This window comes from Equus asinus, chromosome 3 (assembly GCF_041296235.1).
Source record: "Equus asinus isolate D_3611 breed Donkey chromosome 3, EquAss-T2T_v2, whole genome shotgun sequence".
Taxonomy (NCBI): Eukaryota; Metazoa; Chordata; class Mammalia; order Perissodactyla; family Equidae; genus Equus; species Equus asinus.
In genome coordinates, this window is record NC_091792.1 from 5,504,069 (window position 1) to 5,648,247 (window position 144,179).

Genomic DNA, 144,179 nt, shown 5'->3' on the forward strand with positions numbered 1-144,179 from the left:
AATGCTCTGATTCAAGGTTAGGGCATGGGTGTGATAGATAAGTGACAATTCAACTAAAAGCACAAGCCCTGTTGATGATGGCACTACAATTTCACCTCTGTAGACTGAAGGACAACACTGAGATTCATTGATTAGGCTGATTTTTCATTACACAAACTAATAGGAATCTCTCTAGGAACTTGGTCAAAATTAGAGGGTAGAGGTGAAATCAGGACAAGTGCCCTTTTGGTGGTAGCTTGAAAAGGTGCTGGTAATTTGAGAATGGTGACAAAGAGAAGCTGAAGAACTGGGAGAAAGGACTTTCTCTGCTCAAAGATGGAAGGTGGCTCCTTCTGTCCTGAGCAGCTGATCATGCAGCCATTTTTAGAAGCAAACAAGGCAGAGGTACTGTGCATTACTCACAGCCAATTTTTATTTAGATCCTCAAACAAGAGACATTTATTTTGTGCCTACTGTGTACCTGGCACACTTCTAGGCAATGAGGATACAAGAAAAAGTTCCTGATCCTCATTCTCATTGGGGAGACAGACAATACACACTAAGGAACAACTAAATGAAGTAAGTTCAGGCGGAAAGAAGGCTGTGGAAGCTGTGAAACTGTGTAAGGGGATAGAAAGCGCCAAGGAGCAGGGAGAAGGGCAGGCATGAAGCTGAGGGGTCCGCAAGGTCCTCTGTGAGGAAGAGCTGTTTGAGATGAGGCGTGAATGGTGAGAAGGAGGCAGCCTTGACGAGGTGTTGGGGAAATGTGTTTTAAGTAAGGAAATAGGCCAGAAATGGGACTCCAGAGTGCTCAAGGAAGAGGAAGAAAGTTCAAGAGAATGGAACTTAGGGGATAAAAAGAAACAACACCTCGTAGGTGCTCGTAGGTCCTAGGAAAGTGTTTCAACCACATTGGGAAGCTATTGAGAGTTTTAATCAGGCAAGTAACACGATTTACATGCCTTTTTTTTTTTTAAAGATTGGAACCTGAGCTAACAGCTGTTGCCAATCTTCCTTTTTTTTTTTTTTCTGCTTTTTCTCCCCTAATCCCCCCAACGCATAGTTATATATCTTGGTTGTGGGTCCTTCTAGTTGTGGCATGTGGGATGCCGTGTCAAGGTGGCCTGACGTGCCCAGGATCCGAACTGGCAAAACCCTGGGTCATAGAAGCTGAGTGCGTGAACTTAACCAATCAGCTACAGGGCCATCCCCACAATTTATGTTCTATAAGATTACTATGGCTGCTGAGTATAGCGTATTGTTGGGGAATGAGAAAGGAAAAAGTAAACTTTATATAGAAAAACTTCATAAAGACTTTAATAAAAAATATCAGATTTAAAAATGGGAAGCATGTGCTGTATCTCCACGTCCATCTGAATATCAGATGTCTTCAGTGAAAACTTAGTAAGGTGTATTTGTTATTTGACTGTTCTGTAATCCATGTTGTGAAAACAATCTCCAAGGGAAGGAGTAATGGTTAATAATGCCTGAAAGAGGAGCCCGGGAGGGGTGGGAGGGTAGGAAGTGGGAAAGAAGATTGATGGGAGTGGATAACCCACGGAATGGAAATCTCAGCACAAATAGGAGGTCAGTAATCAAAAACATGATTCACAGAAAAGTGCAAAACAGGAGAACCAAAATAAATAATTAAACTTCTCCTAGAAGTAGGGAATGATGACGGGAAATGGATTTGTATTTTCTCTGCTGTATGGAGACAGCATAGACATCTTTTCTCAGTTTATTTAACCTAATGGATCAAGATTTGGAGGGAGACAACTATTACTGTGCAGGGAAGTGACACATGCTAATAAACACCCAGATTTCCTCGTGACAGACTTGACCCAGCATAACACTATGTATGCATGTGTGTGTGTGTCCATTTTTCACTAAACACTAAAGTGACAGATCTTCAGGAAAACACTCTAAACAAAACTAAGTTAAAATAACACCAACTGCAAAAGAATTTTCCTATAATCTTATATATTACCAAAGAAAACCACTGTTTTTAACATTTTGATTTATGCTTTCCAGTGTTTTTCTATGTATATATTTTTACAACAGGAGATTCATATTGTACATATCATTTTGTTGTCTGCTTTTATCACTTAATGTTTGCACACATAGATTACATTATGTACATTTTCTTCTTTTTCTACAATAAACCTATATTAATTGTAATTAAAGCAGTTAAATACAGTATCAAAATAAAATTGATTAACATTTTAGAGAGGAAGCTGGTGAAATGTTGTTATTTAAACAGTTAGGGGCCAGCCCATGGTTGAGTGGTTAAGTTCGTGCGCTCCGCGTTGGCGGCCCAGGGTTTTGCCGGTTCAGATCCTGGGCATGGACATGGCACCACTCAGTAAGCCATGCTGGGGCAGTGTCCCACATGCCACAACTAGAAGGACCTGCAACAAGGATATACATCTATGTATTGGGGAGCTTTGGAGAGAGGAAGAAAAAAAAAAGAAGATTGGCAACATACGTTAGCTCAAGTGCCAATCTTTTAAAAAAATAGTTAAATTTTTAATTGTATAATTAAAAGAGGAAATGAGTTTTTCCTTCAACTTAAGTTTTATCTGAGCATCATTTTATCCACTCATTCCATGTCGATAATATCTTGTATGAATTTGGCACTATGCAATGCAGCGTGTGGAATGCAAAGGAATTAGAAAACACAATGATTGACCCTAACCTCAAAATACTGTATGGGGGGAAAATTACATCTTATGTCAAACAAGTAGAAAACAATTCAAAGCAGCAAGTAAATCTGACAGTGTACAATATACATTCTGCAGCCCTTTCGAACAGAGAAAGGCCGATCCTGTGAGAGCGAGGTTAATTTCTTCGGCCAGACACATTTGTGTGCCAGACATTGTGCCAAATACTATGAACACAAACAAGCACAAGATGAAGTCCCCAAGCTCTGGGGCTGCCCTGGCCGCTAGGGTGACCACAAGCCACGTGGAAGCATTGGGCACCTGAAATGTGGTTAGTCCACAGTGAGGTGTGCTGTAAGAATAATAAAACACACAAGATTTTGATAGTATGAAGAAGTGTAAAATATATTATTAATTTTTACATTGAAGGCATGTTTTTATTTTGAGTTCATGAAATGTGATAATATTTTAGACATATTGGACATACTGTGTTAAATAAAATACATTAAAATTAGTCTCACCTGTTTCTTTTTCATTTTTTATTGTGACTACTAGAAAATTGAAAGTTGCATATACGGCTCACATTATATTTCTATTAATCAGGGTTACTGAGGATTTTAAAAATCTGAACCAGAAAATGGCAAATTAAAGTCATACAAGACAACCTACATAAAGTGCCAAGAAATGGGAGAGGGAAGCTGTCATGGCAAGCTCCTGCAATCCACACAGATAATGGCCCCATGTTTCACTTTAATGCAGTATCTCTTAGAGTCCTTAGTTAAAGATATGCTAAAGGATAAGTTCTTCAGCTCTTGATAGCTTAATAAATAGAAGATAATTTCTTGCTCACATGTGGATCTATTGGTGATGTGGAGTTGGAGAGGGGGATGTGGTCATTCAGAAGCCCAGACTCCTGCCATCTTGTGACTCTTCCATCTTCAGTATGTGTCTTGCCAGATTTCCCTGGGGGTCAGCATCTAGCTGGGAGGCAAAGGTAGAGAGAGCATGGTTTTTATGGATCAGTTCTGAAGAGAATATATCACTTCTCTCCACATTCTGTTAGCCAAAATGGAGTCACCTTTCCACTGCAAAGACAGCTGTGTGCCCAGGAGCAAAGGGAAACACGATTCACCAACAATTAGCCAGTCCCTCTGATAAGCCTAAAGTCACCTTGGATCTCAAATGTAATCTTGTCCTCAATTATCAGATGTGACTATCTACATGAGTCAAACTGATAGAACTGTTAGATAATGCCACCCGTATCTTATGGCCACGCACAGACACGACTGCTTTAGAGTCAGCAGTATTGAGCTTCAGTCGCTAAAGAAAAGCAACAGGACAAATACGGGATTCTGTGCTGAACGACACACATTTGTGATGCCAGTGACTTTATCAGTGGTCGGGGGAGATGAACAACACTGGCCTTCAGAGGGGCACAGAGCAGTGTTGCGGTACAACTGAAATCACAGATTGGTTGGGGGCCTGGACTCACAGCCAGAGTGACGTCAGGAACCTGACGTGGCTGGCTCTGAACGGGGATGTGGTACAGTGACTTTATGTTGATAACCCTGTAGTTCAGACACACAAAACATCAATCATCAGGAAGCTGAAATAGCCTTCATTAAAATCATCCGAAATGATAACTCAGCTTCTCAAATCTAAGACTTATTTGAAAAATAGAGTAACAATCATTTTGCATTAAACAGCATTAGCACATCACACTTATTTTATGTCTTTGCGGTTCTAACATTGGTCATTGTTTAACTAATAAGCTAGGCAGTACTTACACTACCTAGATTATGAGGCTAATTTCTGAACACCCCAGGCCGATAGGAGCATGCCTGGGGCACTGGAGGCCAAAAGTAATGCCATCGCCACCCCAGCTTGGCCCACGTGGGGGTGGGGGGTGCATCTCATGGGCACTGAGAGGCTTCACGACCAGAGGAACAAGTGTGTCTTGTGTGTTGGATCTTGAAGTACATTTTTCCTTTGAAGTAGTATCTAAATGTGATTTGTTGCCTAGGCTACCTGAAAAGATCTCTATAGCTCGTAATGTAGCTAAAATACAAAATTATTCATGGAGAAGTCTGGACTAGCCCGTAAACAGGATGAAATTCCTTCTCTTGGATTTGGAGGCAGCACGGTGTGGCAAGTAGCAGCTGGGGCCCATCATAACTAACTCCTAGCACTGCCAGAGGCATTAAAAAGCCAGCCAACAGAAGATGCCCGGCCCGAGGATGCACCAAGAAGGCTGCTTCTATGTCACTGCACTGCCTTCCTCTTTCTTCCACCTGAATGCAATTACCTTTGCTTACATTTGTTTCTCCAGTATTCTGAAGTGCAAGAAAATGCCATTTTGGAAAATAAAACTGGGAGTTGCTGTACCTCAGCCATCTCTGGAAGCAGTATGGGACGCCGGGTGAATCCCTTTGCGTGCATCCCCCTCACAGTAAAACAAGCCTGTTCAGGAAAAAATCAAATTAACATAAACATTCAGAGTGGCCGCAATGGAAAATAAGCCTGTCGCTGAGTTGTTTTTATACCTGTGTGAAGAGAGAAGGCACTTTGCCTTGGCTACAGCCTCAGGGCTCCATAAAGAGGTCAGCGGCATTTTTCTTCTACTATGACCTTCTTCTTTTTCTTCTTCTTCTTCTTTTGAGTCACTGCATCGTACCAGCAAAATAAAGCCTCAAATGAGGGGGGGCTGGCCTGGGGCAGCGGACCACCAAAGGCACGTGCTCCTCCCCCAAAGGGTGCAATGGGTGCTGCCTGCGCCTCCCAGCCCCTTGCTTCTAAGAGAAATCAGGCTAGTTCTGGCCAATGTGTGTGAGCAAACGCAGAGCGTGTGGCTCCAGGCCAAGGTGATGAGAAGGCCAGCCTGAGTTCCTTGTGCTCTCTTCACTCTCGGTGGCAACCTTGGAGCCGTATACTGCAGAGGGCAGCACCACAAGATGGAAGGAGCCTAAATTCCTGAGCCACTACTTGGAAGGGTGCTGTCCAGGGGAGTTTGCTAACAAAAATTCTCCATCTTGGGTGTGGCCCGAGTGAGAAATAAATAATACAGCACAGATCTATGGGTACTGTTGTCTGGGTAGTCAGACTACCATTACTATTACACAGCACAATTGGCCAGATGGGATTGGTCTGAAGATAAATAACAAACGAATGATACCGAGAATAAATGTTTACAGGAGCTTAGGGAAAGATTGACCTCTGTGGTCTGCTGGGGTCAGTGAAGGAGTACTTGAGAAGACAGGTAGCTGGGTCCTGAGAATGTATTACAGAGAAGAAGCGAACAGAAACCTGCCAGGAGCACCAGCATAAGCAAAGGCACTGTGGCAGCACTGTGGAAGGTATGGCTATAAGGCAACAAATAGACCAGGTTGACTTGGGGGTACATTTGAAGAAGGATTTGGAGAGGTTAGGAATATTCTGAAGAGAATAGAGGTGGAGCATAGACTACCATGCCACAAACCTGATCCTATTGGTCAATGGGACTCACCAAAGAATTTTGCATAGTGCCATGGCAACGTGAAAGGTGATTTTAGAAGAAGTGAGAAGATAGGAGAGCCAAAAAAAAAAAGTTAAGGTGCTGGGGAGGATGGAGCAGCAGGCAGAGAAGCACAGGAAGTACAAACTCTCCGCTAGTCTCAGATCTGTCCTTCCCCCTCCAAACATGGTACATGCAGGCCACGTCCGTGCCCCTTGATTGTGGGGGCAGACTTCCTTGTCTACCCAACACCCACTTCCCCCTTCTTATAGTTCAACACACAAGCTGAGTTTGTGGCAGCAGTGTGTGCTGTTCTGGAGATGGACTGTTTCAAGTCCTTTTTATCACATTCCTCTCTCCCAGGTGAAGCTAAGGACCAAGTGAGGCAGGACTGCTGAGTGAGATGTCAGGGAAGTCTGCTGAGGACTTCTGGGAAACTCTTTTCTTCACTGATAGAAACAAAGAACAGCTTAAGGAAAGAAACTTTTACTCTTCCTCCCACCCCCCCACTCTTGCTTTTCAAACTGATTGTCATGGCTGAGCTGTGACAATCAGCTTGAGACTCCCCGAACAAGGCGGAGGAACGGATAGAGAGGCACATCTTAGTGTCTTGATGAAATTATTGCTGCCAAACCATGGTGATAATTCCTACCGCCAGACTTCTAGTTACATTGTCAGATAATTACATGTCTTTATAGATAAAGCCACAATTAACTAAGTTATCTTTAGTTAGAACTAAAAGCATTCCTGACTTACAAATTCCAAAATAAATTCTTTCTCAAAAGGCATCTAACATTTTCATATGCTCCAACCCATGGTAGCCTGTCCCTGCTGATTTAACACATGGAGACGCGTCTGAACCCTGAGTAAAGAGATCTAAGCAGTCAAGCTAAGACTCTTGCAATATATGCGTATAAATATCTTAGGTCCAGATATAAAAGATACCAGATAAACAAAGAATGAAAGAGTTACCTGAAAACCCTTTAAAAGCTGCATGGAAATCAAGACATCAAAGGAAAGTATCTAACTGCAGAAGTCAAATAATTCACCAGATTACTTTCAATGACAAGAGCAGAAAGAAATGAGGCAAAGCATTCAGAAGATAGGAGGAAAGTACCATATCCACAAGATATAGTGTTATTTTGCCTTGGATTTGTAACATCCTTGACAAAAAAGAAAAGTATCTAGAATTAAAGCTTCCAAATCAGAAGCGAACATAAATTTTTCCCCAGACGTAAATTTAATAAGTGATTTAAGTAAATTCAGTAGGAGTCATACTGTTTATAAAGAAATACATACATCATTGAAGAAGTAATTCATCAACCTTGTTAGCAAATATTCTATGGAGAATGCAACTGGAAAATAAACGCATAAAAATTTTTTAGAGCCTTTAGTAAAATCTCTATATGTCCCAAAGAACAAAAACCAAGTTCTGAGGTGTCTCTCTAGAAAATGAGAAGTGAATGAAAGCAGAAAGTATGCTATTGTGCAAAAAGCCAATATTTTATCTTATTCCAACATCTTTCTGCTTGAGAACAACCATTCTGTCCTGAGACTATGTTTGCATTTGTGTTTTTCTTTAGTGCTTTTTCTTCAGTTGAAACACCTGGCACACTGTGATTCTCAATAAATGTTTGTTGAATGAGTACTTGTGTTGAATGAATTCCTGTGGCTGCTATAGCAAATTACCACAAACTCAGTGGCTTAAAATAACAGAAATATCTTCTCTCATATTTCTGGAGGATAGACTCCAAAACTAGTGTGACTAGGCCAAAATCCAGGTGTCAGCAGGGCCACACTCCCTCCGGAGGCTCAGGGGAGAATCTGCTCCTTGCCTCTTCTAGAAGCTGGTGGCTACCAGCATTCCTTGGCTTGTGGCTGCATCACTCCAATCTTCAAGACCAACATCTTCAAATGTCTCTCTGCTCTGTGTGTCCGTGTGTCAAATCTCTCTCTGCTTCCCTTTAATAAGGACACATGAGATTGCATTTAGGACCCACCTGATACTAATAATCCAGGATAATCTCCCCATCTCCAGACCCTTAACTTAACTACATCTGCAAAGACTCTTTTTTTTTCTTACCATGTAAGGTAACATTCACAGATCCCAGGGATTAGGATGTGGATATCTTTTGGGGGGATCATTTTTTAGCTTAAGACAAAAGCATCCCAGAAAAGTGATAAGTGAAAAACAGAAGAGATGCCAAGAAAAAAGAGCAGCAACAGGAGAAATAACATTCCTATTACTCATACAGATGACTGTGATCATCTTAACAGAGTTAAAGTCTCTACTTCCAGAGAAAACAAAAATTAAAGACAACTTTATTTGTTAGAATTACTGTAGTAATAAAGAAAATTTTAAAAAAACAGCCAGTGCTAATAAATAAAAATTGAAAAATTACAGCCCTTTCCTTGACTTAAGGTGAAGAATGGATCTATTAGAATTTTCGTGGGGAACGTGATCCAAAATCATCATTGCTGGGGTAATCCACTTGGGCTTTTTATGGAGTAGAAGAACAGAGAGCGAGCTGGTCTCCCTACACCAATGTCATCTTCGCAGACTTCTACAGATAGAGGAGAAGAGAGAGAAGAAAAGATGGCCAGGAATTTTGACACTACAAAGGCTGACAGGAACTGTTGTGTGAATTAAGCATTTTAGGAAGTTTTAAAACTCTCTCAGAATATAGAGTTATTATTCAGTGCACTGAAAAAATATATAAAGATAATTTTGAAATTCTTAGAGTAACAGAAATCTAAACGATTTTGTCACTATTATTCTTCTCCTGCTGTTTCTATATCCTGCCACTTTCTCCCAATGTATTATTGCACATTTGGGAATCCAACACAAAAGTTTAAAATTAGAGGAATAATAAATCAATTCATTGTATTTTGTTGGCTTTTCTGAATATTTTCAAAACCTCTATATGCTAAGAACAAAGAGGGTGTTTACATTCATGCCTTTAAGAGTATTTACCTAAATTTCTTTTAAAGTCAACGTACATTTAAAAATGTACCCTAGAATCTTTGTCTAGTAGATATTTGTTGAAGTCGATATCTATTGAGTCAGTGTATGTTTGTTGAGTGATTCAAAGAATGCATGAACGAATAGTGGCCTAGAGACACCTTGGGTGAGGTAGGTAAAGTGAACTGATTCTCCCCAGAGTGACCTAAATGAGGAGCGGAATGTGATGGTTGCCCTTGGCTGGTGAAACTCTGGTGCCCATGGGTGATGGGGGTGGGGCTACTGTGAGCAGTCTGTGTATCCCAGAAAACCCTGCAGGAGGGTTCTCAAATCAGCCAACGAATTGAGAAGACAGAAACCTAGTGTTTCATCGATTTTTGTTTGTTATTAAATCATGTTTGGACATGTTTTGGAGGTGAATTGTCACCGGCTTCTTCTTTGAAACTCCTCCTCCTGCTCCCTCTCTTCCTCTCCTCGTCCCTTGTCCCTGCCCTCTTTCTCATTCATCTCTTCCTCATCTTTGCCGCTGAGCACTTCCCCATTCTGTGCCAGTCATCGGATAATTCATCATCAACAAACAAAAGTTGGAGGTGGCATGCTAAACACTTTCTGTCCTGTCACCTGCAGCTATTTTCAGGTCTTGAAAAAAGTTAGTTGAGATCACTTAGTCTTAAAACCAAGTGAACCTTTTAAAACAGTTGCTGAGACCAAATAAAAGACGAATAGGGCACAGGCCTTGGAAATCAAATATAACTGAGCAGGATCACAAAAAATTGCCCATATGGATTTAGCACTTGTGGTTGACTAAGTCAAATGCAATGGCACTCTCCTTTTTCAATGCTAGCCCAACCTTTCAAGTTTGGAGATGCCTGGGTTGGCCATGGGGGGTTATAGACTTGACAACCTTGATAATGGCGGTCCTGTGGCAAGACAGACAGAGACTGGTTCCAGTGTAATACAGCTTCATTTGCAGATTCTGCTTCCTCCACTGTGACTCTAGTTTGCCATTTTTGCCCATTATTTTCATGAACCTGGGGTTCAGCTCTGATCAACTGATAGGAGCGAGGAGCCAGTCAAATAATCACACTGTAGTGTTAATTATTGACAATATTTCTGGAGATGCACCTAGTTCTCAGGTGAACCAACAGCACCCCATCTACCTAGAAGGCCCACTAGCCTCTGGGGTATGTATAATTCCTGGGAGCTAATAGAAAAACTTTAAACTGAAGCTCCAGGTGAAAAAGGGAGGTACCTGGGCGTGTTCAGTGTTATCGTGGGTCTCTTGCCTCAATCTGCCTGTTTGTTTAGTTTGTAACTTGTAGACAATTTAAAGTAGCATTTCTCAGAGTGTATTCTATGGTACCTCACCTAAAAAAGCTCTCTCATCACCTAAATGTGGAAATTACTCACTAGATATCCTGTCTGGGAGAGTCACAACGTGTGTTAGTGTGTGGAGGCCCTGAAAGAATGGAAGGTAGTGCAAGAACATTCTGAACTTTAACCCAGAATTGCCTGGTCTGCAAGTGTGTCTCTTAACATCCATGAATTGCACTTTGGGAAGCACCGACCAAGTTTTTCATAGTTATTTAACACAAATATTTCTCCTCTTCAGAGAATCACAGCAATGTACCGTAGTCATTAGATATATGAACTTTGGGTTCAATCTCCAACTCTGCTATTTACTGGATGTGTGACCTTGAGCAGATGACTTAACCTCTTTAAATGTCAGTCTTCCCATTTCTAAAATGAGTGTCCTAAGAGTACCAACCTCACAGGTTGTTGGAAGATTTAAATGATAATTTCTATAAAGTACTTAGCATGGTGCCTGCCATATAGAAAGCTCTCAAAATTTTTGTAATTATTACTATATTGCTACTATTAGAAATGGCTCTGTTGTCTACATCTTAGCTACTCATAAACATGGAGGTCATTAGCACGACTTCCCCCCTGATCTTGTCATTCAGAAGCAACAGTTTTGCGCAGATAATGGCTCTCCCAACAGGCCAACTTTCACATCTGGAATCTGCTCTGAACAGGATCTACCACGATACAGTCTAAAGACGTCAGTCTGCCTTCAGGCGGACTGCAGAGACAGGTTGATCTAACCCAGTTTGATTATGTAACCTGAGAAGTTTATCTTCCTTACCTTTCTGTCCTTTCAATCCTTTCCCCTTTGTCACTCTCTCTCTTTTCTTATTATGCTTTTCAGCTCCAGTACTGCTTCGGTTAATTTCTTCATGTTCCCCTCTCTCCTTCAGCCAGTATCACCTGAACTGCTTTAGGCTGACCTGGCTACACTCTGCTAATTCATCAAGTCACCAGATATTTACTGAGCACCTAAGTGGTCCTTGAACTTACAGACCACTCTGAGCATCCAATTCCAGAATATGACTTAGGCAGAAGGCAGAATCTGAGTGTTCACATAATATGAGGAAAAAGAATGGAAAGAAAACACTTAGAGCGTCTTTGGCAAGCTACTTGATGAAAGAGCTGAAATTCAAGAAGCCTTTTGGTTGAGCGAGAGAGAAGGATTGTGAGCACAGTAGGAAAAAGCCATAGACCCAGTGGCAAAGGTTGAGTTTTTCTCCTGCTGGCACACCTCTTCCCCAACGCGCTCTCTGAAAGCTGCTGACCAAGCTTTGGCAAGGCTCATGCCCCCTCGATAAGCTGAGCCCTGTTTTATATTTAACTCACTCCAGAGTGGGAGGGGTGGGGATGCGTTGTTTATAAGAGGAGCTGTGGCAGTATTGTCGGTCCTCTTCTCCCATCTCAGCTCCTCTTCTGGCGTCCTTATCCCACCCCCTGTTTCCGCATTCATCCTCCAGCGGCTGGTGGGACCGTGAAGGGAGAGGAAAAGACGCAAGAAGGCTGGGAGAAGCGTGGGGAAAGCGAAAACAAGCTGCCAAACCAGGGAATTCCTCCCAATTTGCAAAGGAAATCTGCTGACGTTAGTTAAATTTAACATCCTTTTATGTCTAACATTTGACTTTGGAAACAAAAATGAACTTTGTGGAGAAAGAGGACTCTAAGAGATACTGCATCAAAGCGAAACATGTGGCCATTATCTGTGCGGTGGTGGTGGGCGTAGGATTAATAGTGGGACTGTCTGTGGGCTTGACCAGGTCGTGTGACTCCGCGGGAGACGCCGGGCAGAGCACGCCTCCGGCTCCTTCCTCTTCGAGCCCTCCGCAGGACCAGGGGGTCTGCCCTGCCAGTGAGGATGAAAGTGGAGAGTGGACAAATTTCAGGCTGCCGGACTTCATCAACCCGGTGCACTACGACCTGGAGATGAAGCCCCTGATGGAAGAGGACACGTACACGGGCAGCGTGACCATCTCCATCAACGTCAGCTCGCCCACCCGGTACCTGTGGCTGCACCTGCGGGAGACCAGGATCACCCAGCTCCCGGTGCTGCGGAGGCCCTCCGGGGAGCAGGTGCAAGTCAGGCGGTGCTTCCAGTACACACAGCAGGAGTATGTGGTGGTCGAGGCGGGAGAAGAGCTTGCGCCCAGCAGTGGGGAGAGTCTCTATGCCCTGACTATGGACTTCGCCGGCTGGCTGAACGGCTCGCTCGTGGGGTTTTATAAAACGACCTACGTGGAGGGAGGACAAGTCAAGTAAATATTTTTTCTTTATTTCTCCTAAGCTCACATAGTTGCTTTCCATTTCTTTTTTTTTTCTTTTTCCACCTGTTAGTTTTGTTGGTGTGATCTTTATCTAAACTTGGTTTCAATTCTGCCTGTTCATCTGGGAAGCAAAAATTCTTGCGCTGTTTATTTTCAAAGCCTAGCATAAAACTTGAAAGTATTGAGTGAGCTGTATGGAGTCAAAAATCAGTGTCAGTCTTTTATTTCATCAGGAAAAATCATAATGTACTGTACCTTATCCTTAATAGTTGCATAGACTACCTCAGTTTTTTAAAATACATGTGTTTGGTAAATTTTGCTGGTGATGTTCTTGGGCTATATGGTGATGATTTTAAACTGAGCTTTAAAAATGATATTTCTCTAAATTTAAGTGAAAGTCAGTAAATGTCATTTATAATTTTGTCTATTTTATTGGAGAAGAGAGACACTGAAAGATTGTGTAAAATCCACAAAACTGTCTTTGTGTCTTCATCTTGGAAGGAAGGTAGGGCTCTGTCTGTTTGTCTCGTGTGGCCAAAACCATGTTCTGCTCATAACTTTCAGTAAATACTCATTGGCCGTGCACATCAGTGGCAGAAATGGGTAAATCTTTGGGCTTATTGCCTGTCATGCAATATGCAGTGGTAATGCTAAGGCTTTTGTAACATAAAAGATGTCTTAAGTAATTAAAAACGTAAAAGTGTCTTTTCTCCCACCGTCCTCCAAGTATCTGCACAGATCCCTGTATTTCCTGAGTCCAGCAAAGGTGATTACTTGCCTTGACAGTCAGTCGGAGACTATTACTAGACCCGTGTTAAAGGCATAACCTCGGTGAACTAAAAACCCTTCACACTGGGGTGTGGCCCTGCATCAGGGAGGAAGGCTACACCTGAAGTGTCACTGAGCTTGAGACTGCTTTGACCTTTGCCTCCTTAGCTTCTCAACAGGTAAATGATTAAGAAAGCTCAGCGTCAGAAATGTTAGTCTGGGGCCAGCCCAATGAATATCTCTTTCTTGTGTTGCTTTAAGCATCTTGCAGAGCAAAGCAAATCCTTTGGCCAAAATTCTTCCTATGGTTTTTCAAAGACCCAGGGACTAAAATGAAATATTTAAATACCCCTATATCACTGTGTGGTGCACTAATTACTTGAGTAGAAAGGATAATTTGAACAAAATATTTGGCGAGATCGTGCTCACATAGATGTTGTGTCTTAATATCTGCCTGGCGATCAAACAAGCTTCTTTAGTGTTTACGTATTTTTTCCTATTTATACAAATTGCAAGTGTTGAAAGCATAGACAATTATAGAAAAGGAAAATCGAAAGAACCGATAAATAATTTCACCATCCGATGGTTGACCTCTGTTAATATGTGTTAATGTATATTCTAATATTTTTCTAGGCAATCAAGTTTGTAATCATGTCCATATACCTTTTTAACTTAATATATTATAAACATTTCCCCTCGTTGTTAAGTATTTTCAAGAATTCGATTTTAAAGATTGTGCAATATTCCATTGCATGAATGCACTGTTATTTTTTAAAACCAGTTTCCTGATGTTGGACATTTGAGTTGCTCCCAGTATTTTCTTATTATAAACCAGTCAGAAAAGAGCCTAGATGTAATTGCATCTTTAAGTGTGTAGCTGTTTATTTCCTTAGATTAGGATATATTCCTAAAAATAGAACTGCTGTGTTATTTTATTTATTTCATAAATAATACACATTCACTGCAGAAAACTTGGAAACTAGGGAAAATTATAAGAAAAAATAAAATCCATCCATAAGTCCATCACTCAAGTATAGTCATTGTTAATATTTAGGCAGATATTCTTCTAGGATTTTTTCTGGATGCAGATCAGCGGGGTGTTATGATGCTGTACGTAGTATAATAATATGCATTGTATAACATGCTTTTAAAATATATCAGCACTTTACCATGTCATTCGGTATTCTTTCACAAATGATTTAACTGATAGGTGATAATCCATTGTATGAATATGGTATAATTTATTCAACTTTTCCATTAAATATGGGCATTTAATTTGCTCTTACTTTTTTACCCATAAACACTTATAAAAATGCAGTGAACGGGGCTGGCCCCGTGGCCGAGTGGTTAAGTTTACGCGCTCTACTGCAGGCGGCCCAGTGTTTCGTTGGTTCGAACCCTGGGCGCGGACATGGCACTGCTCATCAAACCACGCTGAGGCAGCATCCCACATGCCACAACTAGAAGGACCCACAACTAAGAATATACAACTATGTACCAGGGGGCTTTGGAGAGAAAAAATAAAATCTTTAAAAAAAAAAAAAAATGCAGTGAACAACCTTAAAAAACTATGTATAACATTTTCTAATATATCTATAGGAAATTGGCCATAACTACGTATGTACGAGTGCATACATGCTTGTGTATTTATATACACATATACATATGTATAACGTGCATGCACATGAGTATGTATGTATGTGCATCTCCAAACTGACTTTCAAAAAGTATACCCCAAATTATGTTTCTACCAACAATGAAGGAAAGTACCGATTTCTCTGAGCCTCGCTGATGATAAAGTGATTTTTTAAAGTGTTTGCAATTTGGTAGAGGAAAAGGCATAATATTCTGAAGAGTATCCACCTTCAAGAGATTCTAAAAGTTCATTAGCGTAAAGTGAAAACAAGTCAAATCTTCTAAATAATTATTCCCAAGCCTTTAAAACTGCTCCTTGGGTTGTGAAAATGATAGAAATTTCATCTGAGTAAAGCTATCAAACTATTTTATAAAAATTCTATATGCTACAGGAAGGCCCAGAAAAATAGGCAGCAAGCTTCCATTAATAAATTTCTGTTACATACTTTATATGTTTAAAAAAGCACCATTTGTGAGGGCTGGCCCTGTGGCTGAGTGGTTAAAGTTCCATGTACTTGGCTTCAGAAGCCTGGGTTCACGGGTTCAGATCCCGAGTGTGGACCTACTCCATTCATCAGCCATGCTGTGGAGGCATCCCACATACAAAGTGGAGGAAGACTGGCACAGATGTTAGCTCAGGCCTAATCTTCCTCAAGCAAAAAAAGAGGAAGATTGGCAACAGATGTTAGCTTGGGACAAATCTTCCTCACCAAAAAAAAATTTAAAAAAAAAACACTATATGCTAATATATATATTACTCACTCTTACTCGTTGGATTATTTCACCCTACCAGTTAATTGTACTATAAAATATGTACTTGAGAGCTGACATTCTGGAACTCAGCTTTCTTAATTGTTGGTCAGAAAATACTAAGTGACAGCAAGACTGGCGAGGGAGGCCGGGGCTTGGCGAGGTTCTCCCGGAGGATTGGTGTTCCCTGCTTAGTGTGTTTTCATTGATAGCGGTTGAGGCTCTCACGTTACACGGGAGGCTGCCAGCCCTGCACTGCTCATGCAGTGCTGGAACAGTTGTGGCACGTACTCGATAGCCTCATCTAGGCTAAATGGCATACTTCTGTTTTTCTTATTATGAAATATTTCAAGCATATGAGAAAAGTGCATTTTTGTCAAGCCTGTGAGTAACATTTTGACAGTGCAGGGCTCTGAGAGTTCTTATCCGCGGCACCCACAAAAGGCCACCAGAGTGAGTCTCTTGGGAGCAACACCATTCTTTCTTGTTATAGAGTGAGCTTCGTAATAGCTGATGCTCATACAGTTTGAAATCTCATCATAGTAATACAGTTTAGATATGCAGCCCAAATTAGCTTATGTGCTTTCATGTCAACTTGAACTCCAGGATGGAGTATTAGCGATTTGGGATATTGTTGTTGTTACCACAATGCAAACGAAACGTGACTGTCCTCAGTAGTAACCAAAATTACTTGATTTCTGCAAAGACAACCAGGATTTGAACTTCACAGAGAGGAGACAACTATCCAAGCTTCTTTCCGTCAAAATTCAGAGGCGAAAAGAGAGTTGGAGAAGAAGGTGGAGCTGGTTTAGAATTCCCCAGCAGTAACACCCGCAGCATCATGCTGGGGACAGACTCATAGTGAAGCTGAGGAGGAAAAAGTTTGAGCAACTTAAAAGACACTTCTACTCTCCAGTCTGTTCCCTTGGGTCTGAGGAAAACCACCGAAAAGGACTGGTGCCTTTTGAAAGTCTCCCTGCCTGCACTGCCGGGCACCCCCAACCAGCACGTTGGGTAGGATTTCAGATGTTCTTTTCCGGAACAGAGTTCCCGTGACTCAAACCTCCAAAGCTCATAGTATTTTCTTCTCTCCGAGGTCTAGCATTTCCTCCCCACCATTTGAATTGCTCTTACACAGCATTTCCCAAAGTATGTTCCAGAGTTCTGGTTGCGTGGGATATTAATAGATATTGCCAGAGAAAAAGCAGGGGAGATATCCTGTGGCCAGATTAGTTTGGGCAATAATGTTAAATACAAAGTCATGTGGTTTTTTTAATATGGGACTTTTCAGAGACTTATATAATAAGTCTATTATGAATCTCTGAGAGACTGCCAGAGCATGTGTTGTCCAACCATATGGTAGGGTTGTGTCTCTCTTGTTCACTGCCTAGCACACAGTGAGCACTCAAATATTACTGAATAACTGTACAGAAACGTTTTCCTAGAGACTCTCATACTCCTAATGTCCTCTGGCACCTGCTGGGACAGGGAGCAATGCCACAGCCCTTTTCCTATACAGAAGTCTAACTTCCACCCATGGCATCTCCACTTTCCCACTCAGTCAGGATGGAAAATTCCCCTTGGTTCCTTTCTCCTTGTCTCATTGAAGGGAAGAGGAGTTGGCAAAATCTTTTTTTGATTTAGGAATTCAGTCTTCCTACTTTAAGGACTGAGAATCATTGGCATGGACAAGAATTACAACAAGAAGTTCAAAGAGGGACAGACGGTTTCTAGTTGGGGTTTTCTGGGTGTTTCCCCCGTTGCCGGGGTTGAAGCTGAATTTAGATATAATGGTGGGATTTCAACAGGCAGAGGCAAGCAAGAAGGTAAAAGCTGGCAAAAAGGAGAGGTGCTAAGTCAGAAGAGCAGAGTGGGGAGAAGAAATTAATTTGCAGGAGAAGCTTCTATGGGAGGCTAACTCATTCTCAGAGATGACTCTGAGAAACTTATAGGAAAGAAAAGGAAGGAAAGCTAATGAGAGCCATTATGAAGGAAAAATTAACCTGCGACTATTTAGATGTGGATGGTGAAGGAAAGAGCAAAATCCGTACGTAGGTATAAGGGAGATATTGCCATGACCCAGGGAAGAGAAGATGAGGATCAGGTAAGACAGTGATTTCAGGATAGACAGAAGAGGACGCAATGGAGAACATCGTTTGGAGGTAAGGTAGTCAGGATTTGCAGATTGATTGACTATGGGGAAGGGTTGAATAAAAGTTGTAGGTCTGGGATGCCCCAGCTATCTATTCTGATAACCCACGCTTGTGACTGATGCAAATAGAAGAGAAGAATCAGCGTTAGAAGGGAAGGTCACGAGTTCGGTGTTAGATGTGTTGAATGCCGGTCAGACATCAAGGAAGAGATGTCTTGTACGCATTTGGAAAATAAGTCTGAAGCACAGGTTTAGGGCTTCTGATCAAGATTTAGGAGTTAAGCGAAACAGGGCAGAAAAGAAGTGAGTGAGATGGTCTTAGTAAGTGTGTGTGTGTGTGTGTGTGTTATATTCTCACTTGCATGGCTGTGTAAACTAATTTGTAGTTTCAATCTTGAAATTCTACTTGCACGTCAGGTTATTCATTATATTTGTAGATTGATATGTTGAGCTATCAGTGTACCCATTATCAATAAAGAACAGATTTTCTTTTTCGGTCTTGTTTACTTGCTGCAGGAAGCTTAGTAATTTCCTTTACTTTGGAAGCAAGGAAACAAAAAGAAATTTTCTTGACCTCGAATGTCTTCTCCATAGAAAAAGAGAACTTGTAAAATAAAGTTAAATCATTAACTGGTTCATTCAAATCAACATAAAGACGTGTTGGAGTCTGAATAATCTAGACGGGTTGTCTTGCACTCGTCAGTTCCCCTACTTAATTCTGGAACTCCTAGTCTGTGCACACACTTAGCAATCATGGCAGCCTCACCTGCGTCAGAAGCCCTTTTGACGCAAAAAGCTCAAAGCCTTTTTGGAAGGTTTTCATTCAGGCCTTGCTGTTTATTTTGCTGGCTTAAGTTATTAAATTGCTGAACATAGCCTGAGAGTCTTCAGTGGAAGCAGTGTACCAGATGATTTATGAGATAATCAAGTAGTTTTGTTTTGTTTTTTAAATTGCCTCCAGTGAACTGGGCTGTGACTTGCGTCATCATTCCCCTCGCTCCAGCTTTAGCCAAAGTCACCTTGATCTGATAAGCTCAGAGAAGTCAGAGGGATTTCTTCCCTTTTGCAAATTAATAAGCTACATAGAATTATATTTTTAATTGGCTGGCTCTGGTAAGTGACTCATTAATGTGGCATCGAGAGGCCCCTATGGAGAAGCGGTTTACCTCAGCACGTTTGCATGGCGTTAGAATTATTCAGAACCTACCCAGGAGTCGCCCGTGAACACATTATGCTACGAGACAGGCGTTTTCCGTTAATTTGCAGCACAGTTCATCAGATTTTAAAAAGAGGGGCCGGCCCTGTGGCTGAGTGGTTATGTTCGCACTCCGCTTCAGCAGCCCAGGGTTTCCCCAGTTCAGATCCCGGCCGCAGACATGGGTCAGGCCACGCTAAGACGGCGTCCCACATGCCACAACAAGAAGGACCCACAACTAAAATATACAACTATGTACTGGAGGGATTTGGGGAGAAAAAGCAGAAAAAAATAAAAGATTGGCAACAGTTGTTAGCTCAGGAGCCAATCTTCAAAAAAAAGTTTTCATCACTGACTAAAACCTCCCCAAAGAAGCTGTGATCTAAAATGGTTTTGTGTTGCTGTCTCATATACCCTGCTTTCAAATTTGTATGTTTAGAAAACTTTAGTAACTTCAGATAGAATTTAGCGCATGTAAATAGGGGTCTCTGAGTTATTCAGGAATTCATGAGAAAAATAATGTCACCATTTAAAAAAATGGTTATATTGCCAATAGTATTTATACACAAAGTAATTTTGTGCCAGTACAGATATTCCTGCCTAATGAATGAATTTGAGGTCTGTAGGTAGTGAAAAGCGCTCTATCAGAAAAAAAAGGAGTGAGGTGTCTCCTAATCCCATTATGTAAGTTTCAAGGGAGTTTCAAATGCACTGCTACATGAGATGGCCCCTTTCTCACTCCCCCAGGTGTCCTTTGGTGACTAGGTTTTATGGAGGGGAACACTAACAGTCAGTGGGTTTTGTGATTTATCGAAGATCACACTTAAGGGGTTGAAGTAGGTTTAGAATCTTGGAATTTTCACTCTTAGAAGAGGATTTTCCTCATGAAATCATGTTGACTCTGCACTTCGAAAAAAAGAAAACTGCGCATTTTGCAGCCCTTCTGGTTGATGAATGCCACTTTCCCTACACCCATGTGAGTCCGGATCTCTGTCACTGAGGTGGAGTTGCCGTGATTGACATCTGCTGGGAGGACACTGGGATGGACTGCCCAGAGCCATCTCCAGCCCTGTTCTGTTCCATTTCCAAAGGCAAGCTCAGAGAGGCTCAGTTTCAGGAAGGCAGTTTTTGCCTACAATCAAGCACAACGTCTCTTAAAGACAGAAGGTGAGGAAAGGATGGGAAATGATTCTCTGCTGGGTGCTCAGGACTACGTATTCTAGCATAGAGCAGAGCCTGAGACAGAGTGCTTGGGAACCTACTGCTGGCTACTGCCTAAGAGGGTGGGATTCCACTTCCTCCTCACCCTCTCCTCCCACACCCAAAGGCACTGGCGCACGCACGCACACACACACACACACACAAACTCATCCTCCCAAATTAGTTGGCTGGCTTATTTTGGAGGTGTGACTAAGCTGATAACATTCTTACAGGGAGTGGTTTTTCCTTTTTCTCTGCCTCTGGAAGAAATGAAAAACCAGAAGAATTCAGAAGAAAAAGGCAGCTGACTAAACATAGGTTGGAGCTTGGTGGAGCTTAATATAAAACCTTAGTCCCCTGGGAAAGTGTACAGGTTTCTCTATATTCTGACGTGTTTGCAATTCACTATGATCTGCATGGTGTTAGAAATTCCACTTGACCTAGTTAAACTGTTATCTTCACAAAAACTAATCAGTAATTACTCTGCTGAAGAATAAATTCTTGGCCGAGGCTTTTTTTGGGTAAATTCTTATTTTGAAATAATTGCCAACTTACAGAAAAGTTACAAGGAATACTACAAATAGTACAAGGAATTTCTAGAAGCACTTTACCAAGATTCACCAGTAATTTACGTTTTGTCCTATTCCCCCGTGTCTCTGCCTTTAGAGTACATTGAAACATTGCTTCCCTTCACCTCTTAATGTTCAGTATCTATTTCTTGATATAATAGGGACATTCTCTGACATAACCACAGTGCACTTACTGAAGATCAGGAAATTTAACATTGATATAATACAATTATCTAATCCACAGCCCATAATCAAATTTCATCAATTAACCCAAAAACTTCCTTTTAAGCTATTTTTACCAAGTTGGTGTCCAGTCAGGATCCATGCATTGCCTTGAGTGTCACACCATTTAGATGCCCTTAAACTGGAAGAGCCCTTAGCCTTTCTTTGCCTTTCACGACCTTGGTGTTTTTGAAGAGTACAGTTATTTTGAGACTGTCCCTCAATTTTAGTTTGTCTGACTTTCCTCGTGATTGAAAAATGCAAGTTAAGCATGTTCGTCAGGACTTTCACAGCAGTGATGCTGTGTCCCTCTCAGGAAATCACACCAAGAGGCATGTCGTGTTGGTTTGTACTATTATTAGTGACACTATCTTCGATCGTTGCCTGATGTGGTCTCCAACAGGTTTCTCCAGTGATAAAGTGACAATTTTCTTTTTGTCAGTAATTTTCGGAGAGAGTCTTTGACACTATGCAAATGTCCCGTTCCTCGTCAGAATTTCACCCACTGGTTTTGGCATCCATGGATGACTTTCTAAATCCATCATTTCTCCCCAAATTATTGGTGGACAATCTATTGTAAAAAAGAGCTTTCCCTCTCCTATTTACTTATTCATAGTATTTTATCAGAGTCGGGATTCATGGATTCTTTTTTTATTCATTGGATTGTAGCCCCATTGTATATTTTAACGCTTCAATTCCCCCAGATGTGGCCAGTGTAGTCCTCTCATGTGGGCTCCTGGCCCTTTTGACTTGTTCTCACGATTCTTTGAGAACTTCCTTCTGTTTTGGCACAGCAAGATGTTGGAGGATCCTCTTGGACTTTTCCTGACTCAGCTCTGGAACCAGCCATTTCTCTGAGGAGTCCCGGTCCCTTTTAGTGGAGAGTGGTATTCAGGAATCATCATCTGGAGACCAGTTGTGCTCATTGGGACAAGCTTGGCATTGTGTATAGTCCTGCTCGGCAGACAGAACTAGGAAATAGAAATCTCTGTGTGTATTTTTATGTCCATCTACCTACATGTATAAGAAAAATCATTGAATTTATACTGAACGTGCAATTACAGTTCAATACCAAGGGTATATTCTAGTCTTCTGCCTTTACAAAGTTATAACTCTTTTCCCTAACAGTGAAAACCTGCCTTCCCATTATCCCCATATTTTTTTTCATTTGCTCAAGCCTAGAATACAGAGAAAGTTGTTTCTAAATTGTCAATCCGTACTACTGCAACAATACAAACCTACTTACTAGAGCTCAATATTTATTTACAGTTATTTTTGGTAAAATTTATACACCTTTATAAATTTATATACAGTTATATTTGGTAAAATTTATATACCTTTAAAATTTTGGTAAAATTTATATATAAATTTATATAGATATTCAGAAGAATTTCTTCTGAATTCTTCTAACTGTGCATTAGATTAAATGCACAAATCTAATGGGCACAATTCAGTGACTTTTGACAAATGCACACATCTTAGTTACCAACACCCCTATCAAGATACAGATTTTTTTCAGTCACCTGAAAAAGTTCCCTCCTTCAGTCAACATTGCCCCCAAAGACAACCACTTTTATGATTTTATTTTTTTCATAGATTAGTTTTCTCGGCTGAGTTTTTGACAAGTAACTTTTATATCTAGAGGGTTTTTTAAAAGAAATCTTAAAATATTTTAATTTCTTGTAGATGTATGTTGACCTAGGGCATATTAGTTTTTAGATGGATTGATGCATGTCGTAATCCTTGAACCAAAACGAAATGCAGACTGTTACTTTGGCCTCTGCCGACCTCGCCGAACTCCTCTTTCCCCCCAGCCCCTCAGCTTCACTGTACTTCAGCCACAGTGGACACCTGTCAGGTCCTTGCTGTTCCCTCCGCTGGAACACATTTTCCTTACTGTTTGCTTACTCTGTCTGGCTTTTTCTCTTCATTCAGATCACAGCAAAGCACCCCCTACTCCAGAGCATCGCCAGCTACTCTCCCGCACCTGCTCACCGCTTTCCCTTCGGCATTCTCCATCACTTCCCCTGTTCTATTCTCTGTAGAATTCTCACCACCTTCCGTATTTATTCGTTTATTTCCTCATCATTATTCCCTCAGCACCTGGACTAATGCCTGGCAAATGTGTGTGTGTGTGGAAGTAAGGCACTCAGTAAATATTTGTGGGGTGAGTGAGCCATCTAATAATGTGGCCTGGAGTTCCTCAAGGTCTGCTTTCCTCAGTCCCCAGGAACCGTGAAGGATGAAGTACTGTCCTCACACAAGTTATTAATGAATCCCCATCGGCGCTTCTTTACTCTTCCTTTCCTTTCTTCTTTTTCCTTTGCTTAATCTTCTAAATGTACAATAATATTATCTTACTGTGAAATGACTATAGGTAAAAAGTATATATTCATTGGTTTTTTTGAACAATTATTCAGAAAAAATATTTCCACTTTGACATGATGGAAACATGAAAGATTAACATGTTAGCTTACACAAGCACATTCCTAGTTAGAGGCATAAAAGAGTGCTACTTTAAACCTGGCCAAAGCTTGCTTCCCTTGGGAGATTACGCACAGCACTGCCTTTGCATGGAAATGCAGCTGGGGGTTTTGTCCCTGGTGTAACATAATAGGAAAGAATGTGCCACTGGGGACAGGAGCTGGGGACTCTGGAATGTGCTCCTCTACTCTGGGACAGAACACAGCTGCTCACGCTCCCAAGGACAGCTGGAAACAAGCCCTCGAGTTTGGCTTTGTGTCTATCCACTTGTTGCTCGAAGGCTTTGGGGTGGAAAGAATGCTAGCTCATCACTGGATTTATTTTTGCTCTTCTACAGGTCACGCATTTTTAGTCATGGCACCAAAATACCTGAATATTTGAAGCAGTCTCCGGATTTTCGTTTATTTATTAACCTAAAAATTCTGAGAAAGACTTTGACAATGATTTGATAGTTTTCTAGGTGGAAACTCATTTAAGAAATGCACTGCTTATAATTACATGGCTGATTTTTTTCTATGAGAATAAAAACATCAGGGCTGTCAGAAGAGGTGACATATGTTTTGTTTGTTTGTGTGTTTGTTTCTAAGGAGCATAGCAGCCGCTGATCATGAACCAACAGACGCCAGGAAATCCTTCCCTTGTTTCGATGAGCCCAACAAAAAGGCAACTTATACAATATCTATCATCCATCCCAAAGAATATGAGGCACTTTCAAATATGCCAGTGGAGGTGAGTATTTTTAAAATTTTTTTGTTCGTGCAGATAGCCTGTTACAGTATCAGGTAAACTACCTGATTTGCTATGAGAGAACCCACTGAATTCTAAAATTGAATGTGTTCTAATAGCTTATTTAGAGGCTTGAAAATACACTTTAGCAATCTCTTGTCTTTGAGTCCTAGAAGTCTTTACCCCAAGATATCACAGTCCAGTCAAAAAGCGCCGTTGGGTTTTCTCAGCAAGAGGAAACAGCTGGGCTCTGCTTGACTGAAAGAATGCCCTCATCAGGACAAATTAATGGCCAACTAATGGAATTACAGAGTTAAAACTATTCAAGGGCCTAGTCACTGATCTTAGTTTTCAGCTGAATATAAACCGAGTTTTTAAGATAGAGCTACTGCAAAAGATCATCACTTCAATAGTGGAGTGTAGAAGCCAGCTCCAGGAACACCATGCCCATAGATTTTCTGGTGAACGAGAAGTGCTCATTAAATGTTAAGAAAAATAGGCCAGGGGCCAGCCCTGTGGCCTAGTGGTTAAGTTTGGTGCACTCCACTTCAGCAGCCCAGGTTTGGTTCCTGGGCACGGACCTAGACCACTTGTCAGTGGCCATGCTGTGGCAGCAACCTACGTACAAAATAGAGGAAGACTGGCACAGGCATTAGCTCAAGGCAAATCTTCCTCAAGCAAAAAAAATAAAGAGTAGAATAAGTTCCGTCTGTATAATTATTAACATAAGACTCTTTCCTCTGTTATAGCTCCTCATCCCTGTAATGGGTAATGTAGTTAGCTAAAGTGTCATTATGTCAAACTTGAGGCTTAATGTACCTTATCCATTTGACATGTTAAAGGGTCTGGCTCATCCTTAGACATAATTGTCACCTACCCAGTACAGGAGGACTCCCTGCCAAAATTATATCTCCCATCTTTCTGATTCACTATCTGAAGGATCATCATTGAAATCATGCCTTTTAATTATAAATATTCGTTGAAAAAGCAAGAACAAAATAAAATGAACAAAAGCTTAACAGGGTTAAAAAGTAAACTGTCATCAGCCATCCATGCCTCGGTGTAAATTAGTTTATCCACGTTTTCTTCTGGTGTCAGGCACCTGAGCAATTGAGTTTTGACTGGAGAAGAAAGAGGAAAGGATAAACTTAAGGTATGACGCAGCAATCCAGAAGACTGGATCAGGGTAAAATGCCCTCAGAACGTCCTGGCATGGAAGGGCAAGGTGAAGGTGGGAGGAGAAAGAATGCAAACTCTACTAACTTCTGCTTGAGGCCTCCCCAGCTGACCTTTTCATTTTGCAGAGTATGCTTCTTTACCTTCTACTAGATCCAGGTAACAGTCTTGGAAGAAGGAGAATATTCTGGGTCATTAGGAGATCAAAATGAGTACTGGTAGGTTTTTATGGGGCTCCAACACTTCCACACAAGCACATGCACACACCTGCTTGCCTCGTCAACGATGTGTCCCTTCTAGTCCAGCCTCCCACTGGATCCCTTTTGAAAGCTTCCCACTGTGCTGTGACATACTGTGTGGTGGCAGGGCATGTGGACATGTCTAAACACCAGGTAACAGGAGTTGGGCAAGTATTCATGGATGAAGTATTAGGACTGGTGATTGGCAGTGAGGAGGGCAACACTGGCATGACAGCAAACCAGATAGACGGGGTCAGTAGTTGCATCAACTAATGAAATCCTTCTCTCTCTCCATAGTAACCAAGACAGTGACTTTAGTAACCAAATCTTGGGCCTTCCATGTAGACAACCAGAGATGGAAGAGAACCCAGCCTCCTGCTGTGCCTGGGAGAGCTATTGCCCTCCTGCACATAGTCGAATCAGCAAATACCTGCTTAGTTCTTCTTTTGTGCGAGGCACTGAGCACTAGCCTACCCTTCATTAAGAGGGCACAGTACCCCCTCACATATTATGGTCAGGATCTTGTGTTTAATGTAGAAAGATAAGTAAACTCCTGTCCTGTTTATATCACAGTCAGAATCGTATTTCTCCCTGAGAAACCTCATGTAGTATGTAGTTCAGTCTCTCTTTCATAGTACGAAAAATAAAATGAATTTTCCTTTAGTCTTTTCAACATCGCCATTTAGAGACAAAAAGAAATTTACCCCTATGCTTTGACAAAGGACTTCTGACTAGAAAGCTAGGTTTGGAGCAACCATTTGTTTGTCTTGTACGTGATCGTTCTTTTGAAAAATAAAAGGTTGTCTTTTGTTTTCCATAGAAACAAGAGTCGCTGGATAATGAATGGACTCGAACAACTTTCCAGAAGTCTGTCCCCATGAGCACATACCTGGTGTGCTTTGCTGTGCACCAGTTTGCATCCGTACAGAGAACGTCGAATCGGGGAATACCTGTGAGTCCCACTATGTTTTTAAAATTTACCAGTTGTGCTTACTTTTCTACTTTTTTTGAATCGTTTCCCCCCCACACACACAACAGACTAGAAAAGCCCATTAGTCAACAGAGTCTGTGCGCTTGGTGATGCACTGAACAACATAGAAAAATAGTATAGTAATCGGAAGGGACACAGGTGAAAAATCAACACCCGTGACAGACATAGCAATGCATAGTCTTGAATTATTTTAAGGGGAAAATTCACTATACATCAAAAGCTAACTCCTAAGTGTATCAGCACAAATATATTAAAATATGTGAGCATGCTCAATTTAGTAAAATAAGGTTGAGTGTATGTGTTTGTGTGGGGTCCCAGGTAGAGACCAGGGGGAGGAGGAAACCAGAGCTAGATAAGTATGCTTTCAGTAACTGAGCACTGGGAAGTTTGTGGTGCCATTCTCACATGTAATTCAAAATAGGACAATAGCAAAGTGTCCGAAAGCATTTTTTTAAAGTGTAAGGGAATATAAATAAGCTTATTTTTTTTAATCAAGATGACTAACTCGATAATTTTCTGTTGAAAAACCAAATACTTTAATTATTTTTTTTCTCATTTTGGAGGCCCCTATTTTGCTTATGCCTCAAACACGTGCTTAAACTATTAGTTAGTCCACCTCTGTGCTACGTATTATATATATAAAACCTCATAATCTTTGCAATATAATTTTATCAGGAAGAAACCATCACTCCCACTTTACAGATGAGAGAGTTGAAACTTCATGAGTTTAAGTAATTTGCTCAAGATCACCCAGCTGGCAAGTGGTAGAGATTGAAATTCCAAATTCTTTCCAAATACTTACCATGCTAAGCCTTCTGAAATGTGATACTCTGAAAATATCTTTACGTCTTCACCAATCACTGGAGAGAAGGGATAGATCCCTCTATTTCCTGTGAAACCAGCTCTGGGGAGAACCTACCTTAATGATGGTATAGTGAGGTTGGTACTGGGATTGCCCAATCCTCGGTTTCCAACACACTGTCTATACCGTACCCAAACTATAGCAGATGGAGGGCTGTCCAAAGACCTTTGCAAAGGGGCTATGTGTCATGAGGACTCATCCAGCTTTTGTCTTTCCCTTGCCACATATGTTGCTTTGATGTGACCTTCAGTTGTGGCAAAGGGCACTACTAGTGGCTGCCAGGTAATATGAGGTGTGACAAAGAAATGCCACTGAAAAGAGAAAGTTGTTTTTTCTCTATTGTGCAGAGTGTTGTCAGAGGCATTCCTCTTGCTTCATATAGACGTGAGAGCTTTAGCCCAGCTTGTTTTCTCTTCCAGTCTCATGGCAAACATGGAATCTTGTCTGAAGGTGATTTCCTCATCACCCACACTTCAGTTGCATGGATATATTTCATCATGTGCAGGTGTTTTCTGCACCGATTTTTTAAATTAATGATTATGTTCTCAACAACTTTTTCTATTTTGAGTAGAGGCACCAAAACAAAGCTGAAAACCTAACAATTCGCTAGTGATGATGTAATTTCATCAATAAAGACAGTGTAACCAACCATCAGCAGAGGACAGTGTACTTGGAGTTATTTCCTATAGTGACAGTGAGTGAATTTCCAGTATGGCTCCATCACCCGGTCCTCTGAGCAAGGACACTGAGTTGTAAGGTAGCTATCCTGGCTGAGTGAGTCGTGAGAGCCCGTACCAGTTAGCTGGGCTCTAATGATGGATTTTATACAAAGGATTTGGAATGACATAATGGAAAATACAGTTTGGCAAAAGATCCCCAAATGTCCTTTAAGTGATCAATGTTTCTTAAATGGTTCTTCTACCCAAACTGAGTATAAAACATTTTGTCTTAAATCAGCAGAGTTTTCATCATTTGGGTGGGAAATAAAGATACTATTGTCATAATGTATTACTTTCTGATCATCTGTTTGATGAGAGAGGAACAGAAAGCCAGACTCTCTTTGGACACTTCCCAGAGACTCAGGTCAGAAGAATTCAATGAAAGTGAGACTGAACTAAATAGTGCCCCTCCCACACCCCGTCTACAGAAGAACAGTAACCAGAGCTGTCCCTCCTGCAGAACCAGTGGGCTGTTTCCTGCAAAGGTTGAACTGAACCTTACGCGAGAACTTTAAGGCATCCAATGTGAATGTCAATTCACCATAAGTTCCACCTCTTTGGCATTTGGGAGCTTCCTGCCTGGCTCCCTACCCACTCGCTCTAAATTGAAATCTAACTGTTGACATTCAAGCAAAATGCCCCCAGTAAGATTTCACACTCCAGAGAGAATTATAGGAACACCACCCTATTTAAATCTACTGAAATGTAACATCAGAGGAAACCCACACCAGCCTCACATCCTACATTCTTAGAGTTGAGCAGACAACCTAAGGCAAATAGGCATATGAGGAAAACAAGCAACATAAAAGAGAACATCCAAGACGAATAACCGGAAAAACACAGTGGGGAGAACAGTGAAAAGTCAGGAAACAAAAGATAATTCCAAATAAAAATCCATAAAAAATTAAACATTCACACACCTACACATAACCTTTATTGCACTCGGAGAATAAAGAAGACGTGATCACCATAAAATAAAAACAGAAAGCTATGAGAAAACAATCAGAAGTTGTAGTTGGAATTTTAAAGCATAGTTTCCAAAGCCCGACCCGGCTCTGACCCTCAGGAACCTGTTCCTAATTCTTCCAAAACCAGAGCCCAGTAAGCCTGTAGCTCCACCTCCTGCCCACTGCTTTGTGTTTTTTATCCGCTCCATGGAGATGCTTATATAGTTTAAAGTCCTCATACGTCTTGTGGGTTTTGCATTTTTATGTTGCATCGTCATTTCTGTATTTTAGGAGAAGTGGGGTACATCAAACCATCAATTTACTGCACCGTCTTGATCCAAAGTCCCTGTATTATTTTTTCAGTTAAAAAAAAAATGGAGCTAGGTAGTTGTTGTGTAATACATCATTTTTCGTAGAAATTCATGAATCAAAAAACCATTCCTATACGTTCTGCTTCTAATAGTATTATTCTGGTACATTAATCCTCTGTTATTCATAATCAGATTATACTGCACAATCCAAGAACCTATAATAACCTGATTAAACTTTCTTGGGTATGTTCACCCTTCTGGCAAGACTTTCTTCATATCAATAAACACAGAATCAAGGCCTGTGTGCTTCTTAATTGTATACGTGGCGAGAACATAGCAGCTGTTAGTAGTTGAACTGTTCATTATGTTAAAAAGTCCTTATTGCTCATGAGAAAAAATTAGACTGGAGGGCCCAATCTTAAAAAATTCTTAAGAAAAAAAGTGACTGAGTTTGGAAGGTAGCTCAGAAGACTTTTAATTCTGCATATTTCCTCTTTTGAATATAAGTTGCATTGCAATTTGATTCAGTCCTGAAAAAGACAGAGTAACTTGGAGAGTTACCTGGAGTAATTTAGGAACAATTGAGGCCATCCATTGATGGAAGGATTTTTTACAACTCTGTTGGCAGGAAATCTACTCTTGAGATCTTTTCAGGTTTAGTTGATTGGTTAAAGGTTTTAAAGTAAATGAAATCACTGAAATCTATCCTAAAAAAAAAAAAAAAAAAAGTCCCTGAACTGTATGAAGTGTAGAGAGATTATATGACTTTCTAGTCATGTGAATTAACTTTCAAGCTATCAATAAAATGTACTTTTATTGCTCTTTCAAGAGTCATATCATGGGAAACAATATCCCCAATAAGCATGTTATTAACCTGATAATTCAGCTCAAAGTCCCTGCATTGGAATATCCTGCAGTCCATTTTCAAATCCAGAACAATGTGGATTATAAACATATTTTTAAGTTTTGAAAATTATAGGTTAATGCATATACATTATAGAAAATTTGGAAGAGAAAAAGCAAGTGGGAAAAGGAAAATTCCCCCATTTTACCATATATAAAACCGTTTTGAGTTATTAGGTTTGCGACACCATCTGAGGTACATTTGACCTATGTCCTCAGTAACTTTGGCAGAATTTCCAGTTTTCAATATTCTTCTAGGCACCACATTCAGGACAAGCTAAATGGCAAGAGTGATCCTGTTCCTGAGAGTGAGTGCTAATGAGGCCTTGAATTTCTTTGGAGCGTTTGACCTGTCTTTTATAAAGAAGGATGTGCAAAAAGGAGCAGTTAGCTTACTGGAGATTAGTTAGGTCTTGGCTTTCGTGATTAGAGGAGGAAGTTGGGAAGAACTGCTCACTAAGAGAATGCTGGTGGAAAGTGTTATCCATTTACTTAGTTACTCCATTTAATTATACCGTAACCATATTAATTCTAAAAACTCAGTAAAAGAAGTTTCATTGTGCCTTCTTCCAAAAAAGTCTTAAAAGATGCTTCCTGAATAGTTGCACCTAGAATTGTACCTGTGAATGAACCCTCCCTACTTGCCTCGTCTTCTTACTTGTTTCCATTAGTCCACTGGGAAGATTGGTTGAGGGCAGGAAATACGTATGGCATGGGGTTTTTTTTTGATACTTAATTTTTTTAGAGCAGTTTTAGGTTTTACACCATGGATTTTAATTTATGCATTCCCCTACGTGGAAATAGTCTTATTTTAAAAAATTTCCATTGTTTTAATACTCAGAAATATTTTTAAACTTCTTGTTTCGAAATAATTTTAGATTTAGAGAAGAGTTGCAAAGATTCAACAGAGCGTCCGCATGTAACGTTCACCCAGCTTCCCCCACTGTTAACATCTTAAATAACCATTTATCTTACATTCGTCAAAACTAAGAAATTAATGTTTGTACAAAACTATTAACTAGACTACAGCCTTTATTTGGATTTCACAGTTTTCCCACTAATGTGCTTTTTCTGTTCCAAGATCCAATGTGGTAACATTGCATTTAGTTACAGTGTCTCCTTAATCTCGTCCAACCTGTGACATTTTCTTTCTTTCCATGTTTTTAATGATCTTGACACTTTTGAAGAGTACTGGTCAGATATTTTGTAGAATGTCCCTCAGTTTGAGTTTGTCTGATGTTTTCTCTTGATCAGACTGGGGTTTGGGTTTGGGGGAAAAATACCATGGAGGTGAGGTACCTTACAAACTTCATATTTATATTTACTTATAAAGTTAAGTTATACAGCTTTCATATAAATTTTATATTTAACCCTTAATAGAGTCTTGAATAATAAAGGCGTATATGACTTTTGTAGAAGAAAAGAAAGAGAAAGAGGAAGAACATGCATGCTTGTCTCCCTCCCGACTCCATGCCATTTCAATATGGTGTGGGGACCTGAAACAGGCCACCCCAAGATATGTCTCTTTTCAGGATTATTTGAGGCTGATTGCTTCTGATAAACTGGGACAGGGAAGGAGGCTCTGAGGGGTGGAACTTGCTTGCCCTTTGTTAGGAGACATTTACATTGTAAAGGAAATCTCCATCTGTAAAGGTGCCTCCCTCTCTGTATCAGGAAGAAGAAAGGGGATGACCTTCTCTCTAGAAACTCTTAATCAATGCCAAAGGCAAGGACTTAAACCTGCATTTTATTGTGCTTGTCTGGTAACCTCCTGTAGCTGACTTCCCTCCCCCTCCCAATGGTGGCATTTCTTTAAGGATTAAGCATCTTTCCTTAGGCTAGGAACTGATTGCTGCACTCACCTGTGACCGCCCAGCTCAAGACAATAGACTTGCCTCCTGCTACGCCCTCTGAGATAGCAGACCGCTACCTGCTGTGTCCATCAAGCGCTGTGCCGACAGGGCAATCTTGTGACTATTGTAGCAGGGACATTTCAATCATATGTGAAATATCCTGTTTGGGCATATATAACCACTCTGTGCACCCCAATTCTTCGGTGCCCTTTCTTCCTTTGGGAAGAAAGGCCCCGGGCCATGGTTCCTCATAAATCTTTGTTTAATTTTCTCTTGCAATTCTGCCTCATGTGAATTTAATTTGTTCTCCGGCCAGACGAACCCACATTTAGGTAGAGGAAAAGTCTTCCTCCCTACAATGGCTAGTCAAATGCTTAAAAAAAAAATCATCTCAGTAAAGCAGGCATGTAAACTAGAAAGCCAGTTATGGTTAAAAAGTGATAACAGTTCAGGGGTAATTTACTGAACTTTGTCGTGGACAGAAGTGCCAAGGCTTGGCAGATAATGGAGGCGCGTTAGCACCTCTACCAGAGCCCACAGAAAGGAGAGAGGGATGCAGATGGAGCCCAAGCTGAAGGTGCGGTCAGAGAGCAGGAAGGGCCGGGCAGAGGGCCAGGGAAGGTGCCAGCGGAGGGGGGATGCTTTTTTAAATCACCAAATCCAGACATCACAGGTGTTCTGCTGTTAAATGGATGCAGCATAAACTATCTGAAAGCCTCAAATAACAGACAACGTTGGTATGTTGGAAGAGTCTTTAGAGTAAAAGTATATTTGTGATGTATGGCAGATAGGGCACACCCGCAGATATGCTTTGGCTAATTACGTTGCAAGATTAATGGCTGTATCTACGTAGTCTGTGATTGCTTAGCTCACTTGATCAAAGTAATGGTCATAAAATATGATCTATGACCCTTCAAAATAAGAGTCATACATCACAGGTAACGTGCAGACTGGCCAGACAGTAAAGACAGAACATACTTCTGTGGGGTTGAGTTTCTCAGAAACAAAAGAGGAAGGGATTACTTTTATTTTGATTGAATTTACACCAACATCAATCCTAGTTAAGGGCACTGCATTCCTGTTGTTGACAACACCAGAAATACAGAGAATAAGAAAAACCAGATTATGTTGCCTCAGAAGCATTCTGCTTAAAGGGAGTCAGCCTGCTGGCGTGGGAAATGAGAAGACACTGGCAGAACAGGCACACAAAGCCTTTCTCCCCCGCATTGCTCCACGTCCGGCTGCCGCACTATCTCTTCTTCCTCTTTCTCAGCCCTCTTCGCACAGCACTCTTTGCAGACATTATGTGCAGCACAAAAGTAGAGTGTGTAGACAGCAGTGGAGCAGGTCGAGAGGAACTGCCCTTCTTGAGGGTTTTAGTGGCAGAGAATAGATGTGGTCGAAATTCTGAGGGAGGTTTGACACACTAATTAGTTTGCAGACGAAAAATTGTGAGAATCTCAGTTTACAACATGGCAGTCCTGCGCAAACGTGATGTTTTTTACTTCAGATGGGACAGTTTCCTTTGCTCTGTTCAGTGACCACCAACTGGATCCTTAGTTTCACTTAACTTCTTGGAAAATGCATCTTGTTGTTCACAAAGAGGACAGGAGGGCAGTGGGGAAATGTCTCACCACTTCTGGCAAGTAACAAAAATAAAAACCAAAAACCTCAAAGAAGGTGGGGATGATAATTGAGTGAGTTGTGTTGCCTTTGGAGATGAAGATGAACACAATTTCACTTATGCAAATGAAGCAAGAACGTCAATTAGCAGTGGCTTTGAGAACAGCGAGCGAGCACTGGTCCTTCAAGGGATGGTCTTTCAGAACCCATCCTTTAAATTATTGGATCTTTCTATTGTTCCTCACTTCTAAGAAAAGATGGCCCAGGGTGGGTGCTTAAATGAATACCAAAACTAGCAATGCCTTTGGAATAATAAAGGAGGAAAGTAGGCATAATTTCTCTTCCTTTTTTCCTTTTATTTTAATGATGAGTCACTGGTTCCGGTTAGGTAGATGAGCTTGAACTTACCAGATGACTATCTTTTGCTTTACTTGAGGGTTTTGAATCAGGTCTTATATTGGGCAAGTATACTTCATTTGAATTCCTCACAATCTTTTTTTTTTAAAGACTCCTTTTTCAGAACAGTTTTAGGTTTACAACTAGGTTGAGGGGAAGGTACAAAGATTTCTCATATACCCTCTCGTCTCCCCCACACATAGCCTCGCTCATTATCTCCCAAATAGTATGTTTTTTACCAAGGATGAACCTACATTGACATATCACAATACCCCATGTCCATAGTCACCTCCGGGTTCACAATTGGTGTTGTATATTTTATGGGTTTGGAGAAATGTACAATGATATTTACCATCGTCATAATATACAGAGTATTTTCACTGCCCTAAAAAAATCCTCTAAGTTCTGCCTTTTCATCTCTTCCCTCCCCAACCCCATTCTTGGCAACCACTGAAATTTTTACTGTCTCCGTAGTTTTTCCTCTTCCAGAATGTCATACAGTTGTTGGAATCACACAGTATGTAGCCTTTTCAGATTGGCTTCTTTCACTTAGTGACATGCATTTTCGGTTCTTCCGTGTCTTTTCATGGCTTGATAGCTCATTCCTTTTTAGCACTGAATAAGACTCCAAGGTCTGGATGTATCATCATTTATTTATTCCTTCATCTACTGGAGGATATCTTGGTTTGCTTCCAAGTTTTGGCAATTATGAGTAAGCTGCTATAAACATCTCTGTGCAGGTATTTGTATGGTCATGTTTTAAACTCCTTTGGGTAAATACCACAGAGCATGATTGTGGATGGTATGGTAAGAATATGTTTCTTTTGTCAGAAACTGCCAAACTGTCTTCCATGGTGGCTGTACCGTTTTTCATTTCCACCAGCAGTGTGAGAGCTCCCATCACTCCACATCCTCGCCAGTATTTGGTGTTGTCAGTGTTTTGAATTTTGGCATTCTAGAAGGTGTGTAGTGGTATCTCGTTGTTTTAATTTGCATCTCCTTGATGACATATGATGTGGAGCATTTTCTCATATACTTATTTGCCATCTGTACATCTTCTTTGGTGAGCTGTCTGTTAAGGTCTTTGGCCCATTTTTTAATTTGGTTGTTTGTTTTCTTCTTGTGGAGTTTTAAGATTTCTTTGTATATTTTGCGTAACAGTCCTTTATCAGATGTGTCTTTTGCAAATATTTTCTCCCAGTCTGTGGCTTGTCTTCTCATGCTCTTGACATTGCCTTTCACAAAGCAGAAGTTTTTAATGAAGTCCAGCTTATCAACTGTTTCTTTCACGGATTATGCCTTTGGTGTTTTATCTAAGAAGTCACCCTCCTATCCAAGGCCACCTAGGTTTTCTTCTGTGTTATCTTCTAGGAGTTTTACATTTAGGCCTGTGATCCATTTTGAGTTAATTTTTTGTGAAGGATGTAAGGTCTGTGTCTTGATTCATATTTTTGCATATGGATGTCCAGTTCTAGCACCATTTGTTGAAGAGACTATCTTTGCTCCATTGTATTGTCTTTGCTCTTTTGTCAAAGATCAGTTGGCTATATTTATGTGGGTCTATTTCTGGGCCCTCTATTGTGCTGTGTTGATCTATTTGCTTGTTCTTTTGCTAATACCACACTGTCTTGATTACCGTAGCTTTGTAGTGAGTCAGGAAGTCAGGCAGTGTAGGTCCAGCATTGTTCTTCTCCGTCGACATTATGTTGGTCCTTCTCGTCGTGTATGCTTAGAATTGGGGAAGGGGAAGTCTCTACTTGGCTTGATTTATAAATTGTGTCACAGGGGCACAAAATAATTTCCTAGAGACTTAAAGAATTGATGTAGCTTATCAAGATGCCTCCCTCTCAGGAAAATTTGAATCATTTTATTTTAGACTCTGGGAGCAGAACAGTTAAAATATCAGAAGGGTAACTTGGATAGCACAAGTGGAGAGCATGAATCTAAGGGCTCTTGAGATGAGAAAAATCGCATGATTCATTTCCTCAAAGACAGATTGCACAGAGATAGATATAGATAGATGACAGATAGATAGATAGATGGATAGATAGATGAGTAGGTAGGTAGATACATAGATAGATACATAGATATTAAAAAGACAATCTATATTCCAAATAGAAAAAAGTAATAACATTTAAAAAATACATTGGACACTATGCCAACCATTGTGTCTTACATTATTTCTAGTCATTGAAATCACTCAGTGAGTTATGCAGTATTATTTTCCTTTACACATGAGTCTCAGAGATGTGAGGTGATTTGTCCAAGACCACAAAGAGTGGAAATTCAAATTAGACTTACGTGGCTCTGAAGCACACCTTCTTTCCATTATGTCATATTTTATAGTTTTTGTGTTTTATCAAAAAAAGAATAATTTTCACTGAATGTTTGTGTTTTGTTTAATAGCTCACTATATATGTCCAGCCAGAGCAAAAGCACACAGCTGAATATGCTGCAAACATAACTAAAACTGTGTTTGATTATTTTGAAGAATACTTTGGTATGAATTATTCTCTTCCTAAATTAGGTAAGAGTCATTTTTTATTTCTTATTTTTCACATTGCCTTTGTTTTCACCTAAGTTAACTCACTTCCTCCATTTTATCATCCTTAGTTGATAGTCACCCCTAAGTCTTTTTGTTATATGCTGACAATATGTGTCCAATACTTAGTAGATGCTGAAAGATCCAGTCTGGATCCTCCAAGAATAATGTCTACACTCTGTTCTTAACCTGATTGATGTATAGTCTTTTATTTCCAAATAAAGATTAAAGTATGTGCACACAACTGCAGATGTTGATAATGAGGGAGCCAGAAATAGCAACTGAGATCAGTTGATTTCCCAATACCCACCCCGATAGCTTACATTGTCTCCCTATCATCAATGAGTTGGGAAATAATAGGGATAAATGATGCTGCCAGAGTCCCATGTGCTTCCATCTTCCCATTCTTGTACAACATTAATTCTAGATTCTCCAGAAGTTAAAATGAGACACTGGTGCTCCTTCCATAAATAATTTTTTTAATATTGGGGGCATGTTTTACTTTTAAAATAAAATAAGGTTATAATCAGAATGGTGTGACACTTCTATCAATAGCAGAAATGCTTTATTAGTAAGCTTGAGTAGTAGTAGCAAAGACTTTAAGGGTAACACCCATATGGGTGTCTGTAGGGATGAAATTAAGGCGACAAGAAAACAAACCAACCAACAACTGACTTCTCCATTTCTGTTTCTGCCCTTACTTTGAGAAAGAATCAATGCGGAGCAACTGGAAAGCCAAATTCTCTTCATGGGAATGGCTGTGACTCTGAGCAAGTTTGTAGATGCCTCATTTCTCTTCAATGGAAGTGGTTCCATTTATTGATTGGTTAACAGCTGGAGAAAGAGAAAGAACTTTTCATCAAAATCAGAATAATATTTAATAAAATGTTAAGCACATTAATTTAAAAGTCTTTTTTCTCTTTATCTCACTTTTATCGCCCAAGATAACCTGGGAAGTGAAAATCTCACAAACTTATCTCCCCCGTCTCTCCCTCTCTTTCTTCCTCCTTCTGTCTTCCTACTTCTTCTTCTTCATACTTTTATATGCATTTTCAACCCTTTCAGAATAGATTCTATCGCAGACTTTCCTTAGAAATGACTTCTGCACTTATTATACCTAGCAAAATTAAATGCACTGGAGGTAGTTAATTATGATGTCAATACTCACCAAAGAAGTGAGTTTACAAAAAATTCCTTTATTTCAAAGATAGGTGCAAATTACACTTATAACATCATGGAAAATATTGGCCCTTGAGGGGAATACTTCTCTATCCTTTAAATGGTGTTCTTGTGACAAAATAACGAAACCTAAGAATGAAGATAACACAAAAAGGTCATGATGCTATAACCATGACCTCCATTTAAGATATATCCATTGTCATTCTTTTATAAAAAAGTTAAGAATCTTCATTTTAACCAGAAAGAAAGGACTTTTTCTTATGTGTTAAACGAAAATCTTATTTTCATTTACATGCCTCATTTAAATTATATGTAATAATAAAGAAATTACATTCTTATTATAGTTCATTAACTGAAGAGCTGTATTCTGTCCACTAATCAAGTCGAACATTTTCTGTTTGGGGATTTGAGATAGAACTGATCGATACTGCCTCTTCCTATCGGGTAGTATGTCTAAGTTTATTGGCCCCAGCAAATATAAGGAATCCAAAGTCTTGATAGAATCCAACATTTTAGACTGGAAGAGAATTTAGAGAGAATATAATCAATTCCGTGTTGGTCCAACTAATTAAATACATACAAGTGAATGGTAAGCTATTCCATTAGTAGGGAATCAGGTTGACTTCAAATTGTACAGAATTAGAGAAAAAGTAGAATTTTATCTTCTCTAATATTCTGTATCCTTGGATAAAAATATATTTCTGTGCACTTAGAAGCTCTGTATTTCTAAGTCCTTATTTGAAAACTTCACTCTCTTATTCCTGACAGCTTATCCCCCAAAACAGATGCTGTGTGTTACTTAAGTGAAAATCATGAAGAAAAAAAGAGCTAATAAAAATGAAGTACAGAGAGGAACAAAAGACATAAAATTATAGCAGACTTGAAAAGAGCATTGCCATGAGTTTCCTTCTTTAGAAAAATAAAAGACACATTGATATCTGAAGCCAACAGGAAAGGTTCCATGGAAATTTTGAGCACATTAAGACTGAAAAGTTTGCACAAATAGATGATTGTTTTTCACTCCAAGAAATTATTTTTAGCCTTTTTAAAAAGCATTCATCCAAAGAACTTAATTTGGTAAGAAATGTTGTGAACAAGTGGAAAGAATGTATTTCTCACTGGACGCTCTCTTTTCCGTAGATCAAATAGCTATTCCAGATTTTGGCACTGGCGCCATGGAGAACTGGGGGCTCATCACTTACAGGGAAACGAACCTGCTTTATGACCCTGAGGAATCAGCCTCGTCAAACCAACAGAGGGTGGCCAGTGTGGTTAGCCATGAACTTGTGCATCAGGTATGGCATCTTAGCACCGATTAGCTTGATTTGAGAAGTGGCTTAAGACCACAGGAATAATTGAAATTAATTATAACTTAGAAAATAAATAGCCCACTCAGAAAATCCTGCCTGAAAGTTTTTCTTAGTGCTAACATTTTACCATAAAGGAACTTTTAAGACACCTCGTTTTGCCTTTAGCAAATACATTTGCAAGAGGCCTTCCTATAACTTTAAATATTCTCAGGAATACCTAAGTAAAGGCAATAGACTGAGGAGAATTTAAGATCTTTTAAAAACCAGGAGAAATAGAGCAGGAAACAAATGCTAAGTACAATGCCTGCCACTTCTGTGTCAAGTGACAAAATTTACGAGAACAAATCACTATTGAAATTTTCTAGGCCTCTCTACCAAAGGCATGAGAATTTAACTCTCTCTTTATTGCTTGTAATTTCAGTGGTTTGGAAATATTGTGACCATGGACTGGTGGGAAGACCTGTGGCTCAATGAGGGGTTTGCATCCTTCTTTGAGTTCCTGGGAGTGAACCACGCAGAAGGAGAGTGGCAGATGGTGAGCCCTGGATGCCTAGGCTCCAGATCTGTTTTCCTCACGCAAAGCAGATGGAAGCCTTTGGGCCAGGACAATGGCCCAAGTGTGGGGCCAAGAGCACTGGTGAATTGGCACTTCTGTGGTGAGAGTGGGGTGGAGCGAGCTGGCTCCACTGAACTGTACTTGCTAAGAGCCCAGGCCCTAGAGGGCAACTGACCCCTACGATCTGAGGATATCCTTGGTAGAGTCACTCAAGAACACGTGTCAAGGCAGGAAAAAAATTTCTAGCTTAGACAATGCCAACTCTGCGTCCAAGAAAGTATCTGGAGTGCTAGCCTTTTGAAAAATGTCTAAGATTAATTTTGTACACGACTTACCTTACCTAAGTTGCTGAGATAGTGGGGTAAAGAGGTAAGAGTGCAAACTCAGTAGTGAGACTCAAGTTCAAATCATGGATGCATCATTTCCTAGCTGCATTACAGGGAAGGTGACTGTGAGCAAGTTACATCTCCTCTTTGAGTCAGTTCTCCCCTCTATGAAAGAACATTGTTCTCTATCTTGTAAGCTTAGAAGCTCCCAACACGTACATGCAATTACTATTACAGTCTTGTGTGTCCCTGAGGGGCCTGGAACAGAGGCTTCTGTGAACTCTACAGATATGCTTTTCCAAAAAGCTAGATGTGTTTTTATTTATACTTAGCTAGTGTAAGTATTCTTCTCTGTTTGTGTCTATGAAAGTGTAAGCGTGTAGATGTGTGAAAGTAAAGAAGGACAGGAGGTTCTGTACTGTGTAGACTACTGCCCTCTACTGGACAGAATAAAAAGACAATGTTGAACGCTTGAAGCCCTTGCAGTTTCCACAACCCACTTTACAAAGTGAACCAGTTAATTTGCAACAGTTGCTTCTTTAAAAATCTTAATCTACATCAGGGTTTTTCAACCATGGAACTATTGACATTTTGGGTCAGATAATTCTTTGCTGTGGAGGGTTGTCCTGTGTATTGTAGGATATTTAGCAGCATCCCTGGTCTATATCTACTAGATGCCAGTAACCCTCCTGTGCCAGTTGTCAAATAAAAATTGTCCCCACAAATTTCCAGACGTCCCCATGGGAACAAAGTTTCCTCTAGTTGAGAACCACTCATCTATGTTGAAAATGTCTGATTTCATAATTTATTGAAATTAAACTATATAAATGAAAAATTATGTTGTTCTTTATTTTCTATAAAGTAATCTGATGCCCTTCTTATATTCAGATATTATAAAAAATTACAATATTATATTGTATATATAATATATATTTAACATTTTAATATTCCAATTTCAGTTTCAAAAACATCAATTAAATTTCAGAAGAATTTAGTAAGCAGGCAGTTCTTAAATGACATTTAATCACATGATCCAACTCATTCATTCTTCATTCAGTGAACACCATAGAGGACCCAAAATTGAATAAAACACATTTCCTGCCCTTAAGGAGTTCCTGATTTAAGGTCTGCTAGGTGAAGGGGACACATAAATAAAGATACATTATGAGAGCTTGATGAGTACCCCAATGGTGGAGCCCATTTTACAGGTGAAAATCTGCTGCCCAGGAAAGGAATATAACTTTCCACTCTCACACAGACAATTTGTAGCACAACCAAGACTAGAGTCAGATCTGATGCCGAGAACAAGATTCCTTCTACTTGCCTGAACATTTTAGGAGTGCAACAATGAAAATCCAAGTCAAAATTCCCTTGATTGGCAGTCATCACTTGACAATAGTACCTTGCCTCTTATAAATGGAAATCACAAAATTGGAAAATACAAACTAACATAGCATGCTCCTTTTTTGGAAAGATTTTTCATTAAGTAAGATCAAGAGAGCTTTTGATATTTTTATAACAGAGTTAAACTTCGGAATCTAATTAAGAGTCAAAATCATAATAGCAGCTGATGTGTTAGTTTTCCTTCTGTCCCAGCTATGAGGCCAAATGCTTGCCAGGCATTATCTCATTGAATCCTCTGCACGATTCTGAAATGTAGACGCCATCATTACCCCTATTTAATGGGTGAGGGAACTTGCTTAAATTTACATATTTAGAAAGTGGAAAAACTGGGCTTTAAACCAAGGAAGTCTGACCATGGAGCTAGACTTCTCAACTGCTCTATTTTGCTGAGAAAAGCTAGGACTGGAATGAGAAGACGATGATTAGAACCAAAGCGAAAGCTAATGTCATCTTCAATCAATTATGAATCATCCAAATTCCAATGATTAGTTGATGGAAAAAAAATCTGCACATCAATTTTCGGCAAATCAACACACTTCCTCACTAATTCTCAGAATAAATCAGTGAGGTGATAGCATCGTTCCCATTGCATGGATATGGAAACAGGGCTTGGAAAGACAGTGCATGTCAAAAGTCACACAGAAGTAATAGACAGAATTCACAGATGCTTGTGTCTTCTTGGCCTGTCACATGGGGGCGAAGTCAAAGGCGTTATTTATAAATAGGAGAAGGGAATGGAATCAGTATAGACCCATCAGTGCAAAATATGACTAATTTGAACACCTAGTGCTTGTTTTAAATAGTTTGTCATTTATTTTCTGCCAATTTGTATTATATAAATGATATTTTGAAATATGAACCAGTTTAAAGGAAGTGCTGTATTTCTTTGGCTCATTCTGCCATTTCAGCTTCACCAGATCCTACTTGAAGATGTCTTACCTGTTCAAGAGGATGATTCTTTGATGTCTTCACACCCAATTGTTGTCACTGTGGCAACTCCTGCTGAAATAACATCTGTTTTTGATGGAATCTCCTATAGCAAGGTGGGGAAAATATGACATTGTTTTGAATGTCTTGCTGTTTAGTGGCTTTTCTTTGAGTAAATGCCTACAAATGGTAAGAATGGTCAGACTATGATAATGGGCTTTGGGAAACAGTGTAGAACTTGTTCCGAGTGTTGAATATTCAGTAGTTTGTGCTCTTCCATGGAATTGATCAATGCTGGTCATTGTCACGGAATATTGAAACAGATTTTTAAAAATTTCTCTTTCCTCTTCTGTTTATAACAGCTCTCGTTCTGATAATTGAATGTTTACACTTTAAGCATCAAATTTTAAATTTTTATTTGATTTTTTTTAAAAAAACACTAAATCTTCTTTTTCTGCCCATGTGACCAGTGAGAAATGCCATATATGTGGACACCTTTTCTAGTAGAATCCTTTAGTGCTTCCAATAAGCATTTAAATCCGACTCAGTTTGAAGGAATTACTTTTATCCATTTTAAATAAGATGACTTTGGTAGCGTGTTGTAAAAGGGGCATTTTAATCCATTATAATTTTATGAAAAGTTGCTGAAAATCTATAGTGGCCCAAAGTTTTGTTACCCATTTTCTCCCACAACATCTCCTGCAGCTTCTGCTCTACACATATTCCACAGCTGCCTGCAAATACTTTAGTCGTTTTCCACCTCGGCCTCTCCTGGCTTAACCACTATGTTAAGTTGCTCTAAAGCCGCTGCAAACTAATACACACATTTTGTTTTCCTGGGTGATAGCTAAAGTTGTGCTTAAGACACTATTATAGTTACTAAAGTAAATACTAGATCAAACTGGCTTGAGTAAAAAAAGCCTCCTAGACACAGAGTTTGAAATTTACAGCAGTGTATTTTTTATCTTCCCCTCTTATATTAGTCCCATGGCATTTTTTCAGGCTTTTTTTATTCATTTTCTTTCAGATTGTCAATGATTCCTTTTGATCTGTCTGTTAAAATAAAAATTTCTAATCCACTGATGGTATATTCTAATAATTCACATGAGAAGTTTTTATTTATTGAATCAGTTTCTTCCTGAGTCCTACATACTTCATGGTTTAAGATACTAGGTCAGAAATAAATAAATCTTTCTAAGAGTTTAGCCTTCTACCAGGTACAAAAATAATTTATAATACTTAATAAATTATAGTAACAACTACTAACTTAAATGGTTTTTTGGTCAGTTACTTGAAAATTGATTTAAAATTTTATAAATAGGGCATTTTAGTACTAATGTTAAAATATGTGAAAAGAAAGTAGAGAGCAGAGGTATTCATCAGATTCTTCAGACTAAAGAAAACCAAATGAAATAAAACCACTTTTGAAGAGAAGGCTTGTATGCCTAAATGATACATCTATTTATGTTAAACTATCTGACTAGATAATTCCTCAACTATCTACTTCCCTCGGTGAAATATAATCACTTTTTCCAAAAGTTTATATGTTTAATAAGTAGCCAGAATTTTATCCTGAAACTACTTTCCTTATTCATCAAAGAACATGATTTTTCTGAAACTTTGTTTCTCTTTCCTTAGGAAAACCCCATCTGCTGGTTCATTTGGTGAAGTGCAATAATTATGCAAACCTCATCACTGAAACGATGACCATTTTATCAATGTCTCTTTTACCTTTTAGTTGCTTTAGAATCATAGATACATGGGGGTGTGCCAAGTGGTATTTTTATCCTAAAACCATAGAGCTATAACCATGTGATTTGGTAGGATTATCTTGAAGAAATCTCACAAATATGGTCACGAAATGCCTGTCACAATAGCTATCAGTGATATTTGCTTATTCGTTTAATCTGTGATTCTTTTCCATCATAGGGAGCTTCCATTCTGAGAATGCTTGAAGACTGGATAACACCAGAGAAATTCCAAAGAGGATGTCAGGTACCATTTATTGCTTTTGATGATATTAAAAGTAAACTACGCTGATGCATGGCTGATGAGTGTTAAGATATGTGATTAATTAACGACAATTCTCTTTTTACTTTTCCTTTACTTACTCAGGGATGGATAACATAGTAAAACATAGAAGGGCGATTTCACACCTAGTTAAGTGCCTACATTTTATCAGTAATTACCATTTAGCAGAAGTTTCATGGAGAAGTTTAAACAGATTACTTAGTTATTTTTGATACTCTTTACATGTGTAGTAGTCAGCTCAGGCTGCCATAGCAAAATACCGTACACTAGGTGACTAAAACAATAGAAATCTATTTTCCCGTAGTTCTGAAGGCTGAGAAGTCAAGACCAAGACCAAGGTGCCAGCAGACCCAGCTTTTGCTGAGGGCTCCCTTCCTGGCTTGCAGATGGCTGCTTTCTCACTGAGTCCTCACATGGCAGAGAGAGAAGGAGATCTCTGGTCCCTCTTCCCATAAGGACACTGATCCCATCCTGAGGGTCCCATCCTCATGACCTCATCTAAACCTAAAGACCTGCAAGGCCTCATCTCCAAATACCATCACATTGGGCATTAGGGCTTCAGTGTATGAATTTCTGGGGAACACAATTCCGTCCATAGCAACATGATACAAAAACTTAAATCCATCAATAAAGGTCTTTCCTTACCATCTGTAAAAGGACTTTTTCCGTATTACTGGATCTGAAAATGGTTCATATAAACATTCTTATGATGATGGAGTTAATGAATAAAGAGAGGCTGCTTCCTTTCGGAAACAGAAATCACAATAAACTTTCTAAAGCATTTCACACATCCCACTTAAGCTTATTATTCCCGGTGGATGTTGCAGTGTCGTTTTTGTTCTTCTGGTAGACCTAAGCCAATTCTCTCAGGGTTTTATATCATCAGAGTGGCTACACGGTGTCCCTAGAACGGTGCTGCCTGCAGGTTGGCCCCACTGCAGCCTGGAGATGGAGCCGGAATTGTCTTCCTCCCCTTCCCTTCCGTCTGCATCCTCCTTACTGTGACCTCACAGGTAGGCAGCCTGCGCAGGGCTGTGGGCGTCTAGCCCACAAGGTAGCAAACAGGTCAAAAGAAGCACCCCCGCTAAGCTTCCCAGAGGGACCCGTACAGCGATCCCCAGGACAGCGTCTGCCCCGTTCCTACCGCTCTCACTGCCACCAAGGCTTCTGTGTGGCTCTACTAACGGTTCTCTTCGATCCAACACTAAAATTCCTAGGTGACTGTTCTGTGAGATATAAGACCAGGATTTAGGAAATATTTAGGGAGTACATTAGTATATTTTACTCCTTTTGTTCATTAATAACATTCTGTGTGGACATTAGGAGGAAAGGGAGAAGCTGTGTGCCTGTTCTTACGTGTACGTTAGGACGTCACGTAACTTCTCCAGCAGCTCAAACTCACACGTCATCGTGTCTTCTCTCACTGTAAGCGCCTTTAGTAAGGAACGCTGTCATCCGTACCTTTGCAGACACTCCAGTGCCTAGCAGAATGCATTCCCAAGTGTTGGGTGACCCAAAAAGTGCTCCTTGAATGAGTGAATGAATATCTATAATAAATAATATAAAATATAGAAACAAAGACAATTCCTTCTCAAAAATTAACTTAAAAATCCATTTGCATAGTTTTCATTCTAGATTAAATTGTAATTGGTAAGTAACACATTCTTGGAGCCTTCAAAGCTGACTTCAAATTAAATGACTTTTCATATTACCTTTTTTAGAGAGGTACTAAAAGAGTCCTCAAAAGTGAACAGCTATTCTAATAATTCAGTAATAGTCTTGAATTTTCTTTAATCCAGTGTCTTTGCTGTAATTAATAAAAAACTCAGTCCTGACTAAAACTGATATTTCCCTAGTTAAACCTGTCTTCCTCCACTGTATCTGTGACTATGGTGGTGCTACTGACTGAACTAGAATGAACAGATAGTAACTTTCCCTGTAGTTATAATGTTATGGAATGAATTTACCAAGAAACACTGAAACACTTGCTCATTTCCTTCGATCTTCAAACACGAGCTAATATCTGAAAATAGTATATGATCAATAGAGGCCACACTCAATAAGCTCTCCAACCAATTGGAACATCCCTTCAGATAGTTCAAACATCGAACAGTATCCCCCCTCAAGTTATCATTCATGCTGTGACTGCTGCCTCTAAATGCCACAGTCTGTGACTTTGGAGTTTAAGGTCTTTCCTTTGCAAATACTAACTTTCTGCCGAAAGTGACTCTTTATTAGTTAAGCTGATGTGGCGCTAAATCTGGGCATGGCCAGCTGTCTGTTCTTTCTCACACCCATCACCATCCCCTAAACCCAAACTCAGACAGCAGATGACGTGCAGAGTGAGGGAAAATAAGAGCAAAGCCATCAACTGGAGAATCTTTAAGGCTGTGCTTGTACATAAAAAAGCACAAGCGATAATAATATATGCTCATAAAATAGGAACTAAGAAATATATCCGTCCCTTCTTTTCCTTCTAGTGTCAGTAGGATCTCTGATCAGACAGGAATGGCCCAGCTGGAACATGCCCTGTCCTGGGATGCTGGTGATAGAAACCACTGTCCCTTCCTTTGGTGCTGAGCCACACCACTAGTGAGGGACTGCTATTGAGGGACTGAGGTCAGCGGGACATTTGGACTGCCATGACCTCCTCATGCTTATTCAAGATGAAGAGGAAATTTCTTAATATTGAATATTCAGCAGGCACTAATGTAGATAAAATGAAATTAGTACCTTTTAATTTGCTGTTTATATAAATGTCCAAACATCCTCTAGTTCAGGAGAAGCAAGAAACTGCAATTTAGAAAACAGTAACAATAATAACTACAGTGACGAAAACCACACAAACTGGTCCAGGATTCGGAATTCTCTTCACGGTAATTTCAGGCAAATCTTTTCACTTCTCTAGGCACCAGTTTCGTTCACCCCCAAAATGTGGGATTTGTATAAAATAATATTTAAGGTCCCTTCCAGCTCCAAGATTGCACGTTTCTAAGCTCAAGACATTGTGAATATACAAAGAAACTCTTCTAAGTTCATTTTAAGAAGATACTATCACTAGAGATTGTCATTAACAGGTACCCATAGTTATAATTATTATTATTCTGAGTATCCAGGTATTTTATTAAGATAGAACAAATTGTCTGTGCAAAACTCTGGAACAAATACCTAAAATCGCTGTAGAGTATGTGCCTTTCATTTTCTCTCCCTTCCTGTGCCTGCCTTCCAGTGGCAGTGCTGAGCAGTGAACCAATCAGAACAAAGACCAAGGCAGCTTTCCAGACTGGCCTCAACTCTCTTCTAGGCCTCTTGGAGAAGTCCTGCTAGTATATAGTTTTCTCTCTCTGTGCCTGAAGAGTAATTTAGAAGATAATGTGACTTAGGTACAGTACCTACTGAAAATTATAGCAACTTGGAGTGAAAATGATATGTGCAAAGTCAACCACTGGTTATTTTCTCTGAAGGCTGAAAGAACACTTAAAAAGGTTCTATTTCTTTTCTTCCTTCCTTTCTTTCTTTCTTTCTTTTTTTTTTTTGGTGGGGAAGATTGGCCCTGAGCTAACATCTCTTACCAATCTTCCTCTATTTTGTATGTGGGATGCTGCCATAGCACGACTTGAGGAGCAGTGTGCAGGTCTGCACCCGGGGTTCCAAACCCACAAACCCCAGGCCACCAAAACAGAGCACTCAATCTTAACCACTATGCCACCGGGCTGGCCCCAGAGGGTTCCATTTCTATCGAGGACTTTCACATTTTGAACTGGCCAATTCCAGAGAGTAACAGAGGAGTGATACAGCAGGAACTTTGGAAGGTGCCCTGGAGAACCACAAGTGGCAGCTAATTATGAAATTCAGAGAAGACTTGGAATTTTTTCTGATGATATATCACATTATATCTGAAAACTTGTATGTATAGAGATTTTGTGAACAAAATTGCTAAAGATTTGCATTTTCAAAATATTTGAAGAGTGAATCTTTAAAGTGAATAATTTCCTCAATTTATCCATCATCATCATCATCATCATTATTCAAAAGGTTGTATAAGCATTTCTTTAGAACAGAGGTCTGTGAACTCCTGCCTGGCTGCGGGCAACCCAGCTCACTATCCATTTCTGTAAGGTCTGCCAACAAGATCACTTCTACATTCTGAAATGCCTGAAAAGAGCAAAGAAGGATATTTCACAGCATGTGAAAGTGATCTGGAATTCAACTATCAGTGTGCATAAATAACGTTTTATTGGCAGACAGCCATGCTCCTTCATTTACATCATGTCTGAGGCTCTTTGTGCTATAGAGGTGGAGCTGAGCAGTGTCACAGAGACTGACTAGCCCACAAATCTTCGCTCCGTGGCTTTTTACAGAACAGGTTTGCTGAGCTGGCTGAGAGCCAAGCTCACCTGTTTTATCTTTGCATATCACCTCAGTCATTCGTGTGTGGTGGGCTCCTCCAATGTCTGAGGTGAGAAAACACCACATCAATGAAGGGAGGGGATGCAGCCAGTCGCGAAGGAGTCAGTACCGCTAAGTGAAGATCACAGAACCGTGGATCTCTCTTTGCAGTGGATCAGAAATACCACGGACTGTTGACTGACTGCTGAACGCTTGCTTACCTTTAAGTAACTTATTGCTTGTCCTGTAAAAATTAAACTCTTCCTCCCTTGGTCACAATGCCATTAGACTAAAAAAGAGAGCTATCTCATTAATAGGAAAAAAAATATTCCTTATGCTTTACAAATAAACTATTATTTGTACAGTGTTTTTATAGGTTGCAAAATGTCTTGCATACAGTGTGTCATTGATTTTTGTTCTAGGTGCACTCGCTGTATTATACATTAGAATGAAGCATGTCTAGGGGCTTAGCTTGTGTTGTGGAAGTATGAGAAAAGCAAACATCACCTTCTGAAATACTTGTTTTCTTTCACATACAGATTTACTTGGAAAAATATCAATTTAAGAATGCAAAAACTTCAGATTTTTGGGAAGCACTTGAAGAGGTAAGGAAGAGCATATCCTCAGTTACTTCTTTGTCTGATTAATACATGACTTTTCTTTATCAGATTATACTACCATTTTATTTCCCCTTACTTGTTAGTTAATTAATCGCCATGGTTTTTAGGCAAGCAATCTGCCCGTTGAAGAAGTAATGGACACCTGGACCAGACAGATGGGCTATCCGGTGCTCAATGTGAATGACAGAACAAACCTCTCACAGAAACGCTTTCTGTTGGACCCAACAGCCAATTCTTCCCAGCCACATTCTGTGCTTGGGTAAGGATCTATAATGCATTTCAGGAGAAAAGCATAAATTTGATGGAAATACTAGTCTTTTACTCAGGTCCTGCTCATCAGCATGTCAGTGATGGGTGATGGTATAAAAGCATAGTATCTTTGGGGAAACAAAGGCGTTCCCAGGGAGCTCTGTGGTCTCCAGGTTCAAAACGGAGGACTGAGCTCATGCATCCCAGTGCTACTCTTATCACTGCATAAAGGAAGAGAAGTACGAAAAGAAAGAAACTCATACGAGTAAAGAAAATAAAGAGGTGGGGCTATATGCAACATAGAATTTTAGAAGAAGAGAAGCAGAAGGAGAAATATTGACAGAAAATGAACAAACTGAAGAAGATGCAGCCAGATAAAAGGGGACTTGCAGCAGAGCTGCCCTTCCGTACCCCTAGCTAAGCGCTGGGCTCAGGGTCGGCATGCAGAGTGGAGGCACGAGTGAGAAGCGAGGCGGGAAATAGGGCAATTAATTTGAAGTCTAGACTCAGGACAGCTGTGCCAGCCAGACCCCGCCCCCTTGACTTTCCCTTCAGCTACTCCCAAGCCTTCCTCTACACAGGGCTCTCAGAAGTCTAGCAATGGCCCAAGGCAAAAGTCCAGAGGGCTTTTTTTTCCCTAAAGAAATTGACTAAAAAATGGCAGAGAGCTAAGAATTTTCACTTGGTTGAGATGCCCAGAGTAAAGTCTTCCTCATTCTGGCATTTGTGGGATGGATGGGCTAGAGCTGCCACCTCCCCCTGTGCGAGCACAGAGCTCCCAGTCCGACTTCCCATTTGGCGGCGAAGATTCTATCAAAAACATACCTCCCTTCTCAACAGTAGAGGGATTACGTACAAGCCAAGAATAATCAGTTTAGTCCTTCTTTCTTAAATACGAATGGATAATCAAGGGTCAGAAGGTAAAATCCCACATGGACAAACCAAAAAACCTGTCTCTATCAGAAACATAATTGAGGAAACAGAATATAAATTTATGAAATATATTCACAGATCAAGAAGCTACTATACTGATTAAGAGCAGAATGTCTTTGAAAGGATAAACTGACAATACAAAAGAGCTCTGGAAGATTAAATTTTTAGTTGTCAAAAAAATTAATAAACCAACTAGAAATAAATTTGGGGAATTCTATAAAAACATAGAGCAAATACACATGGAACTGGCAAATATGAAACAGAAGACAAATATGGAACGTCTAGCACCCAACTAATAGAGAAAACAGAGAAACTTGAGGGACAAATTATGTCAAAGAAATAATAAAGGACACAAGGATTCTGATCAAAAGGCTCCAGTGAGTACACAGTACAAAGAGGAAAAAACAAAAACCAAACACATACCCAGCGACATCCTCAGGAAATTTCACAAAACGAGGCTGCATGAGTTAGCATGGCATTAGACTGCTCCACAGCAACCTTGACCCCAAGAAGAAAATGGAGCGATCATCTACAATGTTGAAGCAAAACATATTTTCAACTCCAATTCTATACTCAGGTTAAACCACGTTGGAAAGCAGAGTAAAAACATTTTCAGACATGAAACCCCAGAAAATGCTTTCCACACAGCACTTCTTAGAAAGTTACAGAGGCTGCACTCCATGGGGGGTGGAGGAGGGAGAGAGAGAAAAAATAGGAACAAATCAAAAAAAGAGGAAGACGTGGGATTCAGGAAACAGTGCGTCCAAGCTAGGAAAGCCATGAAAGGAAAAGCAAGCCACCTGCGATCCCGTAGGCTCCCAGGCCATGAGTAAGAGGGAACGAGGGGGCTAAGGTGCGTGATCCCCCGGAACAAGCCGTGCTCTCTCTAGTAGATAGTGTGACAGGAGGATGGAACAACTTGAGGGTTTGGTGAAGCCCCATCAGTTGGTCAACTATAGAAAAGAAAATGAGAAAAGCCAAAATCAAAGGCTGTATATAAAAATCATAATCCAAAACCATAAAGCAGGTAAAATGATTTTAAGTCATTGACAGAGTCTAAGACATAGGAGTCCATTGGAGCCTTACATTAGGGGAAATTTTTATTTAAGTGACTGAGGGGCCATGACATCAGACCATACAGAAGGAAATATAATTTCAATACACTTTGTGGCCAACAATATATATATAGTGTAATTTCATAAATGTTATTTATTGGCTTTTAACTTTTATAATCAACCAATGGATAACATATGTTAAAATTTTGTTATAGTGGCAGAGTAGATTGTAAATACAGTCTTAAGAGAAAAAGTAGCTGACAGAAGAAAGGAGGTGGAAGCAAGAGAAGAGGTGGAAGGAAGTGTCCGGATGCTAATTCAGTGGTGCGCGGAGCTAGCTTCTGAAGGAGGTGCTGGCCTGTGGGAAGGGTGCAGAGGGAGACTGCGGGTTTTCAACAGCAGTTTTTCTGGTTTTTTGATTAAGGATGTTTTTATTTAAAAATTGCACAAATGAAATTCTCCTGCACATTTAAACAGCAATTACAAACTAATATCAATCAAATGCTCTTGCATTTATATCATTTATAAGAAACTTCCAAACATCACTACTTTAAATTTTATTAAATTCGATTTATAATTTCAAAATACAAACACCTAAAGATGTAGATTTATATATCTAATTTTTTAAAAACCTTCCTATACAGTTTTATGAATCTGACAAATTAAAACTCATAAATATAGTATATCAAATTTCCTGGGCATTTTCAACATATTAAAAATCAAACCCTGAGCCAGCCCTAATCGCCTAGTGGGTAAAGGTTAGCATGCTGTCCTTCAGCAGCCCGGGTCTTATTCCTGGGCGTGGAACCACACCACTCATCTGATAGTAGCCACGCTGTGGTGGTGGCTCACATAGAAGAACTATAAGGGCCTACAGCTAGAATATACAACTATGTACTGGGGCTTTGGGGAGGAAAGAAAAAGAGAGGAAGATTGGCAAGAGAAGCTAGCTCAGGGAGAATCTTTCCTAGCAAAAAAAAAAAACCCTTAACTTTACAAAATTAGACTTTCCTAGACATTTAAACATGTCTACAGAGTTAAGGTGTTCTAAGTATATCATTTAAAACTACAAATCCAATATGTCATTTCTTCTAATTTGCTAGACGTTTTTGAACATTTCAAATGTTGTAAATGCTGACAAAACATGTAACACAGCCAGTGATTTCAAAACTTATCACACATGTGAACACACTTTGTACAAAAGTCTTAATACCATATCTATTTCTATATAACTAAATAGTTCTCTTGGTATACATTTCTGGGGTGCCAACCGCTCCCAAGAGAAGAGAACAAAATCAGGATCTTGGCACGTCCAGCCCATGGGGCTGGCCACAGGAACCTGGGCATACCACTCTGGGGACATCTTCCCAGCCCCTGGTTACCCAGCTGAGCGCCCTCCTAGGCTGGATCCTGGCTAAATGTGGCAACAGGGTGCAGCACTGGTCACCTGGGTATCATTCCAGTTTAACCCATGACAATTTTTATTGTCCCTTCTTTCAAATTCTTAACACTTGGTTTGGGTAGAGAGAATTTTGCACCCACCCCTCCCTTCCAGGTGGCCTCTAATCTCCAATGAAAAGACCCTTCACCCTCTTTATCTCTCTCTTAATTGTCTCATTGACTTTATAGTCACTTATATATAAATCATCACAAGATAATTATTCAATAGCAATTAGGATAACGTGGGGAAGGAGAATTACAGATGTGAAGAAGGTGTCTCAGAACGTGTTTAATTTAATCACTATATACTGGTTCTTTTTGGCCAAGGAAGATTAGCCCTGAGCTAACATCTGTCGCCAATCTTTCTCTTTTTATTTTTGCTTGAGGAAGATTAGCCCTGAGCTAACATCTGTGCCAATCTTCCTCCACTTTATATTTGGGATGCCGCCACAGCATGGCTGACGAGTTGTGTAGGTCTGCACCTGACCCGAACCTGCGAACCCGGGCCACCAAAGTGGAGCACACTGAACTCAGATACTAGGCCGTGGGACTGGGGCCTAAACTGGTTCTTTTATAGTTACTGTTTTATGTACTAGCAAATTAGACTGGCCATATTTAATACTGCTATTTAATAGTCTTTGGATATTAAAATTAAAAAAACATTTCTCTCTTGAGAAACAAACTTCCACAGTAATTGTTCCCTTCTGGCATACGTATCCATTGCTTCATTAAGTGAAAACATAGCCAACACTTTGTACACCAGTGGGGTTGGATGTTTTCAAACTTCTATTTGGTTATGGATTCCTCTCCACACACAAAATTTTATAACCAAGTGCATTAAATATATCATCAGGTCTAAAATCACTTTTTAGGTTATGATAAATCTTTAAGTTGTATTCATCAAGGTTTAGAACATGGAACTAAATTGGCATTTATACTTTTCCCTAATATTTTCTTTAGTTTCTGCCTTCAGATACTGTTTTTATTTTATTTATATTCATAGGTACATGATTTTTAGTGATCATTTATCACAGACACAATCTACTTGTTCCATTTTTGTAAAAAGAAAAAAAGAGTTATATATGCCTAGGAAAATAAACCTAGAAAACATGTGTTGAGAACATTTGCTAAAAGTCTGTGGTAGCTCCTAAATAGGGGCTGGCCCCGTGGCCGAGTGGTTAAGTTCGCGTGCTCCGCTGCAGGCGGCCCAGTGTTTCGTTGGTTCGAATCCTGGGCGCGGACATGGCACTGCTCATCAAACCACGCTGAGGCAGCATCCCACATGCCACAACTAGAAGAACCCACAACGAAGAATATACAACTATGTACCAGGGGGCTCTGGGGAGAAAAAGGAAAAAAAATAAAATAAAATCTTTAAAAAAAAAAAAAAAAAAGTCTGTAGTAGCTCCTGAACAAATAAGAGAGAAAAAGACATATCAAAAGTGATCCTTCCTTATTTTTCACTTGCTTAAAAAACTAGATCGCAACATATGCCTTCAAGTTCCCAGAAAGGAATTAATCCTTTCACCTGCTCTCTAACAAGATATATTCCTGTATGGTAGACATGCGGTCTGTTAAATTGTACTATAAACTGAATGGCCTCCTCCCTTTTCTCACTGTTTAAATAGTCCAAGATTAGGGAATTCTTACAGACCAGAAACTTTTTATAATCCAAACGGCCCAAACATGAGTGAGTTATTGTTTGAAGACTATGGCTTCAACCATCTCTTAGAAACGGGTGAGTTTCACATCTCCACCAGTGGGCGCTCTCTGTGGGGACGGCTTACGTGTCTTTGGCAGTCCCCTCTCAGGGTAAATAGGTGGAAGAATGCAAGTAGGTGTGTTCTCTTGGGAGAATAAGTCGGTTTCCTTAGTGAAACTTACATTGGCAATATTTAATACTGCTAGAGCCTGTTATATGGTTAGACATTAAAAAAAGTGAATTATACCTTTAAAAAGTGAAATCTGATACTGAATTTTAGATAACATATAAGAAACTCTATCATTTCATTTATGTAAGTCTCAAATCTGTTATTTTACTCAGATTAGATTAGACCCTGCGATTCTAAAACTATAAAATTGTATAGCCTCTATCCTTTTCATCTTATGATACGCTTACAAACCTTAGAGTAATGTTTTTTACGTGACCTTAGAATTATATCTTACACCCACTTTAGGCACAGTGCAGTCCAAAGAGGGACAGTCCAAATGTGAAATCTGACTGTGCACCCAGGGCATGCAGACCCTGGGTGCCCTGCTCTCTCCGTCAGGGTGGCATTGGGAAAGGCGAGGGGCAATGAGATGTCCATCTACGTGGCAGCACCAAATCAGCAGAGCAGGGAGAGAGCGAGATGTGTAGATGGGATGTGACTTTTAAAAAATGCTTCATTGTCTGTTGAGAAGCTACAGGGGTGCTCTTAGTTTGGCTTCCCTAAAAGCAGACCCTGAGGTGAGCATTCAAGTGGAAGTGACTCTTTGGGAAGTGTTTCTAGGAGAGAGAATAGGGGAGTGAGAAGTGGGGTAAGGAGGCCCAGCAACGGTGCAATACCAAGCAGGTCCTGTAGAGGGCAACTGCCTTGTAGGGAAGTTCTGGAGAGGTGCTTCAAAGTGGTCCGAGGGATGGGGGAAGAAGGATTCTCATGCACATGCGTCACTGGGTAAGGGCTGCCTTCAAGAATGTTAATTCCCACGAGCTTCTGGCGTTCCTTGCTCCGGCAGCCAGAGGGCAGTCTTCTGACAGAGAGACCCAGGTGCTGGCTGTTGGCAGGGAAAACACGCTGGAATCTAGGGTGTACAAAAAGGACAAGATTCAAGGGACTAAGGGTGGAGCACCGACAACGTCTGCCACAGGACCCAAGAAACAATTTGTGTATTGGCGCCGTGAAACTGACAGCCAAAAACATCCCACTGCACTAAAATCCTCCAAGAGCGCTAGTAAAACTCAATTCTATAAAACGTTTCCATGGCTATAAAATGAAGGATTCCTTCTTTCATGCAGATGGCAAAAATATGTTCTCCCTGAATGGCATAAATTTTATTATATCTTGAAAAGGAGAAGAAGCTTTCCCCCGTTCTCAGTTAGGGACCCGAATGATCACAGATGAAGACAAACGAGGGCAAGTTTGAGCTGAAACCCAAACTCAAACACAGATTCATCTTCTGTCAGGGCTCCTGCATTTTCTGCCTGGTAGGAGATGATGTGAGAACAAACGATCAGAAAGACGTTTAAGACCCCTTTGAAGAGATTTCAAGACTAAAATGTTAAGTATGTATCATATCAATATACAAAGCTAATCTCCTCCCCCTGCTCCACAAGAAACTATTAAGAAGCTAAAGAGAACACTAAAAACCCTAAAACACGCTGCCTGATGGGTCCTCCTCCGCAGCACGTGTGTTCACTTTGACCCTAAATAGAGATATGCTCCGTTTAAAGAGCATGCAAAGCTTTAAGGGATGACGGTGGTAGTGTAATCTCAACATGATTTCTAACGTGTTATTTCCTTCACAGCCTTTTAAGATTGTCTTCTGAATTCTAAAAATGCTTTGTGTTCCTTGACAGAAGCTATGGCATATTAGAGTGTGTGCAAGTATGTGTGCGAATGCTCAACATTATCATACACTGTGTTATATGTATGCAATATCTTTATTCCAAAGCCTCAAAGCATTTTATTGAAATGATCTTCTTCATCCTTAGCTAACTTTTTGATATAAAGTTTCACATTTTCAAGATTTATAGAAATTGAAAGGAATTACGTGGCCTATTCCATCACTAAAGAATGTTGTATTAACTGTATTAATGTATACTATACACTGGATGATCACTTATGAGGAAAATGTGCTTGTCTGTTGCTTTTTAATTATTTTTATTTTGGAAATGTTTTTAATTTTTAGTAATAAAAGTTAAATTTTTCTTTTTAAAAAACTTTAGTTACACATGGAATATTCCAGTTAGATGGACTGAAGATAATGTTTCAAGTATTACAATCTACAATAGGTCAGAAACAGGAGGTAAATATCACCAATTGGTTTATTTATTCTTTGGATTAATGTACCACATTAAAGTAAGTGTAAAGAAACAACAACAAAGCTGGAACTTATGATGTAAATTCCAGCTAACAGTGACCTCTTAAATAATTTATTAATGAGTTCAAATCCTTACCTACAATAATGAGAACTTTTCTACCTTGGGATATTCTTTTTAATGATTTACCACGACTGACATGACAGTAAATACCCAGATCCCAAGGAGAAGGGTGACTCACCAAATCACTGGAAGATCAATGTCTAAGTTTCCTTCCTTCTTCTCTCCCTCCCTACCTTCTTCTTGTCCTTTTTTTCTTTGTATCAGATAAGTAAGCCATTGAATTTCTTAAAATGTTATGTGACAAGCCTGATTTTGTAAATGCTGCCATTAAATTAGACCTATCATTTTTCCAAAGTAGCATGACATTAGAATCTTTAATAACTCCAAATTATCTTTTCTAAGTTGTAAGTTGTCGCCAGTAGCTCAAGGCAGTATCTGTATCTATATCTATCCATCCATCCATCTCCCTAAGTGAATTACTTGGCACTTGCTTGTATTAAAATTCAGCTGTGACTGTTCTGCTCACTGAAATTGACTGGAAACATATTTCTGTAGTCTATCCTTTGATTCATCTTTTCCTTTCTTGAAAAATTTTAGAATTCTGTAAAAACCAGGAGACTTCATCACATGTCCTCTCCTCCAGATCACTGAAAAATAATAAATAAGGCAGGTTTTAGCATCTAGCCCAGAAAAATCCTACTTTTTATGCTTTTACCACTGTACTTGTTTTGTGTTTCAAAATCATTTCTTATCATTAAGACAAACGAAACTCTTCCTCACCTCGTCTCCCGAGGACTCCGTTTCAGAATAGCATTTGTCACGGACTTTCATCCCTGGCTCCTTAGGGAGAAAAGTATATCACCTGTCCTTTATTTACGTATGCCTATTTGCTCCTGCAATATTCTAAAATATTAATTAGGTATGATTTCCCCCGGCAGGTAGATTTTTACCCTAGTTCCAGTAGTTTTTTAGAAAAAAACAGTTTGATTGAGATATAATTCACATACTATGCAATTCACCCATTTAAAGTGTACAATCCAATAGTTTTTATATTCACAGACAAGTGTAGCCACTACCACAGTCAGTTTTAGAGAATTTTAGTCACCTCAAAAAGAAACTCCATACTCTTTAGCTTTCAACGCTCTAGCCTCCCATACCCCCGCCCCTAAGCAACCACTAATCTACTTTCTGTCTGCATAGATGTGCCTATTTTGGACATTTCATATAAATGGAATGATCTATGTAATATGTTGTGACTGCCTTCTTTCGCCTAGCACCGTGTTTTCAAGGTTCGTCCATGTCGTAGCGTGCATCAGGAGTTCGTTCCTTTCTATTGTCAAACTATGTTCGCATTCTATCGGTGTGCCGCCTTTCTTACCCATTCATCAGTTGATGGGCATTTGGATTGTCTCTCCCTTTTGGCTGTTACAAATAATTCTGCTATGAACATTTGTGTCCAAGTTTTTGTGTAGATCCACTAGGTTCTCTTCACCTTTGGGGTTTCTTACTTTTATTATAATTTCTTTTGTGATTTAATTTTTACTATAAACTCTACCAGCTTTGCTACTGTCAAGGTAAGACCCCATTCTGTTGCTTTTACAGCAGAATTTTCTCCTGGTCATTTATGCTAACAATTACTTTAATTGTTGTGGTCAACAATTCTCCTGAATTCTTCTAGAACTCCCAGATCAATGCCATTTTGTCTTAGTATTCTATATACAATTATGTTGTGTTCGGGTACCAAACTGTATCTTTTGTGATCTTGCTGGCCATTTTCTTACTCATAATCCCATCTACCATAGGGAAATGTGGAAGACAGAAAAAAAACACTTTTTAAAATGTGCACTAGCACTGATAAAAGGCCTAATGAGGCTGGCATTCCGTGGGGAGGTTTTCAGTGGATTTGGTTTAACTGTTACTGCATATTTTCCCCACTGGTCACCATTGGTTAATTGAGGGTTGGAGGAATGTCTTGGCAGATGCTTGATTTGCTATTTACAAATTTAAAATCACGAATAATTCATCTCCACGAACACAATTTACCCAGCATTTTCATGGACAGAGGTTTCCACAAAAGTGAATTTTCCAGATAACTAAAGCTTCCTCCAGTGCTTCGTAAGATAAATTTCAGGAGTTAACAATAAATGTTTTTCTTATGTGTACTACGTACTTATTAGACAGACTATTTGAATAATGAATTTAAACCTTAAATAATTAATTCTCTCAAGCAAGTATTTTCTGAGAACTAACGTATATGCCAGATACAGGGGTAGGCATGGAGATGACGCTGAGGAAAGAAAGCACAGTCCTTGCCTTGGGGCGCCCACTGTTCAGCGAGGGTGCAGATGGGTCAGCAGGCACAGGTGATACTGGGTCCTAAGTGCCTGGTGGGGGAATAGCCCAGGGTGCTCACTGGGGAAGCACCAGCCCAGAGTTGGGGGTTCAGGAAAGGGTACTAAAGACAAGGCCATCTGGGCTGAGAGCTGGGGGCTAATGGAAGAGTGTAAATGGTGATAGGACTGATCGAGTGTAGACGGGAATTGTGCCCTGGACGGAGAATGCTAGTATGACAGTGAGAGAACGGAGGACGCACAGCAGCTCCCTACCCTTCTGCCATGATGCCGACTACACTAGTGACTTGTCTGTCTCTCCCCTCCCCAGAGAATGTTCCTTGAGGAAATGGAGCCTATTGTTCTGTGTGTGTGGTTGTTCTGTACCTCCAGCAGGTACCTAATAATTGTTTATTGAATGAATGAATGGAGAGGCTCTAATGTCTGCAGAGCTTGGATGACAAGCCTTTCTTTATCTGAAACTTCAGAATCATGACTGGTCACTTAGCCAGAAGCAAACTAGACCTCTCTTCCTACTTCAAAGTGCCTGCTCCATTTTTAGGCTCTGCAGTAAGTTCCTGTTTCCTGTTTGGGGACATCTTCGGCTCTCAACTCAGAGCACAGATGACGAGCACGTCCTGAGTGTACTGAATGGACAGTCAGCTCAGGTTACCAGCCCTGCCTCCCTCCTCTTGGTTTCTTTGATGATTCATCTGTTAGAAATTTCCCAGCCCATGGTGGGACTTCTCCCAAGCTCTTTTATTTACATTGTGTTGTACATGATATTTTTTAACATTAAAAAAATTAAACATGTTATTTATAACGAAAGAAGAGGACCTCTATCACAGAAGCTTCTCTGACTATTCTAGCTTATGCTGAATGGTCTCTCCTCTCACCTATAGAGGTCTACAGTATATTTTATGCAGTCGGTTTCATCCATCCTTATTCCTATTATTATTACTCTATATTTTAAACAGCATTAGTGTTATTTAGGGTTCATATGCTCTGGCTTTTCTTCTCTTCTTGAAGCAAGTAAGCTCCTTGAAGATAGAAACTACACATCATACTCCTTGTCCCCTGCCCACCCTTTTCCCAACACGATGGGACACATCTTAAGACTTACTAGAGTTTAGTGCGTCCTTGCTTAATGAAGGCTTGTTTGCCCCCAGACTGCTGTGCATTTAGGGGCTGCCTGTGTATACTTTAGTTCTGCTTCTATCTTCAGTATCAGCTATTATTTTGGCTATTGTCAGTGCACGTACATTTAGTAGCAGACCAGCTTCTTGCTTTTAATCTGATGCTTTCTAACATTTAGAAGAATTGAAGATTATCACAGGATATCAGATAACCAATATTGCCAAAACATACTATTTTAGGACAGGCATTCCTGGACATGGAGGGTCTAGGGCGTAGGAGATGGTATGACTGTTTTCATAACTTTCAGATTTGAGGATGCATTCTGGATGGTTTAGATAGCCGAATTCTGACTGTTATATAAACAGGATAGTATTAAAATTTGATAGTAGTTATGTTTAAATATTTCATATCAAAATAGTGATGGACATATATATTTTTTAATTTAATAACAAAGAGAGAGACTTTCTTCATTCTTTCATGATGAGCCTCATGGAACACTTGAATTTTGATTGGATCGTTATGGACTCAGTTTTGCAGGTTCAGAAGCTCAGTTTCATCAGTTCAGACCTGGTCAACCAAGCTTGACAGATTTACTCACATAAATCAAACATATAAGAAGGCTAATTTGTTAATTTACACAAATAAAAATACACTGGCCTAGATGAACCAGAATACTCATGTCAGGTAATTAGGTTCTCTCTTCCCAGGAAGAAAGTTTACTTAATAAGAATAAAGAGAGAGTTAAGGTAGATTGATTGTTTTAGAGATGTCATCAAGCTGTGATAGCCTTACATGCTGCATTAACCAGGCGAGTCTAATTATTGCATTTAGAGGCTATCAGTAATGGCTCCATACAATAAAAATTTCTTGTTCATGCAACAGTCCAATGGAAATGTTCTTGACCTGCCATCTCTCCTATATGGCTCTCCCCAAAATATGACTTAGAAGCCCTGTCTTCTTTCTTCTTATGGTTCCACCACCCCCCTGGATCTTGGACTCCCTTGCTGGATCTTTTGCATCTGGCCAGAAGACAGAGGAAGATAATGGAGGGATCAGGCCTAGAAGTGCATCTGTTACTTCTGCCCACATTTTTGGCCAGTTTTCAATCACGTCTTGCCACCTAACTGCAAGGGAGGCTGATAAACACAGGGTAACTGTGCGCCCAGGAGGAAAAGGGAACAGTGCAGTGAATAACCAACAAGTTTCTGCCACACACATTGTTCTCTAGAGGAGCAAATCTGTCAAAAGATCTGGAACACATGTGCCGGCTCAGCTGGGCACCTGCTTCCCTGGGCAGACTGGAGACACACTGACAGAGCTTCACTACCCAGGGCTCCTCTGCAGTTGTTTCTAATCCCCAAAACTATCACCGGTGATAATCCTACATCATGATAGTCAGGCTGCATTTTTGCAGATTCCTGTTTATTATATATTACATATTAATAGTACCTCTTTCTTTCCAGGGAGACTCTGCAGGCTAAGCTGAGATTTAGGAGGGACTCTAATTATTACTAATACAATCACTAATACTTTCTTGAATAAGGGCTTTGTTGAAAACACTACCACAAATGGATAACCAATTCATTTTACAAAGGATCATGTTAGTCTTAGTTTCATAGACTGAAATTTTCTTCCTTGACACCAAATCCTGATCGTGCATCCTACTTGAAATGTTTAGCTCTCCAAGTATAATTTGTGTGTCATTAGTCAAAAAGTACTACTCTTATATCTTTCAGCTATTTTACTATGAAGTGATGAACGAAATTTACTAAGATATAAAGTGTCATTTTATACTGAAAAATAATTTGCATAAGGATTGATGCAACAAACATTTATATCACCAAAGAAAAATGTTTCTTTCTCTAGGAATTGTAGACTCTTACAAGCTGTCTAGTTGTCTAAAGTTAGTCATAATTATTTCTATAAAATAGTACATTAAAGAACTGTTATGAGTGCTCTGTTACTGAAATCTACTTGAGTTGAAATTAAATAGTCTCTGGATGAAATTTCAAAAAAGTAATTATCAGTCTTGTCTACCATCTAGACAAATGATAGAAGGAAAAAATAAGAATTTTCTAGAAAAAGCATCCACCCAGAAATAATTCATTTGACAGTTTTATGCATAAAACTAACAAGAAACAGAACAAAACAATTTATAAATTGAGGGATAAAGTATTATGTGGCTATTAAATTTCCATTTGCATATATATAAAACAAAATTGCAGGGTGTTTGCAATATAATTTTAAATGAAAAGGGTTCCTAACCATAAAAACAGTAAGGCTGCATTCTGTGTCTTGTGTGTTCTATCTGCATGTACACGGAAGATGCACAGACACAGAAGATAAAAACATAACGTTAACTGGTGGTGGGCAATTTTTATACTCTTCATTATACTTTTTTTGTGTTTTCCAAATACTTATTTGGAACTATAAACAACAATATGACTGCTATAATCAGAAAAAAGTTAATAGTGCATGGAGAAACAGAAGGAAATGTACACCCTTCCTTCCCTGCGCCATCTAGGAGAGGCATCGTTATTTATAGTTCTGCTTACTTCATTACGTAAGTAAACGACCCAACAGTATTTCACTTTGACAACTGTTCTGAAAGTAGCATGAACTTGGAAAGTCCATAACTACTGACTTCCTGGATCTCAGCTTCCTCATCTATAAAGTGAGAAAAATCACAGTAACTCTAGACAGGCTTAACTAGGTATATATAAAGCATACTAAAATACTGCAGCATTTAGATGGATTGCCAGGAACTTCTCAATGTTATTTATATTTGCTTCACTATTTATAGAACTGGCAGCATATCCCCTTTCATAATAATGGGGATAGCTACCATCTGCTGGACACATAAGTATGTGACCAACACTTTACCTATGTTATCTTATTTAATCTTCACAACAGCCCTGTGAGAGATTTTTATCCCTATTTCCCTCATGCAGAACTGGGACACAGAGAGGTCAAGTGATTTGGCCAAGATCACACAGCTAGTAAGTCACAGAACAAGGATTTCATCCTGGATCTGTCAGACTCAAAAGTTCATGCTCTTTCGCCTGTAACATATGGCTCTGTGTGTAGCAAGAGGCTCTCCTCCTGATACAAACATTCGAAGTGTACGGTTGCCAAAAGATTAGCTTCCTTTCAACAACTTATCCATGGGAGAATGACAAAGAATGATAAATACTACATGAGTGAGGCAAAGGTTTATAATTTGTCAAGTACCTACTCTGAAAGTTCCTAAGGAAACTTATTGTCTCGTTGAAGAGCTTATTCATATATTGTGAAAAACTACTGTGTTCTGGATATCTTCCAAACCTTGCAAACACTTCCAAAATTTAAATCATCTTTCCTCCCAAACTGACTCATCTTCCTCTATTCTCTGGTGGCAACACCATTGCTCATCCAATCATGCAAGCCGTTTCCCCTCCTCTTACACTCCGAGTCGGTCAGAAACCCGATTGTATTGACCTTACCTGTGATGGGTCTCTTGACTACCTCACCTCTTTTCTCTTTTCATCCTCTCCACATTAGCGTAAGCCCTCATTCTCTCTTGCCCTAGATTATTACAGTGGACTCTAGAATCTCCTTCCAATATATCCCCCGCACCACTCATCAAAATTATCTTTCTGGAAAACAGATTTGAGCATGTTGTTTCCCTGCTTAAAAATCTTCTCTATCTTACCATCTCTCAGAAAATGGATGCCTTAACATGCATATATGACTCTTCACACTGAAGCTCCAGCCCTATTTCCAGCCTCATCTTCTATTTTCCAATATCACAGTCTACATTGTCACTACATTAAACTGTTTGAAATTCCTCAAATATACTGAGTATTCCCACACCATCATCTAAATTGTATACTGTCATGTGTTGCTTAACAATGGAGATAGGTTCTGAGAAATGCATCGTTAGGCAATTTCATCATTGTGCAAACATCACAGAGCATACTTATACAAATCTAGATGGTATAGCCTACTACACACCTAGGCTATATGGTACTAATCTTATGGGACTGCTGTCACATAGGCGTTTCATCGCTGACCGGCATACAACTATATTGTCCATGCAAACAAGAGTATGTGAATTAAAAAGCATAGGAAGAATGGGGCCTGCTTGATGACGTAGCAGTTAGGTTCGTGCCCTCCGCTTTGGTGGCCTGGGGTTCACTGCTTCTGATCCCAGGCGCAGACCTACACACCACTTAGCAAGCCATGCTGCGGCAGGCATCCCACATATAAAATCAAGGAAGGTGGGCATGGATGTTAGCTCAGGGCCAATCTTCCTCAAAATAAATTAATTAACTAAAAGTATAGGAATAATGTTCACAAACACTGGTCATGTCAGAGAACAGCTATTATTTTAAGTGAGAATTTTTTAACTTAAACTTAAATCTCTGTTCCTTTAATGCTGAGCTTCCAAAATCTAGATACTAGAGCCCTATGTAAAAACTGGATGCTACGTTAGAAAGTTAATGTGGTAAACCCACTGATGAAAAAGCATTGATATAATCAGTCAAAATAAGGCAGTGGAAGACTTTACAAAGATAAATAAAATTGGAAGAGCGAGTATGAAATAGATTATATCATCAAGAACGTTGCGTTTGGACTTCAGCTCTATGGGAAGCCCTCGGCATTTTAAAAGCATTACTGATTCTCAAATCATTATTTTGCTTAGCAATACCCATTTCCATCAATTCGAATGTTGGTTTTAATGAAGTATTCCTTTAAGCGTTGACCCTTCTGTCCCCTCCCCAGGCCACAGGGAATAGTCTTTGTGGAATTAATCCATCATGAATAGAACAGTGTGGACTACCCCCAGGAGGCGTGGACTTCTGTCTTTACGTGTTGTTTTCTTTTGTTGAAGGATTGACAAGCACAGAGTTATTTTACCCATTTGGCAAGCTTCTGCCAGTAAGAAGTATAAGTCACAAATTACAGGATGCTTATTTACATTCCTTATTTCTTTTTCAGCTCACGAACTACAGTGACATTCTAAAGTTGGGCAACTAAATAAGAATTAGGCTTTGGGGCTTTGGATCCAAATCAACCTTGACTCCTTGAGCTAATATTTCTTTTCCTTTCTTTTCTTTTTACCCTCTGGGTCTAATTTCTCTGTGTTTACAGTATATGCAAACATGTTTCTCATTAGTGTTTATTTACTACCACAGGAATCACTTTGGATTCTTCTAATCCTAGTGGAAATGGCTTTCTCAAAATAAACCCAGATCATATTGGGTTTTATCGTGTAAATTATGAAGTACCAACTTGGGACTGGATAGCTACCAATCTTTCCCTCAACCACGAGGTAAGAGAGGCAATGGTTGTGAATTGTTTTATTTTTGTTCTAAGAACAGCATCTTAATGATATTAATTTTTTCAACATGCTTTAAGAATCACATTTCATACCTTTTTCTTCCTCTTCCCAGGGCTTTTCTTCTGCTGATCGTGCAAGTTTTATTGATGATGCTTTTGCTTTGGCAAGGTGGGTTTCATAATGAGACTAGATCATTTAAAATACAGTGGATTTTGTCATAAATCTTTTTTGAATGAATTACCACAAAGTTTGTTAATTAATTTTGGTTTAAAATATTCAAAGCTTCTATTTATAACATTATTGTTTTCCTTAACTCTCTTTTTAAAGATTTTATTTCTTTTTTATTTTTCCTTCTCCCCAAAGCCCCCCAGTACATAGTTGTATACTTTAGTTGTGGGTCCTTCTAGTTGCGGCATGTGGGACGCCACCTCAGCATGGCCTGATGAGCGGTGCCATGTCTGTGCCCAGGATCCGACCTGGCGAAACCCTGGGCCACCAAAGCGGAGTGAGTGAACTTAACCACTCGGCCATGGGGCTGGCCCCCTCCTTAACTCTTTTTTTAAAGTTCATATGAGCCTCAAAGCCAAAACACTGATATTAGCCCTTAACGTACAAAAACTCACCTACCCTATTGACTTTGAGTAGTGTTTGTAGGTATCAGAGGCCTTGGGCTGATTAGCAGTGACATTTGCAAATGCCCAAAAGTACACCTTCATCATCTGATTTAATAAAAAGAAAAACAATGTGTTTCATTAACTCAGTTCTGTGAGCCCAAGCCCATTGTAAGATTTTTATGGCTAGAGTTATCAAATCTTGTTTGGGTCTTTGGGGTAAGAAGAATGACACGTGGTGCTCTAGAACTGATCAGAATTAAGGTACCATTTAGGAAATTTCACTTTTTTTTCTTCTCATGGCCTGAAGGTAACGTACACTTAGAAGAAACGATCAACGTAGATTGGGGGCATGGAGGAGGAGCCACAGTACCACTGAGGTGTTGTTTTCAGGTAGCCTAACATCGCTGATTCAATAGGTGTTTGTTGAATCTGGCCCTTTGGTAGGACTGGGGGCTGACTTGTCTCGCTGGCTTTGTAGTCCCTCATCCTAGGTACAAGCAGTGCACAGAGAATGAGGTGCTGCTTTCTCAGGATGCCTCCAGTGGCCCCTTTGTCTGAGTTGGGTGCACCTCTATGCGCTTCTGTATTTCCTCGCAGTATTATGTTGTCATTACTTACTAACTGACCACCCCACGCACCCAACTGTAAGTTTCATGCAGGTCGGCATGCAGCTCATGCCTAATCGTTGTATCCCCAGTTCCGGGCTGTGCCTGGCCATGGCAGGTGCTCATTGAATAGGAGCTGACTACCTGGCTGGAGGGACAGTGTATCAGCCCTAAAGGCGTGGGAGATCTATTGCACACAGACTTCCTAGAGAGTGTACTGGAAGTCAGAAAACCTTCTTGACATTTTTTAATGGGTATTTATAGGGTTAAACACCCTATAAAAAACCTTGGGTCCAGCGTGGTGGCGTAGTGGTTAAGTTTGCACTCTCCACTTCCGTGGCCTGGGGTTCGCAGGTTCAGATCCTGAGTGGGACCTCATACTGTTCATAAGCCATGCTGTGGCAGCATCCCACACATAAAATAGAGGAAGATGGGCACAGATGCTAGCTCAGCAACGATCTTCCTCAAGCAGCGTGCAGGTCAGAGCCAGGTCCTGACCACTCTGAAACCTTACGGGGAAAAAGGGAGTAATGTGTCTTGAAATGGGTGCTTGTAGTAGGATTAGAATTCACACAGTTCCACTCAGGTGTTCAGAAAGAAATGTATCTATTATGTCTAATTAGAAGGACTAAAAGGGCACATCTAAAAATAACTGTATTCTCGACTCCCCTGACCCAGATATGAAGACTTAGTACTCTTACTGCGCCAGAGGGAATACCCAGATAAGGAGTAAATACCTCAGACAAGGAGTAAAAATTCACCCAGGCACTTGAGTCTCCCAAGTGGTCTCAGGTCCATTACATGCCCAGCCCAGTAAAACCATCCAGGTTTCCACCCTCATTGGAAGTTTCTCCCGGCCCCTACTCAGGCGGCTTCAGGCCGGCTGCCTGCAGAGGGAACAGGTGCTGTTTCCTCTCCACTTCCCTGCGGGGAGCTCCCACGTCTCTGATTCCTCCAGCGTGAAGGCAAGGAGAGCAGGCAGGAGAGGAGGTGAGGGAAAGAAAGAGCCTGATGTGCTGTCCACTTCCAGTCCTCTCCGAACTTCGTAGATATCTAACACTGACTCTTCCCTGTGTGGTGTTTCCATGGGATTTTTGACACCCATGTCCATCCCATTGCCGAGAGTCTTTCTCTTGCAGCTCCCTTGAGGTGGGCAAGTGAAATCCTCTGACCCACTTCTGGTCCACAGGAAGTATTTGTGTATCCTTTGCTCCGGGATGGGCCACCCCATGCAGTCCCATCTCTTCACTCTGAGGCCAGAGCAGTCACCAACCATGGTCTCTCATCCTTTAGATTTCTCGGGGTATCAGACACCAGGCCAGTATGCCCCCAAACTCCAGGATACACAGGTAGATCTCTTCAGGTGATCCCATTAAAGCCCCTTTTCCTAGTCTTAACGTGAGGGGAAAAGCCTCTGCAGCCCTGCCGTCCCCTGTGAGGGGAGAGCATTCACAGTGCTCTCCGAAAACCCTCTCTGAACCGTCTCTCTCCCCTCAGCATCTGCAACCCCTGCCATAGGCTGGTGGTGTGTTATCAGCTAAGGCTCACCAAAACCCGTTCCTGACCATGTTGGCCCCAATTTGGTGGGCCTGCATCTTACTTTAGAGTGGAGGCCAAGGGGCCTGGTTTGGGGGTCTCACCAAAACTGAGACAGAAAGAATCCTTTTTTGTCTACCTGTTATGGCAGGTTTTTTCCTTTTCAATAGCTTATATTGAGCTCTGCAGCCCACTGTGTGCTAAAGCCAGAAGAGGGGTGAGGAATAGCATAAGGGAAAGCAGAATGTGCAGCCCAGCAGGCCCAGGGTGGGGGCAGGAGTCCCTGGGGGAGGGAAGAATGGCACCTAAACCGCCCTGTCTTTTTGCTCCATCCTCTCACCTTCCGGTGCTGTATCAGACAATGTTCCACTGCTATTCGTAGGGTTTTCATGGCCAATTTTTGGGCAAGCGAGTGGCCGTGTCCAAACCCTGGCTGTGGCAGGGAGAGTGCCGATATTAACCACCAGAGCACCAGGGCTGGCTTCAAGGAGCATTGGCTCCAATGATATCCAAGGTGAGGACCAGGCTAGTAAATAAAGGCCACCAAGTGAACCTCAGCCCCGTCACAACTACAGACCTCTGGGTACACCAGGTCTACCACTGTATAGGGGTTTGCAGAGGTGACCAGAACACAACACAGGACTGGATAAGGAACTTTTCCCACCCCCTCGCGGACTGCCCCTTAAAAGAAGGGAGAAGTAGGGGAAGGGAGAGAGATGCCAAAAGGGCTCTAGTTGAGCAAAGAGACTGTCATAAGCCAGAATTCGGAATTTAATTGGCAAGTTAACATTGAGAGACCAAACACATGGGAACTTTCCAGAACTCTTCGCACCATCTAAAGGCTTTGCTGAAGAATGCGAGCACACGGGGTCAGTTCCATCCACCTAGCACCTCTCTCGGATGTCCTACTGTCCCCCTCAAGACCCAAGTTTGATGAGACGCTGTGCATCGCTCTCTAAGAAGGACAATGTAGTCTTTCCAGATCACACCCAGATGCAGAAACAAACCTTTTGTTACAAGATTCCCCGACCTCCTGGTGCCTTAGCCAAGACAGGAGAGCAAGAATTCCCTCATAGGACCTCTGTCCTCTTCTTCTCCCTCGAGTTTGGTGGCAACTTTCTTGACGTTGTAGCCTCCATCCTCTCTACACTATTGATTATAAGAAAATTCTATAATTTAAGTCCCTTGGGCTTGGCTCTTATTATATAAATGGAAGATTTTTGAGTGAGGAAAACCCTCAACTGCGTCTGGCTTTCAGAACTGCTTTTTGTCCATGGACTTAACAAATGGAGTTTGAGGCTCAGTTGAGTAAGGGTGCTGTCTTGCGTTGGGTTTCCTAGAAGCAGAGTCTGAAATGGGGCTTCTTGTACTGTGGTTTGTGAGAGAGTACTCTCTTGAAATAGAGGGTGTGAGAAGAAGGATGGGCCTGAGGAAAAGGCTGAGCAACCACATAGTCTCGGCTGGAGTCTAGCTTTGCCAGATTCCACTGGGAAGCCACGAATTGTATCACAGAGTGGGTCCAACTTGAGGGAAGCAGGCTGGTCTGTTGCATTCTTGAATCAGACAATTAATGGCCGGGGGAGGGGTTGCATAACCTCTTAGGCAAGTTGAATGTGTTTGGCCAAGGGCTGCTCTCTGAAGAAGGTGGCAGCTGTGAGTCAACACAGCACTTGTAAGGAGATCTGGGAAGGGCATCCTAGATGTCTTTGTTCTAAAAACCAGTTCTTCACATATGGTCCCAGCAGTATCAATGGTGCCTCGGAACTTGTGAGAAATGCAAATTCTTAGGTCCTACTCTAGACCTGCTGAATCAGAAACTCTGGGAGTGGGGTCCCAGAGTGTGTGATTTAACAAGCTGTCCAGGTGTTGCTGATATATGCTCAAATTTGAGAATCATGGTTCTGAATGATACCTACCACTGGTTCAGTGGGTGGGAGGTTCAGACTAACACGATTTGTGGCAATTGAAAAGTGCATCCGCTTAATTCTCAAAATATGATTCCTATAATATTACCAGCAAAAATTCACTCCTGGTCCTGTGTTCTGACCATATTACTCAGACTTAAAGAAAATAAGTGGTAGCAAAATAGAACTACTGCATAGCTATCAACCGTGTTGGAAAAACAAGGCACTAGGACATGATATTGAGTTTTCAACATTTGAATATATAGTAGTATTTCATCAAGGCCTCTAACCATTGAATCCTCGATTCACTCCGTATTTCTACTTATGCTGCCCAATTGGCCAGTTCTTCTGGCACTTCTAACTAAGACCCACTCCTTCTAGTGTTCTCACCTACCAAAAATTTGCAGCCCACTTGGTTGCTGACTAAATTATCTGTCATTCTTCCCGAATTTTCATTAGCCTCTTTGTTAACTTGATCCTCAGAGCAACAACTATTCTTCATGCGCATCCTAAGAAAATACGGACTGGACAGAGTTGTTGCTTTATCCACCTGGGAAAACAGAGAATCATTAAAATGAGAAAATTCTCTAGTTTCAGACGTCAACACAAAATTCTGCAATTTTTACTTAGCAAACAAACATTCTCAACAAAACACTCCATTTCTCAATATTATTTATACTCTTATTAAGGGAGACCGAATGCTCCAAAATATAAATCCTTCTAAATGCGATCAGGAACTGAGAAAATAGGAGAAATCAGCTCTTTGAACTGAAAACAAACTCTGCACTGTATCTCATTAGTGCAAATCATATGATGCCAAAGGGTTTCATTCTTATCTATCTCTCCAACACTAGTCACCCTCTAGTCAAACTCTTAGGGGAGAAGTCAAGATGTAATTAAACTATTCTTCACTCACAAAATGACCTCAAACATAATAGCACTCAATGCATCAGTATTACTAATTCAATAATTTAAAATTTATTTTCTAATTTAAACTTTTAAAATGTAATTTGGAAAGACAGGATTCCTGTCTAAGATTCTTTCCAAAATCTAGGCTAAAATTTGAAGCATAACAGATTTCTGAAACATTATTTCAAAAAGTTCTGGAATCCCTCCTAAGGGGGAAGAATTGTGTTCTTTAAACTTTGAAATGTCAATAGCAACTTCAAATTTTCTGAAGGAACAAAAGCCATTTTTATTTATTAATATTGTTGGGAAATGTACAAATAAGGAAATGTTTTAATGGGAAATATAAGTTCAATGAGATGTTTTAAGCATTCGTGAGTCATGAGTACTGTTGTGCACCTTTCCTCTTCATATCAAATATAAATAATTTCAATAAGATATACTTATAATGGTGCACTTTTATGTTATAATCAGCTTGTGAACCTAAAATTTAAAAGTTTCTATTCATCAATATTTAACATGTAGCTAAATGGCTTTTGTTTTATCTGCAATTTTGCCACAGCGATTTTTCAAATGTACATCTTAATGTTCTGTCTTCCCCTTTACTATTGAATGGATGGAATCACATCGTTGTGAACAAATTACTTTGATTGGCCCTCAACAGTAAATGCATTTTCTTAATTGTTTAATAGAAGGATTCTCATTAACATCGAATTCTATGATCTCCATATTAGTGCTTTCAGTCAAATGGAAACTAGTCTATGGTTTTTAATCAACTGTGGGTGTTTTTTTCTTTTTTAGAGCTCAACTTCTAGACTATAAAGTGGCTCTGAACTTGACCAGATATCTCAAAATGGAACAGGATTATTTACCATGGCAGAGAGTCATTTCAGCTATAACCTATATCATCAGCATGTTTGAAGATGATAACGAAGTATACCCTTTGATTGAGGTGATGTTGATGCTATGTCCTCTGAAAGCAAATGTTCAGCCATTAGCAGATTAGGAAGATTTCTGAGAGAAGGAGTTCCTGGGAGATGCAAAAGCATCTGTGCCTGCCAAGAGAAATCGAAACAAAGCACAATGACTTGACTAGTCAAAGCAAAAGAATGCTATCTATTTTTTTTTCAACTTCAAATGTATCAGTATTTCTGGTTCAGTATACCACTTAAAGGTAAATTTAGTGTTAGAATATGATAATTAATATTTATTACAAATAGACAGCATTTTAAACTATAGGTACTAACAAATCCTATTTTTAATGAATTTGCCTATGTTAACACAAGTTTCTTCTTACCAAAATGTATTTCCTTGTTCTTTCTGCTGTTATTTCCATGTTGAGATTTTATTATAAGATAGTCATTCTAAATACTTTATTTTGTGATTTCTATAGCACTTTGCAGGTCACTTGTAATTTTAAACAAATTCTGGATTCAAATCTCTATCTCTTCCACTTACTAAGTCAAAGAACTTAGACAAATGATTTAATATTTGTGAGTCTTAATTTCCTTTGTACAGTAGGAACGTCAGCACTTGGCTGTCTGTGGTAATGAGACATGAGGATCATTTAATATAAACATCCTTTGTAAATCCTCAGGCAATATACAAGTATTAGTTATCATTAGTATTATTTCATCAAATCTGAGCAATCTTCTTAGTGCAGTATGTCAGATGTTACTCTATTACAGATGTTAAGTCAGAAGTGGAGGTTAAAAGAGGCTCACCCAAAGTTTTATAAGACATTAGAGAATGATCCAGTATGTCCTTATTTTCAGGACTAAAGCAAAATTGCAATGTGATAAGAACTGAACACATCACTTTCCTAAGCACAGGCTCCAGACTCTCTGAACTAATAGGAAAAAAGATTGCAACAGGGGCTGTAGATTATAATAAATGGGAGGCGGTTGATAAATAGTAAATATCACTCATTGTATACGGTGCTTTTATTTCAGGACTACTTCCAAGGTCAAGTGAAGCCCCTTGCCGATTCTCTGGGATGGACTGACACTGGAGACCACGTCACAAAGTTATTTCCTACCTTTTTAAAACTAATATTCCTTTAATATCTGTTTGTGTGTTTTAAGATGTGTTGAAAAGTGCTCCAGGTCCCAGCTTTGTGTGTGTCTGTTTTCTCAGGTTGCTCCGTGCCTCTGTGCTAGGGCTCGCGTGCAGGATGCAAGATAGAGAAGCCTTGGGCAATGCTTCCCAGTTATTTCAGGAGTGGCTGAGCGGGACTGCAAGGTAACTCTTCACCCTGTTTTCAGTCCTAGGAGAATTTAAACTGAGAAAAGAGAAATTAAAATCTCTGAAACACTGTTTCTTCTTCTAGGCTTCCTGTAAATCTCAGGCTTCTGGTATATCGGTACGGAATGCAGACCTCTGGCAATGAGACTTCGTGGAACTATACTCTTGATCAATACCAGGAAACTTCACTAGCTCAAGAAAAAGAAAAACTGCTGTATGGGTTAGCATCAGTGAGGAATGTTACTCTTTTGTCAAGGTAAATTGGAGCTTTCTTCCTACTTATATGAAAGGTATTTGATGGTTTATGTTTCAGTCTCTGTAAGATGCTAATTAAACTATGACATATTTCCAAGAAAATCTATTAAAAATTATTTTCCCTGTAAGAAACAAAATGTCCATGTAAGAGTGGCTTAAACAATAAAGAAACGTAACCTCATGTGAAAAAATTCTGGAGGGAGGCAGTTTTCAGTGGTGTGCACGAGTTCAACATTTTCGTCGAGGACCTAGGCTCTTTCTCTTTCTGTTCTGCCATCCTCAACATGGTGGATGTCTCACAATTTCCAGAGCTGAAGACATTTTGTCTTCACACAAAGATGTTCAATGGAGGAAGGACAGGAGCAAAAGAGCTCCTCCTCGCAAGGCTCTGTCTTTTGTGCTAAGAGTCAACTATCTCCACTTCCCCTCATAATCCAGACCTGGGTCACACTTGATCATTCTGGGTCATACTCCGATCTACCACTTGATCATTTGCTGACTGGGATGAACTTGAATTCCTTTGGTGATTTGGACCAGTCATGATTCGGAGGCTGGGGTAGGAGTCTACTTTCCCTAGGATCAAGGAAACCCTGACTCAAACCCAGAACAAAACTGGTCCCTGTCCATGGAGGAGTGTCTGCCACAATATGCAAACACACACAGAAAATGTATTTACATTCCGCTCAGAAGGTACAAAGACTGCTTGAAGCCCATCTGTGAATCTTCTCCCACTCCATGCCTATGCCCCAAATCATCTAGCTTCTGCCTTAATTCATTTTTTGCTTAGTTATGGTTTCTGAGCTATTTACATTTAACCAACACTTATGATGTCCTTTCTATATAGTTTGTGGCAATAAAGATGAATAAGACGTGACATCTCTCCTTGGGAAACTTATAGGTTTGTGGGAGAGGCAGAAAGTAAATAGTAACTCACAATGCAATAACCAATTTGGAAGGATTACCAGAAGCAGTTTGATTTTACCTGGCAGGGCCAACAATACACCTTCATCATCTTGCCTCAGGGCTGTATGTCAGTTTTCCTGCTTGCTGCCCTAAGACAGTCTATCAAGAACTTGATCATCTTGACATTCCACAAAACATCACATCGATCCATTACTTTGACAGCACTGTGCTGATTGTATCCAATGAGAAAATTAGCAAGTACTTAGATGCCTTGCTAATACTCTTGTGAACTAGAGAGTAAAAGATAAATTGCGCAAAAATTCAGGGGCCCACAACTCCAGTGCAGTCTGGAAGTTCAATGGTCTAGAGCATGTCAAGATATTCACTCTAGGTACAGCCGTGGCGTAAATTTAATAAAAATCTATTGACTTGGTCACTTAATTTATCTTGGACTTATTTGCATTGTAGTATAATTATAGACAACTAATCTAATCTTACATTAGAAGATTGTTTCTTACAATCTAGGGAAGAGCAAATAAGACAACTGTTATCCTATAGAAAGTAAGAATATACATACTTTCCCTTAATTTACTGGCTCCTTTAGCGCAGTGGGGTAACAGGTAAGTGGGTAAAATGCTTCTATTTGATAAATGCAATGAATATTTTCAAAGTTAAAATTGTTTTTATTGTTTTTAGTACTTCCAAAATATTTCCATTTTTAAATGTTCCTGTAATTTACATTTCATTAGTCCTCAGAATCATAGGTTGTTCTCTACCAACGGTTAAATATTTTAGGAAATTTTAAATTGTGTCTTATCATTTATCATATTTAATTAACTTTGTCAGCTGGTGCCTCAGGAATTGAATTACTGGAATGAAAATTACTACTGGAATTTAGCTAAGGGTGAACACTGAAAGTTCATTTTGAATTGTCTTTCTGTTTGACTTCTCTTAGGTATTTGGATTTGCTCAAGGACTCAAGCGTTATTAAAACTCAGGATGTGTTCACAGTCATCCGATATATCTCATATAACAGCTATGGGAAGAGCATGGCCTGGAACTGGATACAGCTCAACTGGGACTATCTGGTCAACAGGTGGGCTGATCAGATAATGGTTTGTTGTTCTCTTTGTTTGATACCATCTACAAGTTCTTTCTTTTTCTCTTTGCTTTGCTTTCTCTGACACGTATACAGTATCTGAAATGGCTATTATCAGAGGTAAAGTATTGTGGTATTTTCCTTCTTGGGAAGCAATATACTAGTTAATTTTTGGTGTAATTCCTGTTCTGGAAAGTGTCGTTTCCAAGTGATGTATAGAATTCTGAGATCTGGAGAGACGCCTAAATCGCATTATTTTTAATTTGGTTAAAACAAGTTAATACAATTCTGCCTGTTGTGCTAGTACCTACCCTAAGCCCAGGCACATATTTAGTTCTCAATTAATGTTTAATGAAAACTAAATGAGAATTCCTGGACCTGGGCTCAAATTAGAGCCCTGTTATCTTACTGAGCTTATATGGATGAGAACTTTTGTCTCTTCTGATCAGATAATTAAACTTTAGGTATTTTGAAAAGTTCGTAAAAGAAAACTATTTCCCAGGCAATAGCAGTTTTAAAATTGAAAATGGCAAGGCCAAGAGAAGAGCAAATCCATGAAAGAGAGTTCCCCAAATTTCTTATCTCTTCAACCCCATTTAGAAGAAATATTGCTATTCTTGGTCCTGATCTTCTAAATGTAATGCTTGTTTCCATTAAAAAGATATTTCTTTGAAAGAGTATAAAATAGAACATAGATTATATGTCCCAAGTAAATGTGTAAATATTGATCAAAACGTCTTTACCATCTGTAATCCCCACACCAGGAAATAGCCTCTGTCATCCCCTCCTAAGCGCTCGTCTCCCCATCAGCACCGCCCGGTTGACAACGATGGCCTGCCTTATCAGAAATACTCACTGCAATGATAACTGCTTTCTGTTCTCTTTCCTGCCCTACAATTCACCAGAGTGCCATTCCGTTCATTCGCATTTCTCATCCTTTTGAGATCCAGATATATCTCTAGCTCTCAACCAAGACACCCTACATTGTTTTTGCCTATTTGTAATAAATGTTTGCCTTTCCTATTCTTGCAACAATTCAGTGTAACTGTTCATCCATCTCTATGAAGATTGATAGGCACTCACATGTGTGTGTGTGTGTGTGTGTGATGTTTTGTTCATGTGTGTATAATTGTTTCAATGAAATGCTTAGTTTAGAATTAATAAATCTACCTATTGAGAACCTGTTGTTGCCCAGCAGAAACGATTCACATTATTCAAGATAATACCTTCCCTTATGAAAGATATATGCCTAATGACCTTTATGCATATTTTGTTTTAATTGAAAAGACTATAAAACATTTTTTTGGTATTTGCTGCAAGAAACCTATGGAGATGAATAGTGCTTACTTCTGAATTATTGTGAGAAGATAAGTAAATAATGTTCATTTTGTATAATAAAATGGCTATTACCTTATTGTTTATTAAATAGAGTATTTCTCAAGGCCTATTTGAATGGCTGTTGAAATGCACTTTTCATTTGTAAAAATTAGTTCATTGTCATATGTCTTAAAAAATTAAGAAGTAAAGGGCTGGCCCGGTGGTATAGTGGTTAGGTTCACGCACTCCACTTTGGCCGCCTGGGGTTCACTGGTTTGGATCCCAGACATGGACCAATGCACCACTCATCAAGTCATGCTGTGGCAGGTGCCCCACTTATAAAATAGAGGAAGATGGGCACAGATGTTAGCTCAGGGCCAATCTTCCTCAAAAAAAAAAAAATTAAGAAGTAGAAAAAAACAGATGTTATCTTGGCATAAAAGTCATAAACATCAGGCCTTAAAATAAATCTGTTAGATCTAATACTGAATTTTTTTCAAGAAAAATAAATTGATAAACTATTTCCAGTGGTAGTTCCAAAACCCTTGTCCAAGTCTTTTAATATTTCTTCATAGTCTAATGATCTATTTCTCATGAGGTATTATTTCAAATAGCCTCAAACATAAAATTGCATAATAACCACATGTCAGACACACCAAAAAAACACCCAATACTAACTATGATTAGTTTAAATAAATAGAATTTACCCATTAAAACTGTATAAGACAAATTAAACAGAAATGAGCCAAGCTTTATCCGAATATTTCCAAACCCTTGAACATGTTCCAGATTTCCGAATGAGCGGTTTTACTGCCTCCATTTCTGAATAATTTATTGTCATCCTAAAATACTTAAGCTGCTTTTTTACAAAGGTGTTGTCATGTGATTTTTATGACAACTCATGGCTACACCACTAATGTTCTTTCCAGTTTGAGACTTAACCACAAAGTTCCAAACATGCTTCAGAAATTATTCTTTGCTTTTTTGTTTATTCCACTAAACCCTTCGATGAAACTGTTACACTGAGTGTACTCAATAAGTCAGTAGTGCGGGGTGATAAAGTTAGATTTTAATTTATGACTACGGATGAAAAATTAAGTCAATGGGACATGACTGAGACCATTTAAACACTACTTCATAAACAAAATAATTTAATAAGCACTTCATTAAAAGTTTGTGTGCATCAAAATAATTTCTTTTGGATAACGTAATAATTCTTATGAAACTATGAAGTCCAAGAAAATGATTCATATAATTATTTTTCAAAATATTTCATATAATTAAGCCCTTATTTTCATTTTAAAAGTAATCAGTAAGATAAATATACATCATATTTCCTCTTAAATGCTGCACTTGATATAATATTGGTTCTTGGGATGAACATATTTTGTTCTTACATTTTTCTAGTATTTATATGGGTATTGCAGTCTCTATTCAATCTATTCATTGCTAGTTCCCAAATATATCTTTCAATTTTTAGTCACTAAGAACAAAACGGAAGAGGAATATTGTAGAAATTCTAGAAGGTCACTGAGAAACATTGTTTTCTTGCCTGTAATTAGCAGACTTTCTTTGACTCTATAGAATATCATTACAGCAACTTAGTGTGATTTCCTTTTTTAAATTCCCATTTTCTCCTTATAAAATGGGTATGTACTGTTTTGCACAAAATACAGATAAGCAAAAATAAAGATAAAAAATGACTCATAATCCCACAACCTAGAAATAGCTCCTGTTGTCACATTACTGTTTTTCCCCGAGTCATTTTTCTGTTTATGTATTTATTTATAGAAATGGGACCTTGTTATACATTTTGTTTTATAACCTGATTTTTTTCACATCGCCTCGTGTTGAGGATGTCTTTTCATGACGTTCAGTGTACTTCTTCAATGTTATTTTTCATGCTCATTCATGTTTCAGCGTACAGGTGCATCTTATTTAGCCAATCTCCATCTGTTGGATAATAGAATTGTTCTGAACTTTCCACTATAAAAATAATGTAGTGACGAACATCTTTGAAACTGGATCTCTTTGTTCTTTTTGAATGTCCTTGACATTTCCATAGGATACAGATAATGCTAGAAGTAATACTGCTGTGTTAAAGGATGTGTTCACTTTTGAGATTTCTGATGAATGTTGCAGAAATTCCCTCCAGAAAAAATTTCACTAATAACTTTGTCTATTTTTCCAACCCTCGCCCATACTTAGTGTTGCCATTTTTAAGATCCTTGTCAATGCAATAGATGAAAACTACTGTCTCGTTTTAAATTATAAGTCTTTCATCCAATAAATACTGTGGTGCATCTCTTGTGTGGTAGGCACTATGCTTGGCATTAAGATACAACAATAAGGAGAAACAGACCTGGTTCTCTGTCCTCATGGAGCTTAGAAGTCTAGTGATGGAGACCAATACTAAGTAAAGAATCACACATGTACATGCACACATACAACTGTAATAACCACTAATAGAAGAGGTTCAGAGCACGACGAGAGGGCCACGGGGGCACTGACCAAGTCAAGCGAAGTTGGGAGTAAAGGCTTCCCCTAAGGAAGCAATGGCTGAGTTCTGAAGGAGGGGTAGGCATCAACTACGTGAACAAGAAGTGAAGCATTCCTGGCTGAATGCCTACTATCAGAAAAGCAGAAAGATAAGGATCTAGCTTTGCAGGTTCACTTAAGATTTGGGCTTTTGTTCTATGAGCAATGATAAGTCACTAAAGGGTTTTAAGTAAGAAAGTGAAAGGATCAATTTTACTTGGAAAAGAAAGCTCTGGTGGTAAGGTAAAGCATAGACCTAGATGGGGGTCAGAGAGAATTTGAGAAAAGCAGTTAGAGAGCTATTGCCGTAGTCCCAGCAAATGAGAGTGGTGGATTGGACTATGGATGTGACAGTGAAGATGAAGAGATAAGAACAACAATTAGAACTTGGTGGTAGATTAGAAATGGGAGACGAAAGTGAGGTGACAAGAATAATGCCTGGATCCCTAGAAAAGATAAAGTTTGCAGAAGGAGAGCAGTGAGTTCAGTTTGGTATATATGATGCCTCTGAGTCTCTTTTGAGATGTTAAAATGGAAATTCTTTCAAGGAGGTTATAGTCCCTTGTCAAATGCTACTTAAGCTTTGAGTAAATCAAAGACTAAAAAATGCCCATTAGATTTATTGACATAAAAGTTACTGGTAACTACTAGAAAGTTTTCCACTAGAGTGATGGGGGCAGAACCCAAATTGAAGCAAATCAATAGATGAGTCAGTCATGAGGAGATGGAGACAAGAAATGTAGAGAAATCTCTTGAAAAGTTTGGCTATGAATGGGGAAGTGGGAGAAAGGATATTAGGAGGGAAAATGTCAGATCAAGGCGAGGATTTCTTTCTTTTTTTATATGCAAGATATTTTAAATATCTTTAGCATATTTAAAAGTTAATGAGAAAGATTCAGTGAAGAATGAGAAGTTTAATGTGAGACAGAAAAAAAGATTTTTTTTAAGTAAAGTTTTTAATAAAGTGAAGAGAAATAGAAACCAAAGCGCAGGTAATAGGAGGAAAATAAGTATATTTGTGTGTTTGTAAGCTAAAAGGTGTTGGAGCTACTGTGTATTTTCTCTGTGAATTCAATGCAAGGTCATATTTGTGGAGAGGAAGGGAAGAGGGGGAGAGTGTTTGGAGATGGTAAGAGAGTGAAAACACTTGAAAAAGGCAATTCAAAGAGGAAGAGAATGAGTTGGTCAGGGGAATGTGGAGGATTGTCAGCGTGGAGGGCCCACTTAAGATTGATATCCATGAATTTATAGTGAAAGAATACGGGGAAAGTTGGGTGACCTCCCCTGACAGACCTTGGCCACTTGGTACAAACACAGAGAAAATGGGCAGGTAATTTCATCCAAGAGTCACGGAGTTATGCCAGACACAAATTATTAAAAATAAGGAAGTTTAGGGCTTGCAAATGTGATTGAAAATGGTAGACCATGGGATCTAAACTATATAAGGAAATAAGTGAAAGAAAAGGGAAACCTGATGGTCCAGGAGAAAGTAGGGGTGGGGATGATCAATGGGCCAGAAATCCAGATAAAGTCAAAGAATGGTCATAGTGGAAACTGAAAGGTAAATTATGTCATGGAGGGGGCATAAATTAATAGTTTTAGAGGCACAGTACTTGTGGATGGTCACAAGGTATGCCCACAGGAATTAGCGGCAGAGGTAGAATGGAGAAAATGTCATTGGACATGAGGAGGTCGAGAAACTACAGGAGCTAAGATGTTCTATGGGTCATCCATGTGGCCCTTGAAATCACAGCTGGAGTAGAGAGGAACACTAGGAGTCAGGCGCCAAAGTGTATCATAAATGAGAACAGGGAGAATAACCGGAAGGAACAGAGGTTTTCAGAGAGTGGAGGAAGAAAGGCCTGGAAGCAGCTATGGGGGGCATGAGCACCCTCACTCCACTTCTGACCTGGTGTTACAAAGGATGTGGGAAAATAAAAATTTTCCAAATGAGAAGTAATATTCCCTATAAAGGGATAGTTCCAGAGAGCTAGGTGGACGGGTTCGAGAATTGGAGAAATCTAGGAGGCTGAGTCAGAGGCAAGGAAGTATACACATTACCGGGAGAGAATTGAGAGTAGATGCCTCAGAGGCTTACATTTTGGATAAGGACTGAAGACATGAAGGATGAAAGGACATGGAATAGTCAACGTAATCTGTGAAATAGTGAGCACTGGACCTAGCACACTGAAGATCATGGTTAATTATTAGAACATTGCAACTTTTTCCCATTGGTACATTTTCTTTCTATTTCTTCTGTAACTCCTGATTCATTCCTTTGTTAATTTCATGTTGGCATATTTCTCCATCTTACCAATTCATCAGGCTTCTTTCTATAGTGAAAATATTTGCTCTTTATTACAACTAAATAATACATTTTGACTTTTAATTTTATGGCAGTTCTTTTTTTAGTCTAAAACTTTTAAAAATATGTATGCAACAAACTATCACTTTTTATCCTTGTGGCTTCTGCTTGTGTTGTGTGATAATTTTTAAATGTCAAGTTTCTCCTCCTGCTCGTTTATTACTTCTTTATATAGCAACATATTTTCTTTTATTCCTCCCCAACATTCCAACAGATCATATTATACCTAATTTTTTTATGTTTGTTTTCTTGCACTATGATTAGTTGTGATGAGATTTTTACCTGTATCACAATCCTTTGGTCTGTAAGGAAATTTCTGATTCTTGCTCTTTAAGAGATAAGATGCAAAAGGGACAGGAATAGAACAGCATCTCTAAAATCCACTTTGCACTTGGCTTCAAGTGCCTTTGCTTAGCCAGGCTGATATATACCATAACCCAAATATGCAAGTAGCTAATAAAGCTTTTTGAAAGCAGAAAAAATAGCCTATATGCACATTTCTGTCCCTGCAGGAAGATGCATAGAGTATTAGTTAAGACAGAGGAGATGCAGCCGCTCTGCTGTAACAGAAACACAGAAAAGCAGCCACGTAACGGACATAAGTATAATTTCTCACTCAGGTTAGGCTCCTCAAAGGAGCATTCCAGCTTATGAGGGTGTTCTGCTCCATGAGGCCTAGGACCTTATCCCGTCTGTGTGGTTGAAATTTGGAGGAAGGGAGACAAAAACAGGAAGTCTACGCAAGCAGTTTCCCTGTATTCACAGAAGGAGCCGGAAGTTGAACCTAGCACTTCTGCTCCTGTTCCATCCGTAGGAACTGGGTCCCCGTCTGCACCCAGCTGTGAGGGACTCTAGCTGGGTTCTCCTGTGTGTGGGAAGAAAGGAGGACAGATTTGGGGAATACAACAAGCATCTGCCACAGCTGGGAAAGGGGTGTGAAACTTACAAGAAGAAGTGCAGAATTTACTAAGAATGTCTCCTGGATAGAATTAGTTCAAATTAAATGTGTTTATTTGCTTACTTTGAAAATTACTTTTTAAAAAAACCCACAAAATAAAATGTATGCATCTAGAGAAAAGATGTAAAGTTCTGGGTACTTATACTACCCTCAACTTCTCTTCAGATACACGATCAATGACAGATACCTTGGCAGAATCGTCACGATAGCAGAGCCATTCAACACGGAGCTACAGCTCTGGCAGGTATGAAGATAAATTTCTCTATTTGTTTGTCTATTTGTCTAGGAAGAAACAGAGTTAAACTTCTTTTTAAAAAAAGTAGAAATGGTATTTTCTCTATTCAGCTCACAGAAGACAAGGATAAAAAATAATTCTTATATCTAATTAAATATGCACCTACTTTTTTATAAACTGAAAAAAAAATAAAAATAACCAAGAAACAAAGTTTCAAATCTGAGAAAAGGAAGGCCTTGGGCAGCTTGGAAGGTGCCACGCGTCCACCCCATTTACCAGCGCAGCGTCTCCTCTATCCTGGTAAATGTAACCCTGGAATAAGCTGGTTGAGATTTGATTCCTTTCAGAATTCATAGTCTTGGAGTTTCAAAACTAAACCCAAATCTTTCAGGTTTCAAAGATCTCAATTGCCAGGGAGGAAAAATGTCCATTAATGTAGACACATAGAGATTGTATGAATTTTCAATGTATGTGTATTAGATGTTGGAATGTTAACATTCTTCTGTGTCTTAAGAAACAAACTAATTCTTATTTTTGTAAATAGCAGATGATACAATGGTTGAGTTTGGTGGAGGGCTTCGGAGGGAAAGGGTAGTATAGAACCAATTGTAACAGAGACTTTTTATGAGTCCATAATAAGTGAACTGAAAGTATATTAAAATACTCCAGACTCCTGGAGTTAAAGGCTAAGCAAAGCCATCATTCCACAGACCAGATTTTTCCAGGAACAGCTTGGGGAATGCACAGAAAATAGAGAAATGAGCAGAAGCAGATATGGACATGCCAGCTGCTAGTTTGTGGCCCTCCTTCCCCAGTATGTCAGAGCCTCAAGGCTTGACATGCTCCGGGCATCCAAAAGTCCTGGGTCATCATCGCCAATCTGAGGGACGGGCTGAAACGAAATGATGCCCCGAGAGATGTATCTCAGTGTCGCGCAGTGACACTGAATGTCCAGGGAAGAAGAAAACAAATTCAGTTTGAAAATGAAATTCTTGAAGAATTATTGGGCTTAAAATGACTTTCTTATTTCCTTCTCTTTTATAGATGGAGAGCTTTTTCAAAAAATATCCAGAAGCTGGAGCAGGAGAACAACCGAGGGAGCAAGTGTTGGAAACAGTCAGAAACAACATCAAGTGGCTAAAACAAAATAGAGATGCCATAAAACAATGGTTTCTTGATTTATCTAGGAATGGTTAATGTGTTCAAACATCGTATTTTAATTTTGTGAATCTATTGTTCTCCTATTAAGCAGTTGGTGGCCTAATTTACCAGCTATGGAGGAAGCGTTATGCATAGATACCGCTGTCGCTAAGCATTGTGTTTACTCATGTGTCTTGCAAAGCTTTCAAACAATTCCTCTTTGTTTATGAAGGAAGATACTCATAGAGTAGTTAATGTACTCAGGGATTTCTTCTAAGTGTACTTCATAGAAGATTCTTTACAAACTGAAGAGAAGTTAATAGCCATTTTAATGTCTTTAAATATCATACTTTGTGTCTTAAATCTGTGAAAATAGAACAATTTGGTCTTAGCTGTACATTTTTAGTACCAAAGAAACGGGACTTAATCTTCTCTCCTGACTGATTTTTAAAGTTTAAATACCAGTACTTGAGGGACCAATCTTACCATCTTAATCTTTATTTTATTATTCAGAATTACACAGATCTAATATCATTTTATTCACATATGTCTTACTCCTTTAAATCCTACCAAAGCAACCCGGACTTAAATTTTACTCAAGGATAGCATGAATTAGCCAAAGAAATGGCTGACTGTTGCCTTTGCTCTTATAAAATCAACAAGAGAACTCTCCTCTCCTTTTAAAAATAAAATTGAATGATTACTTGAAAAAAATATATTGTTTCCCAGTGTCACTTTACTCTTGAATACTAATGACTGCAGTGTTCCCCAGATGACCGAGCATGATGCAGGTATCATTCAGGAACCCAGCCTTCTTCATGCTTGCTACTCTCTCATCTGGTTCCATTCCTTACAAAGCTCCTTCAAATATGCTATGAAATTAGAGGCAAGATAGCGCTTAACTCTGCTCCGTGGATTTTAAAGAAAAAAGGCTAAATAATTGGAAACTGGTCTGGAAAGAGAGAAGGCTGATTATTCCATAAAACTAAATGGAATTAGAATTTAGCTTTGACCTCACCTAGCAATCTAAGTGTGAAATGAGGAAACCCATGGATGTCTCCAGCATGATTCTGCATATCTGAGGATCTGTCTTCTTATAGAGAACTTTTACGTATAAACCCTTAGATCCCAATCTGTATAAAGTAGCACTGATCAAATTTATATTCGCGACTTGATTAAAGACGTCAATTTCGTCGAAGCTGGTGGCAAGAAGATGTTTAATATGGCTCTTGATGCCTAGCAGATCCACAATATAAGTCCAATAGGCATAAAAGATGGTAAATTACTCTATTCCAATCCGCTAGATTATCTAGAAAATCTATATTTGGAAACTTCAGAAGAATAAGATAATTTGAAATCAGTGTGCTGATAATGGAAGCACTTGGGAACAACTGAAATCTTAGCTTTGACTTTATTTACACAATAATGTGCCCTAACCAAGTACTGTCAAACCTTATACGCTCTCCTATTGCTGTCTCTCAATTAGCGCTTCTCAATCCACACAGCGGAACTGGCACATTCAAATAGAAGCTGGGAAAAAAATAGTAAAAAAAAGAAAAAATTTCCAGACCAAAACTTGAAAAATATTATTCTAAATTACTTCAGAAGAAAAAACATAGTAACACCATAAATCACTAGGAAAAACCCACCATCCTCACGGGGATTACCACCCTAACTTCAGGCTGACCACAATCAAAGCCAGCCCTTTATGGGGCTGGCCTGGTGGCGCAGCGGTTAAGTGCGCATGTTCCACTTCGGCGGCCTGGGATTCCCTGGTTCGGATCCTGGGTGTGGACATGGCACTGCTTGGCAAGCCATGCTGTGGTAGGCATCCCACATATAAAGTGGAGGAAGATGGGCATGGATGTTAGCTCAGGGCTAGTCTTCCTCAAAAAAAAAAAAAAAAAAAAGAAAAACAGTCCTTGAAGTCTCTGTATTGTTTCAAGTGGACAGATAAGGAAGTGAGATGGTTTATCCTTCTGCTTTCTGTAATAAGTAAGTTTTTAAAAGAAAAATATGTTTGAGGGGGATGGTAAACAAAACAGATTCAACATGCCTACAAGTCATTCTGTTTCATTCCATGTCTTTCTGTTTCATTCCATTTTAAGCACTAAAACTGAGAATGAATTGCTTAGTTCTCTTTACCGCACATGAAAAGGAGCTGTGCACGCTTTGTCATTTAACTCCACTAGCCCATCAGGCCCTTCTCCAACAGTATCTGACTTTTAAAAGGCTGATGACCAATATATAGGTCTATACCAAGAAGAGTTTACTACTGTGCTTGTTTGGTTTTGTCACAATTTTCACAGGGGAAAAAAACAGTATGTTGTTTCCAAAATTAAACCACAGCAAAAGCATCAGCTATAAAGAATTAGCTGGAAGAAGTGATCAGCAAGGTCATGTAGGACGAAGCAGGGCCGGCATCACTGCTTCCCTCTAGGCATCCTGGATTCCAGATCATTGTTATGCACCCACATCAATCTAAACTAGGAGTTTAAACAATAAACCATGAACGTAAAACTGATGGCAGAGGGCGGTCTGAGAAGCAGTGAGACAGAGCTGGGTTAAAATAGTGGTATTCCTGCCGTTTACCCTCCATGTTCGTGAAGTTAGCCCCAAAACAGATAAATGCAAAGTGGGAACAAAAATCTAGAACAGTAATTCTCAAAGGGGCTCGGGAATAAGGAGGGTACAGAAGGATGGCGAGTAGAATTACCCATGGAACTTTCTAAAACATTGCCTAAGAATAAGAATAAGAATAATAATGGCAAACTTTTTTTTTTTAACAAGCACTGTTTTAAACACCAGCACCTTGCATATGTTAATTTCTATATTTAAACTCTACAAAAGCCCCATAAAGTAGTTGTTGTTGTTATCCCTAGTTTACAGATGGAGAAACTGAGACAGAGAAGTTACAGAACTTGCCCAAGGCCATAATAGTTTATCCAGCACCAGCCAGGACTTGAACCCTGGCAGTTTATCACCAGAATTTATGTTGGTAACCACTATGTTAGAGTAGAAACACATGCTTTAAAATGCAAGTGACCTGGGTTTGAATTTCAACAGCTTGATAGTTGAGTGCCCTTAATCTCTCTATTGTTCAGTTTCCTCATCTATAAAGTGGAGATAAAAAATAATTACTAGCTCAGGCCAGCCCCAGTGACCTAGTGGTTAAGTTTGGCAGGCTCTGCTTCAAGTGCCTGGGTTCGGTTCCCAGGTGTGGACCTACACCACTTGTCTGTCAGTGGCCATGCGGTGGTGGCTCACATACAAAAAGAGGAAGATTGGCAGGGAATGTTAGCTCAGGGCAAATCTTCCATAGCAAAAATAATAACAATAAAAAATAATTATTACCTCAATGTGTTCTTGTAAGGATTAAATGCAAAAATGCATGTATGGGAAATAAAAATTAATAACATTAGCTGCTGTTGTTGTTACTATAATGATATCTCCCAATCCCCACTTAAGATACTAGTTTGGAGAATATAAGAAACAGATTCAGGAGTGACTAAACCTAAGCAACAGAAGGCACTAAGGAGGAGCAATGTCAGATTACGTTATTGTTCAGAAATAGTCACTGCCCCTCCCTGGGGGAGAATTCCATTATTTCACCCCATTGAAGTCTAGCATGGGTATATGACTTGCTTTGCCTAGTGAAATATGAGTGAAAGTGAGGTAGGTTGATTTCAGGCGGAAATGTCCAGAGCCAGCACGTGGTTTGCCATGCTCTCCATTTTCCTTCTGTCACTGGATCCAGCACTTTTCCAGATAGAGGCTGCTCTATTAGCCTGAATTCCAGAATGAAAACAATACGGAACAGAACTTAGCCAGCACATAGTGTACCTACATTGTGAGTGAGAGATACTCCTTGTGATTGTAGATCACTGATATTTTGAGGTTGTCTGCTTCCTCAGCATCATCTAGCCTAACCTAACATAAGCACCAAGCTAACATGGAGCTCTACTATAGTTATTTATTTCTAGTTCTTTCTCCTCCTCCTCCTTCTATCAAGGGTTAAAAAACTTTTCTGCCTGCCTATTTTTGTAAGACTGGCAAGCTAAAAATAGTTTTTACATTTTTAAATGGTTGAAAAAAATCAAAAGAAGAATAACAGTTTATGGCATGTGAAAATTATATGAAATTGAAATGTCAATGTCCTTAAATAAAGTTTTATTGGAACACAGCCGCACACATTCATTTGAGTATTGATTATGGCTGCTCTTCTGCTACAAGAGCAGTACTGAGTGTTTGCAAGAGAGATCTTATAGCCCACAAAGCCTAAAATTATTACCATCTGGGTCCTTTACAGAAAAAGTTTGCCAGCCTCTGCTTGGCCTCATCTTTACTCCTTCCCTCCTTTTGCATTCAATTTCTTTCCCTTTTTCTCTCTTCTTCTATACTCTACCCCAGGGTTTCTCAACCTCAGCACTGTTGGCTTCGGGGGCCTGTTAATACTTGGTTGTGGAGGGCGACTCTGCACATGCTAGAATCTTGAGCAGCATCCCTGGCCTCTATCCTCTAGTTGCCAGTAGCACCTTCCCCGACCAAAAATGTCTCCAGACATTGCTAAATGTCCTCTGGGAGGCCAAATCACCCCAGTTCAGAATCACTGCCTAACCTGAGAATCACTTAAACTTGTGAATAGATGCTATAGGCATTCTTCAGCCACCCTACTGATAATTGAGGAGGATGCTGCTGACTTAAAGCAATCCTGCCTGAGGTTATAGAAACTGAAGAACCTTTGAGAGTGAAAAGAAGCTTGGGAAAGGAATGATAATAAGGAGAATACTGGATAAGGTCTTCCATCCTTCCTTCTTTCCTTGCTTCATTCATTCATTCAAATAACTAATATTTACAAAACATCTGTTATATGACAGGCCTTGTTTTAGGTACTAGTTGTCCTAGATTCAGGAGTGGATTAAGAAAAGAATTTGAAGAAAAATTGAGTCAGAGAGGTAATGGAGTAGGATGAGACCAAAGGGGCAAGGAGCATGTGAGGAGGCATTGACTAACTTCAGCAACTGACAGCACTTTGACTGGATGTTCCACTATAAATCTCTTAAACATTCATATTTGTTACATACACAAATAAAATGTTTATGACCTCACAGCAGTTTATATCATCTAATTTAACGAGGTGCTAGATATTGTCTACTGTTACTGAGCCACCATTTCTATCACCTCCCATGTCCCTGTTCTCCTGTATGGCCAGGCTGGGATGCTAACAACTGCACTTCCCAGGTGTCCACATGATTTAGGTTCTAACAATCATATGCACTTGTATGAGATTTGGAAGGAAAAGAGAGAAAGATTATAAGAGAACTCTTCCTTTCCAGGACAATGCTGGGGAAAGCAGTTTCTGGGGCAGACGTGAGCTGGCAGCCTCTGAGTTCCATGTCTTTGTGTATTTACCATCTCTATGGGGCAGGAAAGCTCTGAGGTGACATTAGAAGTTTCCTGACTTCTGGATGACAGCCATTTCTGAGCTCTGGTTCAGAAAGGCAGTGATATGCAACCTTGAAACCAGAAAGCTAGCACTGACCCTCTCACTTCTATTTCTCCAGCCCTTTTAATGATGTGTAAGTGCCTAATTCCCTGAATTAAATCCTTTTCTGCTTCGAATATCCAGAGAATTTCCTGAACTGACCGCTGAATGATACAAAATGGAACTACAGATTTTGTTTTGGTTTATATTTTCGTTTTACCCACTGCTCCTTTCCCGCCCATTGTCCTTAGCATATAAAAAGCTGCAGGCTGGGTCCTTTGCTTAGAACGGACTCATGGACTCGATTGACCCTCAGAGAGTGCACTCTGGCTCTGACAATTTTTAGGATATGGGAGAAATTATGATAGGCAGTATTTGGAACACATTATTCCCTGTGGCAAAGGAAAAAGAGCTGGAGTAGTGTGTTTCCCTTTTGTGTTGGGATAAGTAGGCACATTGGAATGCACCACTGATAAACCATCAAAGTTCATTTCCCTTGCCCCTCAGATGTTAAACATCAAGTTACCAAATGATCCAGTAATTCCACTCCTAAGAATATATCCAAGAGAACTGAAAATATATGTCCACACAAAAACTCATTCGTGTATGTTCATAGAATCATTATTCATAATAACCAAATAGTGGAAATAACCCAAATGTCCATCACCCCATGAATGGATAAGCAAAAGGTGGTGTACCCATACAATGGAATACTATTCGACCATAAAAAGGAATGAAGTGATGATACTACTTTAACATGGACAAACCTTGAAAACATTATGCTAAGTTAAAGAAGCTGGTCACAAAAGGCCACACATTGTATAATTATTTATATGAAATGTCCTGAACAGGCAAATCTATAGAGACAGAAAGTAGGTAAGTGGTTGCCAGAGGCTCGGGAAGAGGATATGGGAAGTGACAGCTAATGCTTTTCCTTTGAGGTGATGAAAATGTTCCAATATTAGGTCATCATGATGGTTGCACAGCTCCGTGAATATTCTGAAACCAACTAAATTGTAATACCTTAAAAGAGTGAATTTTGTGGCACATGAATTATATCTCAATAAAGCTATTATTAAAAAAAGCTGCCTTCCGCCTTTGGAGCCACACTCAGCGAACTCACAGGGCAGTACTGGCTCATGAGGAAGACTCATGTCCTCTGAATGGACAGTGACAATTTTCCTTCTGCCAAGGTGCAGAAGTTTGTCTCCTCAAAACTGTTTCTTCTTCCAGTTTCAAGAATTTCCATTGTTAATTCCAAAAGATCCTTATGTTTTCATTCAAAGATGAAGCTGGTTCTTAAGTTGCATTTTTCATCATCAGAAAGTCATGGGATCTTGATAGAACTAAAAATCACAGTGCCTCCTTCCCCCACCTCCCAGCCTCCCACCGTAGTCCCCCATCCCCGCAATCACAGTGGTAAGCTCAGGAGTGACCACTTGACCCAAGCAGAACAAATTACTGTGTATTCTGAGGCTACCATATATAGATGTTAGAGAGGAGAAGTCCTCTTTCTGTCGGGGTTGCTATGCTAGCAGACTCCTGGGGCTGTTTTCTTCCTATGGAAAGAAACCAAGCATAAATAAGCAGAGCTAAAAGAGTATGGATACAGAGTACTGACAACATTATTTAAACCCCTGAATCTAGCTGCCTATCCTCAGGCATCCCCTTGATAGGCTCATTGAAATACAAGAGCCTATAAATCTTCTCTACATTTAAACGAGGTTAAATCGAATTTCTCTCACTTTCAATGAAAAGAACCCCAATACAATGTTCCTTCACATTCTCCCCCTCAAAAACTATACAACTAGGGGAGAATGTTATGGAAAATAAATTTTTAAGGCTAATAGAAAGAGTGAACAATTGTTACTGGATGGAAGAAAAGAAGGAAAAAATTAAAGAAGAAAGGGAAAAAGGAAAGAAGAATTAAGGGAGGGAAGGACAGAGGGATGGAGCATTTTAGTTGAAAAAGAAGGGAAGACAAGACAATTGTCGTAAATGTGATCACATAGCAGCATGAGACTGGAAGGAATCTTCTGTTTTCCAACATTCCTGCAGGAGAAAAAGATAGGCAATGTTTTTTTCTCCATTGGAAAACTAAGAGATGGAAAAATGAAATAATAGCCCTAGTAAATGAGACCAGTGTCATATTCATGATCATCAAAACAAGGAAAATCAAACATCGAACTTCCAGGGCCAAGTGAAAAACAGTAAAAGAACTCCCCTATCTCCACCTCCCCCCAAATAAATTGGGAATAGATACTGAGGGGAGAAGCTAAACGACATGAAGAAAAAAATCTCTTTGATGAAGCAGGATCAAGCACATAGCCTAAAAGATATTATCTGTGAATTTAACCATGTGTCATATTCCATCATGTATTTTAAAATGCCTAGAGAGAATTTTAACTTTTATGAAGGTATCAATTTAATTTTTAAAATAATCTTTAGAGTATGTTACTTTATGAGAAAAAAAAAAGATTGTCCATTGCAAAGCCTCATTCTGTATCTTTGAATCCTCATTGTTTTCTGTAATGATACAGGCTTGTCTAATTAAAAGCATATGATCTTATAATTTAAGGAAGGGTATGGCCCAGAGGTGGGGATGAGGGCAATTTTAGAGAATACTCATAAGTCTTTTCTTGTTTTCTATACATGTAACTTACATAGTCAGTTTTCCTCCCAACCAAAAAGTTGCTGTCTTTATTTTTCTCAGTCTAATACTTCCTTTCTTGCTTCAAAAATGATAATTATTAAAAGTGAATGCCCCTAACAGACATACATAGGACACTGCACCCAACAACAGTTTAATACAGTGTAATTCTTCTCAAGGGCACAGGCAACATTGTTCAGGATTGGCCATATGTTAGGCCAGAAAACAAGCTTCAATAAATGTAAAGGAATTGAAATCAGACAAAGTGTGTTCTCCAACCACAATGGAATTATATTAGAAATCAAAAACAAAGTAAATTTGGGGAATTCATAAGAATGCAGAAATTAAACAACACAGTCCTACATAACCAATGGATGAAAGGAGAAAGTAAAAGAGAAATTAGAAAATACTTTGAGGTGAATGAAAGCAAAAACACAGCACACCAAACTTAAAAGATGCAGCAAAAGCAGTTTTTGGAGGGAAACTTCATAACTGTGAACGTCTACATTAAAAAGAAGAAAGCTTTCAAATCCACAAGCTAAGCCTTCACCTTGGGAAACTAGAAAAAGAAGAGTAAACTAAACCCAGAGCAATTAGAGGAAAGGAAATAGTAAGGAACAGAGTAGAAATAAGTGAAATAGAGAATCAAAAAATAATTGAAGAAATCAATGGAACAAAAAATTGGTTCTTTGAAAAGAACAAAAAAAATTAACAAACTTTTAGCTAGACTGACCAAGAAAAAAATGAGAAGATAAATTATCAAAATCAAGAATGAAAAAGGGGCCATCACTCCAATCGTACAAAGGTAAAAAAGATTATAAGAGAATACTATGCACAACTGCGCGCCAACAAACTAGATAACTTCAATGAAATGAACAAATTCCTGGAAAAACATAATCTATCAAAATGACTCAAGGAGAAATAGACAATCTGAATAGACTTATAACAAGCAAAGAGATTGATTTAGTAATAAAAAACTTCCCACCAAGAAAAGGCCAGGACCAGACGGCTTCCTTAGTGAATTCTACCAAACATTTAAAGAAAAATTAGCACCAATCCTTCACAAACTCTTGCAAAAATTAGAAGAGGAGGGAACACTTTCCAATTCATTCTGCGAGGTCATTATTATTTTCTGCTACCAAAACCAGGCAAAGACATCAAACAAACAAAAATAACCCCAAAACTACAGGCCAATATCCTTTCTGAATATAGATACAAAGATCCTCAACAAAATACTAGCAAACCAAACTCGGCAACACAGAAAAAAGATTAAAGACCATGATAAATGCCAAATGGAATTTATCCAGGAATGCAAGGTTATTTTGACATATAAAAATCAATTAATGTAATATACTACGTTAACAGAATAAGGACAAAACCCAATGATCATCCCCTTGTATGCAGAAGAAGCATTTAACAAAATCCAACACCCTTTCATGATAAGACATTCAACAAGCTGGGAATTGAAGGGAACTTCCTCAACCTGGCATCTGTGTCTGTCCTCAAAGAACACCTATGAAACACCAATAGCTATCATCATACTTATAGGTAAAAGACTGAAGGCTTTCTCCCTGAGATCAGGAACAGGACAAGGACGCTCTCTCTTGCCAATTTCCTTAACATTGTACCAGAAATCTAGTGAGGGCAATTAGATAAGGAAAAGAAATGAAAGGCGCTCAGGCTGGAAAGGAAAAAGTAAAATGATATTCATTATCAGAGGATACGATCTTGTGTAAAGAAAATCCTAAGGAATACAGACACACACACACACACACACACACACACACACACACACACACAATTAGAACTAAGTTCAGCAAGGTTGCAGGATATAAGATCAATATAAAAAAATCAACTGTAGTTTTATACACTAGCAATGAAAAATCTGAAAATGAAGTTAAAATCAATTCTATTCCAAAACCATCTAAAAAAAATAAAGTACTTATGAACAAATTTAATAAAACAACTCCAAGACTTGTACACCTAAAACTATAAAACATTGTTGAAAAAAATTAAATCTTCAAAGAAATGGAAAGACATCTCAGGTTCATAGATTGGAAGACTTCATATTGTTAAAATGGTAATACTCCCCAAATTGATCTACAGAGTCAACACTATCCCTATGAAATTCCAGCTTGCCTCTTTGCAGAAATTGACAACCTGATCATAAAATTCACATGGAAATACCAGGGACACAGAATGGACAAAAGAATCTTTAAAAATAAGAACAAAGTTGTAGAACTCATATTTCTCAATTTTAAAATTTACTACACAGCTAGAGTAATCAGTACAATGTGGTATTTCCATAAAGATAGAAATATAGATAAATGGAATAGAATTGAGTCCAGAAATAAATTCTTAAATTTATGGTCCTTTGATTTTTGACAAGGGTGCCAAGACAACTCAACAGGGAAAAATAGTCTTTTCAACAAATGATGCCAGGATAACTGGAAATCTACATGCAAAAAATTGAAGTTGGATCCCTTTCTTGTACCATATAAAAAAATTAACACAAAATGAATCACAGACTTAAGAGCTAAAACTATAAAACTCCTAGAAGAAAACATACGAGTAAATCTTTGTGACCTTGGATTAGGCAATGATTTCTTAGATATGACACCAAAAGCACGAAGAACAAAAGAAAAAATAGATAAATTAGACTACGTCAAAATTAAAAAATTTTGTGCTGCAAATGATACTATCAAGAAAATGAAAAGACAACGCACAGAATGGAAGGAAATATTTGCAAATTGTATATCTGATTAGGGACTGGTGTGCAGAATTTATAAAGAACTCTTACAACTCAACAATAAAAAGAGGCACCAGCCCCATGGCCCAGTGGTTAAGTTCGCATGCTCTGCTGCAGTGGCCCAGGGTTTCGCTGGTTCGGATCTTGGGCTCGGACATGCCACGTTGAGGCGGCGTCCCACATGCCACAACTAGAAGAACCTGCAACTAAGATATACAACTATGTACCAGGGGGATTAGGGGAGATAAAGCAGAAAAAGAAAAAAAAAGATTGGCAACAGTTGTTAGCTCAGGTACCAATCTTTAAACAAAATAATAATAATAATAAAAAGACAAATAACCCTAGCGAAAAATAGGCAAAAGATTTGAATAGACATTTCTAGAAAGATATACAGATATCCAATAAGTACATGAAAAGATGCTTGATATTACTAGCCATTAGTAAAATGCAAATTAAAACCATGTTAAGATACTACTTCACACCCACTAGGATAGGAAAAATAAAAAAGACAGACAGTAACAACTGTTGGCAAGGCTATGGAGAAATTGGAACCTTCATACGTTGCTGGTGGGAATGTAAAATGGAGCAGCTGCTTTCGGAAACAGTTTGGCAGTTCTTCAAAATATTAGACATAGAGTTATTATATGACCCAGCAATTTTATTCCTAGGTATATATCCAAGAGGAATAAAACAATATGCCCAAGCAAAAAATTGTACACAAATATTCCTAGCAGCATTATTCATAATAGTCTAAAAATGGAAACAACCCAAATGACGAACAGATTAAAAAATATGGTATATCCATAAATGGAATATTATTGAAAAGGAATAAAGTTCTGATACATGCTACAACCTAGACGAATCTTGAAAATTATTTCATTGTATACTTTAAATGGATGAATTTTGTGGTATGTGAAACATGTCTCAATAAAGATGTTTTTAAAAATCAACCAGAAATTGAAAAAAAGAGAGAAAGAATGCCCCCAAATACACAAAATCACAATAAAAAGATACCATTTTTCACCTGTCAAATCAACCAAAATTAAGGAGATTGGTAAAATCCACTGTTGATGAGAGGATGGGGGAAGGGCCCTCCCACCGCTCCTGTCAGCAGTGTGGATTGGAAGAGTCTTTTGAATGGGAATTTGGCAACATATATTACAATTTTAAGTTTGCTTTTCTTTTGACCCAGCAATATAATTTCTAGAGGTTTATCCTGTAGATCCTGCACAAAGATTCACATAACATACAAGGATGAAAGGATTTTCACTGCTTAGCTCCTAAAAGTTAAAAAGCCTATGCCAGTCCTTAAACTTGTTAAATAAACTACGAAGTTCCCATACACTGAAATAAGATACCATCATAAGGGATTCATGCCCCTATACTCTACCTTCTCTCTTGTCATGGGTAGGCTCCTAGCTGAGGCCAATACACTAGGTCCCATCTTTATTCAACTTCATGAAGCATTGCACTAGAAGGCCTAGGTTCTCTTTCTTACATCATCAGTGTTTCCTTCTCTACTGAATTCTTTACATCTGCAGAGAACCATGTCATTGTTTCCTCAAAAATAAAAAAAAAAGAGAGAGAATCTATTGACTCCATTTCTCTTTCCAGATCTTTCCTTCTTCTATTTATTGCAAAACTTCTTTAAAGAGTTGTCTATACTAACCATTTTAGAGGAGAATTTAGCAGAAACTATCAGATTTTAAATGGGTGTGCCATCAGACCTAGCAATTCCACCGTTAGGTATCCCTTTTAGATAAATCCTTATGCATGTGTGCCTAGAGAGAGTCATTTATTCATTCAACCAATATTATAGAGCTTTCGTTAAGTCCAAGATCTGTGCTAGAAACTGGCACAGTTTCTTTTATCAGAGAATAAAAGACAAAAACAAAAATAAAACAAAAAATTGTCCAGCTCATCTACAATTTCTCCCTTGAGCCCATTCTAACTGGGCTTTCATCCCCACTACTCCACTAAACCTGTGCTTATTGAGGTCACCTTGCTAAATTAAATAGTCAATTCTTAAAAATTCTACAGAAAGCCAAAATAATAGTGTCCAAGTATACAGCAAATTGATATCTGATTTAATCTAAAGTTAAATTTTAGAATATCTACACAAATTAAATGGACTATATTCTTCAGATTATCTCTCAAAGGGTATCGGGGCACATATGTATGGTGATGGATGGAAACCAGACTTTTAGCGGTGAAGACGACGCAGTCTATACAGAAGCTGAAATATAATGACATACGTCTGAAATTTATATAAGGTTATAAACCAATGTGATCTCAATAAAACAAAATAATATTTTCGACTGAATTTTGATGTTTTATCAAAATAGGAGTGAGTTTGAGTACAAATTTTCTCTCTTGCTTCTTTAACAGTCAGATGAACTGAGGGAAACGTTGACGTATTCTTATAAAAGTTGAGAAGGACTGTCTCAATAGAACTCTACTCCAGAAGTAGAAGCATTGTGCAAAGGTAAGATTTTCCCAGATAAATAATTTTGCATGTCTCTATTCCAACACATAAGCTGATTACTAAGGTCCGTAAATGACAGGATGTAGAGCACAGCTTTGGTTGTTTTAGCCTGTAGAAGATTCTAAGAAACCACTGCCAAGCTTCCTCCTCAGCCATCTCCCCTTGGGGGGAAAAAATAAAACAACTCTTGATAAAGTATCGTAAAATCTATAACTTTAATCAATATATCTTTGCAAGTAACACTTCAAGCTAAATTGAAGATGTCTTATAATTGGAAGGATCTACGTCAACATTCTAACCATGATTACCCCTGAGTGGTGTAACTGATTCCTATCCAAGGAATTAAAGATCTAGGTCTAAGGATCAATAAAACCTCAAGCAAATGTATGTTCTTAAAAGATTTACCCACAGTATGATAATAAGGACAATTCACGCTCTGATCTTTCAGAAAAGCCCAAACTCCAAGTTTATGAAGAAGGACACTAGAAAAATTTTAGACAAAATGCCTAATAAACTAACAGATGTATAATTTGAGGTAAGTAAAGGTCTGCGCTTTTTTTTCTTTCAAATGTAAAGTGATAGACTATACTCTGGATCCAGCTGGGATCAGTCCATGACTGTGCATCACGTATCAAAGTTTAGCTTAAACTTTTAAATCAAATGTGCGGTCATAAAAGGAGAGTAGAACAGAACCACATGGGATCTACAACATTTAGAGCAGTGGCCTTGGTTTATAAAACTCAGAAGAGGTCAACAGGGATCTGATCTTCTAACTTCGTTCACCAAATTCATGCTTCACAGAACTGTGCCCCACAAACTACCCTAAATCCTAATTCTGACTCATGCTTAGATTTTCTCACAGGGGTATTTTTATTTTCATATTTCATGTTGGTATTGGCGGGAGAAGTTTCTTTATTTTGAGGCAATAAGGAATACGAGATCAGATGTGGACGCTCTGATTTCACACGATGCCTCACAGATATGGCCATAGCTCTAGTTGTGCCTTGTGTTGTTAACTCCAGTCTTTTTCAAACCAGACAATGAGTTCCTAGGAAACTTCTCTGGCGAGAATCCTTCCTTTTGTTCCTCCCCAAATCTTAGAGTCAAACTTCTAATGTGTCTGTCAATGTGGAGGCACCTTTCAACAGAGCAAAATTACTGGCCTTTCTCTGCCCCTTACTGACTTCTCCCCTCATATTTAGGAGCAAGAACTGAGCATAGATGGGTCAGTCTCTGCTTCTTTCCTCTTCCAGGAATCTGCCTGTTGAGAACGCATATGTTCTGATCTGTTTTCAGCAATAAAGCAAACTTAGCAATAAAGGTTCCCTGTCGGATAGGGGAAGTGAGCGTGAAGGTACCCCGGGGTCTTTGGCAGAGTGGTGAGCCTACCAAATTCTTTGGGTTCATTACTATTACCGTGCACCTAAGCTATGTCCTCAACCTAGTATTTCTCTGCAGTGACTCCTCATTTATCTCTCACTTGGCTGAGAATTGAGTTAAGGGAAAGGAGGCATATAAATTATTAATACACTGAAACTCAACCCCATCTGGAGTCCCTCCCAGGGTTGCACAAAGCTATATTTGTCCTGCCACATCAGTTAACCAATGTACTACATGGGGTTTTTAGATAAAGGCAGGATTGTCTGGTAGACAAGCATTATTTAAAAATATTCCTAATTTTCCATTATTTTTCTCTGAAGAGACATCTTTAAATATATACTTTTAAATAAAAATAAATTGTTAGCTTTCAATTGATATTTTAATAACAGAATTTAGCTTTAAACAGTGATTTGAAGAGTTGGCAAAGTCCTAACAGAATTAGAGCTCAAATTTTATCTTGAGGGATGAGTAACGTAGAGCTAGATGACACAACAAAGGGGGAAAAGAGGCTGGATACTCAAGGGTGGCCCACCGTGGTGACAGGCAAATCTGAATCGATGTCGGACGGCCCAGAATGTGCAGTCTTGAGAGTTAACTGAGGCTTTTCTCCTATAGGCAATTAAGGAACCGGTTGAGAGTTTAGCTAAGGGCTCCATGGTGATGCAGCCTCAGCATCCATTTCGTTTGGCCAGGTGGCCTGCAGGGAGCCTAAACTGACACCAGCCCCTCACGCAAGCACACGGCCTAGACAACAGCCGTGGAATCACAGCAGATTTAACTTCCTGCTGGGACTTCCCCAACAGCCCTGTGATCAACAGCCTCCCCTCACTCCCAGGATTGTCCCCTACTGCAGCACTTAGATGAGACCCCCACAGAGCTTACAAAACCTGGCTCTTTGGGTTTGAACCGACCAATCAGATCTTAGCCTGGGAACCCCTGAGCACTCTCCTTAACAAAGGCATGTGCCCCAGGTCCTACCTCTCTGCCTGCACCCTGCCTTGACCCCCCATGTGGCCCCCAAGAGGTGTGTCACATACTTCCTCCAGGACCTGTGAGTAATAGACTCCTCCAGTTCAGTTTCTCTTGTGGTCTGTTGTCGAACCGAGACTCACCATCTGGCACCCGGTGCTCCACTTAACAAGTGTTAGTTTAACAAAATCATAACAGGACCGCTAAAAATTTTTGAATAGAGAAATAATATACTGAAAATAATTCGAAATACTGATATGACTCTTTTTAAACGCAAAGTGGATAGAAGTAGCAAGAGAATCGAGTACAATTCAGCAGGAAGTCTGAAGTGATGAGAGCCTCAACAAACTGCCTTCCTTCCAGGTACCACCAAGTTTAAAGTAAAACCTATGATTAGTCTCCACTTGGCCACCTACTGGCCACTCCTCAATCCACCACAATATGATTTCTGAAATGTTTCTTACCAGAGGAGTGTTGACCTCTTAATCGCTAAGTCAATGGGCATGTTTTCATCTCTTATCTTATCTGAACAATCGTTAACAACCAAGATAACGGATCATTTCTTCTGTGTTCATTTGCTAAAGCTGCCTGACAAAGTCCTACAAACTGGGGAGCTGAAACAACTGAAATTTATTGTCTCACAGCTCTGGAGGCTGGAAATCTGAAATCAAGGTGTGGGCAGGGTTGTTTACTTTTGAGGACTCTGGAGGAAGGATCCAGTCTGAGCCTCTCTCCTTGTCTCAGATGGCTGTCTTCATGTTCACGTGGTGCTCTCTCTGTGTATGTAACCGTGTCCAAATGTCCCTTTTTCATAAGGACACCACCGACATTGGACTAGGGCCCACCCTAATGACCTCACTTCAACTTGATTCTGTAAAGACTCTATCTCCAAATAAGGTCACATTCTGAAATATTGGGGGTTAGAACTTAAATATATGGATGGGGGGGTGGGGGGAGGCACAATTCAAACCTTAACACCCCCCTTCTTGAAATTTTCCTCTCCTGGCTTCCATAGGGCACTGTTTCTCAAACATCTCTGACCACTCATTCTCATTTTCTTTTTCTGGTTTCTCTTCCTCCACTCATCCCTTAAATGTTGATGTTTCCCAGGATTCTGAGCTCCTTCTTTCTGTCTTTTATTCTACATGCTACCCCTAGGGCTCCATGCCTGCATGACTTTAAGTGTCATATATATAGGGACACCTCCAAAACCTGTATCTGAAGTCCAGTCTCTTCCCTGTGCTCTATCTAGACTTATATAGTCATTCCTTCATTCAATAAATGTTTATTGAGTGCTTATATGAGTTACACATTGTTCTACACAGTGGGCAAAATAGACAATGTCTCTGCTCACATTGACTTAGCATTCTGGTGGAGGGGAGGCAAAACCTAATAAATAGATGATGTCAGATAGTGATGAGCTATATTAAGCAAACAAAAGAAAAGAAAGGGGACAGGGTGAAGAATGGTATTTTAGACAGCGTGGACAGTGACCTCCAAAAGCCAAATGGACATCCCCACCCAGATAACCCACAAGCGCTTCAAACTTTGTCAAATATCAGTCCAAAATGAAGCTTGTCCACAACCTCTGCTAATCTGTTCTTCCTGTATTCCTGATCCTGGTCAATGTCACAACCACTCTCTCCGAAACCCCTGAGTCACTTATCTTATATCCAATTAATGTCACTAAATCTTATCAATCTATCAATCCTATCTCCTAACTATTTCTCAAATACATCTTTTCTATCCCCACATTCACTACCTTCATATTTCCCAGTTCTTACCTAGCCTATCACAACAGCCTCTCTCTACCCTGCTACACTACTACCAGAGGATTCTTTCTTAATGAAAATTTGAGCATACTGTTCTCTAGCTCCAACAATCTGTCCCCTCCACCCTGTTTTAAGATTAGACTTCAAAGCACTCAGCTTGGAACTCACAACTCACCAGGATCTGCATCCCCTCCAGCTTTATCCCTCATTGGCAAGCCATTGCCCTCCAAGTTCCAAAAGTGAACTACTCATAAATGATCAAACACTGTTCCTGCCCAGAATGCTCTCCCTAGACTTTGTCACTTGGAAAATACTTATGTCGCCTCTGTGATGGGGTCCCTTACTCTCCCTCTGGAATTATCTATTCCATCCTTTTGTTCCAACAAGACTATGACACTTATACCCCATTACCACCATCTGTCTCCACTTAGGAAACTGTTAGCTTCTTAAGGGCAGTGTCCTGTCAGTTGCCTCTTTGCAACTCCAGTGTCTACATGGTACCTAGGACACAGTAAACATTCAGTAACTGAAACTACAAAACTCTGATGAAAGACATCAAAGAAGATCCAAATAAATGGAGAGAGATTCCATGTTCATGGGATGGCAGACTTAATATTGTTAAGATGTCACTTATTCCCAACTTGATCTATAGATTTAACATAATCACAATCAAAACCCCAGCGAGCTGTTTTATAGATATCAATAAACTGATTCTGAAGATTACATGGAAAAGCAAAAGACCTGGAATAGCCAACATGACACCAAAGTAGAAGAACAAAGTTGAAGGACTAACACTGCCTGACTTCAAAACTTACTATAAAGATGCAGTGATCAACACAGCATGGTACTGGTGAAAGAATAAACACACAGATCAATGAAACAGAACAGAAAGCCCAGAAATAGACTACACAAATACAGTCAACTGATCTTCGACAAAGGAGCAAAGACAACTCAAAGGACAGTCTTTGTAATAAATGATGCTGGAACTCCTGGACATCACATACAAAAAAAAAAAGAAAAGCGAATGTAGTCATAGACTTAAACCTTTCACAAAAATTAACTCAACGTGGATCATAGGCCAAAATGTAAAATGTAAAACTACAAAACTTCTGGAAGAAAATACAGAAGACTTCAGGTTTGGTGATAAGTTTTTATATACAACATCAAAAGCACAATCCATGAAAATAATTTGATAATTAGACTTTATTAAAATTAAAAATTTCTGTGTGAAAGACACTGTTAAGTAAATGAAAAGATAAGCCACAGACTGGGAAAAAACTATTTGCAAAACACTTATCTGACAAAGGTCTTGTATCCAAAATATACAAAGAACTCAAGAATCAGCAATGTGAAAAAAAAAAGGTCTAATTTAAAAATGGGCAAAAGACACTATGTATATTTTACCACAATAAAAAAATACATTTATATCTACCTCTATATCTATATCCGTATTCTATATCTAGTACCCCCTAGGCTTGTTCACAAGTTTTGATTCTCTTTCTTCTTTTGGATCCAGGGTGGAATTGCATTTCCCCACACCAATGACTCATACTTGGTTATCTGACGTGGTTGGATCAATGAAATGTAAGTGTAAGTATCATGTGTCATTCTTAAGGAAAAGCTTCAAGAGCCAGTAGAATTACAATCTATTCTCTTTTCCTTCTGGCACAGCAGCTGACCAAGTTCTAGACAACGTTTGCTCCATCTGCCTAGTTTAAGAAGTAAGAACATTGATGATTTGAAGTAGAGCCTTCAGCCATACCCAAACATACCTTTAACATGAGCAAGAAATAAACCTCTGACACTTTAAATGAAAGATAAAATCTGAATAACAGTTCACTAATGAAAATATACAGATAGAAAATAAGTATATGAAAAGATGTTCAAGATCATTTGTAATTAAGGAACTGAGAATTAAATGAGATATCACTACAAAACTATTAAAATGGCTAAAATCAAAAAAAATTGGCAATATCAACTGCTGATGAAGATGCAGAGAAATAGAAACTCTCATTTATTGCTTCTGGAAATGCAAAACCACATAGCTACATTGGAAGACAATTTGGCAGTTTCTAACAAAGCTAACTATACTCTTACCACAGGAGCCAGCAACTGTCCTCCTAGGTATTCACCAGCTGACCTGAAAATTTGTGTCCATTCAAAAACTTGCACATGAGTGTTTATAGCTGCTTTATGCATAATAGCCCCAAACTGAAAGCAACCAAGATGTCTTTCAATAGGTGAATGGTAAACTATGGTACATCCATACAATGGAATATTATTCAGCAATAAAAAGAAATGAGCTATCAACCCACACAAAGACATGAATGAATCTTAAATGCATGTTACCACATAAAAGAAACCAATTTGAAAGGCTACATGCTGTATGATCCCAGTTACATAACATTCTGGAAAGCAAAACCATAGAGACAGTAAAAAGATCAACAGCTGCCAGGAGCTCAAGGCTGGGGATGGGGAGGGGTGAATCAGTGAAGCACAGAGGATTCTTTTTAGAGCAGTGAAACCATTCCATATCATACTGTCCTGGCAGATACATGACACTACATTTGTCAAAACCCATAGAATTCTACAGCACAAAGAATAAACATTAATGTCTGCAAATTAGAAAAAAATTCATTGAGGAGGTCGGGGATTCCAGATCAAATACAGAATGTGACCAAAAAATCTAACCTATTACAAGTTTATTTACAAACCTCAGTGAACAGGGTGGAGGGAAACGTGCTGACCTAGGTAACTATGAAAATGAGTGGAGTCTGTAAGACCAAGTGCAGAAGAAACCATACTTAGGCACTGTACTTTGGCTGATAAAGTTGTTTCCCATGGGAGTTCTGATTAACAATTCTCACACCACTATACGTGTTTGGTGGAATTTAACAGTTAAGCAAATGGATGGCAGGTGGTGGGAGCTAGGTTTCGCACTGTTGGAATAGGAGGTTCAGATAAGCAAGGGAAGGGGGTTTGCTAGAATGATAGATGTAGTGATGGACCAGAGCTTGAGGCATCAGTATGAACCCATGTTTAGCTTAATAGAGATACAGATGGTTACATATATAGAGATATTTATAGAAATGTGTATATAAAGGTTAGTAGAAGCACACATATTTTCTTGTTCTATCAGCTAACAAAGACTAGAAGCAACAACACCCCAGTAATATTGAGCACATTTACCATCTATATCTTGGTTTCTAATACCATTCTGCAATAAAAGAAACTAGGATTCCTTGGAACAATGTCTGATTCTAGAACTGGAGCAGGAAATAGACACTGAGCCTGGAACATCTTATAGCACCACAAGTAAGGGAGTACCTACTTACAAAAAACAAAAAAACTCAGAATCATGAGGTATGTCAAAGGACTCAGGAGCCAGCGGAAAGAGCTCCCAATAGCCAAAGCTGGACTAATTTGATAAATGAAGTAATATTGAATTAAAACCCAAAGTACAAAATAAATATCCACAAGTCCACACTGATATAAATAAATGATTAAATAAATTAGTGAGAGAGAGCAAACAAATGTGCAGAAGTCCTAATAATTGATGTAGATAATCCGTTCTCAAGTTGGCGAAGCATAGCTCCCTCCTCCTTAAATGCCAGCTAAGTTCAATGACTTCCCTCCACAGAGTATAGTGTTTAAAGGGAGGAAAAAGGCAACTTTAAAGTGGAAAACCCGACAAACACTGCCTCAGCCAGGCGCTCCAGGTCGACATCAAGGACAAACCACACTGATAGTATGTACCCTTGACAGAATGCAATGAGGCCGCACTTCACCCTGGTGCTCATCCTCCCCGAGCCCGTAACCCCAGTCTAATCATGAGAAAAGCAGCAGACGATTGAGGGATGTTCTACAAAACACCTGACTGGTACTCAAAACTGTCAAAGTTATCAGAAACAATGAAAGTATGAGAAATTTTTACAACCAAGAGGAGCCTAAGTACACATAACGATTAAACGTAATGTGGCATCCTGGATAGGATCCTGGAACAGAAGAACATCGGACAAAAACGAAGGAAACCTGAATAGAGTACGGAATTTATCCAATAAAAGTGAAATTCAAGAACTATTTATCAAATATAGGAATGATTCCTTAACATACCTTGTCTTGCTAAACTTCTTCCAGTGTGAATTAGAAAGAGGACAGGCTTCAGCATCAACCGGACCAGATCTGATGTCAGCTTCACCCTTTGATAGCTGCTGGACCCTGAACGAGTTACTGTTCATGTCTCTAGGCCTGTTTCCTCATTTTAAAAAGGTGCTAATGCCCGCTTCCGAAGACTTTTGTAAGGTGTACATAAAACACGTAGCAGAGTAGTTGGCACACAGCAGGAACTCAATAAATGTTAGCATTTGTCCCCTTTGCAAGTTACAATGAGACTTAGAAGTCAAAAGGGGCAGGTCTTGTATATTATGTACAAAGCTGAATGTTTATTTTAAGTCTCATGTCGTGGATTAATACTTTGCCCTCTGACACTTAAGGGATGGGTATCACTTGTCAGAAATTAAAATATTTTGAACGCAATTGCCTTTGATAAGGGATAAAGCCTCTATCAGCTGTTAGAACTTTTCATAAATCTTCACCCTGTACTCATTCAGTATTTGCTTATTTGAGATCTAATTATATCCTGCCTATTTGAAAAGTCCTTTCTGAATATCCTTTATTTTATTAAAAAGAGAGTAGGTGAGAGGGAACAATCATTTAATTCACTATCATGGTTAATAAGAAAAGCGATAGACACCATGCATTTTGGTCATGAATTATGCTTTAATAAAATGTGGGTTTTCTTTCTAACTGCAAAAACGAAACTCAGTCATGGGGACCAAAAACACCCCAGGCCTACATACTGTGCTGAAATACGAAAGCATAAGCCAAAAGTAAGAATGCCTCCATTTCGTATTCGGGTTCCAACAACAAAACATCAAACAGAACTGATAGGAACCAAACAATAATAACAGAGAAAAGAACTGTTAGTAGAGAAAAATGCATCAAAATGTGAATAGCAAAGCAATGCAATTTCCAGTTCCTTACTGGCTGTGGAAAATAGCTTTCTTTTCAATAGATTACTGCCCACGTACGAAGAATTAAGAGCAGCCTCTAGTGGCAGGTTAAGGATTTTACAAAGTGGCCTTACAGAAACCAAAACTCCTATTTCTTTTATACTCTGTCCAAGGAACCTGAAGAAGCTCAGAGCCAAACTTGCTAATCAACTTTAGCAAATATGCATAATTGCACCCCACCCTGAGTGTTCTTAATACTTATATTTTATTTGTATTCTTTTCTATATGTAGTCTTAAAAACCACCTCAAATCTTTTGTAGACAGGCGATTAACAGAATGGGCTCTTCTCTGAACGATGGGCGGGGGGGGGGGGTCACGGGGGGAGGGGGGCGGGGTTGGGGTGGGAGGTAGGCGGGGTTGGGAGGGGTTGATGAACAGAAGTCCAGCTGTCACTTAGCCTTTTCTATCTCCCCCAATCAGGAGTGACCGAAAATAGAAATACTGTGAGGAAAACAGAAATATCTCCTCCATCTGAGATACAATGAATTTTCCTGAATCTCATTTCATCCTCTCAAAAGGGGCCGCTTTCTCCGAAAGGGGAAGAAAAAGGCTGGGAATATACCAAGGAAATGTTTTCTTCTGTTATGCCCCTGCCTTCCTCCTTCATCTGAACTCTAACATGCTCATCCAAACCCTTGGTTTCTCGCCACTTATGAAATTAGAAATGAATGAATAAATAAAATGTCCTTCGCCATCAATGACTGCTACAAAGACACTGACGTTCCCTTTGGACAAAGCTCCACGAGCGGCGCTGGGACGCCGGGCGGCCTGCAGAGCGGGCTCCGTCCCTTCGGGGCGAGCCGCGCTCTCACTCCCCGGGCTCCGGGAACGCCCAGGGGCCGCATGTTCTCAGTTTCCACGAAGGACAGCGCCCGGGAGCTGGAGAAAGTCCTGAGAGCTGTCACATACCTGGGGACTCAGAGTAGGACACTAGACTCTTCAGGAGAGGCCGCGCCCGGAGTTCCACCTATCAGCGCCTCGCTCGGCTTCCACTCGGCTCCGCCCCGCGGGAACGCGTGCAGCCGGGAGGCCGCCGCCCCGGCGCTGGCGCGCCCTCCCCGCGCTCCCGAGCCTCGGGTGCCCGCCTCGCCGCTCCGTGCCCGGGGTCCCGGCGCGCTCCCCGCGCTCCCGAGCCTCGGGTGCCCGCCTCGCCGCTCCGTGCCCGCGGGCGCCGGCGCGCTCCCCGCAGAGGACGCCACTCAGGACTCTCGCAGGCTCCGGCGGCTGGTTCCGGGAGGGCCAGGGGGAAGCCTCGGTAAGGGCGAGAGGTGCCCGAAACCCGGCGCCGCCCTCACGGCGCCCCGGGAGCAGCCAGGGCGCAGGCGGCCGGCGCGGACGGGGCGAGAGCAGGGCTCCCCTCCCGGGACTCGGTCCCGTCTCCAGGGAGATGCTGCTAAGTGTGCCTTCCTGGAGGGAGGAGGGCGGAAACAAACCTTCTGAAACCTTGCCGGGCCCCTTACTCCCGGGATTTCCTCCTGAAATCACTGCAAGGGAGAGTGAATCAGAAGACAGTATTACCTTCTTTCACATAATTAATATAATCATTTAATTTTTTTGAGTTTCGCAGCTTGTCTTTCACAGGTGCTTTCAAATAAATTAATCTAGAATCTATTTTATTATATTTTATTTATTAAAAATTTCTGCCTCCTCATAGGGGTGTTGCAATGATGAATTAATATTTGCTAAGCGCTTGGAAGGTGAAAACTACATAAAACTTGATGGAATTACTCTTATTATGGATACAGAAAAACAATAACTTGATGGGATTGGTAACCTGTGCCATCTGCTATGTTAACCGAAATTGTATTTTAAAAAGGCTTTGCCTATTCAGGCAAAATGGTGGAGTACAGAAATAATTATCCAGATAATTCAAATTCCCCAGAAAATGGAATCCCGGTTTGAAGGAAAAGCAAGTCTCCTGACCGATCTTGTTTTGTTTTGCTCTGTTGTTATTGACACATTTAAATTAATCAGTTGTATAAATGTAATCACCTAGACAGCTTTTCAATTTTAATTTCTCCCTCCTCTGATTTAAAATGAATTATTTTAAGGCCAAGTCTGCATCAACAAATTGAGAATTAATGCTCTTCCTCTCACGGCTGCCCCAGTGTTTTACTTTATATTCCGGTATTGTAATAGAAACTTAAATAAAACTCCAAATAATTTCAGATTTTTAAATATCTGTATCATTAGTTATACAGCATTTCTGACTAGTTGGAATAGGACTGATAATGTCTCATTTTTCTGAGGAATATGGTAACCAGAGCAAAGATAGGCATTACATCCAGAGTTAGATTTCCAGTTAAACTTATTTCCACCATAACACACTTTTGATTATTAGGGTAATTGCTCTAATCCCCCCCTTTACTTCACTGCTGTCAACATGGCCATAGCCCTCAAAATAACATGGTACCAAATGCATTTCAAAGGTAATCTGAAGAGTTTTAGAAATAAGTTATATTTTCTTTTATTTTTTTTTTTGAGGAAGATCAGTCCTGAGCTAACATCCGCTGCCAGTCCTCCTCTTTTTGCTGAGGAAGACTGGCCCTGAGCTAACATCCGTGCCCATCTTCCTCCACTTTACATGTGGGACCCTGCTGCAGCATGGCTTGCCAAGCGGTGCCATGTCCACACCCGGGATCCAAACTGGTGAACCCCAGCCACCCGAAATGGAACGTGCACACTTAACCGTTGTGCCACTGGGCCAGCCCCTAGAAATGTTGTATTTTCAATGCAGGGTTTTTAAATGTAGTGTTCGGAAATGTCCAGCAAGCAGCTCTAATCAATTATTATGAAACTTCCCTATATTTAAGCACAGAAAACATTAAAATTTAAATATCATAAAAGTAGGCCAGACTGTCAACCTATTAGTCCTCATCACCTATATCACTTATTAAATTACTCAGTGCAGCAAGGCCAAAAAGTGAAGTAATATTGTGAATTCACTAGAGGGAGCAGTTCTTTTTAGTAAATTAGTATTACTCAGCTCTATATATTTAGTAGTCCGAGAGCGGATCTGGACATGTAACACAACTTGAGGATAAGAATATGCGGAATTCAGGAGAGATTTCAGCAAAGGTGTACCATGGCATGAAGAGTTGGTTCGGGGTTTTCTTAAAGCATCTGAGGAGGAAAGAGGCCTTGAAAACAAGACAGCCTAAGTCCAAGGTGTTAATACTCAAGCTGAACATCTATCAGCGCAGCCGTTTCGTTTTTCACACATTTGTACTTTTAGACAAGAAATTACTGCCTAGAAAATTGGCACTGCATCTAATCCATTAAAAGTTCAACAACAATCACAGTACTCAAGTATCTGGTATAAATGCAAATAAACTCCGCATTCAACTGAAGAAAGATACTTATTCTAATTAGCAACGTAAGTGACATGTTCAAACCTATTCACATTTCTGCTATACGTTTCTATTTTTTAGCTGTTTGTGACAACCTCAACAATTCATTTATATTTGTATCTTATTTGATATACTTCATACTTGAGATTTTAGCCAGGAAAACATTTTTGAAGCAAAAATTAATATGGAATTAATCTTGTATTTATACAATTGTTCCTAATTGTTTTGATTACCTGTTAAATGTTAATGTTGAATGATATAAATTTGGCTCTTCCTTGAAAACGAAATCAACTTTGAGTTATTATCATTGAATTAATGCCAAATTTAATAATACCAAAGATGCTAAATTTTTTCAAATAATAATTTTTATTTTATTTGTGAAGTAATTCATTCAATACCTGTTTAGTGAATTTCTACATGGTACTTGATACTGTTAGGATCTAAGGGCACAAAGATAAAAAAAGATCCAATTTATCTCATAATTTAATGATTCTTTTAAAATAAAATTTTCCTCAATAATTTAATTTGTGTTTTAAAAAACAATATATTTAAAAAGTTTCCTCAAATCCTCTACTGAAAAGAATGATGTTTCTCCTTTTTTTTCTTTTATCACTGGGAAACCAGCATAAGAGCTCAGAGTTTAAAGAAAAGTTTTAGAGTCTTTCAATATATGAGACGTGTTTAAAATATAAATTGTTAATTCTGGCAGCTCCAAGTCAAGTATTTACTACTATTTATTTGTATGTGGATAGACCAGACGTCCTCCAAATGAATTCCCCAAACTCTTTTCCCTAAAAGGCTTCTCAAAAAAATGCAATACTTGTGCTATTGAATTGATGGTTTTGATCTTGTTTTTACTTAAGAATGAAGAAAGAGGATACCAATGAATCCCTGGTAACGGTCAGTGTATTTCACACTGAATCTTCCTGCTTTCCCATCACACCATCTAAAATAGTATATATTTCTACAGTGTTATAATGCACTGAATTAACCATAGGCTTCCATGAGTTATAATAATGTATCAAAGTGTCTATGAAGTTATATGCTAAAATATGAAGAAGCATATCCTTTGTTGCACTGATAGTGTCATTTCAAATGCTATTATGCTATGAATTAAATTGTAAATATCAGAGCCACAAAGGAGGAAACCATAATTGAAATATATTAAGGCTTAGGATTACACAAGTTGAAGACAGATTAATTGTCTTTGAAGTCAAACACTGTGAAAACTCACTTGAAGCTATGACTTAAAAAAAGGAATATTGAACTTTCGTAAATATTCTATATACCAATAACAAAGAGATACTTTGATATTGGCATATAATTTATAGACACAGTTGTGAAAATAGAAATCCATTCATTCTACATTTTAAAATTTGTTTTCTTTTCAAATTCTATGAGGCTAGCTCCCATTATAGAAAATAAGTACATAGTGATAAAAACTTATATTCCATATTCACAGATATTCTGGCAATGTTTTACTTTGTATATGATACAAAGTCCTTAAAACTAAACCTTCAAACATAGTTAAACAATGGCTTTAGAGTTAAAAAGCCCTCAGCCTTTGTAAGAAGGGAACTAAATACATTAATTTTTCAGTATTTTAAATATTTAACATTGTAACACATTAATAGTCATCCAATATGAAAAGTGGGTACCATTATCAGAAATATACTTTCTTATAAATTTTCCATATTCTATACCCAGACCAATTCAGTTTTTAAAGAAACTGAATTTAATTGCAGTATATGTTGAAAATTAGAGTTCTCCATTCTTCTTAATGATAATTAAGATTGCCTCATTTTACCACCACAAGTAAAATGAATTTATGTCTATTTGGAAAGCATTGGCCCTTGACTTTTTGTGTATTTGCAGTTTATAAATGTTAATCCCAGTGGATCCTAGGGACTAGTGAAGTGTCATAGGCTAGGAACAGATTTTGTAAGAAGTGAAAAAAGCAGACATTTCCCCTCAGATGTAAAGCAAAGAGCTTAAGAACTTTAAACTACAATTCAAAAATCTTGACATGTTAACTAGCATTTTGAAAGGCAAGTATCCATGTTCGAATGTTGACGTATTTATGAATACTTTGCCTTATATATTTCTCTGCTTAATCTATACTGGTAATATAAAATAAAAATAATGATGATAGAAAAGTAACTCAGGAGGCTTAGTGTGGAGGAGCAATGATAAGAAGAGATCTTCAACATGAGATTTTTCTAACACAGCAGTTTAAGAATGAGCTTCTACATTCTTGGGGAAGAGCTCGGAACACTGAGCCTGTGTAATGTCAAAAAAATGTTTACTTCAGACTTAAGGTTGGCATTTAAATATATGTTATTCCAGTGAATATATGATTACTGTCTTAATAAATTTGAGAAATGAAACTACTTTTAAAAAATATTTCACAATTATCAGTATCTTCATTTCAAAGCACAGTAGATAATGGATCAATGTTTGTATAAAATTCATATATGCTCTATATAAATATTAATCCCAATTTATAGATGGTAAAACTGAGATAAGATTCTTTGATAACTTCAGAGACAAACTGGTAAAAGACTATGGTTTTGTTTTCCACGTTTCTGTTTAAAAACATATTATTACATTAGACAAAATTATCTAATAAATAAAGTGTTGCAGATATAGTGTTGTTTTTAGAATTGTAAATATTATCCTAAAAACAATTCCTAAGTTATTTTTTTCCTTTTTGGTATGAAGATTAGCCCTGAGCTAACATCTGTGCCAGTCTTCTTCCATTTTGTATGTGGGATGCCTCCACACCATGGCCAATGAGTGGAGTAGGTCTGCATCCAGCTGCCAAGATGGAGCTCACAAAATTTGAACCACTCGGCCACGGGCCCAGCCCCTCTTCTGTGTGGTTTTATTTTTATTATTCAAGAAAAAATGATTATTTCTAAGAGACTCCCAAATTGTCAGTATTACCTTGGGAATTGGGTTAAGCAATTCTGTCATCAACAATTATATGACTTTGCTTAGCTGATTGAAAGCTTACCACTTATATGTATGGCACATAATGGACCTTCTAGATGAGCCTCAAACTGTAGACAATGAAATGATTCCAGGGAGAAAATGACTTCTGCTTGCCTTCTTTGTACTTTGTGATGTGCAAGTTGACTTTAAATCTTATAAATCATTCTCACCCACAATGTTCTGCTTTAAATGAGGCCAAAGCTGAATTTTAGCTTCAGAAAAATATATCTATCCCAGAAAAGACTTTTTTTAATCTTCAGACCAAATAAAGAGAATCAGAGCTATCTTCCCTCTGTAGTTGTCTTTCTGCTTTGTTTCTAGATGCTCATGTAATTGGAAAAACACTAATTACATTCCATGGATCCGCAAGATGTCCACTGTGTCACCTATGATGAAACTTCTTCAAGACTTTGGAGGTTTGTGTAAAGGAGTTCCTATAAGTCTGCCATTTATGGCAGGTAACTGAATAAATCTATCTTAGATCAGACTGGAAATCAGCCTTGAAGCCATTTTGCAAGGTTTATCCAACATCCTAGTCCGGGATCTTTGTGTACTACATTTTTCATAGGTGATAATCTAGCCTGTGTTTCAACTGTTCCTCTGAGGAAACCATTCTTTAGTTAAGGAATTGCAAGCATCAAAAAAATGCTTCCACAGGTTTAGTTAAAATCTGCCATTCTATAACTTTCAGCCTTTGGTTCTTTTTATCCTCTTTGAAGGAACACAGGGTATGCAGGATGTGCCTATGATGTATTTCTTGTGTTACTGCTTTTATTTGTACAGAAGCCATGTGACCCCTTAAGTCTACTCAAGGTTAAAAAAATCACCAGTTGTTCTTATATGCTTTTCATGTTCTTTTTTATTGTCTTCACTATCTTGATAGTCCTTTAGTGCTCTCAATGTCTTTGCCAACGTCTTTCAAAGTATATGATTCAAAATGTATACAATATCTTAAATTGATATGTCTAGAAGTGGACTATTAGCATAGTTGATATGGAATCTTTATTTAATTGATGCAGGTGAAAAAGTAACATTTTTAAGCAGTCATTTCATACTGTTTCCTCATACTGAGACTGTAGCTCACTGCATTAGTTATCCGTTGCTGCACTAAAAATTACCCCAAAACTTAGTGGCTGAAAACAAGAACACTATTTCTGTGGCTCAGGAATTTGAGAGCTGCTTAGCTGGGAGACCCTGGTTTGGTGTCTCTTATGAGGTTATAGTTAAAATCTCAGCTAGGACAACAATCCTCTGAAAGCTTTGCTGGGGCTGGAGGATCTGTTTCTAAGATAGCTCACACACATGGCTGTCAAGTTCACGCTGGCTCAGTTCCTTACCACATGGACCTGTCCTTAGGGTTGCTTGAATGTTCTCATGACATGACATCTGACTTCCCCCAGACTGAGTGATCCAGGAGGGAGCGAGACAGAAGCTACAATATCTTTTGTGTCCTAGCCTTGGAAGTCACACATTGTCATTTCCGCAATATACTATTGGTTACACAGGTCCGCCATACCCAGTGTGGGAGAGGACTACACAGGGGCATGAATATCAGGAGGCAGGGACTATTTGGGGGCCATGTTGAAGCCTGGCACTAGAGTCCATCTTCTACCCTTCAATGACTAATCTCCCTCCTACATTTAAAGTATACTCACACCTTCTCAAGGCCACCAAAACTCTCATCCCATCACAGCATCATCTTGAAGTCTAGAATCTTGTCATCTCAACCAGGTCCAGATGTGGATAAGGTTTTTGGGGTGCGGTTCTTTGAGTATAGATCCTTGAGAACAGTTCCTTAATCCTACGACCCATGAGCTAAAGAGGTAAGAAAACTACCCCCTCTTCCTCGCACACGCACGCAACATGCAATGGTAGGGCAGGAATAGGATAACCACTACAGATGTTCCTGTTCAATGAGTGGAAAACAAGAGGAATACAGGAGTCCCTGGTCCATGGTACTTCTGTAATTTAGCTAGTAAAATATGGGAAGTTCTTTCTCCAGAGCTCATTCCTACTGCTTCCTGGGAATGATTTTCCATGACTCTTGGCTCCGACCTTTGGGATCTTGGTTCTGCCTTGTGAGTCAACTTATTTTTCCATGAAAGGTAGCATAGGTTTGTGTGCAGTTTTCTCAGTCTGGTTCTTGTCTGTACAAGTTTGGAGATCCAAAGCCCTCTTTTCCTTTTATCTCTTTTCTTTTCGGTTCAAGCTGCTGATGTTTCTAACAATTAAATACTCTTAAAAACTTTGTGGGTCTCCCATGAATCTTCCTGTGGTTTATCCTATTATACAAAAGCCACATTTATAAATCTGTTTAAGATGAACTCTTCTCTACTTAGAGTTTCTGCTGAGATGATTGAGGGACAGTACCTTTCAGCGTCCTTGAAGCCCTAGTGTCTGGTTGAATGGCTCTCTGAGGCACAACCTTAGATCTTTCTAAGGTCTTAAAGATTTTACAACCATCCCCTCAGCTTCATTTTTTTGCTATGATTGCCTGGCAGTGCTTGCAGTCGATCTTTGCCCAGAAGCCATTTCTTTATTTTAGCATTATTTCCCATCTTGAGAGGCTGGAAATTTTCAAGGCCAACAGGTTCTGGCTTCTTTTGGTTTAACAATCCTTCCTTTAGCTTGTCTCCCCCCCCCCCCTTACATTTTACTATAAACAGCAAGAAGAAATCAAGCAGCACCTTCAACAGTCAGACTGAAAATCCCTGAACCAGATCACCCATTTTATTAGATACATTTTCTAGCTCCCACATCACCGCAGATGACAGTGTTGCTCAACTTTCTGCCACCATATTAAAACTATCCTTTCCCCAAGTTTCCAATAACTTTTTCCTCAACAGCAGCCTCCTCAAAGGCCATCAGGCTTCTAATAGTAGTTTGCGCAAGACATTTTCAGCTTTCACTAACACTCTCTTGAACGTCCTTTCAGTTTCTGCCACTGCCTAACTCCAATGCCTCTCCCACATTTTTAGGACTTCTTATGGCAGCAACCCACTTCCAGATATATTATCTATTAATGTGTAGCAAATTTCCAGAAAACATAGTGGTTCAAAGCAGCAATAGACATTTATTATCTCAGTTTCTGTGAGCCAGGAATTTGGGGGCAGCTTAGCTAAGTGGTCCTGACTCAGGGTCTTTCATGAGGTTGGATTCAAGACATTGGCTGAGGTTATAACCATCTAAAACTTTGACTGGGGCTGTAGGTTCTGATTCAGAGATGCTCCCTCATGTGGCTGGAAAGTTCACGCTGGCTGTTGGCAGGCAGTCTCACTTGCTTACCACACGGACCTCTTCACATAACTACCTGGGTGTCTTCATGATGTGGCAGCTACTTCCCCCCAGAGAGAGTGAGCCAAAAGAAAACAAGGCAAAAGCTTCTGTATCTTTTATGCCCTAAACTTGGAAGTCACACATGATCATTCCACAATATCTTATTAGCTACATAGGTTAACCTTATTCATTGTGAGAGGGGACTACAAGAAGATGTGAATTTTAAGAGCCTGAAATCATGAATGTTGGCTACCACATCCCCCAAAATTCCCAATAATTTAATTTTTAGGCATTTCTATTAAACCAGCTTTATCTCCTTTGGTGTTTGTTGGTTTTTTAAACCTAAAAATTAGTCGTGTCTATCGTTAAATTCCAATTATAATTATGTCATATCAGCAACCCTCTCCAGCTTTGAATTATTGATGTCTGCTATATTATAGAATTTTAAAAATCCAATTTATTGATAAAAATCTTGCTAAACATTTGTGTATCTAGGTCTATTCATACTTTTAAAGTTGACAAAATAAGTACATATATCTTGACCTGCACCATTATAGAAATGACACATACATTAAATTTATTTCCTGTCAAGTACAAATAGAGGTCCAATTCTCCCATGCACTACGCTAATATAGTATCTTAAAAAGTGGGCAGCTCCAACTTCATTGGAAACTCTATTATATTTTGAAATATTGATTAATTAGACAGATAAAACCCTCAAGAAGTGAGTACTGATGATTACAATGTTTTAAATTTTCTAATTTGGAAGCTGAAACATAACTTAATTACCAGGTCTATACACAAAATATCAGCCTTTGGTGAAATTACGAGGTAGGATAAATTCATTATCCTTTGCCCACTAAACTTCTTAAAAATAGAAATAATATTTTTGTCATTGTTTTTGCTTTCTCCCGTCAGACTTAGCAAGATGCCCTATGCCAAGTAGCTTCTTAACAAATATTTTTAATTGGTGGAATAGTTAATAAATAATTGACAGATTATGAATTCCCCTCCCCCAATGTTTTTAGTACCAAATTTTTCTTGTCACTAGGGACACCGTACTGGCACCCTACGGAAGTCAGTCCCCAGTGTTCCAAGATGGGAATATTTTTCAATTCCCTCTATCCAGTCAAAATTTGACTTTTTTTTTGAAGACGGCCCCGAGCTAACATCTGTGCCCATCTTCCTCTATTTTATATGTGAGATGCCTGCCACAGCATGGGTTGATAAGTGACGCGTAGGTCCGCACCCGAGATCCAAACCAGCGAACCCCCGACTGCCAAAGCAGAGTGTAAGAATTTAATCACTACACCACCAGGCTGGCCCAAAATTTGACTATTTTTGATGAGGAAGAAGTTGGACGATCTAATAAATTTCAAGGACCTGTTGAAGTCAATGCCTTAATCCATGTTGAGGCATCTAATGGTGTGGATTTTCTGATACAGTTGACAAATAAACAAAAAGATTTTGGCAAGCTTTTGGCTGCCTTACAAACAATAATAAGTTGCCATCAACTTGACCTCTGAGTAAGCTCAATCTTGGTGGAACATGTCAGTTGGTGCATTCTCTACCAGGAAAACCTGAACTTCCTGATGTTAGATTCCCAAACTATATTTCTCACTATCTGCCTTGCCATAATTCCTTTTCTTGTTCTCCCAAGTTAAGAAATGGCATTTCCCTATTTTTGCTAATGGTCTCATCATTCAGTCACTCACAGAAACTCAACAACTTGAAGTTTATCTGAATTTGTCCTTTCCCTAAAGCCTCTCATCCAATGTAGTCTTCTGGCTTTTTCAGCTCTATCTCCTTTTTGATCTCTACTATACCCCAGTTTAAACCTTTTAGTTTACTTCTCATTACAGTTTGGTCATCATTTTTGCTACATTAACTTACTAAAACACAGCATCTATTCATTCATTACACTGCTCAAAGATGTCACTCCCATCTATTCAGTGCCTATACAATGAACTCCAAACTTCTTACTCTAGCTGTCAATGTCTGCCACAATCCAACGACAATTTAGCTTTCTAGCCTTATCTTCCACTTCCCCACACTGAATTACTCTTGGTTCACCAAACTCATCTACCATCTACCATCAAGTCTTCATTGTGCTTTTTCCTTTGCCTGAAATGTTTCCCCTCCACATCTACTAAAACCCTGCCCACCTCCCTAAGCCAAAATCAAAAAGAATCTCAACTATGATGTCTTGACTTTCCCAGCCAGAAGTATTCTTACTCTTTTCTGAAAGTCCAAGGTACTTTGCACCACTCCTCAGGCACCTACTGAATTCTAACTTAGGTTTCTGTCATATGTCTACATGATTTATCTCTTCTTATGTATTTTAAGCTTCCTGAGAACATAGAACATTGTATCATTCCATGTGTAGTAGTTAGCACGTCTGCTTTACTCAGAGGTCGTTCTTCCTGAGTTGGAAGCATCATGGAATGAGTTGGTTTGGGGACAGTAGGTTAAGCAAAAAGCTGTTGGAGGTCAAACAATCCCAGATTTAAGTTCAGTTTTACCAGTTTCTAGTTGGATGATCTTGGACAAATCAATTAATCTCTTGGCATTTTAGTTTCTTCATTTGTAAAATTAGAATAGCAGTGACTATTTCACAGACTTGTTGTCATAATTAAATGAGGCACTGGGTCTAAAACATTTATCTTAATAAATAATTATTATCTTCCTATCCTTTATTATTTCTAGCACAGAGTCTTGCAATAGTGTTCAATGACTTTTTGTTAAATAAACGAATTGTTTACAGAACAAAAACATATTATGGACTATATTTTAAACATACATGTATATTTGACAATTTAAAAAAAACATTGGAAGGGTATAGAAGACAAAAAAAAATGGAAGAGCAAAGTGAGGAGCCAAGAGATTACATTTTTTTTTTAAGTGAGAAGAAGAAATTTAATTTTTGACAAACTTATAGTCTTAACTCTACAAAATATGTTGGGAATTCCTTGCAATTTTCTAACGGGAAAAATCTAATTACCTATTATTAATTCTAAGAGTTCGCATCTTAAATTACAAATAAAAATGTTTAAATGTTTAAATAGCTTATAGGAGTCCCAGTCAGGCTCCAGATTCTCAGCCACTGGGGAATTTCTCTGCTGGACCACCCAGTGAGAAAGTGAAAAGTTGGTACCTTTGCCAGTGTGGAAATTTCTTCCAAAGAGAGCTGCAAGCTGTTGTAACCATTTTCTCCCAGGAAGACTAGGGGCGAAAAAAAAACACATGAGAAATTATTGGACGAACAATACTTGTCCAAGTTTCAAAGTAGTAATCAAAGATGGAATTAATGCCTTTTACACCATAGCTCTCTCAAACTTAAGTTTGTTTACATGGATTTGGGCTGACTTGTTTCAGTCCGCTTCTTTGGAGGACAAAAATTTATAGGAATAAAGCTAGAATTTCAAGGCAAGTCACGCTACTTAGTTATAGTTTGATTTGGATTTTTTGTTCATTTTTTTATAATCTTTCCCAAAATGTCTTTAGAAACAAGTCACTCAAACAGTAATACTGAAATAGCATTTGCATTTGAAAGCTTATTTCAAGTTTCTTGTGATAACCTTGCAATATGAAAGCAAAAGAGACATCCACATGGTGGTTAAACCTGGAGAAAGTAGGGAAAGGTGCACAGAATAAGAGTCTTTGCTCATAACTTTCCCATTTTGTAAAGACTAATATTTAACATCTTTTATCTTAAAGGTACTATCTCATCTATAATTAGGAACAGTCTGAAAATCTAGTTTCTTGGACTAATGCAGAACAGATGTTCGTGAAAGTGCCTGAAATATAATAGACATTCAATAAATATTATTGTGTTGGCAAAAAAGCTTAACAGGTGTGTGTGTGTGTTTGTGTGCACAACTCCCCTTCTCTACCTCTTCAATATTTCCCAGGCAGTGCTAGCAAAGGGCCACCAGAAGATGAGATTTTTCTCTTTACACTGGAGCCTCTGAGGAGACCAAAAGACTATCTCAAATCATGGCTCCAAAAGCACTTTCTTCTGCTCCCCCCAGGAAAGATTATTTGTGGGCGTGGAAAAGGGGATACTCTTTGGAAGCAAGAACTCTTTTGGTTGCAAGTAACAGAAACCCAGTTTGAACTACCTTGGGCAAATCAGAAACTACATTGACCTGAGCAGCAAAATATCAGTAAGGGTGTGGGTTTAACTGGACCTCCAGGGTCACAGGAACAGGGACACCGCCAGGACTCTCTCTCCATCCAGCTCTCATTTGTGCTTCTCTCTGAGCCAGCTTTCTACTGAGACTGCAACCTTCTGCCCTGGAGAATGTGGCTTTTGACGTCCCATCTCTTCATCATAAAAGGATCTACTTCTCTTCTCTAAAACCCATTTGAAAATTCCCAGGGAGGGACTGAAGGGCCCTCCTAGGTCATATGCATCCTCTCGTGAACAGAGACCAACTTGATAATTGGCAGCCTCCATTAAAGCAATATGTTTTGAGCAAAGAGAAGAGCAGATCCTCCAAAAGGAAGGCAGTTCTGTTTCCAGAACGAGAGTGGTGCTGGGCAGACAAAAGAAGTATTCTTAGAATTATACTTGCAAAAATCAGAGTTCTATATATTAAATATGAAATAAAAATTTTTCAGTTGCTTATTATTTTCTATAAATGTATTTCTCTGCCTCTTTCTTCTGTCTCAGCTGTCTTTCTTACACAGTGCCACTAAGTCCTATCCTTTCCATCCTTCAAATGTGTGCTGAACATTCACGTCCTTGGACTTCTGGTAAAACATGGTGAAATGAACACATTTGTTTATCTCTGTTTTCCCCCGAATGCCACTAAAATGGCAGCAAAAAGAGGGAAAAAAAGAATAAGACTCTAAGTGCAAAGAAGAAGCGGAGATATTATAATAGAAGAAAAGTGACAAAAACTTTTGGAAGATAGGAGGTAGACATACAATGTATTAGTCATCTATTGCAATATAACAAATTACTCCAAAATGTAGCATCTTAAAGCAGTAAATATTTCTTATCTCACATGGTTTTGGGGGTCAGGAATCTGCAGGCAGCTCAGGTTGCAGGCCAGCTGGGGGCCAGGGCCGCATCATTTGATGAGCTGGAGGATCCGCTCCCAAGATCACTCGTCGGGCTGGCAGGAGGCTTCAGTTCCTCACCATGAAGCTGTTCCTGAAAGCCTAACTACAATGGGAAAAATTATAACGAAAGGACAGACACCACCCTAGGTTATCAATGTAACATCACTAAATATTGCATAAGTGGGCGCTGTGTGCCTAGAACACTGCATCACTTCTGTGATATTCCTGATATCATAGAAGATATGTAACCTGAATCTAATCACATAAAAATATCACAGACACACACACAAAACAAGTTGAGAAACATTCTAAAAAATAACTGGCCTATAATCTTCAAAAGTGTGAAGTTCATGGAAGTGTGTTATGTATTTGATATGGCCATGGGAGCACACGGGAGGGGCTCCTGACCCACTCCAACGCCAACATGTCAGAGAGGCCTTTTCCAGAGTAGAGATGTCAAAGCTCAGCTATAGAGTTAGCCTCAAAAGGCGACAGTGGGAAGGAGAGGCAGGAGAGGAGGAGCAGGTCGTAATGTACAAGACCAAGGACAAATCACTTGATCATACGCCAACTGTAGTGTGTGTGTGTATTTGTTATCATCAGCATGAGTTTGCTCCTTTTCCTATCATATCTAAAAATGGCACATTTCGAAACATCTTCAGGAGTTGGATCTATTCCTTTAGTCTAAGAAATGTGCCTTGAAACACATGTGAAAAAGAACTTTCCCTGTGATTGGCTCAGTCCCTATAATCATCATTTTTCAAACACTATTCATTTCATAAACTAGGCAATATCACTTTCATAGCACTTTCAATATATCTTCCTCTTATTTTATGAATGGCATTTTCTAATCATAGCAAAGTGATACTGAAGACCAGCAATTCCTTCCCAGCAGCAGTTTGTTTAGTGGTTGGGAGAACAAACCCCTCCTCAGATTGTGCCTGATTTGAGCCCCATTCTTGGCCTGCGTCTGCCACTCATTGACCAGGCAGCCTGAGGCAAGCGACTTCTGAGCAGCAGTTTTCTCACCTGTCAAGGAAATGATAGCAGCTACTTTGCAGGGTTGTTATGAGAACTGATTGTGATAATGTATGAAAAGCACTTAGCACAGTACTCATAGAAAGTGCTAGGTAGACCTTCTTCTGCATCACTCTATAGTCGTATTTAGAAAAGTCTACACATAAAGTAAGGTCAAAATATAATGACAAAAATATATTTAGAGTGCTGCAAAAATAACATTGGCCTATTGTTTTATGAGCGTGTAGATAAATTTTTGAAATGACAACTACAGTTCCTGAGCCAATCAAAGATAACGTTATGTACCCATCACATTTTATAAGTTCCGGGTCATCCTCCCCCAGGAGTTTTCGAGTCCCCAGCCACCTAGCTCTCCCTGGACTGCTTTCTGAGGAGCAGCAAGGCCAGGACTAGCGATTCCCCAGTTGAGACAGGATCTCCGGAATTCTGTAGGCACTGCAAAACCCCCTTTCCTGTCGCTCCCCACCTCTCCAGGCCCTGCATTTACTTACTTGCTTGTCCATACATGATTTGTTTGTTCTTTTACTTAGCATAATAAGGTGAAACTTTTTTTGTGGTATACAGTAGGAATTATTGAATGCTTCACAGTTGTCTCATCAAAGGTAATGCCACTCTTCCCATTGTTCAGTGACGTGAGTTACTGCTTACGGTAGCAATTGGAAAATGGGAGTGGATGGGATGGTGATCTAAGGAATATTTTGTTACCAATAAATTAATCAAAAATATTTGAGGCTTATTGGGCAACGATTAGCAGAAAAAAAGATAACTATGGTTTTTTGGTCTCCACTTCAATCAAAGTCTGATTGGATTAATAACTTTTTGCTGTTGTTTTTGGGTTGACAAATGTTTTTAACTTCTTAGTTTCCTTGTCTCTAACCATAAAAATGAAAAACAACGTTGTTCATAAGTATATTTTAATGAACTATATTTTACTGTATATTGTGAATAGTGAAATTGCTAAAAGTGTAAAATAATTGTGAGAATTGGAGATCATAATCTCTTATCTAGTAAAATGATCCTAGGTTCTGACTATCGTGAGCTAGAAACCTCTATCTTCTATGTGCCCCCCCACCATACACATCTCCTTTCTGTCTCCCTCACCAGACACATTCCCCAAGCTATATATTTTTAAAAATCTTTATTTTAATAAAGATATATTAAGAAACATTAAAATTCACCCAGTATTTTATGAACCTGATCATCATCCTAATAATGATGAATGATGTGATTTATTTTCCTAAAAATGCTCTCACATAGCAAAGATGATGGTAGTGATAATAAAAAAGATTAAGATGAAATTTCTGCTATGGAATTCTTTTACATGTCTGATTTGTTGAGAAAAAGATTAGAAATTAATTAGCATTAATCTGAGATTTAATTCTTGCCAATTCAATAGATTTGAATGTCTTGGACTTTGATTTTTGTGAACTGAGGCTTTAATTTACTGTTTAACCAACAGGCATTTATTGAACATCTACTACATATTTCAGATAATGCACCAAGCTCCCACAAGAAGCTTAAAAGAATGGCCCCAAAAATCTTAACTCATATTAAAACATCCCACATGGTGATTGACAAAGGGGTAAAATAGACAAAAAGTAGTTTTCAGGTATAAGAACAATGAGTGCCCAGAAATAAAACTTAAGATGTAAAAAGGAAAAGAGTTGTGAGATTTAGAATTCTCTCTGAAAGAGATGTTGGAAGAAATCAGAAAGGAAAAAGAATCGAAGAAGGGTGGAAATGGGGCTGTTCTTCTGTGGAGGAAGACGTCTTTATACCAAGTTCTAATCTGAAAGAGCTTCAGGATGACAGCGAAGGTGCTTTCTAACAATATAAGGAAGAAAAAATTACCTTAAAATACCACTGAGCCAATAAAAATAGGATATGGCACAAGAAAAATAAGTACCTCTATATGGAAAGATGCAGAAAGGAGCTCACATCAGCATGTGAACTCTACACAGGACTATGTGTTCTCTTGGAACACACAATTTTGACAGCATGTACAAGTTCATATGTGTACCATAGGTGGCAGTTTCAGGAGGAGCAGGAACTTCAAAGTTGAGAATAGTAAACTAAACCAAGATTTACCACTTTGATGCTCATAATGCCACGGGTAATGTGCAGGTGCGGGGTGGGGGGGAAGCAGTGGGCCCACTGACCCTACGGGGATACCCGGTGCGCAATGGGGCTTTATTAAAGAATGTACATCATCCCTCTCGTGCTATGAAAAAGTAGTTTCAGATACTGCGTGCTCTACTTATTGGCCCTGGCACCTTCATTGTTCAAACAAGCACTCATATTTGTGAATTCAAATGGCTTACATGTAGACTCTTGATCAGAGAAAACAACTTTTCCTATCTGGGAGAGTAAACACTAAAAACAATCTGCAGCCTGAATTCAAAAGAGAGGACAAGCAGAGAATGATCTAGGAGCAGCCAGAATTCTGGGAGGAGCCTTCTGAGGTGGGGGAAGTGAAAAAAGAAAAGGGGGGAAGTGAAAAAGGCTGGAAATAAAGAGAAAGGAAAGAAGAGGGGTGTGGAGAGAGAGAGATGTAAATTTCTCTGGTCCATGAAGCTGTGTTGATAGCACTTCCTAATCCCCTGTCCTTTGACAAAGCATTGCATGTGAATGCAGGGTCCAGCGGAGACGTGGGGTTGCCAGGCTGCTCCAGCCACTGTGGACTCATCCTCTCTCCACCTCCACTGTGGCACCCCACCCAGATTCCTTTCTTGTCAAACTTGTTTCCAGTCACCCAAGCCCTCTAGTCTATGACCTCTTGGTCAAACTGTCTGCTACCCAGGACACAAATAGATTGAGGGTGTCAGATAACATGATAATTTGGTGGGGGGAAGACAGTTTGAGTGAGTGCTGCAATACCCTTTATAACATCCCTTGTCCCAACCATCCCCACCTTTCAAAGTAAATGCTCTTTCCGCACCCATGTTTCTGTCTCTAAGTCACTGGAGGATAAATGGCGTGTGATTCATACCTCTTTTTATTTGTTTGCTTTGATGTGTTCACTTTCTCTCGGGAGCTAACTGGTAGAACACGTGAAGCAGTTCCATTTTCTTGGCCAAGTGAGGTAACACAACTTGGGGCAATGACAAACTTGGGCTGCAATGCTCTATGGGAAGGATATAGAGTATTGTGTGCCCTGAAGTTAGAGCAGCGTGACACTACATAAAGTGATGAACATCCTGTAACCACATCTTGAACTCAAAGCCATTTCTCCTGGAATGGACCAATGTCCAACCAAGACACATACACGGTCCTCATCACATGCCTGATGCCTGCTGAGTCCCTGGAAAGCCTTGTTCTGAGCACGTCCCTGTTGCTACCCTCCACCCCCAGACAGAAATTCCCACGACCCATAGCAGACTGTGAACACACCGAAGGGGATGCAGTGGCCACTGAAGAAGCTAAGAGAAGCCCATGAGAGTAAGGGAACAACAGTGAACTCACACCAGACACGCACACCACCACAGCCACTTTCTCACACCCTCAGTACAAAGTTTGGGGGAAAGTTCTCAGTAAGAACTATGATGCTTCAATGAACTGGTCAGAGGTAGGCTCCAAGGGGGCGAAGAGCGAGACCTCTTCAAAAACTACTTACTGAGAGGCCATTATGGGCCAGGCACTGCATTTCAAGTATAGCAGCTATTTTCCATAGAAATAAACCAATCTTCTCAAAAAGTACAAGAATTGTTCTGCACATTGGTTGGCAGTTCCTGAAAGCTCCATGTAACATCACATCTTTCTGTGCTTGCACCCACTTTATCTCTTTTCTTGACAGAGGGAAAGAGACAGAGATGCAGAAACGGAATCACCTTTCCATTCAGGCATCTGCTGAGCACCCAGAGTTGCAAATGTTGCCAGGTGAGGGCACAAGAACTCAGGAGGTGGCCTATCTTGAATTCCTTCTCCAGCTGTTACCTTTCTGTAAGTTCTGTATATTTGACTGGGCAAGTGGGTCTAGCACCTAGGTAAGGGCTGAAGCATCATTGTTACTTTCTGTTACTTATGTTAAAGAAACAAACAGATCAGAGTCTCAGAGTCGGAAAGAGGCAGGGCCCCGGTGAGATGCTATCGGAGCCTGGGGTTTCAGCGCCATGGCGGGCCAGGGCCGGCGCGTGGTCTCAGGGGTAAGTTGCGGGGCTCCTGCTGCAGTCGCCACCCACCCAGCCCTGCCTCCCAGGTCCCACCCGGAGCGCCAAGGCGGGCGGCCAATCCCTGGAGTCGATCGCTCAGCCTGGGTTCTCGACCCCGTGGGCAGCTCTCCTAGGGCTGCAGCTGCTTCCGCTAACCTTTGTAAGAGACGAAAAGCTGTTCCAGACCTTTCTGTGTACCTCAGTGTGACAAGAAAGGAAATTCGCTTGTGTTAAAAGGCCTTAACATCAGGCTACAAAAGGGGAAAGGTGGATCCGACAAGCCCCATCCCTCCCGCCCCGCAGCCGACCTCAGCCGCCAGCAGCAGGATGGTCCCTGGTTTGTGGCTGCCAGAAGGGTCGGTGCCGGTGCTGGGCCGGGGACACGGCCGGGCAGCTCGAGGCGCAGAGCTCGCTATAGGCGCGCTCTCCCAGCTCGGATAGATGATTCATTTTTATATGTAACGTTTTACCCCACTCTATAGCTCCGGCCGGTTAATGTTCAACCTCAGGGCATGGAGAGGGCTCGAGGGAAGCAGGCAGGGCGGACCCATTCAAGGTATATGGCGGCCCGGGAGTGACGGCGCGGAGCCCGAGAGGGTGAGAAGGGACGCGGCAGGGCTCCCCGGGGTCTAGGCCTCCAGAGGCGGGCGCCGGAGCGCAGAGCAGCGGCCGACCGGGCCCAGCACGCGGCAGGGAGGCACCGCGGCGAGGCCGGGCAGGCGGGCCCCGACCGCCCACGACGCCGCAGCCCGGGGCCGGAGCGGCGCGTGTGGGGGCGCGGGGGACGCGGGGCGAGGGCGGGCCCGGCGCCTGGCTGGACCCCGAGGGCCCCCGACTGGCCCCGGCCTCCGGCTTCGATGCTCGCCTGGGGCTGCGGCTGGAGGTGGGCGCGCGGCGGCAGCTGCGGCTTAGATTCCGGGTTCGTTATCCGGAGGGACGTGCCCACACCGGGGGAGGGACCCGAGAGGGGTCCCCGGAGGTGCGTGGGTTGCCTTCTGGGCCGCGGCATCTCCGGGGGCCTCTGAAAATACCGTCGGGATAATACGAGGCAGCACGTCTTGCCACCGCCCTTCTCCCATGTCGCCGGCCAAAAATTGAGCATGAAGACAGAGCAGCTGTTCTGGTCAATGACAGCGCAGCTCCCGGCTGTGCCGGAGCCTTGGTTCGGGCGGCCAGGGAGGCCCAAGGCCAAGGCGCTCTTGGGGGCACGTTCAGGTGGCGCGGCGGCTCCTCGGGTCCTTCTACGAGCTGGGCCTTGTGGCCCCCGGAATCCAGGAGTCCAAAAGGTCCTGCTCAGCTGTCCAGACTGCCGTCTCCTGGCGCTGGGCGGTGACAGGCGGCCGGGCTGCGCCGGCAGAGGAGGCTCCGGGCTGGGCGGGAGCTTCGCGCCAGGAGCTGCAGCCCAGCCTTCGCAGGAGGGATTTTTTTTTTTCTGTCGAGAAGCAGACAACAAGGCCCCGCCTCATCAGATAAGAGCGGCTCCTAAGATTTCACGGGTTTTAAGCAGGGCCCGGAGGCGCTGAGGTCAGGAGAGCCCTGTGAAGTAACACCGCCCCAGGCCCAGCGTGCGCACAAGAAGGGTTTTACTTCACTTTCTTTTGTTTGATATTCTATTATTTTCTAACAAAGTGACCTGTCGTCTGTAACCTTGGGCTCTGGCAGGCAAAGCCCCTTCCTTGGCACTCGGGTCGGCCCGCACGGTCCCCGCGTCTGTGCCCAGCCGCGCCCCCGCGCGCGTGCGCGCACGGAGCGCGGTGACTCCGTGGGAGACTCGCCGTCCACCAGGCGCAGGCGGCCGCGTGAAGTGACGCCAGGAAAGGCCCTGCCGGTCCACCCCGGAGGACGAAGAAAGATGCCATCGAGCTTCAACCGGGTGCAGCAACCCCACCCAGACACTGGCCAGGAGCAGCAGAGTTGAGGCGGCTGTTGACGCAAGCAGAGCGGGGGAAAGCGCCCAGGAACTGCGTTGCCACTAGTCTGGGTTCCAAGTCACATTCGATATGCTGCGCCACCGCCTTCTCAGGGACAGCAGAGACGGTTCTAGGTCTCATCTCCCGAGAACCAAGAGGATAAAGATTCCTGCCTAGGACTGCGTGCGAGGGGATCCCGCGCTGCTGCAAACTGTCAGCGGAGGCAGAAAGGCTTTGTTGCTTCTGGACCGAGGAAACATGGGTAGAGGCAGGCTGGAGCTCTACGGGAGCCACCTCAAGCCTTAGTCCTGGCACCTCAGGTCCCAGCATCCGCGGGCCACTTTCTAAGTCAAAAGAACAGGGGGAAACAAACAAAAACTTTGGTGTGGATAAAGAAAACAGGAGACAGGATAGATAGGAGGGGAGGGACTGGGGGGGGCGGGGGAGTTGCTGGGAGGAGACCAACATTTTTGCAGGAAGAATAAGAGGACTAGGTCTGGAAAGATCCATCAACGTCAGGGGGTGCAGACACACGCCCTGCGCGGGGAGGACCCTAGGAGCCTGAACTTCTGCTAGCCTTTCTGAGAAGAAAAAAATGCAGTCCCCCACACAAACCCCCAAAGTAAACACCTTCACCATATAGATTCTTAAATGTTTTAAATGTTAAAAAAAAAAAAAAAGGAATTTAGTTGGTTCTTTTAGCCATTCTCTGGCTGAGTAACTTAAGCCTCAAGTTATCTCCTGTTTTCCACAACTGCCACTGAACTGTTAACAACGCATTGTTACAACAGGAGTGGCAATGATTTTTAAAGGTAATTAAGTAGAATTAAATACGTCTTCAATGGGATATTTTATTTCCTGCAGGCCTTCTCTAATCTGCAAACAAAATCTAAAAATCAACATTGACATAAAATGCATGAAATACTCAACACAGGAGTGAATGAAGTTTTGCATCCCAAACACAGTAAATTCTGGTTTCTATCTTTCCAGATAGGAAGTCAACAATGAAAAGGCCTCCCTGGGGTGGGGGGTGGGGGCCAAGGGTGATAAATAAACTTTTAAGATTAGAGTAAAATTTCCCTGGTTTCCTCTGCTAAAATCTGAAAAGGTGACTCAGTTATGTGTTTACAATCGGGCTTCCACGTAACCCATTGTTATTTTAGAAATCTCATCCTTAATTATCATTTTCTCAAATTCAGCAAAAATGCCATTGTCAAATGAGGGAGGCTGGGGGAGGAAAGATAGTTTTTTAAAAAATTCCTTCTGAAAATCTGCTGCAAGAAAATTTTCCCCTTTTCTTCGAGATCTCTCTTCCCCCGGTCAGCCACGCTTCTTGCTGTGCGGTGCGCTTAGATTAACTGCAGCTTGCTGGGGGTTTTATAGGTCAATCAATAGGGACTCTATATTCATAAAGACCTCTGATCTGATTACACCCTCTTCATTTTTTTTTCCTCTTTAAAAAATGTAAATCGGCCAGCCGGGGACTCCCAGTGTGGCCCGCGTCGACGGCGGGCGGCCGGAGGCTGGGGATCCCGGCGACGGCGGCGAGGGCGCCGTGGATTAGGATGTGGATTGCGGGACAGACCTTTCTTAGGTCACATTCGCGACAGGGGTTGGGGCGGAGGGTCGAGATCATGCCAGGTTTTTATGGACTCGCCTTAAAAGAGCTCGCCGCTCTTCACAGGGTTAATTTATGGGGCTTTCGAGGAATATTGGAACTTTTAAGACGCTCTTTATTTTTTTCCCATTAATTTTTTTTGTTACACTCCTAAAGGGACTCCCGGGTTTCAGCACCTCGCAGGAAGAGGGTGGGGGCGGGGAAAAAGCAGGGCCGGGAGGCGAAGGGGAGAATGTGCCTCCTAATCAAACCGCCTGCGCCTGCCTGGCACGGTTTTTAAAATTAAATTTCTAACCAAGTCGTGGACAGTAAACTTCAGATCTAGGAACTGGGAGGAAGCTGACACAAACGTGGGCTATCCACACCTTTCCCCACGTCTCCACCCGTTTGAATTGAATGCAGGGTTTGGGGCCCCGGAAATTTAAAAAAGTGTAAAAACCGAGGACAGGCCGGAGGCAGGGTTAGAGTAGCAGGTGAGGCCGGGCTGGGGGAGCAGAAAGCCTCCAGACCGCGGGCGGTCGGCGCGGGGCGCCCGCTCCAGGCCCGGCCCCGGGCGCGCGGACGTGGGCGGCGAGGGCGAGCCTGCGGCCTGGGCTCCGGGGGCCCGACCTCTCGCTCGCCATCTTTGATCCCACGCCGAGGAGGTTGGTGTTCATGCTATAGATTACCTTAAATGTTTCTTTAAGCACTTTAATACACAACTAGCTCAGAAATCATTAAGAGACCTAGAGAAGGAGAAAAAATACCCTCACACTCACCGGTAATAAGTGTTGACATGCAGCAAAAATCGATTGAGTGGAACCGAGGTGGTAGCAGTAGCGATGGCTGGAGGGGGGACCGGCGTGGAAGCGGGAGGGGCGAGGGGACCGACTCCACTGGCTCGGGAGTTAGGCGTCTCTCACATAAAGGGGAAAAGGGTTGGGGAAAGGGGCCGGCAGGCGAGTGGGGATGGGTGTGAGGAGAAAGGGGGGTGAGGAGGGTAATTTTCCTTCTGGAAGTCCAGGGAAAGGAGCTGAGGTGGGAGAAGGGGCCTCTCCTCAGTCCCGAGTCTCCGCCCCCAGCCCGCACCACTCAAGTTGGGGAAGTGACAACTCTGTCCAAACCTCGACTTCCATTTTGTTCCTGCACATTGATTTCCTCGAGATAGAGCTCTATTTCAGCAAGCAAACTAGGCCAAGACCTGCCTCCTGTCCCGGCACTCCCAGTCGCTCCAGGACCCGCTGGAGACGCAAATCCTCCCAGTAGGTCTCGTTAGCGCGTCCAGCGCCCCATCCCCAAGTCCCCTTTCCGCGTCGCCTGCCTCCCTCCCTCGGCCGCCGCCCCTCCCCCCCTACCAGGCGGAGACCCGGTAAGGCCCGGAGGGTCGGGCCCGCGGCTCCAGAAGCCAAAGTCCGCCCGTGGGGACCGCTTTCCTCTCCACTGCTCTCAAGTGAACAACAAGGACGGAGGTGACCCTCGTCCAAAGGGCTTTTATCTGCCCCCCACTGCCGCGTGATCCCTCTGCAGGTCGGAGGCAGAGCTTAAAAAAAGAAAGAAAGAAAGAAAGTTAATGTGCATTGAGCACTGATCTTAAATCGGGGACACTATCTGCGATCTCTTTAAGCGGCAGCAGCAGTTCTATGCAGAACAAAGACTCAGTGTCTGAGCTCCAAAAGCGTATAGGTAAAGTTTCAGTCAGATAAAAGCAACCGAAGCGCAAAAACACAGGTTTTCTCGGCTCCAGAAAACCGGCAGCTCCTTTTGGCTCCCGAATCCCCAGGGTGGTGTTTGTCCTCACCCACTGCGGAGGGGGGAGGGTGTGACCACACTAGCAAAGGACCTCAGAATTCCCCCCGCCCCCCCCCCCCCCGACGTCGACTTCCCTAGCGTCACGGTGATGAATTCTTTGGGACTAACTCGTATTTGGTACCATTTGTTACGAAATCAAATTTCACGTTAAAAAAATAAAAAGGCTGAAAACCACCAACAAAGGAAGAGCAGGCGCTTAAAGTTCCTTTAAACACTCACACCGACCTCATTCCCCGGTTAGATGTCAGAGGATGGGAGGGAGAGCCAGGGCTGTAATTCATCTTGATTTGCTTCATTGTCCCGCAGTTTGCAAACTATAATCCTGTATAATTTCAGGAACAAGCAGGTTTAGAATTAATGGGTCAATATTATTTAAAACAAAACACGGGGAGCGTGACCTTTGCCTCAACTACATATTGCTCGACAAGACTCAGGAAACTCCACTCTAACCTCTCAACCCCTGGGCTCTTTGGGAAACTAAAGGGCTGTAGTTATTAGAAATGGTCTTTGTTTCTTTTAATGTCTAGAAAGGATTTGGAAATAGTAATGCAATATAACATGAAGAATCTCTCTACTTAAGCCTGAAAGATAAACGTGGAGGCCCAAATATTTTGAACTGGAGGTGTTTCCTTGTAAACTTATTATAGATGTATTCCTCTTGAGAAGAATGTATATAAATGTACGTGTGTACTTACAGACGTTTCCAGGGCAATTTACTGGAGGCACAGCCCCCCCCCAAACAGAAGTAAACTTGAGAGTCATTCCAAGCTGGCCTACTTTCTAAATTTCTTTTTCCTTTCTTCTTTGTCTCTTATATGATTTGCTAGCAATAATGGAATCCTCTGGGGTTAAGCCAAAGAAAAATCTGGGAGACAAGACCAGACTTTGCAACCTTTTTTTTCTGGCAGTGTCTTTTTTTTTCTTTTTAGTTTCTGATGAATGACTATAATTTATTTCTACCAAATTTAAATAAGTACTGCTGCCTTGTGTATTTAACTAGGCAGGCAGAGGAAACTGGTTTGTTTAGGAGGTAGTGCCTGAGAAACCCTGGCCAGGCGACAGAGGAGGGCAGAAAGAATCCAGACCGATTTGTATGCAGTATATTTTACTCCCATGAAATAAAACACATTTTTTCATATTTGCTGAAAAGTAAAACAATAATATTGTACGAAATGTTATACACAGGGTAGGTTGTACATAGCAGTTTCAGAAACATCATTGCATCCACCAGAGAAACTATTCTAAAACTGATATTCACACATTTTTTATAATAATAATATGTTAGAAACATACAGTGTGGCATTTAGTATATACATTCCTTTGCTCGCAAGCGAAAAATCCTAATCGCTTCTGTATAACATGCTTTATTTTAAAGCCTAACCTTTAAAAACACTGTTGTGATATTACTAACAACTGCTTTTTATAAAATTAATTTGACATTTCGATATATATACATCCTTTCAGTCATTTTAATGTTAACAATGCTAAACTTAAAAAATAACAAGCTTATAGTAATGTTAAAATGTCATATCCAGTCAAACATTTGTGTGTGTCCTTGCAACTGCTGGAAATACTTTTAGTGAAAGATGTCAGACACTGAGGAAATTCCTTTGAAATCAAAGGAGCGCTCTCTTTAATTCAGTGGTTTCCTTTTTCTCTCTATAGCTTCTCTTTCTCCCCCTTTCTTTAGTGCCCACGACCTTCTAGCGTCATTCTCAGTCTTTCAAGGGCAGCGGCCCCATCCCGCACGGTCCCAGGATCCCAGCGCCGCGGGCGCCTCACACAGGCCGGTCCACCGCGTACTGGCAAGCGCTCAGGTTGGACGCCGGGTTCTGCACGCTGGCGTAGCCGAAGCTGGAGTGCTGCTTGGCTTTCAGTCTCAGGCTGGCCAGGCTCGAGTTACACGTGTCCCTATAAACGTACGGTGGAGTCGGCGGCGCGTAAGGACAGGCGGGCGTCGGCACCGCGGAATTCAGCGACGGGCTGCTCAGGTTGTTCAAGTTATTCAGGCTGTTGAGGCTGGAGCCCGGGACGCCGGTGACCGCTGAGGGCACCATGCTGGAGGACATGCTCATGGACGAGATGGAGTTGGGCGGGGAGAACATGCTCTGCGACGACAGGGGGTTGACGTTCATAGAGTTGAAGAAAGGGAAGCTCTTGGTGGACAGGGAGGCCGACGTGAGGCCCTTGGCGGCCCAGTTGTTGTACGAATAGCCCGGGTACATGTCGTCGTAGGGTTGCATCAGCCCGTTGAACTGCGGCCCAAAGCCGTTCTTGCAGAGCTCGGCCTGCTGGTTGCGCTCCCGCTTTCTCCATTTGGCGCGGCGATTCTTGAACCAAACCTAGGGGTGGCGAGCAAGGAAGCAAACGAAAGCCACAGATCAGATTAGCAAAACCTTGATCCTGGAAAGCACCAGAGGCCACCCTTCTCTCTCTGACACACACACACACACACGCACACCCTCGCCGCCACAACTGTCCCCACCTCCCACCGCCCGGCGCCCCGCGCTGCCGGAGCCCGCACGCAGTCCCCAGCCCGGAGTCCCCACCAGGCGAGGGAGGCCTGGCCGGCTCAGGCCTGGGCGCCCGGGCTCGGAGCTGCGCCACAAACCCCAGCCCAACGGCTGGCGGCCTGCGGGCGGCTTGTTTACTAACCCAGGCCCTTCCCGGGGTCCAAAAACACTTACTGCAAAATAAACGCGGGGCAGCGGACTTTCCCCACCCTTCCTCGGCCGCCTTGCAAACCTGCTTCCACTCCAAAGCCACAGACTCAGGGATGAGGACTAAGGGGCTGAGAGGGCACCAGGGGCCCGCTGTCTCCCAACAGCTCCTCCCTCCCTTCTCAGACCTCCACTGTCGCCCCCCACTCCATGGAAGATGCGCCCTCAACAGGCGCCGGGGCCGCGACCCCCTTCCTCGCCCAGCGAAATAACCAAATAAAAAGCAAGAGACCACCTCCCCAACAGCTCATTAAATCCACCAGCTTGGCACGTAAATCTCCAGGAACCCTGAACCGGTCGCTCTGCAGCCTCCTCCCTTCGCGCCGCTCCTTCCCCGTCTCCGTCCACCCCAGGCCCGCGCCCGGCGCTGCTCCGCCCGGGCCCAGGCCGGTTGCTAGGCTTTGCAGGCAACCGCCCAGCCCGGCCAGCCCCCACCCGCGGCCGGTGGCCCCGCCACAACCCCGCTCTCAATCCACATCGGGCCGCCGGTCGCCCCAGACGGCGGCTTTTGTGTATTGGAGAGAAGCCTGGCCCGAGATTTCCGAGCTGACTCCGGTGATGTTTCACATTACACATCTCAGCCGGACCCAGCCGCCTAATCCGCTTTTTGCCTTTTCCCTTTCATTCTCCATTTCCTTTTTATCCCCCTGCGTCTTTGTACCCGACTACTATAAAAAGCACGCCTCACTCCCACTTGGCTGGAGAAGCAGCGGGCCTGGAAGGAGGCAGCCAGTGGGAGGGAGCGAGAGCCCAGCGCGGCGGCGGCGGCGGCGGCGGGGACTTTGGAGGGACTTCGGAGAAGCCGGAGGGGTGGCGGAGGGCTATTCCAAAGGATTCCAGGGAACCCACAGATTGCGTTATTTTCATTACTTGCCATTTCTCCCTTAGGCCGTCTAAACTTTGGCCAGGCAAGAAGAGTACGTGCGAGGCCGGTTCCCGACCCGCAGGAGAGCTAATGAAAGGCTGACCTTGCGCAAAACTACGGGGCCCGAGCCGGAGCGTTAGCTCTGAGCAGTTAAACTAAAACCATCTCCTACTTCATCCCGGCTCTTTTATCCACCAGCATAGCCTCATACTCTACACAAATGCCAGAGAGTGCCTTCCTTCCCTCTGCTTTGGAAGGGCATTTTGGTCTTTGTTCTTTTTCATCATTATTGTTACACACTGTTTTCTTCTTTGTGCTTTCTCTGCTCTAACTAGGAGCTCTATTTTTCTATCCAGAGCATTTGTTTTTCTACAGCAAGGCCTCTGGATCCTGCTGTGTGTGTTTTCGGCTTGCAGAATCCTAACAAACTTGGAGTTTCCACTGACTAGCACAAACCAGGATGTTGCTCCTGGGTAATTAAGTTCATTTTTGCTAATGCATAGAGCACAGATTGGCTACAAAGGTAAGCTCTTTCTTTGATAAAACTATTATAATTGGGAGGAAGGGTATAAGAATCTCCTGAGAAAAGATAAACCAAACCGAAAAGTCTTTTTTCTTTTTCCTTCTAAGAGGACTAGGAAGACAGTAGTGTGTATTAAAATTGCTTCCAGAGATCACAAAATCAGGGGGTAGGGTGTGGGAGAGACCTGAATGGCCGACAATCCACAAAGCCGGTGTGAGGAGGAGGAGACGAGTAGAGAAAAGGCCGGGCCAGGACGGGCGCGAAAGCTTCTCAGGGAAGGCCAACCCTTGCATGTCTCTGGCGGGTTTTCCTTGTTAAGGCGCACAGGTTGGAGCCTGTTCTCGGTTTCTGGCCTGGTAGGGATTTTATTAGCGCTCGTCTGGCGACTGCAAGCCGGGAACACAATGCCCTGCGCAGGGGAATGCCACGCGGCCCAGTTGGGGAGGGCGCCGGGCGGCGGGGCCGGGAGCGGTGCCGCTCCGGGCGCTTGCGCCAGGCCCACGGCCGGCCTCGGAAGGGGGAGCTGTAACCTCGCAACCGGGGCCGCCGGGAGGCCGCCTGCCTGCGCTAAGACACCCGCCCGCGCCCTCTGGGCCGGCGCTGCCTTCCACACTCCTCCTGCGCTGCAAGCCTGCATCTCTACACCACCCCCCTGTAGCCCCCTCAGGCTCCGTGCCGGCTCCTACCCGGACTCGGGCTTCCGTAAGGTTGGTCCACACGGCGATTTCTTCGCGCGTGGACATGTCCGGGTAGCGGTTCCTCTGGAAAGTGGCCTCCAGTTCCTGCAGCTGCTGGCTGGTGAAGTGAGTTCGCTGCCGCCGTTGCCGCTTCTTCTTGGACGGGTCTTCGGCGCCCACGTCCTCATTCTTTCCCTGCTGGCTCTTCTCTTTCTCTGAAAACGAAACACACCAAGATTCCGATCAGCGTGCCCACCTGCAACCCGGAGTTCCAACCGGACCCGCGGCGCAGGCCGGGACGAGCAGGGCGCCTGTGCCTGGGGAGAGCGAGCGGCGGCGCGGGGCTCGCAGCCGGCAGCGTGGGTGTGCGCGCCCCGTCTCCCCCTCCCCCGGAGCCGCACGCGTTATTTACATGTTTATCTCACTGCGACGGCACGCTCATTTTTATAGCCTGTGCTTTCAAGGATATTTACACGCCTCTGCGCAGACACGCCAAATCTCTGGGGACACACACGCGCGCGCGTTTTGCAGCGCCCCGGGAAGAAAACTCAGATTTCGATGCGGTGTCGCAAGGCTAGAAAAGGTGGACTTCGGGGTTCGGTTAAGCACCCAAGTTCCTCCGCCCTTTAGAAAAACCACCTCTTTTTCTGAGGCGTAGTTTTAGAAATATTTTTCTAACAAGCGGAGCTTCTCGGGAGCTGAAAACCAAGAAGAGACCAAGGACCGGGTGGGGGATAGGGGGGTGGCCTCTGAACGTCCCTGAATGGAGATGCTCGGATTTTTGTGATCCAGGAAACAGAAGGGAGGCCAGGGTAGGAATAGGGAGGGCCGAAGAATGGCCCACGCCGTCTGCGCCATCCCAGCCAGCGGTTGAGGTAGAGCGTAAGGGACCCTGGCTCCGGAAGTTCTGCGGGGAGAGAGCTGGACGACCACTCCCACCACGCCTCCCCGAGGAGGGGCCGACTTCCTTGGGGGCCAGGAGGGTCGAGCGGCGCGAGGCGGCGGGGCGGGGGTATCCACGGGCCGGCGGCGCCTTACCTGCGGCCTCGGGGCTGGAGGTGTCTGAGATGGTGTGCACCTCCAGCCTGTGCTTGGAAGAGTCCAGCGAGCGTGTCTGACCGGGAGCCAGGACCGAAGCCATAGCCAGCGGCTGGGGATGGTGACAGGAGGAGGACGAGGAGGCAGCCGACAGCTTGGTCCCTGCGGCTCGGTGCTCCAAGTGCAGCGGGCCTTTCATGCAGCTCATGGACGAAGGAGCGCGCCGCCCTGCGAGGCCCCAGCTGCCGCCCCGCCGAACCCCGCCGCCTGCTCCGCGTTGCGCTCTAGGCGCGGAGTGTCGCCGCCGTGGCCGCCGCGGGCAGAGCCAGGGACACAACCCCTGCCGGGTCCTGCAGCCGAGCGGGCCCAGTCTCCTTCGGAAGGCTCGAGCGAAAGGGTCCGGCGGCCGAGAGTCAGCGGGCGAACGGAGACATGGGGATGTGGGCAGGAAGGCACAGCGCCGAGCGTCTTTGGGGAGCAGATTTCCAAGCTCCGAAGCGAAACAAGAGTGGGCAAAGACCCCTTTCTTCCCTCCCTCCCTCCCCACGTACCCCTCCAATGAGGAAAGCTAACGCCGACCGCGTCTGCCCGCCCCCCGCGCCGCAGCCCTGACAGCGAAGTGTCAAGAGTGACAGGGACAGGTAGCTGATATTAGATCCCCCGCGGCGGCGGCGGCGGCGGCGCGGGCCTCGGGTCGCCCCCTCCGCGGCGCGCACACGCGCAGCCCTCGGGCCGTCGAGCTCCGGCCGGGCCTCGCCGCAGCTCAGCTCCTGGCACCCGGGCGAGCGACGGACCAGCTCTGCGGCTCCGCGCTTCCCTGTTGGCCCAACATCTTAAAACCAGAGGCGGGCTTCCTGGTGCCGAGACGTCACTCGGCCGCGGCCCGCCCCGGCCCTCCCCGCCTCCGCCTCCGCCCTCACCCTCCGCCGGGCGGGAGTGGCGTAGCTCGGCACCAATCAGGAGGCCCCGAGCGGCGGCGGAGAGACAGTCCCGTCTGCACCTATCAGCGCTGCGGGGCCGGGCTATACCTCGGGGCGCCTACTGAGTCTACCCGGCCAGCTCCCGGGAATTCTGCTCCAGCCGGGCCAAAGACGATCCGGCTTTTAGTTCGGGCTGGGAGGTGGAAAGATGAGGCTGGGAGTGAAAGGTTCGGCAGAAAGGAGAGAGGAAAGGTCGAGGGCTAAAAGGTACAAGAATCAACACCCCCCACCCCCCTCACTCCCCCCCCCCCGCTTGTGTCTCACTACATCCATTTCCAATTGAGAGGTGTTTTTCTCCCCCTGTATGGAAAGGAGACGTGCTACTTAAAACCAGAACATCTAAAAAACACCAACAAATCACCTCTCCGATCTTAAATTTTCCAAACAGCCTGTCAAGTGAACGCAGCGCTAATCTGAAGAAGCTTTACTTTAATTGCAAAGAAGACAGAGCCCCGAGAAGGCAGGCTAATAAATTAGAAATTGAGAAGCAAATGGGTCCGTCAAAAGAAAATTACCTTGACTTTAAACGAACAACTGTTTGGTGGTTCACTCTGGATTTATACAAGAATAAAAAGTCGCCTCAGATCACGTTCTCTGTAATGCTTATTAGTCCCCAGACAGAAAATACGCAATAGAATAGAAACCCTAACCCAGCATTTTCAAAATGCTGAAAGCTTATACATTCTACTTAACATTGATTAAGACACATATCCTAGATCTTTCAAATTCCTTGTACTCTGTATTAAGCTCATCCTAACCCGAGGGAGAGCCACGCTTTAAATTCGACTCTCTTGTTTACTTTATTATCAATCAGATTCAAATCCATAAAGCCTGTAGAATCAACAACCTTGAGCTAATTATATATAAAATATGCTTTAATGAATTTCCATACAATTAAGAGTGTTGCCAAATAACCAATTTCAAGGATAATTTTTAAGTCATTTTCTTGTCCTAGGGAGCTCAAGGCTGTCTCGAATCATTAAAGTCCAAGCGGGCAGGGTGTGCAGGAAGAGCAAAGCCTAGGAGAGCAGGCAGCTAGGAAATGCAAAGCCTTGTGCATTTATAGGAAACAAGGAGAAACCACCTTTGGGGACATGCAACTCTTTACAGCGCTATTTCCAAAGAAATTTAGTTTCCAAAGAAATTAAAGAAAGAAGTTCAAACATATCCAAAATAAGTCTTGAAAGTCCTTTGTCCTCCAGCTTAGGTCAGCCAGGGAGCACAAACTAATCTCCGCCGGGTTTCTGCATTGGCGATGGCTTTATTGTGGAGTTAGTGTTATCATCCCTCAATGTGTACTTGTTTGACATTACAGTCAATGATTTGCAACGCCAGTATGAGGTGTCTTCAGAAAACCCCCTCCTTGTCCTTGTTCACAAGATTGGGAAACATTCAGTCTGGGGCAGGGTGGTTGAAGCTGACCACAGATATGTTTGTAACCTATGTGTCTCTCCTTTGCCCTGCTCTCTCCCCCCCAAATCCTATCTACAACTCCTCCCCCATTTTAGACATGCTTGAGAGCAGAGCAAGGAACCAAATGAGACTTGTTCTTCAGTCTTTCCCCACAAGTGTCACCCCACTTTAAGAAGAATTTAGCTATGAAGGGAAACTTTCTTTGTAGTAAGCTTTAAATCGGTATCACTGTTTTTGACCTTTTATTCGACTTTACCCCATTCCACACTTACACACACCTGCTCAGAGCAGAACACGTCCCCATGAGACAGGTCTGCATTAGCTGAGGCTCACACATCCAGCTATATTAGGTCCTGCAATCTTATCACTAAATTATACATATTACACCAGCAGCCTGTTGGTAAAGAAGGTTAAATTAATTTACATTCTGCTCATTATCTAGTGCTTAAATGACGCATTTTATCCCTGAGATTTGGCTGAGAAGCTTCGTCTCAGACCCCACAGTGTTTCACCGAAGACAATGCTCTTACATTTGTAGTGGTTTTTAATCTGATAAGACTCTAATTTGCTTAAGTCTCTTAAATAAGGGTTTTAAATATTTCTAGCTGTTTTCTTATTGAATTTCCTTTAATTCGCCCAAGATCATAAAGTATATGTGTAAAGTAAATATTTCCTCCCATTGCACTGCCAGCCAATGACCTATAACGAAGTCAATATGAATCCAGCTCTTTTCTGCCCAATGTGTTTACTAATCATATTCCAGCTTCTCCTTTTAAACCTCAGCATAGCTTCGATCCCCACAATACCAAACTCTTAAAGCCGCATTTCAGGAAGAAACTCCATCACAGCAAGGAATGAGTGCTTCACCATAGTGAGCGTACCTTTTTCCTTGTTTCTTCAAGGTTCAAACTCCAGAGCTGCAATTTTTGATGGTGGCTCAGGGTTTCAAAACTCTTGCTAGGGAGAGCTGAGAAGCTCCACAGAGCCATACAGATTTTTAAGCCCATCTCTCATTAAACCCACAGAATTTTGGTTTAAGCTCGTGGCTCTGCTAGACTAACAGAACTTTCATTATGGCAAATACCCTCTATGGAGGACCTAACCCAGCCTCCAAAGTGAGTGAAAAACCCAAGGACAAGTGACAGCTTCCCATAGAGCTAAAGTGTGGGAGATGTTGGAGGTGCTGGTCATCTTCAGGCAGCCTAAAAGGCTAGAAAGACAAGGAATCTTAAATTGAGTCGATCCATTGCAAAGCCAAGTGGAGAATAAAGACAATTATCTGGAGAACCAAAGTAAAAACAAAACCGTATCTCCCTCTCTCTCTCTCTCTCTCTCATCTATCTGTAGATAGACACATCCAGAATATATCCTCCCCACCACCAACTCTCTAAACAACTGAGCCAGTGAGGCATTTCTTTGCATCTTTCCAGCCAGAGTCCCACTCTTTTCTAATCAACTAATGACTTCACACACTGTGAGATTGAGTGACACCCTGCCCAGGCCCAACTGGGTTCACTCCACAGGTGGTAGGAGGACACTAACATAAAAAGTCTACATGGGGAAAAGCAAGTGTGTAGTGGGGAGATGAGAAACACTTTTCAATGAAATTGCGGTGGTGGGCAATTTTGGAGATTTAATCTACAAAAAAACTTGTGGGTGCACAGGTATAGAAAGTACTGACAAGGAAGGAGTTGGAAGTAAAGAAATCTCATGTATTTTGTGGGGTCAGCACTACGGTCACCTTCCCGTCCCCCCCACATACCCATACACTCTTTCGTTGTAGAATTACTGTGACTTCAGCCTCCATCACAGAAATTTTCACTCCGGAAAAAGTCATCGTGGTCGGTTCAGGGAAGCTGAAGGGGCTGCAGGGCTTCGTGGGGGGAGGAAATGAAGCCCAGCGCCAGTTTGGGTTGTCCAGTCCGAAGACACCAGTGATCCTCTCAATTGGGTTTTCTTGCTTATTCTTTCAATGAAAGACCCTTGAGGAGGGAAATGCGTGACACACGGGGTCAGGCGTGTTTCGAGCTGGTATTTCCACCGATTACCAGTCTTAAAGTCTTATTCAATTTCACACTCCTTAGTGTTAGTTGCGCGAAGCCCCTCTGGCCATCTCGGCGAGATTGGTTGGACTGCGCGGCCAAACTCGCGGTTGCGGCGGCCCGGGTGTGGACTGGGACCCAATCAAGCGATCCACGACTTCTGGAAAACATCTGTCCTCAAAGCTCACCTGGAAGATGGCTCAGTTAGATGTCTCCGTGGGCTGTCAGGCCTTAGAGGGATGGGAGTCTTGCTCCGGTCCAGGCTAGCTCAAGGTCGAGGCCGCCCGGATTCAGCTCGGAGACACGTGACAGGCGTGAGTGTGTGCGCGTGTGGGTGTAAGGCGCAGAGGTCAGAGGGAGACCTTGCACCCTGCCCAAGAGGTGGCCTTTCCTCCCCGCCTTCCTCTGCCAGGCTTTTCTCTTCACACAAATCAAGCTGGAAAGGGCCCCCTTGCGGCTCCATCACCCTAGCCATGAAGCCGAAGCACCCAGAAATTAACGGCTTCCCTGTGGCTGATTTTTCCCACCATTCCCTAAGTGGAATAAACAAGTGCTACTTTGTAAAAAGGGGCGGATTCTTTTCTGAATCAGATGTCTGTAGATGTACTGCTCAGCACCCATCCTCTCTGGATCCCTGCAAATGGTACCCATATTTCTGTCCCACACACTCAACCACTTGAGGTTTGGGGTAACTGGCTGGGGAAGGGGGGTCGAGTGGCGGGGGAGATACCCAGCTCCCACGGGCAGGTGAAGAGAAGGGCGAAGGATTAGAGGAGGCGAGGAGGAGGGGGCTGTCGAAATCGCTAGACCCACAGGCTGTAATGTCTCTTTTCATTAGCATGCTAACGCTACAGGTTTCTCAGGTGCTCATTTAATCTTGGAACGCAACTCGTCGTGTTAAGTAAAATAAAGAGAATGATATAAGTGCGTGTTGGGTGTAGGGGAAAGAGAGAGAGAAAGAAAGAGAGAAATGAGAATGAGATAAACAGCAGTATCCACGTCCAGAGAGAGAAAAGTGGGAAGAGACTGACTAAAGTCACTTAAAACAAAACACCCAACAATTGGATTAAAACGCTCTTCTATTTCTTCCTCTCCAGCCCATGTCCGTCTCCCTTTTCTATTTCTCTTGCTCTCCCTTCTTTCTGTCTTCCCTCTCCCAGACATGCTGGTGGCTAACATTCAGCATTAGTTGTCATGGTGACCATAAATCACATAAATCCAAAAATACCCACCTATAATCTGAGATGAAGCTTTTATTTCCCTAGCGAAATAATA

The 144,179-nt window shown here is 41.0% G+C and overlaps 2 protein-coding genes across 5 annotated transcripts in view; one reads left to right on the forward strand and one right to left on the reverse strand.

The window, feature by feature from the left end:
• The first annotated feature begins 11,795 nt into the window (after nucleotides 1-11,795).
• Nucleotides 11,796-85,606, forward strand: ENPEP (glutamyl aminopeptidase). The gene is made up of 20 exons (XM_014839058.3): nucleotides 11,796-12,708; nucleotides 24,280-24,421; nucleotides 26,654-26,785; nucleotides 36,845-36,965; nucleotides 39,300-39,454; nucleotides 39,891-40,004; nucleotides 42,664-42,798; nucleotides 44,612-44,677; nucleotides 49,642-49,707; nucleotides 49,830-49,981; nucleotides 57,328-57,407; nucleotides 66,128-66,264; nucleotides 66,386-66,441; nucleotides 72,640-72,790; nucleotides 73,791-73,864; nucleotides 73,975-74,079; nucleotides 74,168-74,338; nucleotides 76,196-76,336; nucleotides 83,683-83,761; nucleotides 84,797-85,606. Exons 1-20 carry the CDS (start codon nucleotides 12,092-12,094, stop codon nucleotides 84,947-84,949), a joined length of 2,847 nt encoding a protein of 948 aa, XP_014694544.1. The 5' UTR covers nucleotides 11,796-12,091; the 3' UTR covers nucleotides 84,950-85,606.
• Nucleotides 85,607-133,729: 48,123 nt separating this feature from the next.
• Nucleotides 133,730-144,179, reverse strand: part of PITX2 (paired like homeodomain 2) — a 21,437-nt gene continuing 10,987 nt past the window's right edge. For 2 of the 4 annotated variants that reach the window (XM_014839056.3, XM_070504583.1), the window contains exons 3-4: nucleotides 137,441-137,646; nucleotides 133,735-134,988 (exon numbers count right to left, since the gene is read on the reverse strand). In XM_014839056.3, the coding sequence (XP_014694542.1) occupies nucleotides 134,425-134,988; nucleotides 137,441-137,646 (770 nt within the window). In that variant the 3' untranslated portion in view covers nucleotides 133,735-134,424. Of the gene's footprint in view, nucleotides 134,989-137,440; nucleotides 137,647-138,469; nucleotides 139,311-144,179 lie in introns of those variants that run through there. The other 2 variants (XM_014839055.3, XM_070504584.1) reach the window with 2 other exon arrangements.

Excerpts from the sequence above, each read along its gene's own strand:
- ENPEP (XM_014839058.3), top strand. The coding sequence starts at position 12,092 with ATGAACTTTGTGGAGAAAGAGGACTCTAAGAGATACTGCATCAAAGCG. Across the intron at positions 36,966-39,299 it reads TTATTCTCTTCCTAAATTAG|ATCAAATAGCTATTCCAGAT; the intron begins GTAAGAGTCATT and ends TCTTTTCCGTAG. Across the intron at positions 39,455-39,890 it reads GCCATGAACTTGTGCATCAG|TGGTTTGGAAATATTGTGAC; the intron begins GTATGGCATCTT and ends TTGTAATTTCAG.